At 39.5% G+C, this 121,896-nt stretch overlaps 9 protein-coding genes across 20 annotated transcripts; 6 read left to right on the forward strand and 3 right to left on the reverse strand.

Moving 5' to 3' along the window:
• Positions 1-4,855: 4,855 nt before the first annotated feature.
• On the forward strand, positions 4,856-10,089 carry LOC103478935 (uncharacterized protein CXorf38). The gene is made up of 6 exons (XM_008433082.3): positions 4,856-5,575; positions 5,663-5,797; positions 7,590-7,712; positions 7,808-7,957; positions 9,166-9,363; positions 9,479-10,089. Exons 1-6 carry the CDS (start codon positions 5,369-5,371, stop codon positions 9,599-9,601), a joined length of 936 nt encoding a protein of 311 aa, XP_008431304.1. The 5' UTR covers positions 4,856-5,368; the 3' UTR covers positions 9,602-10,089.
• On the forward strand, positions 9,517-19,928 carry LOC103478934 (SH2 domain-containing protein 1A-like). 4 transcript variants are annotated; one of them, XM_081598123.1, is made up of 5 exons: positions 9,517-9,613; positions 14,356-14,570; positions 17,904-17,964; positions 19,378-19,519; positions 19,736-19,928. In XM_081598123.1, exons 2-5 carry the CDS (start codon positions 14,419-14,421, stop codon positions 19,783-19,785), a joined length of 405 nt encoding a protein of 134 aa, XP_081454249.1. In that variant the 5' UTR covers positions 9,517-9,613; positions 14,356-14,418; the 3' UTR covers positions 19,786-19,928. The 4 variants fall into 4 exon arrangements, with proteins under 4 accessions (XP_081454249.1, XP_008431303.2, XP_081454250.1 ...); XM_008433081.3 differs by having other exon boundaries at positions 14,356-14,561; XM_081598124.1 differs by having other exon boundaries at positions 9,518-9,613; positions 14,359-14,570.
• A 1,925-nt stretch (positions 19,929-21,853) lies between these two features.
• LOC103478933 (interleukin-5 receptor subunit alpha-like) lies at positions 21,854-30,703 on the reverse strand. 5 transcript variants are annotated; one of them, XM_081598118.1, is made up of 11 exons: positions 30,586-30,600; positions 30,140-30,412; positions 29,951-30,033; positions 29,213-29,253; positions 28,974-29,137; positions 28,689-28,864; positions 26,207-26,334; positions 25,227-25,368; positions 24,914-25,019; positions 24,360-24,441; positions 21,854-23,311 (listed from the first exon to the last, which is right to left on the reverse strand). In XM_081598118.1, exons 2-11 carry the CDS (start codon positions 30,151-30,153, stop codon positions 23,225-23,227), a joined length of 1,023 nt encoding a protein of 340 aa, XP_081454244.1. In that variant the 5' UTR covers positions 30,154-30,412; positions 30,586-30,600; the 3' UTR covers positions 21,854-23,224. The 5 variants fall into 5 exon arrangements, with proteins under 5 accessions (XP_081454244.1, XP_081454247.1, XP_081454243.1 ...); XM_081598121.1 differs by lacking the exon at positions 30,140-30,412 and having other exon boundaries at positions 30,586-30,703; XM_081598117.1 differs by lacking the exon at positions 30,586-30,600 and having other exon boundaries at positions 30,140-30,579.
• A 2,546-nt stretch (positions 30,704-33,249) lies between these two features.
• Positions 33,250-36,213, forward strand: LOC108167062 (caspase-3-like). The gene is made up of 5 exons (XM_017309836.2): positions 33,250-33,862; positions 33,952-33,986; positions 34,788-34,899; positions 34,995-35,544; positions 35,705-36,213. Exons 1-5 carry the CDS (start codon positions 33,535-33,537, stop codon positions 35,892-35,894), a joined length of 1,215 nt encoding a protein of 404 aa, XP_017165325.2. The 5' UTR covers positions 33,250-33,534; the 3' UTR covers positions 35,895-36,213.
• Positions 36,214-36,801: 588 nt separating this feature from the next.
• On the forward strand, positions 36,802-57,764 carry casp8 (caspase 8, apoptosis-related cysteine peptidase). The gene is made up of 14 exons (XM_081598227.1): positions 36,802-37,421; positions 37,511-37,545; positions 42,113-42,218; positions 42,318-42,870; positions 43,028-43,172; positions 51,247-51,381; positions 51,485-51,660; positions 52,548-52,653; positions 53,276-53,423; positions 54,945-55,000; positions 55,096-55,210; positions 55,353-55,480; positions 56,247-56,608; positions 57,423-57,764. Exons 1-14 carry the CDS (start codon positions 37,094-37,096, stop codon positions 57,556-57,558), a joined length of 2,529 nt encoding a protein of 842 aa, XP_081454353.1. The 5' UTR covers positions 36,802-37,093; the 3' UTR covers positions 57,559-57,764.
• Positions 44,382-50,007, forward strand: catip (ciliogenesis associated TTC17 interacting protein). Its single transcript, XM_081598021.1, has 9 exons — positions 44,382-45,588; positions 45,701-45,886; positions 45,985-46,040; positions 46,728-46,814; positions 47,097-47,267; positions 47,359-47,483; positions 47,613-47,689; positions 49,145-49,212; positions 49,407-50,007. Exons 1-9 carry the CDS (start codon positions 44,514-44,516, stop codon positions 49,572-49,574), a joined length of 2,013 nt encoding a protein of 670 aa, XP_081454147.1. The 5' UTR covers positions 44,382-44,513; the 3' UTR covers positions 49,575-50,007.
• A 1,391-nt stretch (positions 57,765-59,155) lies between the features above and the next one.
• Positions 59,156-70,354, forward strand: LOC103478930 (protein lifeguard 3). The gene is made up of 12 exons (XM_008433062.3): positions 59,156-59,352; positions 63,190-63,507; positions 64,576-64,643; positions 66,070-66,134; positions 66,211-66,264; positions 66,372-66,422; positions 66,508-66,547; positions 67,956-67,993; positions 68,066-68,153; positions 68,277-68,372; positions 68,464-68,517; positions 68,602-70,354. The coding sequence occupies exons 2-12, from the start codon at positions 63,195-63,197 to the stop codon at positions 68,749-68,751; spliced, it is 1,017 nt and encodes a 338-aa protein (XP_008431284.1). The 5' UTR covers positions 59,156-59,352; positions 63,190-63,194; the 3' UTR covers positions 68,752-70,354.
• On the reverse strand, positions 70,180-73,635 carry si:ch73-71c20.5 (DUF4748 domain-containing protein). The gene is made up of 3 exons (XM_008433061.3): positions 73,540-73,635; positions 73,057-73,303; positions 70,180-70,628 (listed from the first exon to the last, which is right to left on the reverse strand). Exons 1-3 carry the CDS (start codon positions 73,580-73,582, stop codon positions 70,466-70,468), a joined length of 453 nt encoding a protein of 150 aa, XP_008431283.2. The 5' UTR covers positions 73,583-73,635; the 3' UTR covers positions 70,180-70,465.
• Positions 73,636-74,680: 1,045 nt separating this feature from the next.
• Positions 74,681-121,613, reverse strand: col15a1b (collagen, type XV, alpha 1b). Of its 5 annotated transcripts, XM_008433060.3 has the most exons (45): positions 121,350-121,613; positions 121,022-121,086; positions 102,433-102,620; positions 102,041-102,250; positions 99,698-99,850; positions 96,948-97,022; positions 95,933-96,022; positions 95,349-95,478; positions 93,897-93,937; positions 93,537-93,716; positions 93,001-93,027; positions 92,844-92,906; positions 92,191-92,268; positions 92,050-92,112; positions 91,846-91,983; positions 91,352-91,519; positions 89,274-89,327; positions 89,078-89,113; positions 88,793-88,930; positions 88,553-88,612; positions 88,442-88,477; positions 87,983-88,024; positions 87,593-87,655; positions 86,921-86,956; positions 86,696-86,779; positions 86,387-86,452; positions 86,034-86,069; positions 85,672-85,734; positions 85,222-85,311; positions 84,794-84,829; positions 84,617-84,670; positions 84,418-84,474; positions 84,215-84,274; positions 82,683-82,727; positions 81,087-81,168; positions 80,950-80,975; positions 80,452-80,550; positions 79,752-79,896; positions 79,611-79,675; positions 79,405-79,536; positions 78,840-78,938; positions 77,917-77,991; positions 77,632-77,829; positions 77,378-77,493; positions 74,681-76,381 (listed from the first exon to the last, which is right to left on the reverse strand). In XM_008433060.3, the coding sequence occupies exons 1-45, from the start codon at positions 121,463-121,465 to the stop codon at positions 76,159-76,161; spliced, it is 4,101 nt and encodes a 1,366-aa protein (XP_008431282.2). In that variant the 5' UTR covers positions 121,466-121,613; the 3' UTR covers positions 74,681-76,158. The 5 variants fall into 5 exon arrangements, with proteins under 5 accessions (XP_008431282.2, XP_008431278.2, XP_008431279.2 ...); XM_008433056.3 differs by lacking the exons at positions 121,022-121,086; positions 121,350-121,613 and adding an exon at positions 106,350-107,064; XM_008433057.3 differs by lacking the exons at positions 82,683-82,727; positions 121,022-121,086; positions 121,350-121,613 and adding an exon at positions 106,350-107,063.
• Positions 121,614-121,896: the final 283 nt, after the last annotated feature.

Below are 121,896 nucleotides of genomic sequence, written 5' to 3' on the forward strand. Positions count from 1 at the left end.
GTACCTATAGGTAATCCAATCATAATTCAATTTCTTGACATAAAGGTATCAAATTGGATTGCAAAGCCGGGTCAAGTTAATTGTGCCTTTTTGCGCATGTGCTGTCAGAATTGCCATCAGGTGCTTTCACTTCGTATTAATGGTTTTCTTTGACAATTTCCCTCATTTAAATGCAGAGCCAAGCAGAAGCAGGGGAGGCGATGAGAGAGGAGCAGAGCGGGAGAAGGTTGGAGGGCAGCTGGAGGAAGAGCGAGGAGCAGCCAGGGAGGAATTACCTGACGCCTAAAATAAAAATCAATTTAAATATTTTAGCAAGGCTTTCACCAGGACCAAATTCCCATGGTTAAAAGTGAAATTTGTCTCCCGAATCAATCAGTTACGTTGCGGCAATGGAAATAGAAAAACTTTAACGAGAGGTAGAACTGGCAGGCTCAGATAACGATTTGCAAACTGAAATTGCAGTGAACTTTGCAAATAATACATAGAACAACATGTGTTCCTGCTCTGGTATTAGGGATTGTCCAACCCACGTTACAACAAAGTGATGCTCTGTTCGGCACATTTCTCTAAGGCAGGCACTGGACTCGCTTCTCTGCTGTCCAGGCCTGTCCAAAGTGAAGAAAGAATATGAAGAACTTTGACACAGAAATGCAAAAACTGTAGCTTCACATCCAGAGACAGCTCATTTGATATCAAGGTTTCAGTCCTCGTTTTAGATCTTCCTAACTAGAGAGCGCGTCCTCAGATGGAGTCACGACTGAACTGCTGAACAGCTTGCTGAACGTGGCCTAATTATGCTACCCTTAAAGTAAGTCTTGTGGGATTTTGTGCGGATGAAACGCTGGGTTGGAATTGTCTTAATCAGATGAGGCCAAGCTTTTCGCAGAGACCAAGCTGCCTCACAGGTTTTCTTTACAGGTTTTTACTGTCAGGAACATCAGTCACCGAAACGAGGTGATGTAGGCTCTCAAGTAGGTGTATGTTTGAGAGGGATTGGTTTAGACATAGGGATAAGGTGGGAGGCTTAATCTTTGAGTGAACGCTGCATGTTGCTCTCCACAGAGCTATGAATAAAAATATGTTCAAGCAAAATTCGAGTGAAAGACAGATCTGTGAGAGACCTAGTTTTTCACCACAACACAAAACCGGAAGAAACGGGAACAAGTGAAATGAACGCATATATAAAATTATTGGACAGACGCATGTTTGCCTATCTCCTTCTCCATTGTTTTTTTTTATATACAGTATATATATTTTTGGTTTTTTTCTTGACTGTTCCACAAATAATTGAATTCAACTATCAAACATACATACAAGAAGTCAATGGTGGTGAGGTCAGACCTTAATCGACTCAAACTGATGACCGTTCAATCTCCTCCAGGATTTTCTGCTACAGAGCAGAATTTATGGTCCCAAAAATTACAGAAAGTCATCCAGGTCCTAAAGAAAAGCATGATCTACTTTCTCTGAAATGGTGAGTTAGGGTTCATCACTCACCAGAATATTTCCTCTAAAGTCCTGTTGGTCATCAAGATGTATTCATCATATGTTACATGGGCCTTTGTGGTTTAATCACCTTAGAAATCCAGATGCCATTTTTGCCCTGCCTGTTTCTCACTGTTAAATCATAAATAGTGGCTTTTACCGAGGGACGTGATTAATCAATGTGCTCTATGTAATTTTGGTAGGCTGGTCACTCTTGAGGTTCACCACTATTCTGTTTTGTCCATTTGTAGACAACTGCTTACGCTGTGGTTCACTGGAGTCCCAAGTCCCTCAAAAACAGATTTGTTTTACTTTTTACACATTGTTTCAACCTGTTCTTTTCTTTACAAGTTTTTTTTTTGCTCCAGTGGCCTTTATTTGACAGTGAATTGACACAAAAGTGGGTTGTGAAAGAGGGGAAGACATTCTGCAAAGGTCAATGCACCGGGGCAGGGGAATATGATGGCCACATAGAGGACTGAGGCCTCTATGTGTCTTGTGCCACCGCTGCACCCCAGTTTCTAACCTGTTCTTGAATGTCCACGCCAGGATTTGACGTGTTATTTCTCTTTAATATGTTTTTGCCGGACATCAAGGTTTCTGATTAATTATCCGAAACAATTGTAAAACCCAGAATCTAAAAAAGTAGAAAGCTGCACCGGGGCAATTAGTTTTGCAGTTCAGCCGTCTAATAGAAAAACTAGTTGATCAAATCTTTGTCGAATGCGTTGTACTTAATTAGCGAGTTCTCTTGAACCGTGGAATACGTAAAGGAAAACTTTAGTAAGAGCAGTGCTGAGAACATGAGAGAATTTCAGCAACTGAGTCAGGAGTGAAAACTGTGAATCTCTTTGTTTCAACATCAACTAAAATGGTCGGACCACTAGGGAAGGCACAGATTCTCTTAAGAAGTGGATAACTACCAGAGGGCCTGTAGACTACTGACAAAAAAACAGCGTTTGTATAAAAATAATATCTTTATTGAAAGTCTGCATATTTTCACCAGCTGAAGACTGGCAATGTGTCAGCACCACCTACTGCATTAGCTTTTGTTTCAATCAGCAGACGTGGAATACTCCTTCTGTTTTGTTCATGATTGACGTTAGGATAGAACAGTAAATGGGTATACGATCTGTCATGGAGTATAAAGCTGAGCAAAATGTGCAGCTCTTGATTTACCGGTTCATCTCTCTTGAGATGGATCATGATCAAAAGAAGGAGAGTGAAGCGGCTGAGAGGAAGGTTTCATGGCTGGATTTGGCGTTGGAGATAAAGTGAGAAACTCTGTGTCAAGGAAGACGCAGAGCCTCCTCGGCCACTTAGAAAAAAATCAGCTGAGGTGTTTCGGGCATCTTTATGGAATGCTTCCCATCTTCCTTTTTGTACGATTTGCTTCGTACAGAGAGTCTGGACCATTGGCTATTGAGAAACAATTGCTTCCTGGAAGCGCAGACTCTGTTGAAGTCTTAAATTTGACCTTATTGCTAATGTTTGGCTGAGGCGTGTGTAATGCACCAGTTCAAGGCAGTGAAGCTTACTGGAAAATGTTCTGCACTGTAAACAACCATCCTCTACTGCGGAGAGTGAAGTACCGAGCCAAACAAGATGGCCGTTAATGTTAATTCAGTATTTGGAAGATTCGACTGGAGCGGTACTGCATAGAAAGGCAACGACCCGGCTAACTTGGGGGAGAGCCCCGGCCAGATCCAAAACTTGCTGGAAGGGCTGGATAGATTTGTTGGAGACACTTCTGGCCTGCATGAGAACACCTTTGAGTCCCATGTTTTTGGAGAAGTTACAACCACAAAGATACTTTCACTTTTGATTTTTAATCCTGGCTTTAGGATAGTAAAGCAATCCCAGATCAGTCAACCGTGGCGACTCGGTGGTGGTGACACATGGATGTAAAAGTCTAGTAATGTATGCAGAAACATTATCATGACCTTATGAGTACACATGAGAACCTTGATCTGGGTCCTGTGCTGAACTGGTAGTTTGTGAAGAGTAGTCAGGTGTTGCATTGGAGCCCATATGGGAGTCAACAATATTGCAGTTCAATGATTTGTAGTACTTTCACTGAGAAAAGGTAATAAGGGAAATGCAATAATCAATACAAGAACGGATGAATACATGAATCACCATTTCCATCTGAGCATTAGAAATGATACACCTGGGTTTCCCAATGTTCCTCAAGTGAAAAAAGCAGGAATAAACAACATCCTTCACATATTATTAAAACAATACAGCACCATCTGTATTGTTCTTATTAAAAATTTATTTTTAATAAGAAGCTTAATGTATGAGGCAACCGAACTCAAGTGGTCAGAAAATGAAGGAACCGAGTTATCTGCGGCACAGATAAGAACCTGTGTTTTTTCTTCATTCAACTGGAGAAAATCATTATTTGACCTTCATTTGCTTGATTTCATATATCATTGTAGAACAGATAGCTTGGCAATTGAATGGGGTTTAAAAGTAATTAAAACCTGAGTATCGTCAGCGTAGTAATGATAAGAGATTTCATTAAAAGATTTTAAAAGACTGCATAAAGGAAGGAGACAAAGACAAATAAATTAGGCCCAAAAACAGAAACACAGTAGAACCCCATGGTTGAGAGTAACAGACCTCAAGTTAAAATTGGACTTGGCAACACAAATATCTCTGGAAGACTCTCAGTTTCACAAGCAGTACTGAGTGATCCCCGATACTAAAGGGCTGAACATAAACCTGGGATTTACGTCCAGCTAACACCAACGATTCTCATTTCCACATCATCAAACCGTTAGTCACTGGAAGGAATCCTGACGCTGTTGAATAGGCTCTTCAAAAACCAGACTGAAATATGGCTGAAATAATAAAATCATCAGAATCCCACGGTTGCTGTAGAATTTTGGCCAGGAAAGAAAGTTTTGAGATAACCCTATAAGTCGTAAGACACAATGAATCTAAGGTGGAGACTTTTTAAGAAGAGGAGAAATACACCATTTTTGAATGATGAAACCTGACCAAAATTTAGGGGGGGGCTAATACATTTTACAGGACAAGAGAAAACAACTTTAAATAGTGATGTTGGAATAATATCTATAGCAGAAGATGTTGAAATCATCCTGTCCTCACATTTGAAGAGATGACTTAGAGAAATTGAACTGTTTTATACAGTGGGCTAGTTGTGGGAAATCAAAACCTCTTTCAAATGCAGGAGATGGGCAGAGAGCCTAGTTGACTTCCACAAACATCCAGTCTTCCTACATAGCTGCTTCAGAGTCAATCAGTTTTTTCCCGCAGGGTACAGACTTGATACAGAGATTTTCATCTAGAATTTCCCCAAAATGTTTGCTAAAAACATTAGCTAGACAATCAACATTGTAACTGCTGTGTCAAGAGAAATAAAAACATGAAGAAAACTTTTCAGCAAAGTGAACTAAAATATGAGAGCCAATGAAATGATGAGTTTTAGATAATTCCATGCCTAAAGACAAATCAAAAAGGACACAGGAGTGATCTGAAATAAAAATATCCTCTATAAATATAAGTCTCACTAGTATTATTGACAGATTCCAAGTTCTCTCTGGTGACCACCCTGGTCCTGCAGGTGATGACATGAGGTTCTTATATTTCAACTTCAGATAGAAATCTTTCAAAATTAAGTTTCTCCAATTTTTCAGAGTTCTCTGCACATCATAAACTCCCTTATTTCACACATAAAGTTGTCTCCCTCCAGCCCACCTGGTTTTTCCCGCCCGGGCATCATGTAGCTACGGTAACACACCGCCATCTGGTGGCCGCCGTGCTGAACTGCAGCCAGTGGGAAGAGCTAACTACGTGGCCTGAACATTGCCCTGCCCCTTTGTTGTGTTTCACTTTATGAGGAAGTAGAGCTGAGATGGTCCGCGAGGAGTTGACGTTTCGTCTCAACGACGAGGAGTACAAGAACTGGCTGAAAGCAGGACGCTGCCTGCTCATCCTGAAGGACGGCCTCCTTCCGTTCACCGACCAGCAGCTGTCAGCTTTCCACGGAGATTTGCTCAACCAGTATCCTCTCCTGCGGAAACCTTGCGAGACCTCTTCCTGTAAACCCAGAGGAAATACGGTAGGATTTGACCACTTATTCCTTTAAATATATTCCAGTTATAACTTCTCACAGTCATTGTGTTTCATTGGGTTTCTGTACTGGTAGCTTGTCTCGGTATGCAGGGTGTGTTCAGAGTGGCAGAAAGTTATCCTGAGACATCACAGACAGCCAGATGCCACAATCCAATGGACAAACTGTTTTCCACGTTACTGGAGGACGGACCACTGGGAGCTGGCCAAGGTAGACCACACATCACTCCATCCACACGCAAAGTTAACCTAATGTCGCAGAAACGTATGCTGAAGCGAACTGCTGAACTTTTTGTTCTTTATGCCAGATTGCAGATCTAACTGACACACCGCGTCACGCATTTGTACAGTTGTGGGAGGGACTCCAAGGTTGCTTCCCAAATTTTATTCCTCTACTTCTTGTGCTTGCAATTTGTGTTGTCAATAGATGATTGAGCATAAAATGACTCATTCATTGCAAAAATATCTCCCCAAAAAGATCTGAATCTTTATCATTGCATTGAATTATTAGGTAGCTTTAGCATAGTGACATCAGAAACTCAGAGGGGTTGGTTGGAGTGAAGTTGTCTCCATGATGTCTGTCACACACTCCTCACACTCACACGGGGAATGTGCAAACTCTCACTGCACATTCCCCCTTTTTTAATTTAAATCCTCCATCTGTTGCCTCTCAGATGGATTGTGTGACGGGATTGTGTTGGCTGCCAGTGCAGAGCTTGCTCACCGGGTAGGCCTGCCACAATAACAAATTTTGCTGGATGATAAATAATGATTTCAGATATACAACCACTCTAGGAAGGATGGTATTAATCTTTGTTTTAACTCCAAAAATAGGATGGATTTATTTATTTATTTTGTGGGATGGAAAACAAAATTTTGAAAAAGCATTTAGATTCCAATCAAATGACAATGAAAACCGATCTAAAAACATATTACTTGAAATCAAATTCAAAAATTGCAGGATAAAAACAGCCAAAAACCTGCATTTGTTATATTCATGTTTAAAAACACTTGTTAGTTCTGTATTATTTTCAGCCAAAATGATTAAGAGGCATCGGAAGAGCCACTTGTAGCAGCAGACTCCCGAGCTGTGCACATAGAGGCTTACGATACTGCAAAGGTCCACTAGATGGCAGTATTGCTTCTATCTAAAATAAAAAAAACATAGGCGCTATCTAATACCTAACATGAAATCATTAAAAGAAGCTCCACTGCTGTTTCATTGTTTCAATTTTCAGGAGGTTCTGCTAAACTAAGGCAGAAACAATTAATTGTGATGAATCAGTTATTGGAAAGGCTAACTATTTTATTAACCTATTAATTGTTAACTTCTCAAGTGGCATAAAAAAAAAAATATATATATATATATATATACACTTGCCCAGTTCAAAGTCACAAAAGGAATGCTATACTGCATTTTAGGCAATAAAATATCTAGTTTCTTATTTAAAGAAGGAATTTAATTAATTACTTATTTGCATATTTTAATGTATTTCTTAGATTGTGTAAAAAAGGTTTTAATGTTTAACAAAAAATCTATAGAATCTGCTAAATGATTCATAGATAACTACTTTTTATACAAAGTGAAATTAAATAAAACATCAGCACAAAACCCCCCCAAATATATTTAGATCCCTTCTGAGATGAGATGAATACAAATCTCTCCACTCCAACACACCGGTAAGCGTATTGGAGGCTCGTGCAGCAGAAATCGCTGCCTGGACTCAGATGAAAGGTGAACCGCCTCTGCAGAGGAAGTGAAAACGCATGCAAACAAACCTGAGACGAGATGCTAGGCATAATGTAAACAAAACATCTCTGATAGGATCAGGATTCGTCATGGCTGAAGACGCGGAAACCACGGTGACAGGACGCGTTCTGGAGGAAAAAGAACCGGCTTCGTTTCAGCTCGACGTGAAGCCAACCACGGGTCCATCAGGAGGGTTTGAACTTTGCGTTGCTCGAGTTGGGTCTCCATGCTCTGCTGCTCTGTGTGTCTTCAGGCGTACATGCCACGAGGTCAGGCTAAGGTGAAGCGCGCCGACGAGTTCGACGCCTCCGCTCTGCTCAACCTGATCAACTACTGCGACTATTTCAGCTCCGTGGATCCAAAGCTGGTGAGACAGGTGAGCAGTGGAACAACAACAACAAAAAAAGACTTACAACGCGACTTCATGTCAGGACTAATGCTGCATGTTCACATCTGTGCTTCTGCTTCCAGGTGATTCAGTGCAGGAACGAGCTGATGCACTCTTGCGAGTTTCGGGTGAAGGACGACTGGATGAGGCACTACAGGACGGCTCTGAGGCACTTTGTGCATCAGCTGAACTTCGTGCCCCACATGCTGACCGTCGGGAAGCAAATTGAAGACGTGAGTTTGTTTGGAAAACAGCGGCAGCTCCACTTTCAGGCTCTTTATAATGCGCTTCCACTACAAACGTGCACAAAACTGTCAAATGTCAAGAAAACGCAATTTATTTAGCAATTGTTGTGATTCCATGAAAGCTGGAGTATGTAACTTTTCTAAAGTACACGAGAGTGATTGACAGCACTAAGACCTTCCTCCTGGCTCTGACTGGCTGTTTCTGACGGGAAGCGATGCATATCTGCAGATTGCAATTGAAGTTCAGGGGACAGGCAGGGGAATAGATTTTGTACAGATTGTCCATCTCATATTTTACTGTTACGACATGGTGACAGTTTTAAGATTAGAAAAAACATATTCCTGTGAAATGTACATTCTGCAACTAAGCCTGTCACAATAATCAATAAATTAATTAATTGCATGATAAATTAAAAGAAACTCAATAATTTCCATTGGCATGATTTCTCATTTATCTCTCTTTTTTCTCTCTCTTTTTCTACTAAAAACTAGATGAAAAGAAGTTTTCAGTTTTGTGCTTTGGTCTCAACCGGCCGTTTTCTTTGAAGAGCGATTTTGTTTACAAGGATTTCAAAATTCATTTTATTTGTTTTATTTATTTATTTTGGATATTTAAAATGTTTTTCATTCACTGTGTTAAAGTTTACTGATCTCTGACAATGTGTTCTTGCATTATTACGCCATTGCCATTATATTACTTGAAAATGGTTTCAAAACAACATTATCATTTATCGCATTAACTGTTGAACAATTTATCGTCCAATAACATTTGTTTTCATGACAGGCCTAGCGGCAACTTCAAATAAGAAACGCAATTAAAGTCAAATGTGAATAAGTTCGTTCATTAAAAATGTGCAGCGCCGTCATCCTCCTACCACTTCCTGTCGTTTTCTTTGTCTTCTCCACCAGTGTTAACATCTGGTTGTTGGTCATGTGATTGTTGTGATGCGAAAAAAAAAGTGATGTCGTTGCAGTTTTGAGAAATACGCTCATTTCAATACGACCGTAAAACTAACTCATCACAACGCTAAAACTTTTTATAAAAAAAAATATGAGTTTTGCTTTTAAATTGCCGTTTTTCCCTAAAGCAAATTTATTATCGTAATAACCAACATGCACGATTACATGGTCAATGGAAAAGCAGCAGCTGCTGTCATCATGTTTTTTCCATTCTTTTTTCTTTTTTTGTGATCCAGATGCTGACCGTAGATCTTTCGATACGCGTGTTTGGCGTCGACCGACTGGACTCCGCTGGCCCATCGGCCGATTCGGACCCCGACTCGCCGGAGTCCGGCGCCGAGTCGGTCAGTCGATGGGAAGCCGAGCTGCTGCAGGAGATGCTGCGGGAGTGTCTGTATGCTGCTAACGAGGAAGACAAGGATGTAAAGACGCATGTAGGTGGAACAAAAGCCCCGCATTTCCTTTTTTTTTTTTTTTTTTTTTTTTTGAACAAGACATAAAGAATGATTGACACACGTTTTCCCCTCCGACTCTCTGCCTGCTCCTCAGGACGCGGAGCAGCTGGAACGGCTGCGGGGCTTCCTCCAGGCAAACAAAGATCTAGGAGAGAAGTTCTCCTCCGAGCTCCAAGCTATCGACTCTCTGGAGGCTAAAGGAGGAGAAGAAGATTAAAGGAGAACCAGAGTATGTTTTACACTCTATGTGGACTTGAACTTATTGCTTGAAATGGGCCAAGGTCAGAACAAGTTGGGGAACGATTGTACATGGTTTATTGTTTCGACTGTATGCACCTATTAAGCAGGATATGGAGGACAAATGCTAAATGTAACTTTTTTTTTTAAAGAAAGAACTTTACTTTAGCTACCAATAATATTAACTGTCTGTTTATATATCTAGCAAAAATATCCAAAGATAATTTTTTTATATATATAATTACTGTTTTAATACCGAATGAGGCTTGAGTTAAAAGGCTTTTGTTTTATATGTTTTATGTTGGAGAAGGCTATTAGTTTTTCCTCCACGTTTAACTATAATAATCCTCCATTACGACAGTATGTCTGTGTTTTTAGCAATGATTTGATTCACAGCTTTGAATGTTCTCCTATTCAAACAGGATCAAAATCCTACATTCAGGTTCAAATAAACTTAAAAAAAGGAAATGTTTGATCCATTGTTTCTTTGCTGTAGTCGTGGTTCTCGGCAATAAATCCGATCCTGTTGGGAAAACCTTAAATCAGGGAATATATTTATATTTATGGTCTGAACCTGACCCGAAATTTAGGCCAAAATCAATAGCTTTATGGTTGGGTCAGGTTTCTGCGGCTTGTGTATTAACCTTAGAAGACGTACAGCACAGAGAAGTCCAAAACTGAAATGCACAATGTAAAGATGTGTTAATCTACTTGTAGAGGAGGAAGCAGGTAACTCTGTTGTGAAAAGAAATAAAGGCTCAGGCGTTTTTTAGCCTGTAACAAGTGCTGCACAATGCGCACACAGTCACACCCTGTTTTGCTCTTATCAATCATACATCTCAGCAGAGTTGCACTTGACTCACCCTGCGGTTACAACAAGCAACAAGATGGTGCTGGAAGATATTAAAGAAAAACTAAACCCAGTACAAGTTACGCTGCAGAAATAGATGAATTTAAATGATATGTCAGGTTTACTTCAGGCTCCATTATATAAATACAGTTACCGTATTTTCCGCTCTTTAAGGCGCACCTAAAAACCTTCAATTTCCTCAAAAGCCGACAGTGCACCTTATAATCTGGTGCGCCTTACAGTATATATGGACTAATATTGAGCCACAACAGGTCTAGCAACTACGGTAAGCAGCCGCTGACTTAATTTTCACCCCTAGAAAAAGAAGCGCGCAGTGCATGCTGGGATAGTTGTCAGAACGCTGGTTTGTAATCTATTAAAGTTTGACTGACCTATCTACCTACCGACCGTCTAGAATCAGGTCGTCTGCAGGTCATTTAGCACCACGTTCTCCACGAACATGCTGTGCGTGAACGGAGAAGGGTGACCATCATCATCGGCCCAGTCACAGAAGGCTCTCCTCGCCGACCCAAGTCTGACTGTTTTGTTGACATTCTTTATGTCAACAAAGTGGCTTTAGACATTCATCCGGGGTGTTTCGACTAGGGGTACCAAGGGACCAGCCCTTATACATTTAAAGCCGGTGGGGCGGGGGAAGAGAGAGACAGAGACTGCGGCGGCAGCGTGTCGGTTGGTCTTGTTACCCAGAACGCAATTGGGCACAATATCGCAACACCAACACCGTGAGTGAAACAATGACTGGGGCAGCCTACTATATAATGTACTACTTCTTTATTATTGCACATCCACATTTGTAGAGTACGGAACAAATCGCGTCCCGTATCGGTTCAATATGGGACAGGTGGAAACCGTAACTGTAGCACCTATTCTAAACGCCTTATAATGCGGTGCTACTTATATATGAAAAAAATATTTAAAATAGGCCATTCATTGAAGTTGCGCATTATAATCCGGTGTGCCTTATAGTGCGGAAAATACAGTAATTATTTTTGGTCATATTGGGCTTGGAGACATTTCCGGTGGGCTTGGGTTGGGTCAGGTAAAATATTTTATTTATGATCTAATTGGAGTTCCTGCCAAGAAGAGAAGTCATCAAGGTGCAATTTGTCAAGGAACATTTTCTCAAATATCAGCGATAATTCATCAGTCTTTGCTTCCCAGTCATAAAATGCAGCTGCTGTGTTGTTTGAGCACATTACATCTTCAGCTGCCTGGCCGTTGCCTTTCTACACAATCCTACTTGGCTCTCGTCTCCCTTCACAGCGCAGGCTGGGCTTTCTCCCATTGACTTGGATTCCTCCGGTAGAATTTCAACCAATCAGCGAACAGAAGGAGAAACGGTGAACAATAACGTTGATTTTCTGCGCCGTCTTAGTTTTAGCAATGTGAACGGAAGAAGTGAACGAAGCCATTCAGTCCATGTTGGCCTCGCTTCCAAATATGGAATCAACATTAACAGCCGCCTTGATCGGATCAGCACTTCTCTCTTCTAATTGGGGAACGGTTGTTTACAGTGGAGGCAATTTCTGGTAAGCTTCATATCACACACCACAGCTAAATGTTACAGACTGGGTCAAATTTAAAACCTTCCAAACCTCCAGGAAGCAATTTTCATTACATGTGACCCAAAGTATTCTGATTGCCAATCCTTTCTCTGGTCCTGGTTCTGGTGCCGAGAGTAGAAAGCGCCAAAGAATCCTAAGACATTAGATTTACCGTCCTGTTTCATTTCCCATCTAAAATAAAGTAAATATCACATTGCAGTGGAGCTGAAACGATTAATCGGATCAATCGTGATGTATTGATCATTGAAAAAAATCGTCAACTCATTTATTAATCGACAAGTCAAGTGGAGTATACAGAGTCAAAAAAAAAAACAAAGGCAAAGATGATATTCCGTAAAAGCAGTAATTAAGACAAATCGTATACCTATACGTATATAGACAACATATACATTTAAGACAAAAACATCTTTGTGAACGTGTTTTACAGGCAAGCTTCACCTGCTTCAAATTTACTGGAACAAACAATGCAATGTAGTTACATTTTAGGCAATAAGGTGTTTAATTTATTGTTTATTTGCATCTTTTTATGTATTTCAAATATTGCATATAAAGGGTTAAGTGGTTAACACAATGGGTAACACTTCATTTGATGGGATGTGCATAAGACTGACATGACATAACACCTGTCATGAACATGAAAGAGTCCTTATGAATGTCCATGACTGTTGTCATGAAGTGTCATTCAGTAAATAATGACTCTTTACTGCAAAGTTGGCACTTTTAATGGACTTTCAATGCAACTTTTAAAGTCATTGTCATTATTTCACGTCATTATTTACCAAATGACACTTCATGACAACATTCATAAAGACTCCTTCATGTTCATGACAGGTGTTATGTCATGTTTATGTCATGTCGGTCTTACACACACCCCGTCAAATACAGTGCTACCACACAACCACTATTTGCAGACCTACATTTTGTAATTACGCCACAAAATTTCTTCATCCTTTTTCCTGAGAAACGAATGAACTTTTGATCAGTGTAGAATATGTGAAGGCAAGTGAGACAGCAAAATGAAACGGCATCATATGAAAAGAACCGAATACACAAAATGTGGAGGTGGCAGCATTATGCTCTGGGGTTTCTCTTTACTCAGATTGAATTAGGGTTTTTTGTGAAGCAATCATATATCACAATAAACTCCGGTTATCAGCCAGTTTTGACCGAAAAGGTTCAGATGTCCTCTGGAAAGAAACTTTATCCTTCAGGATCATGACGAGTCAAAGCATGCTTTCAAAGTGGGATAAAAAAAATGTTAAAAAACGACTTTGTGAGAGGATAATTTGTATTTTTGGAATGACAATTACCAGAACAAAGAACTAAAGTTCTCAGAAAACAAGTGATGGATTTTGGAGAAGGTTTTGGTGAGGTCAATTTGTGTGTTTTCTGTCGGACTCCAACCAAAGACCGTAAAAGTCTGAAAAGACAATAAAGAAAAAAATTTGCTTCAACAAACTATGAGATAAAAAGTGTGAAAACATGCAACTAGTCTACTTTTAACAGACTTCTGTTTTTTTTTTTTTTTTTTAGCCGAACTGCACGGTATGGGTGTGAGGTTATTTCCAGACGCTGAATTTAAAGCTTCGTTTTGAATTTTAACATTTCTTCTATTCGTTGCAAACGCAACAACAGGGAAGGGGATTTCATGGTTCACACTGATTCTCGATAGATCTTCATATGTTCCGTTTAATCCTGTTGTTGCTGTTTGTCGTGCCCCGGAGGGCTGACCTTTCTCAGGTGAAATGTTTTTTTTTTTTTTTTTTAACTTTAAAACATGTGAGCAGGCCTTAGGCGTTCAAATGAAACCACAGCTGCTATTGATGTTGCGTAGCTGCGGGCGTTGGGTGGAGGGTGGGGGTTGTTTGTCCGCTTCAGGGCCTCGTCTGTTCGCCTGAATCCTCTCCTCTCTGTCCGAGATGCACATAAAACATGCCGCTAAATCATTGCATTTTATCCACATATTTAAAACACAAATCAAAGTCAGATTGGGTAAAAAAAAAAAAAAATCGATTACCTAAATTCGATCAAACGATTCAGTTTTCGTTTTCACAAAAAGAGACGCTCGCGCCTCTGAATGAGATAAAACACACAAAAAAAATGAGAATAATTGTTTTTCTGCTCCATCTCGTGAACTCCTTAATGTGGTTTAGAAAAAAAAAGATTCATCACATGCATGCTGCAGTTTAGTGTCTCTGCATGACAGAAAAGTGTGAAAACCAGAAAAGCTTTTCCTGCCTCGTATAACCTTTCGCACGCTGTCTCTCTCCCTCTCTGTCTCTCTCTCTCGTTGTGCAGCAGAGTGCCTTCACCTCCACCTGCACAGAGCGTAGCAGATGGGCACCTGGCTCTGAGGGCGTCATGGAGACGGAGGGCGCCGCCGTTCGCTCCATCTACTACGGCCGGATCGGGAGCAAAGTCACCGAGAAGCTGCTGGAGATGTTCGGACGCGACGGCAGCTTTCTGCTGAGAGACAGCGAGACGGTGCCCGGGGCCTACTGTCTGTGCGTGAGGTGACGTCCCACTTCTCGCTTTTCACTTCTCACCTTAAGATTTTGGAGGGTTTTTTTTGTTTGTTTGTTTTTATTGGCTTTGATCTAAATGTAAAAACTAGACAGACTTTTGCTGATTTTTGCCTCACGTTTTTCTCTCGGTAGCGTTTTCTCTGTTGGTCCCACAGAGGCAGGGTAAGACGCTGCCTTCACGGCTGTACCACAAATCTTTTAAGGGTTTTTTTCTTCTTCTTTTCTCGATTTCAACAGTTTTCTCACGTTTTCGATAAAAGACGCTTAGCAGAAATGAAATTTGTGTCCCTGGAAGCTTTTGCTTTGCACTCCAGCGCACAGACTTGAGAAATATAAACGTAGGAAACGGAACAAAAAGTTCCCAGAAAGCAGGCAGAAATGACTCTGACGGCCAACAAAAGCCTTCTCGTCAGCCGTGATCTCGGCGTTTCTTTTGGTCTACGGCAGCTCGGTCTCTGCCACGCCGCTCCGGCGCGCTGCCACACATCGTTGCTTAAGAACGGCTCAGTTTTCTGTAAGTGAAAGCTTTGAGAATAGTTTTAGAGGTTATGTAACAGTAGCAGCAGCAAAACTCTCTCTGCTGAGAACAGACGGCACAAAAAAGAAGTCTAAGTTCTTTTTTTAAAAAATACTTTCTGAAGAAGTTGTCATTAGTGCATCAGACTTCATGTTTTTAAATTTAGTCAAACCAAATTCCTCTGAGACCTTCCAGGCTCGTGGTCTGCTGGTGTGACGATGTGAAGCGTTTTAAAGTAAAGGGAGGTTTTTTAAGTGTAATTATAGTTAACACAACTGGAACGTCCCCAACAACGGAGCTGTGAAAAGAAACATGTAAGACACATCGAGTCTGACTAATAAATAAAATAAAAAAACTAAAATAAAAACAAGATAAAATCTCTTCAGCTGCACTGTAAAAAAAAGCAACAGAAACATATTTCTTCCTTATTTTACACTTTTTTTTAACATCCCACTTACACCAAAGCCAAAAAAAAAATTTATTCATATCTTTATCAGATTTAGGTTTAAAGTCATCTCTTTTTTTAATTTCAGCGACATGTTTTCTTCTGACTGGAAGTAATGTTTACGTTTTGGAGCGACCCAGACACAATCTTGACTTCAATCTTGTTCCGTATCTGTGGAGGGAATCGGATGAGCTCTCAAAGTTTATGACTTATGAGAAGGGTTGGAAAGTTTTGATGCCAAAAAAGATCTTTCCAGTGATTTTTAAAATCATTATCAATATACAAAAAATACCAAAACTATGTATATAAATGCAAAAGGTCAAGTAGCCTTTGAGTTTAAAATAGTTTGAAATCCTAATATGTCTAATTTCACATCTAAATTATTCTGAATAATTTCGGGATTGACGGTAAATCTTTCAGATCCTTAAACATATTTTAATATTTGACACAAAAAACCTGTCTGATATGCTACCTAAGAAAAAAAAAAGTAATAAGTAATCACCTCCTAAGCCTAATTGTGCTTCACTTGGTGACATTAAGCATTTGTAATACCTGCTAATGAATCTTTAATGTCAACATGGTGGAATTTTGTCTGTTTTTTCCGGGATTTTTTGCGGAACAGTCGTATTTTTAAAAAAAAAAATTGTGTGTCCTTGTCCGGCAATCAGAACTACGGTCCGAGTGTCAAAAATAAACAGCTTTACCTTCCCAAGAGGAGCGTTACAGCTTCAGCGACAACGCTCCTCTTGACGTGTCTGTTTTTTTGGGGGGATTTTTTCGGTTTATTTCAGTCGTATCAGAGATGGGAAAAACGTAAAAGGTAGACCTGCTGAGACAGAGACAAATGAAAACGGAGCAGAGAGCCACGGAACCACAGCGACAAACAACATGTGTTCATGTAACAGCAATGTCACAGAAAAGCACTAATTAATGTCGGATATATTTAGTGACAGCTACAGACCAGCTGTCTGTGAACACCTGCGTTCATTTTTTATTTTTGCTTTTTTTTAAGAGAGCATCTTATCTGATCCCAGGTTAAACAGAATTGGACCCGGACAGGAACCAATAACTCTTACAAAACGTGTTGTCATCCGATGCCACGTTGGAAGGCTTTTTAGCCGTGCATCTCAACTGGACTTTGACTAGGTCAGGAGATTCTTTTTTTTATTTTTTATTTTTTATTCCATCGGCTCATTGTCCTGCTGCATAACTCTCGCGTGATCCTAATGGGCGGGTTCAGATCATAATACTGCCACCACCATGTTTGACTGTTGGTAAAATGTTATCTTTCTAAAATTTTGTCAAAAGTTTCCCATGTGTTAGTTTGCAGAATACTTTTCCAAAACTCCTGGGACTCACGGAGAAGTTTACTAGCCGCTCTGAGACGGGTTAGGGTTAGGGTTAAGGTCAGGGTCAGGGTTAGGGTTAGGCCTGCAGCGCTTTAGATGTTGCTCCTGGTTGAAGTTGAATCATCGACCCACTGTTGAAGTCATGTCGGCAGGTCAACCACTTCCTTGACGTTCCCGGTTCTTTCTTGTGGATGCCGACTCTCACTGTGGTTTACTGGAGAACCCAAACACTTAGAAATGACCTTTTGACCTTTCCCTGACTGATAGATGGCAGTGAGTTAGTTCTTCATCTGTTCTTGGATTTCTTTAGTTTGAGTCGTGTTGCTTTTTGACATTTTTCAGCATGTTTGTGATTTCTTGACTCGACATCAATGTGGTTTTTCTCAGTCGCTGCTTTATCTGAGGCCAGGTTGGTTTCCATGGCTTCTTTTCATTCACACTTGAGAGAAGTTCTCTAAAACTTCAGTCCGTCCCGTCTCTAACGGCTGTTCACGGGTCGGACCAGGAACCAGAAATTGTTTTTTTTTGTGTTTTGTTTTCCTGGAAACCCGACTCATTGCTGAGACAGCCTGGAATCACAACAAAACCCTGAGAAAGGTTATTTTCTACGCTAAGAAAATAATCACAGTAAAATCACAGAGATTAAGTAGAAATTAAAATAATGTTAATGTATGTAAAGCTGCTCTGATGATTCATTTAGGAGCTACAGCCAGGTGTTGTTTCTGAAGAAATCGACCACACAAAAAAAAAACTAAAAGAAAGCGAAAGCCCCCCCTTCAGAAAATATTGGAAGCACTGATTAAAATTCAAAAATATTGCGGTAAAAGGAGAACGCTTCAGGCAAAAGCGAACCCAGTGAGCAGAGTGACTGATGTCTGCTCTCACAGTGAGTGTGCCCCCGAACATGAGTGAGTCACCGTCGGCCTCAGATCCAGATAATGTGCCCGTTTCAGATTTTTCTCTTATTTCAGTTTCACAGAAGTGGTCTGAAAGCAGTTTCTGTTTCACAGGAAGGCGCCCTTTGTACACACCTACAGGCTGGAGCGCGACGGCAGCGGCTGGTACCTCCAGGTGGGTGAACATCAGAAGAGCAGGTGACACATGTACAGACTCTGAAACAGTCGCTGTTTCCACTCATGAACACAAACGCTGCTAAACAAAAAAAAACAAAAAAAACTTCTTGTTTCTCTAAAGATTTCTTCTGTTTTGGCTTTTTTTTGGCCACAAACTAAAATAACACAAAATTAACTTCCATATATATTCAAATTTAAGATAATTGCCAAATTAATCTGACCTTATGTGGAAGGGTAACCCTTGGCAACGGCCGCCATCAAGCATGTGTGATAACTGGAGATGACTTGTTTGTGTCACTGTGGAGGAATTTTGACCTGTTTATGCTCATGGTGCAGCATCTAACTCAAGATTTAAGTCCTTACTTTGACTAGACCACTCCAAAATCTTCATAAAATTTTTACTTTGAGCCACTCTGACAATGCTTTGGATCATTGTCCTGATGTGTAATCCCAGAGAGATTGGGCTTAAAGGAGCAGCGTTATATAAAATTGACTTTTTTATTGAGATTTGTATGATGGTGTAACAATCATCAAATACATACCTGGAGTGTTGCTTTAACTATTTCATGCATGTTTGAGAAATCCTTTAATCTCCATGGCAACAAGTCAGCTCTGCAAAACGCCTGGGTGGACCCCGGGCTCCGTCTTTGAGACGCAGTGTCCAAGTTTCCAAGCTTCCACCTCACAGAACACCTTGACTTCCCCTCTCGGCTCCTTCAGACTAGCCAGCAGCAATTAGCAAACAGCTGGTGGCGCTGCACAACCGCTGAGCTCATTAAAGGAGTGACGTTTCAGTGCATCGCTGGTAAAAACGTTGTTAAAGGGTTAATAGAGGATCTAGATTGTGATGACTTCCTGAAGGCAGAGTTTCAGAAAGAGGAAGAGCTTCTTAAAGAGACAGAGGCCCAATTTCAAGACGTTAAAATACAAAGTCAAATTTCTTTTGTCATATTTGTTATGTGCACCTTTTTATTGACAACTGAATGTAATATAGTTACTTGATTGTGCTATAAAATGTGACTGAGTCTGGAACACACATACTGCTCGCTTGCATAATGCTACACTTAACATATGAAAAATGTTTTGTTGTAAGTCAGATAATCTGCCAGTGGAAGTAGTACTTTTTTTCATCACTATTAAGGAATTACTGACTTATAAAATGCTATTTATTGCTAAAAGGTTACATGTAAATTAGTTTTGACTCATTTAATGTGTCCTAAGACATTTGCACAACAAAAATTCTTGGTAAGATTTTGTGCTTTTGCAGGGTAGTCTGGCCCGGATGTGTTTGACGATTTGAAACATTTAAATTAAGTGCGACAAAAAAAAAAAAAAAAAAAAAACACGACACAAATCTGAAAGGGAACCAAAGAGATTTTCACAACTATTTGAATGTGTGTGTGTTTGACAGGATTTAAGAGGAAGACTGCTGAGATTTGGGACTGTTGAGTCGCTGATCGATCACCACAGAAGCCACCCGGCCTGCCATCAGGGCGTAGCTCCCCTCAGCCTTCCTCTGGACAGAGCGACGGTACCGAGCAACTGGATTCAAGGTGCGATGCAAAACAGATTTAAAAGCAAAAAAAACAAAAAAAACGCCTCCACTCGCTACTGCATGCTGTTATTGGTGCAGACAGACTCCCACACATGATCGATATGAGTCAGAAACTTCTAATGGTTTTGATTTACAAAAAAAAAATTTAAAAAAATGAAGAGATACCATCTGACTCACCACCTCCTGAACTCTTCCACGGTTTCCTTCTCTGCAGGACTCGTCTACATGGAGATGAACAGCGGCAGCAGCCAGTCTGGCCAGTGAGACCCCGTCGTCACGCCGACCGCTCTCAGATCATCTTCTTCCATCTGTTGATTCAGCCTTTCCCATATTTATTTTTGTATTACCGTTTGTATTTTCTGACATACCTTTTGAAATAAATGTGAAACTTTTGGTGTTTAAAGTTGTGGGAAGAGCTCTGGAGAGTGTTTTTTCTTTTTTTTTTTTGCTTGTGTGTGTGTGTGTGGTGAAGGTGTTTCTGCCTTGAATTAATGCAGCGTAATTACGAGGTGTAATCCTCTGTCTGATCTCCTGTGGTTTCCTCTCTGCAGACCTGCGTTCTTTATCTGAGCTCCATCGCTGCTTGTCTGCGATAGACGGGCTTCGGCTCGCAGCCCCGATGCTTCTCTTCAGATTTCACAGCAAAGGGATTTTCTGTGCGCTTCAGCTAATAGCTCTGTTTTGAGCCTCTTAGTGTCTGCGGCTCAGTCTCCTCCAGTGAAGGAAATGGAGAAGTGCACGGCGGGTGCGCGAGCGCGCTGCGGGACTGGTTGTTTCACCGCAAGAGTTTTTTTAATTGTTCGTTTTTGCACCACAAGCCTCCACTGTGTATCAGGTAAAACAAGAAAAGAAAAAAAAGACTGACGCTTTTGAATTGGACCGTTCGTTTGCAGGGCATGTGTGGTTTTATTTATTTCCTTTTCGTTCTACAAACAAGTCAATTATCGAAGTGTTGAGTTTGTCACCTAAACTTTTGGCTTTTGCTGCATGCAACTGGTAATACAGTAAAGAATTTCTCCGGACTTCCCCCCGTCCCCCTTTTTTTTTTTGTAAAGTGCCTTGAGACATTTGTTGAGAATTGCATTAATATTTCTTAAAGCTTCATTAACAGATCTGAAAAACGGATATCTGAAGTAATTCAGCTGAATTCAGTCTGTTTACATAGCACCAATTCAAAACATGTCATCTCAACGCCCTGTAGAGAAAAAATAAAACGGTTCAATCTAATTATACAGATTCCGAGTCGAGTACGAATTTTCCAATTGGTCCTAGTTATCAAATAGTTCAGTTTATTATTCAAATTGATTTAAAAATAAAAGCAGATTGCATCGAGTCACTGACTTGCAGCATTCACTCCTGGACAAGAGGACGGGACGATCGTTTGCGTTATGTTGTGGACTTGGCAGCAATCCCTCATACCGATCAATACAGATCACGCACATGGCGACAGTGAAAAGGAAAAACTCCCCTTTAACAGGAAGAAACTGCCAGCAGAATCAGAGCCTGGCTTAGTGTGAGCGCAAATCTGCCGCCATCGACTGGAGGTTTGAGAACATAGACGCAGAAAAGAACTGAACAAATGCAAGATTCAAGAGTATTTTATATGTTCAAAAAAAGCATAATCAGCATACGTCACTTATCTGTGTGAAACTCTGAGAATATAATCACCTGCTGAAATTCTTGGAAGAAAGAAGTCACCATTCAATCAAGAATTTTGTCTGTGCTTAAGAAGTAACAGACTCATTTACAGTCTAAATAATTCCTATATAACAAATACAGCTGAAGCATTTCTGATTAAAAAAAAAAACTTTTTCAAATTTGAGGTGAAGAATTATGTAAAATTATTCTGTGCTTATAATTGAGAAATTTTTTTTTACCCCACACGACTTTCAACTTGTTGATTTTTGGCCCCCGGTCGGTGGAAAAGTTTTGGACATCACTGCTTTAGAGGTCAATGGTTTTTCCAAACAAAAAAAAAAAAAACATCTAATATTTTTTAAATAAAGTCTTTTCTGTTTTATCATCATGAACATTAACATCTGAAGTTATTAAGGCCAGTATTGATTTAACTGGAACCCTGTCACTGGGTCAGAAGAGACTAAAGATCGAGCTTTTCAGTAACAAATGCTCCATCAGGGGTTTGGTGTGAAATCCTGTACAAAACAGGACCAGGCGCCATGGTTACAAACCAACAAGTGTCCCGAATTACAGTTTTCCACTTCCGTCGCTCTTTTTATTTACAAAACCACTTAACTCTTTGATTTGTGTCTAAAAGTCACATATTTTGTAAAAATAAAAAAAAGGTAAATAATACAATGGGTACCAGGCCGAATGGAATACTCAAGAACTCAGTTTTATTAAACATTACAAAGAGTTCAAGTTTTGCAGAACATTGAATATAAAAACTGGAACAATCTCAGCTTAATACACATGTGCAAAAAATCTTAAACCACCTCCCTCTCTTCAGATTCTGCAGGTACGACGGGGGAAATCGGACGACAAAACACTCAAAACATGTGCAAACAAACATCTAATATGTAACAGAGTTTGTACAATTCCAGGTCAGTATTTAGTTCCAGTTTATTTTGCCATAGCAGCCCTTCTCTGTTGGCTTCTCATTAAAAGATGTCAAGACCTCCACTGAACTACAAGAAATCCTCCACCATGTTTTACAAATTGCTGATATACTGATATCCTCTGTGTGTTGACATGAGTTTAAATTAAAATGTTCTAAAGTAATAGACAAACCCAGACGAACAATCGTTTTAACTTGGGTTGTTTTGTTTCAGATCACCTCAGTCATTTCTCCTTGTGGAGTTTTTCAAAATTAACGTCCAGCCAACAGGTTACTTTAAAAATGTTTTGGTTTTTTCCGTTAAAGAAGAATCTACTAATAGAGTGTCAGGTTTGATATTTCTCTGCGGGTTCAGTTTCTTCAAACATTTACCACCCATATAGCAGAGCCTTAAAAAGTCTTGAATTCATGCGTCTAAAACTAAAGCCTTAAAATGTCTTGAATTAATTTTAAATAATGTAAGTTGACTTTAAGTACATTAATTACAGGTCTTAAAATTTTGTGGAAGGATGATTTTTATGTCATATTCTATGTAGTTTATTCCTCTTGTGAGACTTTTCTGTCAGGCAAAAGTTTGAATTCTTTATTGTGTTCTGTGACTCCAGGCTACCGCTAACTAGTTGCTAATAAACCCTTGTTAGCTAGTTAGCTAGCTCTTTTGCGTCTCTTTGGTAAGTGTAAATTATTGTATGGGTTGACACTTCTGTTGTCAACTCGTACGAAGCTGCAAGCATTATGTGCTTAAAAAAAGCTTGGCACTGTTATATAAAATATGCAGTCTCCTTTTGTACATTTCTGTGGTGATGCAGGTCTTAAACTTCCTTCACAACGGTCTTAAAAAGTCTTACATTCTATACCTGTGGCAAGAAGTTTCACAATTTCAGTCTGTAAATAACTATTTTTTGCTCCAAAATTCACAATCTTGCATATTGTTTTCCAGATTCAATTAAAAATATGAATCATTGACGTGACTTTAGACCAGGCTCCACAGAAGAAGATTATGAACACATTTAAATACAATTTCTACACAAGCTGTTATATATCTGCAGCATTACAAGCCCTGTATCTATGTGTGCTGGCTCATCAACATAAGTACTGGCAGTGAACACGTCTTCACACTGAACTGTTTTAATGGCTTGTTACGGGGGGTTGCTCTGCGTCCTCCACCTCAGTGATTTCTTCCTCGGGCCTAGTTGTTGGAACAGGATGGAAGAACTGCAAACACAAGAAGAAGAAGAAAAACATCAGAACCAAGTGGATACAAACACTAATGCTTACACTGGTGCCAAAGATACAAAGTGGAGCAGGGAGGAAAATCACAAATGGTTCCCAAAATTGTTTACAAATTAAAATCAGAAATGTGTGGTATCCATTTGTATTCCACCACCTTTGTTCTGATATGCTTAAATATAGTCGAGGGCAATAAAACTAAGGATATGACTTAAGGGGTTACTCAAACTTAAGGATTCGTATCGCATCTTAGTGGTTGTAGAGCGTCTTTTCTTTTGTCCTGAGACCACAAAACATTTCTCCATCCAGCGCTAGACACACGCGTTTGTTTTGGTTGTATTTACCCAGAATGCCCTGCGCTATAGTCCGCTGCCTGCTTTTTTGCAGCAGTCTGCGGAGTCCGCTGTGTCTTGACACGGTCTGTGTGCGCGTTCAAACTGCGCCAGAGTTTAATTTATTTTTGTTAAATATTCAGCGGCCAACGTACAGACTCATGCTATCTGTCATGAAATGGGTTTCCGAAGGTGAGGAAGGGGGCGGACGGACCCAGGATGAGGTGGAGAAATAGGTTTAATGAAGTCCAACAAGAACGTAAAGCCAGGAACCACAGGTGAGACACGAACAGACTGTGGGAGACAAACAATGCCATGACCAAGACGAGGACGCAGTGGGGGGAGCAAGAGACACAGGAGGGGCTAAATACATCCGAGAAACACCTGGAGGCGGTAAAAGTTGTTTGCCAACCGCCATAAAAAAGTGAAGAAGAAGAAGAGGAAACAGCTGGAGCTAATCAGGGGATAGACACAACAACAAAAGGACTGAATGAACTGATAACACACAAAAAAAAACACACATTCCCACACGCTCCTTTTCCTTCTTCAACACAATAATACTTGTTTTTGGTGCCTCACTGTTTATCGCATAAAATCCTCATAAAAAAATTAAATAAATAAATGAATCTTTTCCCACCGGGTGTGAAAACCTCTGTAAAGAATGAGCGAATGTGTGTGTACAAGTATGAGGATGTGCTTACATTGAGCGGATCGGTCTTTTCCAGGAAATGTTTGTACTTGGCAGGGGGACGAGGAATCGGAGGAAACAGAACTTTGACCAGCCTGAGAGACACAAGGTACGCTTTAGGAAGATTTTTGAATCCATGTTTCAGTCACTTTATATCAACTTTGTTATGACATGGAAAGCTGTCACAGGGAATGTTGAAAAAAAAAAAAGGAAAACACCCAGGCCTTCTTTATTACTTATTGAACTCATTCTCTTTTAACTTCCTTCATCTTATTGGCTACTCCTGAACATCTCAAGCGTACGTTTTATGAGGAAAAAAACAGAAGTCTGGTGAAGGCTCTGGCCTGTGCGGTTTTCTCACTTGAAAAAACACTGCTCACACCATTCTCACTTCTTCTTTCTGCACTCTTCTTTGAAAGAAACTTCACAGCTTCTGCAAACTTAGAGGTTTCCTTTGTCAGGGTGTTTATTTTTTTGCCTCGTAATTATGAGAAATCGCGTGTCAGCTCGGAAGCAGTTGGGCAAAAAGGAGAAGACACAAACTGCTACAACGGGTCATCAGTCTACCTCTGATGGCGCAGCATCAACAGCACGGCCAGGAGGATCATGGGTATTCCGAGCGAAATCAAGGCGATTACGAGAGGATCGAGTCTGTACGCTGGCCGCTCCACCGCTGCATACACACACACACACACACACACACACACACACACACACACACACACACACACACACACACACACACACACACACACACACACACAGAGTCGAGTTATTTCACTTAAGACGTCGCTGCACTTCAGCTGGAAGTTGTCAGAGTGAAAACAGGAACGAGTCGACGATCAGATCGTTCAGTCTGAGAAAATAAAAGCATACTCACTGACTGTGGGGCTCCACTCGCTCCACTGGGTGCACCCGTAGCAAGATTTCAGTATCTTCGTCCTCATCCTCACCTTGTATTTGTGAGCCGCAGCATTTAGCTCTATGTGTTCCAGTTTACCTGAAAAGTTTCTTGGTTTTTCCTGTTTTGAAAAGATTATTGTTCGTTTCAGTTGGTTGATCCAGGTTGTGTTATACTGTGACTGGTGTGCAATTTACATTGGTGTGAAAAAGTGTTTACCCCCCTTACTGACTTCCTATGATTTTCCATGTTTGTTGCACAACGTCAGACCAATTTAAATAGTCAAAGACAACAAAAGAAAAAAACATTTTTAGTTTCTCAGTTCACCCTATTTTGAGTTCCTTTAAGTTTGAATTGTTTTAGGATCTATGTCATTTTAAATCTAAAGAAGCTGCTGCTGGCCACGCCCACCAACTCAATGTTTACGCTCTTATGTGAAACTGGTCGGAAACAGATGCACAATTAATTATACAACTGTGAAAGTTGTATAATTTCACAGTTGTATAACTGTGATATTATACAACTGTATAATTTGTACAGTTGTAATTGACAGTCTGAAATTGAAACTCAATTTCAGAGTTGGAAAAGCTGAAATTGAGCCTCCTGCACAACCAACAAGAACACAGCAAGTGGTTTCTGGATGGGAAATCAACAACAAAACACTTTTCTTTTCCTGAAAACATATGAACTTATTGCCAAAACCTGGCTGGGTGGATTTTTTTTTAAGTAAATGGGCTGTTTTTATAAGCTGTAGAAACTCAAATGGAAATCCAAAAAAAGTGCAAAATGTGAATTTTGCATAATAGATCCTCTTTGAGAGAAAAGTCCAAACCTGCATAGCCCTGTGACAAATATCCAAAAATATATTAAATTAGGAAGGAGGCAAACACTCTTTCATACCACTGACGCACGCACACACACACACACACCCACACCCACACCCACAGAGACAGACATACCTGGTCACCGATGTCCAGCTGGTAATCAAAACAATGTGCATAAATATGACTGCTGGGCACATCCCAGTTTACATGAAGGTTCCCGTCCCGGATCGATGCATCAATGTTTCCCGGAGGATCCAGGATATCTGCGGCCAAACCCAAATAACCACATGTTAGGCCGTTCCTGCCGTTGTATGGAAGAACATTAGGGCAACTGGGGAATTATATATGCACACTGTATAATAATCCTGACTTTATTCCCAGAATTCTGAATTTTGGTCTTGTATTTTATTTTTCCTGTTCACCTAATATTCTTCTTTATCATGAAGGGTGGGTAATTATTGAACATATTTAGCGTTTTGTGTTTTGACTTAACGCAGAAACTTCCTGGCTGAGTACATGATGACGTTTTTGAGGGGAAAAGAAGTATTGTTGGTGTTTTTTCTATTTTTTCCCCACCTTTAGTTCCATAAACTCAGCAATACATAAATATATTTTTTTAATGTGATTAAATGCTGTCATTGTGATCTGCTTGGTGATAAAATTGCACCACTTTAACTTTAGAATGAGTCTAAAATTTTGAAATGGTCTTATCAGTTAGTTTTGATTTTATTAGCTTTTCTTCTGAAAAAGAGCAGTATTTTGTGTTTATGGGGTTTTGACTGCAGTTAGGAACAGTATCAGAGAATCTATTTTTTTGCCAAAAAGCGTGTAAGGAATTTTTTATTACACACTTAACATCTTTTATCGTCTCAGTGCTTCACTGTGCCACCATTGTATAATTTTGGCCTTAATTTAATCAGAGCAGACAAAAATATCATTGCAGCTCTCAGATTTGTTCATATTCCAAGTAACTTTAGTTTTGAAAAAGTAAAACTACACCACCATGAAGCAGAGCTAACCAGAAATGAAGGGTGCGAGAAATTCCATGAATATATAAGCATACGTTGGAAGAGCTGTTCTACTTCCTCAAAATCTGGAGTTTTTAACAAGAAAGTGTTGCTCCATCAGCAAGACAAAAGCTTTTATGTTCCCAAAGCCCAAATTAGTTCTGACCTCTGACATCACGCCCTGAGTTGTTAAGAAAGTGCCTGCAGCACTCCGACACCTTTAAGTTTATTCAGGTTGCAGTATCAACACTTTCACCTGCTCGTTTCCTGTGAAAGACGACTCATGTTTTCAACTAGAAAAACAGTGGGAGACTATTTTTAGCTGTGGGACTCAACCGTCTGGTGTGGAGTGAAAATTTAGCAGATGTGGAGTTATTAATAAGACCAAGGATGTAGATCAGCGCATGGGTGTGACGGGTGCTTTCCTTTCTTAAAATTCTCAAACACAGACGGATTTGGACTCATCATATTTTCATCAACATAATCTTATTATCTGACTCGTTTCAGGTTATTCAAATCCTGTGTTTTCAGTACTTTGTAGTTCCATTTACTCAATTAAATATGTCAACACCTGCTTGGCCCAAACAACCATCTGCATTCAATCTCTGTAGTTCAGTTAAGGTTCTCTGAATGAATCGATTCTGCCAATAATCGATTGGCAGAATCGATTATTGGCAGACAGGAAGTGGAGAATGAGTCTAATGCTGGTACTAACTTTAAGGACTTTGTAAAGGTAGGTTTGGACGTTGAAGTTTTTCTCAATGAAACTACAGATTCTGGTGTCTTTTATTGGGATCTTATGTGACAGACCAACACAAAGTAGTGTGTAACTATGAAGTGGAAGGTAAATAAATTATTTATTTTTAAAATTTTATATGTAAAACATTCTAGAAAGTCTTTTTGAGTATCTATGGAAGAGGAATAGTGCCACTAAGGGAAAAAAGAATCTGAATTTTTTTCTTCTCAGAATTCTGAGATTAAAGTCAGAATTTTGAGAAAAATTGTCAGATTTGTTTTGTTGTTGTTTTTTTTTTTCACCATTGGACCCTGTCCTCTTCCACAAGTATGTCTCCACCAGCTTCGCACATTTAGAAACTGATTTTTATTATTATTATTATTATTATTATTATTATTATTATTATTATTATTATTATTATTATTATTATTATTGTTATTATTATTAATTCTAAAATTTGCTCAAGCTCAATCAGATTGGATCTGTCAGAATCTGCAAAGGGCTATTTTCAAGTCTTGTATCAGATTATCAATTGGATTTTGATCTGGACTTTGACTGGGCCATTCTAAGGCGTGAATATGCTGTGATCTAGTCCATTGTTGCTCTGGCTACAGGGCTCAAGGTTGTCCTGGTGGAAGGTGATCATCCGACAGGTTTCCTTCCAGGATCGTCCCCATCTTTACTCGCATCAATCTTTCTGTCAGCCAGTTTCCATGGAGATGGGCTGAACGGTTAGATATTCAAATATATCGCTTTCTCTCAAACTACTACTCCTGGCCAGCCTGAGCTTCCTGCTCGTCATGATGTCGTTTGTTCTCAAAGAAATAACTTTGCAGTGTACTCTGCCAGAACAATGTGTGAATTTGAAGATTACTCAATTGCTCCTCTTTGAACTCGGCGGTGAAACACGTCCTGTTGCCACGCAGGAGCACGTCAAACTCGACGATGACAGACTTTTCCTGGCCGCCATCGATCGTCCAGGATATGAAGCCATCGCCGTTCGCTGAGCTTTGGTTCCGAGAATCGACCAGGCGCTTATTCTCAAAAAAGCTGCAAAGAAGCAAAGAGAAACACCCTTACAGTTGTGTTTTACGCGTTTGTATGTTTAGGGGAGTCTTTATGTTTTCTGTTTTGAGTGGATTGCAGTGACTGGGGTTACCTGACAGAAACGGACAGCTGAGCACCCGACTCCAGAATGTAGATCGACCAGGAACAGTTGAGCTTGTTCGTTCGGGAGACCGTACAGGCGACAGACGCTTCCTCTGAATCTTCCTCTATTTCATCGCATCCATCGTCTATTTCATCGACTGACTTCGTCATGTTCTGCAAATGAATAGAAGAGGAAGAGATTTAGGAGAAACTAAAACATTATTAGAAACTAAAATGTGGTGGTCATACAGTAAAATGGGTTTCGACGTCTTCATCGTAGTCCTCAAGTTCTGGTAAAAGAAAACAACATAAGTCCAGAGTTAGAACATGAGAGAGAGGACACGCTTTTCACAAGAGAACATTCATCGTCGGGTCCATGTAGCTCATCATCGTGTCAGTTCATGTCTAGTTTCTAGTATAAATATCTTAGTACACTTGAAATGGGACAAAACTAACTTACAAGCAACTTTCCAGCTCGATATACGAGCTTGTTTTAAGTCAGTAATTCCTTAGTATTGATGAAAACGTTCTAGTTCCACTGGCAGGTTGTCACTTTTTAAAATGTCTTGTTATGAATGGAAATAATCTGCCAGTGGAACTTGTGTTTTTTCTTTTTTTCAAATTAATAAGGAATTTTTGACTTAAAAGCTATTATATCTTGATGAAAAGTTATTTGTAAGTTAGTTTGGTTTTAATTCAAGTGCACCAAGATATTTGCACTAAACGAAACCAAAAATATTTGGTAGGATTTTTGTGTTTTTTTTGTTTTTGTTTTTTTGCAGTGAAACAAGTTTGCATCAATGAGCCATTCTGAATTCATCAGTTCTGTGTGTTAAATCATTAAATCCTCGTTAATTGGAGTGTCCGGGAATGTTTTGTCTAACGAGAAAAGGAAACCACCACCCGGTGGTCATTAGAGTGGCTTCCTTCCTATAATCACACTTATTTTAATTATGAATAAGTTGGCATGTGTAAGACGACACTCACCACTCTGCGAGACCCTCAGCAGCAGGAGGAAGCTGTACCACAGTATAGGAAGAGCAGGAGAGAGCTTCATAGTCGGTCCAAGACTGGCGAAACACACACAGACATGAGATTCACACGACTGGACTAAGCAGATGTGAGGAATCCTCGTGGATATTAGACACTTTTACCTTTCCGTAAGCAAGCGAATACCTGGTTATGTCCATCCAGACATGAGTTTCAGCCTCAGTTTTTGGGGAGTCGTTGGACCACAAGTAGCAAAGAAGCGACAGACTGAGTTTACTGCGGGTGATTTCCTGGCTTTCTAGACTTCCCCTTTTTAGCTTCCTTCATACACAGGCTGACTTCTTGTAAGCCACCTCAGAGGGGGCACAAACGGATTTAAAGAAACTGCTTTTCTAGTTTCTGTACTGGTTTCTCTACACGATGCCTTCAAGGTTTCAGAAACTCAGTTTTCGACCACAACTAAGAGACACAAAGAGTTATCAGTTATCTGTGTTTACACACACAGTTACTTCAAGAAATGGACACAGCGGTCACTTCTTACTGTACATTATCAGCTCGTGTCTTGGTAGAATAACTCTGTCTGATAAGCTACAGAAAAATGATTAGAGAAAGAGTTGATAAGGTGCCGTTACCTCCTTCTGTCTCTCCACGCTGCCGCTGAAAGTGTTTCTCTTTCTGCCAGGAGACACAACGAGACGATTTTGGGGAAATATGAAGGATGACGTCACCTACTGTACAAAGTTTCAGGAAACCAAAGAAGTTTTTCTTTTTTTTCATCACTTTGTTTTGTTTTGTCGTCACATTGCTCACTGTGAATGTTTCGCACGTCTTGGTATTAGCACACAGTTTTACAGCTTGAAACGTAAATATTTCATGGAAAATAAAAGAGCAACATTTACATATTTGAGTTTTAATGAATTGGACTTTTTAAAAAAAATAATAGTTTTAATACAACTCATATTGTGAAGACATTTTTTAAAATGACTATTAAAGATCAAAGCTGACAAAAACCCAAAATTCTGTTTCTTGGAAAATGTGATTATGACAACAAAACAATAGATTTTTTTTTTTGTATATGCATTTAGCACATAGCTGGGGCTCCTCCAGAGGCCAACAGTCCACTTTTTCCTCATCTTCCTGTTCACAAAACCCCACAGATTCTAATCAGGTCAGGCCAGTTTGCTCGTCAATCAGCCTCAGTGTTTGGTTGCAGAGTCTTGTTGGAAGATAAAATCAGCATCACCATAAAGCTTGTTGGCACAGGAAGTATGACATGCTCTATAACTTCAAGGTAAGACTTTGGACTGGGGAAAACTCGGCTTCATTTGTCCTCAAATCACTGCTGGACTTCAAGTAACGTGAATCCATTTATCCGCTCTTCCTCTGGCCTGACTTTGGTTTAGAAATTAAATAAAAACTTCATCATCATAATCTAAAACGTGTGACTTCGGCCCACTGAGCAACACTGTTTATAGCTTTGTGATGCTTTTACACAGCACTCTGAGGACAAACCAGCATCTTTGCCACTGACCTTTAGTGACCCTCTGAGTGACCACTCAACGCCATCGGCAACACTATTTGGATCCTAATAAAACAATTCAAATTGTGCTGCTGTGCAGGAAGCTTTGTAGTTTAAAGGTTTATAGATCATTTATGTTTATCATCCACCAGATTGTGTGTTTATTTTCTCTTTACATCACATATTTAAGTTCAGAGACCACTGTATTTTATTTTCCAGTAGGAGTAAAAGAAGTGTAGGAGGCATAGTTGAAAGGTAGCTGAAGACAATATTTTTGAGGAAATCAAATATTTTTGGTCCAAATCTGGGACATTCAGTTGGTTTCCACTTCAACTAAGTGGTCAACAAAAAGGTCATATTAAGTTCAGCACTGCTACGGGAAGTTAAAACTTGTTGATTGTTGACATTTATATTATGTTCCCAAACAAACAGTAAAAAAGTGAGAACAAGGTTTTATGTGTTGTTTTAATCCCACCATAGACTTACTACACGCTGCTGACTGATACAAAACTCTTAAGCTAAAACACGACTTTGCTGTTCTTACTGCATTACTTTCCTTTTTTAACCACGAGATGGCAGCAAAGACTACAGTTTGGTTGGACATTTTACTATTTTATTCTAATACCCAATAGGCTAAAACCTTTATTAGATGGAAGGAGTTGGCCTTTAACCTATCAAGCTAAACACGTGAAATGTGGAAGGCAAGTTGAAACTACGGTGTTTGGTGCCTGCGTTTCTCAGAAGGCGTCCAAATTCAGTGTTGGGGAATAAAACAGACACATATCACGATCCAGCCTGGTGAGATCCTTAGTTTTAGATTTCATCTTGAAATTTTACTTTGTTTTTGTATTGTAATTTCTCCACTCTACTGAGAGAGAAGTTTCTTTAGATTTTTCTAAAAGGATAATTTTTATTTAGATAAATTGGTCAATTTTATTAAAACTTCTGTCCAAAGTTTTAACAAAATAATTTTAAAAAGACAAAGACCCCAAAAACTAAGGTCAGAAGTTTGACCATTAGAATACATTACTTAAATAATAAGTGTTGGTTTTGGCAATCCTGTCCCCATATTTATTTGGTATGCATTCATGCCAAAATATTCAATATCTCCCATCTCTATTGAGCACTAAGACCTAGATGGAAACTGCAGCTGAGGCCCATTTCCTTGCAGCCCGCCCACGAGCTCAAGTGATTAGCTCTGACATTTCTTGCTTATTGTTTGGTCACCGCCTCTATCTTAGGCCAGGGTCATGTCAGACAGATGTATTTTAATATCACAGCTTTCATTTATATTAACATTTGAATCTGTGATTGGTGTACATATGTATTGGGTAATTAGGTACAGCAAGATGGCATGTCTAGGAAATGTGAATGTAAGACACTTCCTTAGAACAGATTAAAGTGTAAGTTAGTCAAAGGAAAACCTTCCACTCATGAGTTCAGGTAGAGATGGAGGCACAAGACTCACAAAAGAAATAATGGGAGTACATTTAGCTCATTGAACTATTCTGAAATGTTCAGTTCAGTTTTATTGTAATTGTACTAATAGTGTGTAAATGCTTTACGGATATGCTTATTATGGACTATGCAAAAGTAACAACTAGAAAAACTGGAAGACACAGCACACTGAGAGTTTAACTTTTCTAAAACTTACTCTTTTTTTTACTTACCAGTGTTGCTTTACCTACATGTGAAAATGATAACCACCTATTTACTCTTGAGGAAATGCCATTACATAGTCTTTTACAATGTAGGGGCATGAAACACCACTCTGTTCCTTATTTGTGGCTTAGATTTACTTCCTTGAAAAGTTCATCATTGTAGCTTTTACACTTTAACCCATAGGGCGGAACTTTTGGACCGTCTAAGTCGTGTGAAAATAGATGTTCAGCTGACTGGTTCTGACTCGTAAGTCGTTGTCCTGCTAACCTGTTACTTCCTGCTTTCTTTGAGAAATCCTGCTTCAAAGGACATCAGACGAAGCAACGGCTTTAAGGTATTCAGGGTTCAGAAGGTTGAAGTTTCGTATTCTTGAGCGCCAGTGTGTGTAGTTATCGCAGTAATGTCAGCCACGGAGACCCTGAAGCGTAATAAAGTAAAACTCATTGAGGTTTTATGTGGAGACCACAAATTTATCCTCAACAAGGTTCAGGAGAAGAAGCTGATAACTTCGAGGGAATACAACAACCTCAAGAGCATCAACAAAGAGCATGTGGAGGGCCACGTTGTAGAGCTTGTGGATAAGATCATGGATAAAGGAGAAAAAACCTGCCAAAACTTTCTGGAGCTACTGCAAACCGACGACGTCGCTGAAACTTATCCTGACCTGGAGCAAATAAAGCTCCATGATGTTTTACCCAAGCCGGTTCCAGCTACCTCACCTTGCAGCGGTAATTCAGGAATCACTTTATTGCATTCTGACATTGTTTAGAGGAGGAGGAAACTGGTTTCATTTGTTTGATTTTGCTTTCACTTTTAGGCAATGTGGTGCCTGAGGCTAAAAAGGTGAAAAAGGTGAGTTCCTTGAACGGAAACAGCAAAATGTTGTGACTAGTTTCACCCTGGATTTATTAAAGATTTGCTTGCATTCGTTTTGTTTAACCCAAGAATAATTTATTTTAAAATATTGTCACACTTGTGTGGGGAAGTCCCATTTACTACACAGGATTGCTCAGTTTTAAAAAGTATTAAAGTTGCTTGTATATCACTTTCTCAGTTTGATAATTTGGAAAATCAAAAATTGTTTGTAGAAAACAAAAAAGGTTTTATCACTTGGGGAACAACAGAACGTCAAGACAGAAAGGCAGGTGAGTCAAACCAGTAACAAGTCAATGAGATGCCAGGTACCAAAACGTTCATTTAATTTGGTAATTTAGTTTAAAAAAGTTAAACTTATAGCACAATCCTTGACTTTCAAATTGGCTTAGCAATGCAGATTGTTTTTTTAGCTTTGTGTCATTTCCTTTGTTTCAAGCAAACGATACTGATGTTAATGTTGATGTATTGTGCATGCCTTATTGAAATTATCTCCTGAATAAACCGGACCATAAAATATTTGGTATCCAAACCGCACCAATGCATTCTGTACTGTTCAATGGAAACGAGGCTTTAGAGGCCCACAAAACGGTTCAGGAGTTGATTAGTATGTGATGTCGTCAGCTTCCAATATTTAACTTTTTTATGATATCCAAGTTTTATAGAATGTACCTGTATGTATTAAAGATGTTTATAAACTCATAATAGTATTGACATTTTGATAAGAAAATTTTTTCGCTGTGAATTGAGTTTGAATGTGTCACATTGTCTCTGTTTTAGGATGAGGTTTATGAACTCAAAAGCCAGCCTGTTGGTCTCTGCCTGATCATAAACAATGAGAATTTCCACAGCCCTGACGTCGAACAGAGATGGGGGACAAACAAAGATGCTGGTATGTTCATTTCAGACCTTTTGTTTTTCAAAATGTAACACTTTGGTCAAGTTTAATTTCTCTTTTTAAATAATATATTTTTTTAAATCCCACAGAGAGTCTAGCAGACGTGTTCAGCTGGCTGGGCTTCAAGGTGCTGATGTGTAAAGACCAAACCGGAGACCAGATGGAACAGACACTGAAGTTATTTGCTTCTCCTCATGATGAGGAGAAGCAGCTTCAGCTACAGGAGTTGGATGTTCAGGAATGGTGTGGCGGCTGGTTCCCTGCTCCCCAGCAGCCGGTTCGGCACGGCGACGCCTTCGTTTGCTGCATTCTGAGCCACGGGTCATTACGTAAAGTTCACGGGGTCGACTCTCAGCCTCTTGCCATTAAGGAAATAAGAAGATATTTTGTGGCCACTGAACAGTCACCCCTCACTGGCAAACCCAAAGTGTTCCTGATCCAGGCCTGCCAAGGCCACAAGATACAAGGAAGAGTGTTGCTGAAAGATGTTGAGGAGGATAGTGAAACATTCATTCCTGAGGAAGCAGATTTTCTTTTTGCTGTTTCTTCTGTTGAAGACTACGTGTCCTTTAGAGACCCAACAGATGGAAGCTGGTTTATCCAGTCGGTGTGTGAGCAGCTGAAGTTGCACTGCCCTAGGTAACTCATCATGTCTAATAAATCTCTTGTAAAATGTTTTCTGTTTTGTAATTCTAACAGTATAACCATTGCCCTCTATGTTTGAGATTAGCTTTTTTCTGTTCTAATCTATATTCAGTTATTGTGACAATTTTATTTTCTTTCCCACGTCTAATTTCAGTGGTGAAGACATTACTTCCATCCTGCATCGTGTGAATAACATGGTGGGCCAGAAGGAGGGATTCATAGAAAATTGTCAAGGCGAGGCAAAATGGGTAAAACAGGCGCCTGAAGTGAAGTTCACTCTGAGGAAGAAACTCGTTCTGTCGCCACGTTGCACTTCAAGCACAACAGTCCCTGCAAAACAGTGATGACTTCAAAAACATTCATATTTTATCTCTGAGAAATGTACTGTGTGTGTAATTTCTTAGCATGCCATATTTTCCCATCTAATTTTAAGCCTCAGCTTTTGTTTTCCTCTACCAAATTTAAATCAGAAATGTGACCTGTGATGGTGGATGTGTGCTTTTATTTTTTCTCTTTTCTTTTTTATTAAACATATGCATGCCAAATATACAACTGCTAAATGTTCAATTTTAACATGTTCATGATCTCATCCATGCATGTTATCAGCCTACAGGTATAGATTTAAATTACGGTACATAAAATAAAATCCCAATAATAAATCCAGTGTTGCTCAAATGCCTAAATTATTTGCAAACAATAACGGAAACAAGATAACTTTCATTACTGTTAGAAAATCTTCAGATTTAATTTACAATTTTCATAATTTAAAAAAAAATAAATTGTCTAAGAAAAGTGGATGTAAGACACTTCCTTAGAATAGATTAAAGTGTAAGTTAGTCAAAGGAAAACCTTCCACTCATGAGTTCAGGTGGAGATGGAGACACGAGAGTCACAAATGAAATCAAGGCCTTTAGTGATGTCATTATGGGAGTAAATGTATCTCATTGAAATCCATTAAAAATGCGCAGTTCAGTTTTATATAATTGTACTAACCTAATTGTGTGTAAATGCTTTATGAATGTGCTTATTATGGACTATGCAAAAGTAATAACTAGAAGAACTGGAAGACGCAGTAAAGTGAGAGTTTGGCTTTTATTAAAACGCTCTTTTTTTTGGTAAACTTACCATTTGTCACTTACATGTTAAAATTAGTGCCTCCTGTTTCCTGTTGCATAATATTTACCATGTGGGGGCAGCAAACACCAGACTATGGTTAAGGATATTTTACGAGTAACTAACAAAAGACTTCTTTCTCCTTTTCCAAGTGGCGGGAGTTTCACTTCCTTGAAAAGTTCATCATTACAGCTTTTACACTTTAACCCATAGGGCGGAACTTTTGGACCATCTAAGTCGTGTGAAAATAGATGTTCAGCTGACTGGTTCTGACTCGTAAGTCGTTGTCCTGCTAACCTGTTACTTCCTGCTTTCTTTGAGAAATCCTGCTTCAAAGGACATCAGACGAAGCAGCGGCTTTAAGGTATTCAGGGTTCAGAAGGTTGAAGTTTCGTATTCGTGAGCGCCAGTGTGTGTAGTTATCGCAGTAATGTCAGCCACGGAGACCCTGAAGCGTAATAAAGTAAAACTCATTGAGGTTTTATGTGGAGACCACAAATTTATCCTCAACAAGGTTCAGGAGAAGAAGCTGATAACTTCGAGGGAATACAACAACCTCAAGAGCATCAACAAAGAGCATGTGGAGGGCCACGTTGTAGAGCTTGTGGATAAGATCATGGATAAAGGAGAAAAAACCTGCCAAAACTTTCTGGAGCTACTGCAAACCGACGACGTCGCTGAAACTTATCCTGACCTGGAGCAAATAAAGCTCCATGATGTTTTACCCAAGCCGGTTCCAGCTACCTCACCTTGCAGCGGTAATTCTGGAATCACTTTATTGCATTTTGACATTGTTTAGAGGTGGAGGAAACTGCTTTCATTTGTTTGTTTTTGCTTTCACTTTTAGCAGACATGGTGCCTGGGTCTAAAAGGCTGAAGAAGGTGAGTTCCTTATGCATAACAGCAGAACGCTGTGGCTAACGGGCTGGTTTAACCCTGGATTTATTAAAGATAATAGGTTTACCTGCGTTCATTCAGGTAACTCAAGAATCATTTATATTATAATATTGTTACACCTCTTAAGTATGGAAGTCATCTTTTCTACACAAGTTTTTAAAAGTATGACATTACATTTGCTTGTATGACTTTCTTGGTTTGTATAATTTGAAAATTTTTTAAATTGAGTTATTCTTATACTATTATGTTTTGCTACAGATAAACTTGTCTATTTAGATAAAACTATGGCACAAATGACCAGTTATTGCATTCTAGTCCATTCCAGTTGTTAGCAGGGGTGAAATTAAGGGGGTACGGCAGGGTGCGTGCCCCTAAAAGCGGGGGTACGCAGTACCTGCAAGAGAGAGGAGCGGCTGTAAAAAAAAATCAACGGGTTCACTGTGCAGCCGTGAGTTCACCCACTGACTGATTCGGTTTTCAAGAACAATCTAAAACACGACTTAATCAGTTAATAAATCGCTTTTTTCCCCATTTTATATTGTTTCTGAACTGTTCTTTGCTAGAGCAGCGGTGCAATATGTCAATCGCGGGAGGTTTTGAGTCGATCTCGGCATTAGGTGACAAACTGAACGTCGCCAGGAGGCTGAGACCAGCACGACGTCCTCTGACTCCTTATCAAAATGTTCATAACTTTATTAAAGAACAACAACAAAAAAATAGACAAAACGTGCTCAAATTAATGACCCAACAACAATAATATCTCAGTAATTGTTTCAACAAGGTGTTGTGCAATTCTGTGCGTTTCGGTTCCATTACTAGCAGAGCAGGAGTTTAAAATTAACTAATCAACCACCGCTGTGTTCAGGGAGGCTTATTAATAATCGCAAAAATAAATATCAAGCCTGAAAACCTAATGTCGTAACGGACTGAAGGTTTTTAACTAATCTCTGGTCGGATCGAGGAGCTCAGGCGGTTGCCATGGCAACGGGTGTGCTTAAATGACAGAGAGAGACGGAGAGTAAAAATGTGTGAGTGGTTTAGAGTTGATCACCTGTTAGGGTTTTACCTTTGCATTGGCTCATCACAGCCGCTGTAGTTTCTGAACATTCAATAAACAACAAACTTGGACTAATTACCTCGTTCTTTGTCAGTATGAGTCATTTAGAACAAACATCAAATACGGTAAAGATGTTTCATTAAGTATTTAACAAACAAATGGCTTCTATGGTGATAATTATGTGAAATTAAATTGGCTAATATAAAAAATAGTTTGGTGCTGTCGGGCTCAGAGTCTGAGAGTATTTTCCTTTATCAAACAAAAAAAATGTCGTCATATTTAGTGGAAATATTGATGTTGAGATTTTCTCCAAAATAACCTTTTTCAACCTTTATAGCTCCACTGTTGAAAATGAGAAGCTAACATTCACAAATGACATTGAAATAAAATCCAGTCCAACATCTGGTTTGAGGGGATTCCTCTGGATCCTGTTGGAGGAAAAATATCCCAACTTCAGAAGATGTGCTTTAACCTAACAGAGCTCTGTGGTTCCTCCTGTCAGTATGACAGTCAGGGTGAGGAGGCGCCATGTTAGGAAGAAAAGTGGAATCTGCAGGATCTTCAGAACAAACAGGTCATGATGCTGGGCTCCTGATTATCACTCTGTCTGGACACAGGATAAATAGAACCAGTTTAAAAGCTAAAATGAATGGTTATATGCCAGACATGAAAAACTGGGATGCCATGCCATGTCATGATGTTCAGAGTTTAGGTCTCATGGCATCTCAAGGTGTCCACATCGCAGACAGTGGGCTGAAGGACATACAGCTTTATTTTGTAGCAATTCAAGAACTATATATATATATATATATATATATATATATATATATATATATATATATATATATATATATATATATATATATATATATATATATATATATATATAATATATATATATATATATATATATACATACATACATATATATATATATATATGTATATGTAATCTTAATGTAATCTTATAATAATAATAAATATAATAATAATTCATCCATCCATCCATTTTCTTCCGCTTATCCGGGGTCGGGTCGCGGGGGCAGCAGCTTCAGAAGGGAGGCCCAGACTTCTCTCTCCCCAGCCACTTCTTCCAGCTCCTCCGGAGGAATCCCAAGGCGTTCCCAGGCCAGCCGAGAGACATAGTCCCTCCAGCGTGTCCTGGGTCTTCCCCAAGGCCTTATAATAATAATAATAATAATAATAATAATAATAATATTTGTTATTAAATAATTTAATTATTATATAAGATGGGGGGCAAGTATGCCCACTCCTGCCTGGCGCCTCTCACCATGGGCAACTCCAGAGGGGAAGTATGTCCAGAACCTCTCAGGGAGACTGGTTCAAGAACCGGAGCCATGCTTCGAGGTAAGACCCACTATTTCTTGCCTCAACCTCACTCACCGGCTCTGGCTCATTCCCCACCAGATAGGTGACATTTCACGTCCCAAGAGCTGAAATGGGTTTTCTCCATAGGGTGGCTGGGCTCTCCCTTAGAAATAGGTTAAGAAACTCAGTCATCTGGGAGGGACTCAGAGTAAAGCCGCTGCTGCTTCACGTCAAGAAGTGGCTCGGGCATCTGATCAGAATATCTCCTGGATGCCTACCTGATGAGGTGTTCAGGGCACGTCCCACCAGGAGGAGAGCCCGGGGAGACCCAGGACACCGTGGAGGGACTATGTCTCTCGGCTGGCCTGGGAATGCCTTGGGGTTCCCCCAGAGGACATGGAACCAGTGGCTGGGGAGAGGGAAGTCTGGACATCCCTTCTTAAGCTGCTACCGCCGCGACCCAACCCAAGAGGAAGAAAATGGATGGATGAAATGGATAGACAGTTGTAATTACAACTCCCTTACACTTTACGCAAGTTTTTCACTGTTCATTAACATATCCATCCATCCAACCTGTGGAAGATTGGAAAAATAATTACCTGGACATTGGTCTCTTCAGGGGTCCAGTCTTCTAATACCGTTTTCATCAAAGGAGAAGTTGAGTATTCAGACTCAGCTATCGTCTTAACAGAAAACTTTCCCAGCCGGGGAAGTTTTTTCTTTGAGATTAGAGAAATCATTCCCTAGGACAGATTTCTTTTGATGGGTCCAGTCTTCTCATGCTGCTTTCGTCAGAGCAGAGGTTGAGCTTTTAGACTCAGCGGTCTCCTTTTCAATCGTTTTCGTTTCAATCGTTTTCTCTAATTTAAGAATAGAGAAAACGTTCCCTAGGATGGGTCCAGTCTTCTAATGCCGCTTTTGTCAGAGCAGAGGTTGAGCTCTTAGACTCAATGGTCTGCTTTTCATCGTAAACTTCCCCAGCCTGGGAAGTTTGTTCTTTGAGATTAGAGAAATCGTTCCCTAGGACAGATTTCTCTTGTTGGGTCCTCTCTTCTAATGCTGCTTTTGTCAGAGCAGAGCTTGAGCTTTTTGACTCAATGGTCTGCTTCTCATCGTAAACTTCCCCAGCCGGGGAAGTTTGTTATTTAATATTAGAGAAATCGTCCCTTAGGTCAGATCTTTCTTGATGGGTGACAAATGTTGCTATCATCAGTGCAATCCGTACTCTTCTTCCTCCTTATTGTTCCAACCCTTCTCAATCTATGCACAGGATGATTGCAGAAATCATTCCCTTCATCAGTATTCTCTCCTTCAGACCGACCTGAATGATCTTTCTCTTTGGTGTGGCCTGATGAGCAAGCTGCCCCAGCTTGCTGCCCCTATATATATATATATATATATACATACATACATACATACATACATACATATATATATATATATATATATGTATGTATATATATATATATATATATATATATATATATATATATATATATATATATATATATATATATATATATATATATATATATATATATATATATATTTGGTCATATTTTTTTAAAACTACTTTCACCCCTGGTTGTTAGATTCAGCGATGGTCTGTAGTTGTAAGTAGTTGTAATAAATTGGTGTAAAAAGGATGTTGTACAATTTGAACAAATGGGAAGCATCGCTGACATGATCTGTGGGTTGAAATGAATACATTATGTCCTTATCTTAATAATTCAAGCATTGCCATCTCAAGATAATGGGGTTGTTAAATAGTTATTACGAATTTTAAGTTCGATTAGCCATGCTCATCTTTTTTCTTTCATTTTTTCATTTGTCATTTCCTTTGCTTTAAACGGCCAGGAGCGATATTGCTGATATATCATTCATTCTTAATTGAAACTGTAATGAATATGCCGGACCATAAAGTACAGTTCTAAACCACACCAATACATGCAGTGCTGTCCAATGGAAACGAGGGAGTTGATGTGTTTTGTGTGTGATGTCGTCAGCTCCCAATATTTAATTTTTTTGATGATATTCATGCAAGTATTCTGGAATGTACCAGTATATATTAAAGAGGTTTATAAACTCAGAATAATATAGAAATTTTGATTAGAACAATTTTTTGCTATGAATTGAGTTTGAATGTGTCACATTGTCTCTGTTTTAGGATGAGGTTTATGAACTCAAAAGCCAGCCTGTTGGTCTCTGCCTGATCATAAACAATGAGAATTTCCACAGCCTCAAACAGAGAAGGGGGACAAACAAAGATGCTGGTATGGTCTTTTCGGTTTGTTTTTCAAAATTGAACTTTTCTGATGTTTGGTCAAATCTAATTCCTCTCTCTTTTTCAAAAAAAAAAAAAAATCCTGCAGAGAGTTTAGCACATGTGTTCAGCTGGCTGGGCTTCAAGGTGCTGATGTGTAAAGACCAAACCGGAGACCAGATGGAACAGACACTGAAGTTATTTGCTTCTCCTCATGATGAGGAGAAGCAGCTTCAGCTACAGGAGTTGGATGTTCAGGAATGGTGTGGCGGCTGGCTCTCTGCTCCCCAGCAGCCGGTTCGGCACGGCGACGCCTTCGTTTGCTGCATTTTGAGCCACGGGTCATTAGGTAACGTTCACGGGGTCGACTCTCAGCCTCTTGCCATTAAGGAAATCAAAGGACATTTTGTGGCCACTAAGCAGCCAGCCCTCACTGGCAAACCCAAAGTGTTCCTGATCCAGGCCTGCCAACACGAGAAAGATGTACAACGAGGGGTATTGCAGAAAGACGTGGAGGAGGATAGTACAACATCCATTCCTGAGGAAGCAGATTTTCTAGTTGCTGTATCCACTGTTGAAGACTACGTGTCCTTTAGACACCCAATAGATGGAAGCTGGTTTATCCAGTCGGTGTGTGAGCAGCTGAAGTTGCACTGCCCTAGGTAACTCATCATGTCTAATAAATCTCATGTAAAATGTTTTCCGTTTTGTACTTCTAACAGTATGTCCATTGCCCTCTATATGTTTGATGTTGGCTTTTTTTCTGTCCTAATCTATATGCAGTTACAATGACATGTTTTTTTTTTCTCCTAATTTCAGTGGTGAAGACATTACTTCCATCTTGCTTCGAGTAAATAACATGGTGGGCCAGAAGGAGGGCTCCTTCTGTGTTGGCCAGAAAAAACAGGCGCCTGAAGTGAAGTTCACTCTGAGGAAGAAACTCATTCTGTCGCCACGTTGCACTTGAAGTCCGACAGCGAATGTACAAGAGTGTGAAAAATGTATAGTGTGTGTAATCTCCTTAGAATACTGTATTTTCCGATCTAATTTTAAGTCTCAACTTTTGTTTTCCTCTACCAAATTTAAAAGGGTGAAAGTCAAAAGTGTGCCCAGTGATGGTGGGTGTCTGCTTTTATTTCGTCTGCTGTCTCCTTTATTAAACACATACACATGCCAAATGTACAACTGTTCTAAATATCAAATTCTGTTATACAGCAGAGTTACTAAACAACCCTAACCCTTCAATTTTAACATATTTATAATACGCATGCACAAATTCATTGTGCATGCGTATTATAAGCCTACGTGTATAGATTTAAGTTACATAAAATGAAATCCCAATAATAAACCCAATGTTACTAAAGTGCCTAAATATTATTTGCAAATAATAACAGAAACAAGATAACTTTCATTGCTGTCTTCAAGTTCAGAAGAAATGTAACCGATTTAAGAAAGCTTCTGATTTTCATTAATTTTATTTTTAAAATAAAATGGTTTTAATTTACAAATATTTGTCTGTGGAGGTATAAACCAGACTACATGCGTTCTGTCAAGAGTAATGGGCCCACAAGGAAAGCAGACCGAAGTCAGAATGGTTAACTCTTATAATCTAAGAGAGGGGAAAAGAAATTAATGGGGGAAAAAAACTGAGAAATTTCAAATTGTTTCCAAATGGATGGTTTGTTTGGACTTTGATCAACTAATGGCTCTCCAAACCTCCTTTCTTTTTGCAAGGATTTTGGTACCAGCAAATGGTCAGATCGGCACTGCAGTTTGTTAGATGTATTGGATTGCTACAGCATAATCACAGTATTCATATCACAACGTTTATTTTATTAGATGAAAAAACACATTTGTTGTCGCATATCATTTTCAATTATTCTCGTTTTGTAACAGATGTGTTTATTTTTAGAGCTCTCAGGATGTCTCGACGTAATTTTTTACAACAGTTCCTTGCAGTTCCTAATTAATTTTAATTATTAATAATAATACATTTTTAGAATCTACATATATATTTTTCTTCAGAAGAAAAATATATATGTAGATGCTTCATTAATATTTAATTACAAACAAGCAAAAAAAAAACAAACAAACAGTTTTCCTGTCCTTTAATTGACCTAATAAAAGAAAAACGGCTTCACAGACTGTATTTCCGGATTCTACTGCGGCTGCGCGCTGACAAACGGTGTCATTACCATGACAACCCAAATTTGTCTCCTAACAGAAGCTGGAGGGGTCGACGCAACTCAACCGTTGTTCGTGAGGAGTTTGTAAAAAGGCTGGAGGGACAAAAGGCGATAAAATAATGCAGTCAATAATGGAGGAGGAAGATGTTCCGACAGTCGCTACAGAGTCCCAACCTGAAGGAGAGTTGAAAGCTTCAGAGGAGACTGCCGCTAACGAGTCCAAACATGACGACGAGTTAAAAGCTTCAGACGAGGTTGTCCCTGAAGAGTTCAAACATGAAGAGTCAAAAGTTTCAGAGGAAGCTGTCGCTGACGAGTTCAAACCTGAAGGAGAGTTAAACGTTTCAGACGAGGCTGTCTCTGAAGAGTCCAAACCTGAAGAAGAGTTAAAAGCTTCAGACGAGGCTGTCTCTGAAGAGTCCAAACCTGAAGAAGAGCTCAAAGCTGCAGACGAGGCTGTCTCTGAAGAGTCCAAACCTGAAGAAGAGTTAAAAGCGTCAGACGAGGCTGTTGCTGAAGAGTCCAAACCTGAAGAAGAGTTAAAAGCGTCAGACGAGGCTGTTGCTGAAGAGTCCAAACCTGAAGAAGAGTTAAAAGCTTCAGACGAGGCTGTTGCTGAAGAGTCCAAACCTGAAGAAGAGTTAAAAGCTTCAGACGAGGCTGTCTCTGAAGAGTCCAAACCTGAAGAAGAGTTAAAAGCTTCAGACGAGGCTGTCTCTGAAGAGTCCAAACCTGAAGAAGAGTTAAAAGCTTCAGACGAGGCTGTCTCTGAAGAGTCCAAACCTGAAGAAGAGTTAAAAGCGTCAGACGAGGCTGTCTCTGAAGAGTCCAAACCTGAAGAAGAGCTCAAAGCTGCAGACGAGGCTGTTGCTGAAGAGTCCAAACCTGAAGAAGAGTTAAAAGCTTCAGACGAAGCTGTTGCTGAAGAGTCCAAACCTGAAGCAGAGCTAAAAGTTTTAGACGAGGCTGTCGCTGAAGAGTCCAAACCTGAAGAAGAGCTCAAAGCTGCAGACGAGGCTGTCGCTGAAGAGTCCAAACCTGAAGAAGAGTTAAAGGCGTCAGACGAGGCTGTCGCTGAAGAGTCCAAACCTGAAGAAGAGCTCAAAGCGTCAGACGAGGCTGTCGCTGAAGAGTCCAAAATTAAAGCAGAGTTTCAAGCTTCTGACGAGGCTGTCAGTTTCTTGACCTCCATAGGTGAGTTTGACATTCAAACGTCCAGTTCTGTATTAAAAACAGCAAACACGGGGTGGGAAAACATTACTAGAGGTGTTTGGTGGTATCAGCTGTGGCTTGTGTGTTCTTCCAGAGCCCAAAGAGCTGCAGAAGTGTGTGTTTTCAGAGACTCTGATGGTGATGTCTGATAGTGGCGGCGTCCTGGGAGAGTTCAGCGTGTCTGTGGAGTTCACCCACAGAGCCCTGGAGCCCTGCTTGATTCTACATGCTCGGAGCCACGGAGCTATCGACGGCTCTCCATGTGGAACAACGGTGACCAGTGAGATCAGTTATCCATCAGGTGATCACTGATGGTTCCATGTGTGCTTTGTTTTATATTACTGTACGTCTTCTCTTCTTCTACTATTGACTATTAAGCTTACCTAACCACTGATCTGGAGGTCCTGGAGGAAGACTACAATGAGTATGTCAAGGTGAGCCCTTTAAACATCACCTCCTTTCAGGGCTGACCCAAACCTCTTTGGGGCCCTGTGCAGATTTTCATTTGGGTCCCCCCACAAACCATACCAACAGTTCAACAACATATGCTCCATCATTCCTAGGTCAGCCTAAGTGTGCAACATACCTATTATTAGCGTAATTTGTTATTAGCTTTCATGGTACCAGTGTTATTATGGCTATTGGTTTTAACCTTGGAGGAGGAGCAAACTATATATATATATATATATATATATATATATATATATATATATATATATATATATATATATATATGAATTTTGAAATTCCGAGTGGTATTTAAATGTGCCACATTATTTTAACTATTTAAAAGTAACATCAGCAGACAAACATATGTTATATTTTCCAAACAGTGGCAGAAGCCAATACCAGGAAGAAATTGGCTTATTATTTGTGTACCAACACAAATAATACGTTAACCTGTAGCTTTTCCATGTGTAATAGCATTTAGTTTACATTATTAATGTTTTTTTTTTTTTTTTATCACGCTTGTTTTTTTGTTCTTGGGGGCCCCCTGGTGATGTGGAGCCCTTAATCAGCCGCTTAACTTGAAAGTCCCTACTTTTAACAAATAACCAAACTGTTTATAGCAAAGTTTATTGTTTTAACAGTTTGCTTATCCTCTCTAAAAACTCATTTAGCTCGACAGTTACAATGCTGAGAAGAGGAGTCACATGGTGCAACGTGACAAACTGATGGTGATCAACAAATTCACCGCCATGGGAGAGGTAAAAATGAACAATGTCGCTTCCCGTGTTTTCAGTGCCTTTGGAAAGCTACTCATACAGTTAAACCTTTGCACATTTTGTCATGTTAAAGCCATAATTTTCAAAACATTTCTTCTGTTTTATAAGACAGTAGACATGCCAAGTGTTATGAATAGTTTTGAAAGCATTTTTAGCATCAACCCGTCTTTGTATTGACACCTGGAAGACAATAGCATACCTTCTGCTGTCAGATTACCTTTGGGTGTATTTCTTCTTGGTGCGTGTGAATGAATGTGAGTGAAGGACATGACCGAGGAGGAGTGTGTGTCTTATCCCATGTCTGTCCTGCGCGGCCTGGTCACCGAGGGATCCAGCCTGCTGTTGATGCGTCTCATGGCTCTGAGGAAGAAGGTTCCAAAGAACATGGTCTTCATCATCTTGGACCAAAATTTACATATAAATCAGACCACTTTTGTAAGTAACCACAGCTGTACGCGTGCGCCAGCAGAACGTTGGCATGTTGGGGTAAACTGTGATGTTTTGCTGTGTTTTGGTGCACAATCAGAGTGAGCTGGACGTGAAGGAAATATCGATTCGCGGTGAGACCGTAGGTGTATTTGGGCTTGAGAGGATGGTTGGTTCCGCTGATGTCGACCATTCCAGGTGGCACTGCTACTTCCATGATAACGGGTGAGTTCATGGCTGTGAGTTTGACTTGCAACAAATAGGTTGCACATGTAAAAATTACTGTTAAAAATCGTTTTGGAAAATTATCTAATTGAGATTTTAGTTTGCTTGAAATGTGTTTTTTGTTATTAGTTACATGGCCAGCAGAAGACAGGCGGGATCTCCAGTCACAATGAAGTTTATACAGGAGGTTTCAAAGAACGGCAGAGGTAAATAATTAAATTGTCGACACCTTGTTGTAGTTTTGCTTGTTTCGTACACGGCCTCTTCCATTACTTTATTGAGCTAATGAGCCGTTCTTCACAGGATGTTTTTATGCGTGCTTTGTCAGGTGATGAAAGAAAATCATTTCCCAAGTCTTCTGAAAGGAAATTTGGTGATGTGCTTCTGAAAAAAAAGATCTTTCAACAAGAGACCTCTCAGTTATTTTAGTTTTGTCATAATGTCTCAATTTGATCAGATTCTAGTTATTCTATGCTGGTATCAGAACCACAATCAGCAGAAACAAGGTGTAAAAAAACAACTTCTTAATAACACACAGGTAAATTATGTCACATTTCATTCTATTTATGATTATCTCTTAACCCTTGTGCGTGCGAGGACAGAGGCAAATGTAGAGGACTATGGCAAATGATACAAGGTTTACGTGTGTGGGGTCGGTTGGACCCCATTTGTACATACATTTCTGAAAATACGGTGCACTCCTGCCCATTTGCGGTTCTGTATTTGTGGATTTGCAGATTTTTCTATTAACTTCAAGTTATTTGCAGAAAATTTGCCTATTCACACATTTTTCCATGTGAAAATTTTTATACACATATTCTGCGAATATGTAAAAAACAAAATAATGGCCTAAATGATTATTTTAAAATAATGGCCCAAGTCAGTTTTGCCAAAAGTAATTTTTGGCAAAAAAAATAAATAAATGAAAAAAAAAACACCTTTTTTTTTTGCCAAATATGTTTTAGATAAAAGAAAAATTACTTTGGGAAAAAAATTACTTACGCCTTTATTTTAGGAAGGTGACAATATTTATTATAAAGAAAATGGTACTTGAATTCTATTATTATTGAAAACTATTGAATTCTATTGAATTCAAGTACCATTGTGGACTGGGTTAATACACAGTCCAGAACTAACTGCATAAATACAGTGCTGTTAAAAAAAAAGTATTTCCCTCTTACAGCTTTCTTCTGTTTTTCTTTTTTAGGTCATACTTAAATGTTTTAGATCATCAAAAAACTTCAATATAAATTACTTTTTCACAACATTGGTACACAATACTTTAACAGTTCTATGCTGGTATCAGAACCACAATCAGCAGAAACAAGGTGTAAAAAAACAACTTCTTAATAACACACAGGTAAATTATGTCACATTTCATTCTATTTATGATTATCTCTTAACCCTTGTGCGTGCGAGGACAGAGGCAAATGTAGAGGACTATGGCAAATGATACAAGGTTTGTCCCATTATGGGACATTATGGAGTATAATGTCCCATAATGGGGACATTATACTCCATAATGTCCCCATTATGGAGTATAATGGGGACAAAAATGTAATGCATGGACACAAAATGACCCTCAGACCCTAAAATATCCCATGCAAAGAGGAGCAGTGTTAACAGAGGAGTCATCTATGTTTGTTTTCTCTCTGTGTCAGGTTGTATGAAGATCCCTCTGGTGTGGCAGGAGGACATGCAGTTGTACTCTCTGTATTTGGATAAAAAGGTACCCACTATGGTTTGGTTTTTACAAAACAAAAACTTATTATCGGTTGCTTATTTATTTGAAGTCGGTCAAGGTAATCACGAACCTTCCCGACAAACAGAAGAGTATCAATTGTATGAACAGAAGAGTATTAATTGTACTCTTTCCAACAAACAGAAGAGTATTAATTGTATCCCCGTTTCCCACTGTGGCAGGACTTTCTGAAGGCAGAGCACAATTCATACCTGAGGGAGCACCCAGAGCTCCGAGCCCTCCTGTCCGATTTCATACAGGACTTGCTGATTGTGAAACCGGACAACATCTTCCAGTTTGCTCGAGAATACTTCCCTCCTTATTCCACCTACCATTCCCCCGGAGTCTAACCTGAAAACCGCTTCACTCTGAAACACTTTAACAGGAACATCGCACACACCTATAAACATTATTTTCTTACTCCATGCCCGTTAATGCTTTTATGTACTTCATTGTAATTTTTAATTAGTTTACCTTATTTGTTCGTGTCGTGTTGTATATTTAACATAGAATTTAAGGTATGAGGGGAAACATTTCTGATTTCATTTTTACTTAAGATGTAGACCCAAGAAATGCTTTTAACCATTTAAAAAAGTTTATATGTAAGATGTGCCTCAGATACTACACACTCTCTTGATAAGAAAATGTTGGAACTATTTTTCCATTTTGATAATTGCAATAAGACCATTGTTGTATATAAAAATGTTAATAATATTAATGTTAATACTATTTTTCATGCTTTTACTTCAGACAGCATGAACTAAATAAAAAATTTTGAAAGAAGAGGGTTTTTTAAAAAGAATTTTCATTTTATTCACGTCTGAAGCAAATGCCACTCACAACATGGCGGCGACCTTGACGTACTCACTGGACGTTTCTGCGTCTTCTGCTCCTCTGATTTCGCAACGCAAGAAAAGGAAACGCAAATAGTACTTTTAACAATAAAAGCCTGGAGTGTTTCGGTGAATATTATGAACGCTTACCAATCATCCTAAACTAAGTTGTCGTAGACTAATTTTCTAAGAATAAATAAATTGAAGAGAAAAAAGAAAGAACGAAAGCGTCACGTAGTTTGAAGAAAACGCGGCAGGAATCACAATGTTGAATGATAATGAAGTTCTGCTTGCCGCTCAGTCAAAATATGCGCTCATTTCCTCTGAAAGTGAAACAAACGCATTTCACTCAGCGAAAAGTTGCTTTAATAACCACCACCCAATTTGGTACTTTGTGTTTATGTTTCGAGAAGAAATTCCCCCACCAAGTTATTAACTTCTGAAGAGACTTTTCTTCTTTTCGACGCTTTTATTTGACCTTGTCAGTCGTCGGCTTCAGTGAGTATGTTAAACTTCGTTCATTTCAAACTTCGCCACCGTAGCTCTCCTGGGGTAACAAAGTTCTTTAAAAAATAAATCTTGACAGACAATGATACCTAGTGCGGTGTGAAAACCTTTTCTATCATTAACACAGTTTATTTTTTTAGTAAGAACAATTTAAAGTTTTTTGTTTCCAGTGATGACATTCTGATGTAAGCTGAATTGTTATATGTGTAATATTAATGTAAAACATAAAATGTCTTATTGATTTAAATTAGCAAATTACTTTTTGATCAGTCATGAACTATATTTTTCGTTGCCCTTTACTTACAGACACGCTAACAGTATTTTTGTGCTATGGCACAAAAATAATCAAGTTACATACCAAAAAAAAAAAAAATCCATAACAGCCTCTGTCTACTATGATATGGTTGATTGCTTTAACGCGGAAGTACTCCTGTTTTTCTTTCCAATTTCACTGTGCTGTATTTCCATGTAATTTCTCTAGGAGCATACCGAAGATTTAGTTCAAGTCAGAAGTTACTAAAAAAAATCCTAAAGTCATTCATCACAGAAAAGGGGAGTCAGTCACTTGCTGGAATTTCTCAGTATGATGAAAATGAAAGACAATTTTCCTGTTGGGATCTTTTTACAGATACCCTCTGATTATGTTTTTTTTTTATTTATTTTTTTTTTGTAATCTTAATCCCCAGCAGCTTCAGCTTTGACAGCTGAGATGAACAGGCTACTGCTGTCCCGGATTGACGAGGACCTGGACTCTGGAGAGGTAGCCGAGCTGTGCTTCCTGTGTAGCGATGTCATCAACAGAAAGCAACTTGAGGGGGTGAGCGGCACATGTCTGGAGTTCTTAAGCGTGTCTGAAGTTTCTCTCATCATCTATTTGTGTGTTTTTTGTTGTTCTTTTTTTGTTGCTGTTCTCCCCTCAGATCAAGTGTGCAAGGGACTTGTTCTTGAAACTGGAGGAGAAAGGTTCCCTGAACAGCACATTCCTCGCTGAGCTGTTCCGCACCACCCGTCGAGCAGATCTCCTCAACATCTTGGAGAGTGACAGCAGAGAAAGGGAGGAAGCTGACGCCTGCCCTGCTTACCTGTCTGAATACAGGTAACAAGAGTACTGATGTTGATAAAGTTGTGGTTTGTTACTTTGAATATGAGGTGCAGGGTTCCTACACATCCACAATGACCTTTTCCAAGTTCTCAGGCCTTTACGATTATTTTAAATTTGAAAACACTAATGTTTGTCATGCATCCTTGGCAGATATTTATTATTTTGACACAAACTAAATATGAAATCTTTAAAAGACACGAAGAAGAAATGCAAGTAGACGATCAGAGGGAAACATGACAGAACAATTGAAAAACGGGGCACAAGAAAGGATGGAAAGAAAGAAGGATCCTATACAGGGCATCAGAGAGAAATGACACAAGAAAGAACGAGAAAGACACCAGAAAGGAGAAAATAAAACAAAGGAATTAGGATACAAGAAAGGTCAAAATGAAGGAAGGGAAGAGGAATAACACTTAGACTGTCTGAAGATGCTAAGTTATATATATATTTAGCAATAAATTGTTATTCGTATATTTATTTATAGGCACACCTGTGTTTTTTCTGTGTATTCCGGTGGCCAGGTGACAACATTTTGTTACCAATTTCATTGTCGTGCCTTTGTGCAACGACAATATAATAAGTCTAAGTCTTATGAAAAACAGCAAAAGGTCACAAGGAAGGAAGAAAACAGCAAAGAAAGTCAGAAAGATTCAAGAAAGGACAAGAAAGATAGGAAAGGCACACATGAAGGAGGACAGGAAGGGAGGACGGAAGGAACTAAAGTCAAGAGAAAAACTAGAAAATGAATTACATAAGAGAGAAGGGGAAAAAACGGACACAAAGACCTAGAAAGAAAATACTGAAATCTAATTCTGGACATTGGAACAGAACTGAATAAGTTTCAACTTGCTTTATTTGAACTTGTATGCTCTCACCCCAAGGTTGATGCTGTACAAAATACACGAGGATTTGACCGACGACAAGGTGGAAATGTTGAAGTTCCTAGTCAACGATCAGATCGCCAAACGACAATTGGACAAGAGCAGCGTGAGAACACACCCACACACTTTGAACATCAACTTGCCACGCTTGTCATTCAGAATAGCAAATAATTACCTCAAATCTCTACTTTGTACTTCAGCAATATGTTGGCCTGTTGCAATAAGCAATAAATCAGTTAATTGATTAATCGCATGATAAATTAATATGAGCTCCCATCATTTTGAATCGCATGATTTATTGTTTTTCTCTATTCTCTCTCTCTTTATAAAGTCTTCAGTCGGTCTCTACCAGCCCTTTTTTGTTTAGTTTACAGAGACTTCACAATTCTCTGTAAACAAACTGGTACCTTAATAGTACCAGTTAGACTGTTGTTTTGTTTAGTCATTTTGGATATTTAAAATGTAAAGCTCCAGTGTTAAATGGTGATTAGAATTTAAAGCTTGCTGACCTTAGACTGAAAATGTGTCCCTGCATTATTATGTACTTTAAAAATGTCTCAAAACAACAATATTATTGTTTATTGCAGTAATGTCTAAGATCATTTATCGTCCACCAAAATGTTCTGTTGTGACAGGTGGTGTCTTGGTGGTAGATGGGGCTTTGTAATTTTTCATAAAATTTGTGAAAAACTAAAAAAAAAAAATCCCCCTGTCTCTGGATATTACAGACGGCTTTAAACGTGTTTGCTGAAATGGAGAAGGCAGGTCTGATCTCTGAAAACAACGTCGATAAACTCCACAAGCTTATGATCGACACTGGTAATAAACTGCTGGCAGAAACTGTGGAAAGGTACAAAGACAGATTCCCTCCCACAGGTAAACATGAGCACAGTGACACAAGTTTTGTGATAAAGATTGTTAGCTTTGCCTCAGGGTTGGTAGTCAGAGAGCTGCCAACCTTGAAACGAGGCCTGTCGTTTCAAAGACTTGGTTCACTAATTCCAGTAGAAACTGTCATTGACTTTAAAAATGACTTTAATGTTAAATCGGTTATTGTGATTTTCAAAAACAATCTGAAAATACACTCTTTCTGTGCAGTAAGATGTTCATTTTAAAAGATAAATTTGGGGATATGTCAAATTTTTTTTTCTGGATTATTTATAAAAACGAAACAAATGAACATGTCATTTAAGGATTATGATAAGAATAATAGTAGTTTAATGATAAAAATCTAATTATTATGAGTCAGCTGACATTTAGCTACTGTTTATTAAGATTATGAAGAGGCAAAATATAATCTAATAAATATACAGAGTCTGTAGATTAGTGGTACAGACTACTTATCAATGCAATTGTATGAATTAACTTTAAGAACTTTGGTAAGTAAAGCTGATTCAGAATTTAAAAGTTAGCAAAGAAATCAATTGAAAAACCTATAGCTATATTTTGATCTGTTTTGCTAAAAGGAGGGAAAGGAGGGAGGAAAAGAAACAAGGTGGTAAGAGAGGAGACCAAGAGTTTCAGAGCGTCCAAGCCTGTCAGAGTTATTTATCACAGCAAAATTGGAAATATAGTCCCTTATTCTGTCATTTGGACCCTTTGCGAACACGACCAGTGCATCCATCTCCTCTGACTCCGGGGAGCATTTAGCTCTGACATACAGTCTTCCAACGTTTCATTAATGGGGTTTAAGGTGACAGTTCTCTTCTGCCACCAGGACTTTAGGGTTCAGGAGATTCCCAACTTGACTCTGAACGCATCCAAATTGCAGATGAACAACCACGATGCCGTTTAGAGCAGGCTCCACTGCGGTTGTTTGAGAAAGCGTTACCCTTGAAATTTAAACGTATTTAAATTTTGCGGATGGAAAAACACAGTTAACCAAAGTTAGAGGCTAACTGGAGATTTGATCATTTTAGAAGGAATAACTTTCTCTTCGTGGTCAAAAGTTTCTTACTTTCCGATTTTCTGTCACTCAACTCACGTATGAGAGCCAAAGCCAGAGATGGCACATGTGGCTTGATGGCCCAATCCAATGAAGACTTTTGGTGTAACGGGTAAAAACAAGTTGGCAAAATCCAGAACATATTGCCAAATTAGGACTTCCTACGTGGCAATGGAGAGACTGAACATATCCAGCTATACTCAATCACAAATATTGGCGTAGACAATTTGAAGCAAAAGCCAGGAAAAACTTCATTACTTTGGAAATGCATCATTTTGTGAAAGCCATTCCAATAACTTAACTAAAAGTTTATTTAAGCTACTTAAACTTAGCTTAAAGGAACTAGCCAGGAAAACAGAGTGCTTGTCTATGAAAGACCAAAGTACAAAGATGTGTTTTATGTTGCTGTATTTAAAATAAATGAATACAATTTATATCTGTTTGTCTTTCAGGTCCAGGAGGCGTCAACAGTCATAGTGCACAACAGGCAACGACGCCATCTGAAGACGTAATTGACTTGGAACAATCCGAGTTGCTTCTTCTACCATTTGTTCGTTCTTTTCAGGCCTTTGCCTCAGCTGGCTCTGTGCTTGTGTCCTGCAGATAGACGAGTTCTACAGTCTGACACAGAATCCTCGAGGTTTGTGTGTGATCATCAGCAATGAGGACTTCATGGAATCTAAACACAGAAAACGTCTTGGAAGCAAAATTGACGACGGTAGGTTTTTCTAGTTTTTTTTTAATAACTTTCTGTCCTGATTTACACATTTGTATTAAGTTTTATGTCTTGCATTTAGTGACTTGTTGCAGTCATGAATCCAAATGTGCTTCAATTTGGATTTTTCTTCTATGTGACGCAGAAAATCTAAGCAAACTGTTCAAACGCTTCGGCTTTGTTCCGGACATATACGGAAACCTGACAGCTGATAAGATTACAGAGACCCTCAAAGAGCTGAGCAAGAGGGATTTTTCTAAAGAGGATGCATTGGTAAGGGATTTTTTTCTTACATACAACAGTTTTTTTATTTGTGTTTTAAATTTTATAAATCACATACACTCACATTTACCAGCTAACTTTATTAGGTGCATCTTACCAGTTAGACCACCTTGTTTAGAACTGCCTTTAATGTCCATTATACAACTTTTATTTTTTTTTTTAATTTGTACATATTTATTAAAACTGTCACCATGTTGTGACAGTTTGTTAAAAGACTGATCATCTGTGAGAAAATTGGGTTCCTACACCTCCTCTGTAAGCTACTATTGCCATTTGAAGAAATGCGCTGACCAAAAACAACCAATCAGAGCCAAGGGGAGAGTCCTAGTGTACTTGCTACTGACCCGCCTCCTGGCACTGATTGGTTTTTTCTAGTCAGCACTGAAAAGGTAGAGGAGTTAAATTTTTTTTCACAGATTTATCTGTCTCATACCATTCTATAATGATACAGTGGCAGTTTAAACAATTATGTAAAAAAAAAAATGTTTTGTTTTTTTTAATATATAAAATGTACATACTGTAGCTTTAATTCCTTAAACAAGAAACATTCCTGAGAGATTTTGGGTCCATTTTGACTTGATAGGATCACACAATTGCTGCAGATTTGTTAGCTGGATGTTCCTCTGTTCCAGCACATCTCAAATCCTTTAGGTTTATTTGATTAGTTGTTTAAGCTAAATTGACCTAAATCCAAGTCAAACTTAGAGATGATGCACCTTGGAATCATTTCCCCCCCTTCCTTCTTATCTTCTGTAAGGTGGTGTGTGTGCTATCCCACGGAGGAAAAGGCACCATCATTGGCACTGATGGAAAGGAAGTGAAACTGGACAATCTGTTTGATCCGTTCAAGAGCGTCTCCTCCTTGTTTGGGAAGCCCAAGCTCTTCTTCATTCAGGCATGTCAGGACGAGGTGCCTCTGTCTCAAAACACAAGCCAGGATGAGCCACTGAAAGAGACGCCATCCGATTCTGTCTTCTCGGACGCGAGTTGTCCTTCTAAGGATGGAGACATTTTGATTGGCATGGCCACAGTGCCTTACAGCAAAGCTTATCGGCACGTAGAAAAGGGCTCCATATACATCCAGGTACTCTGCAAGGAGCTGGAAAATGCAGCTAACAGGTGAGATGGTTTTTTTTGTGGTAAAGTATTCGCTCCAGTTCACACAAAGGCCCGGTATAATTTTTGAGTGTTACCGCCATAGTTGGATTTTAAGCAACTTAAGCCAAGTTCAATTTGTCATTTGTTGTGATTTTATTGTTTGTTTTTTATGGAGTAGTCTGTGGAAAAATTAAGAAATTAAAGAATATATATATATATATATATATATATATATATATATATATATATATATATATATATATATATATATATATATATATATATATATATAAACACTTAAAGCCGCAGGTGAGTCAAATCTTTATGTAAATAAGACAAACACCAAACAAACAAATTTTAGCATGAATACACGTCGGTAGGCATTGGTTAATATTTTCAGTTCAATCTCTTTTCGTCTCTTTAAGAAACGTTTTTTTAACACTCCTTAAGTAGGCCCCTGGAAACAGTTTTTTAGTGACCCACCATTTGTTTACACATAAAAAACATATGTCTTAAAGAAAAGTAGTAAATGTCAGGGATGAAGTGAAATAACAGGTTTGCATTAAGGCGCAAAATAGCGGCCAGAACCCGACCTGCCATTTGCTGACCCTGAACATAGTTTGTGTCCATTTGTAAAATTTTAGCCAGTTAGCACAAAGAAAGCAGGAAACCAGCCATAATCCAGCCCAAAAAAAATCTACTTTAAAATGTTTCCAGTCTTCCAGGTTTGGAGCAACCTTGGTCTTCTTGACTGTGTTTTGGTGATGTGTTGCCAAGTTGTACAAATCAGGTTGTATAATTTTTGAAATTTTTTTTTTTCTTGATTTATTTACAGCCCAAAGAGAGATGACATACTCACCGTCTTAACTCGTGTGAACAGGGAGGTCAACAACCATTTCATGATACGTAATAAGCAGATGCCAGAGCCCAAATACACTCTCACCAAGAGGCTCGTCTTGAGATTTGTTTGAACTGTCCGGAGCCGTGCCTACATATTGGATGATCTGATATGCGCTGGATTCTAGTTTACAAGTGTGCTTGGATACGAGTCTTTGAGTTTCTGAATGGTTCTGTTTGTTAGGTGAATTTTTGAATTTTGGTAAATCAGACATAAAAGTTGTCATAGAATCACATATTTTGAAATGTATGAAATAAATCGAGAAGAAAATGAAAAAAAGGTCTGTGTTACTTGTTTCATTCAAGTTTATTGCAAAATTTTTCACAGGAGAACTGCAGTGCTGGTCACTGATTGAACACAGTGTAGCAATGGAAAAGATTTTCCCATCGCTTAAAAATGCTTTGTGTTGCCATCTTGGACTCTTTAATACATGTGTGTTGCTACACCACAGGCCAGACGACAGGCAGAGGATTTGATACAAAGAGTTTGTGGACCATGTCAAAGTCTCGGGAATGCGCTCATCAAAAGTTTTAATCACATCCATTCATGAGTGAGATTTCACTTTTTGTTCCATGCTGTACAACATTCTGAGGGAAACCAAGACCTGGCAGGAGGCACAGTGTGTTCCACACTGTGAGATCAGAGTGTGACACTGCGATGTCAGTGTCTTTATGATGTCACAGTATATATATGATGCCATAGTGCCATTGTGATGTCACAGTGCATTTGTGATGTCACAGTGTCTCTGTTATGTCACAGTGTCTTTGTGATGTCACAGTGTCGTACTCTGATGTCACAGTCTCACACTGATGTCACAGTGCCAGTAATTTGAATATAAACTTCAGGTTCTAAACAGTGAGAAAAACGATACATAACTGCTGAAATACATGCATTTCTCTTTGCACTAATTGTATTTAATTGGTAGACATGGCAACTATAATGTCTCACTTGGGTTTTGCGACTGCATTTGCTTAAGAAACTGAAACGAGCATGTCATATTCCCACATACAGAGCTACATCTCAGGTTAAGATATAAGTAGGGTAAAAGTTTCATAAATCACAACTGTGTTTTCAATCACCTTCTGATCAAACAATTTATGTCAGGCTGGTCTTTAAATTATGTTTTTATTATGTTTGTCTTAATCCAAAGTGATTTAAAAGCTAGTCCAAGAATTTAACATTTTAAGCTACTGATGATCAAATGTTAACAATGTATATGTATAGAATCAAGTACCATGTGGATTCTGCAAATCAGAAACTGATTTCAGTATCTTTACCCTGTAATGCTACAGTAGCATTTTAAGAACCTGTTTGGTGAGAGGTTGTACCGCCCCCTAGTGGAATTGTACCCTGGGTGGTGATGAGTCGTATAGCCCCAAATCCAGAAGCCTTAAGTTGTACTTGATGAATTTTAAGCCTAAATACATGGGATAAACTATATAGTAATAATAGATTCACAGGTTTATACTTAAAATGACTCAAATAAAAGCGTAAAGTAAAAAGAAATCAGAGTCAGGAATATTGTTACTGCTGTTGGAGGTAAAAGAAGGAATAAATCAGGGTGGACTGCTCTGAAACAACCCTGCTAATGTTCATGTAGCTGACCCTGGGTCGAACATGAGGCCCTGTTGCTCCCTCTGCGGGTGTGTGTTGGGTGTGTTTCACAGATTCCTCCGGACTCCACCCATCAGCCGTCCTCGCTCCACAGTTCGTGGAAAACCTTGTCGCTGTTGCTACACATCGGCCCGACTGCTTCTGTCTCGAGGGCTCAAAAGCGACCAGTCTCTTCTGTAAAAGGACCGGAAGTGATCACCTCGAGGGAGATAACTGTGGGAAAATAAGAAGCAGCTGGACGCTTCATAATTCGGTAAGTTGAACCTCGTAGTTTCCATGGCAGCTGATGGGGCCTTATAGGGCTGCATATTCACGGTGGAGTCAATTTTGATGTTTATGGTGAGTTTTCTGAGAGACACCGGGAGCGAGCAGCGCCTCAGTGAGTCACCTGAAAGGCTCGTTTGTTACTTCGTGTTTGGCTCTTCGAACCAGGGTGGAGGAGGAGGACGCTCGAGCCTTCCGACTCAAACTTTATCAGCCATGTTTTTGTCCCACGGTTCAGTCAAAATAAAGTCACTTAAGAAATTATTCCTTCGACAGCAGCTGTTTAGTCTCCTTTCCTGAAACCGTTGTGAAATAGGCAAAATTGCTTATTTGGTAGATTTAATGGCTTCATTTTGCTTCTTGTGTGAATTTATCTGTTTCCCACCATCTCCAACTCAACGTTTTCCCCTGACACGAGACGTACCTTTTGGTTTTGGGACACGTTTGGACTCATAGCTGAGCATAGAACTGGTTTTTGTGAAAACAAATGGGGCTGGTTTCCTAAAGAGCCACAATAAGTCATGACATCATGACTCTGAGCCAGTATGCTGATCTCAGTCTTAGATTAGATAACACTTTAGCAGAATATCTTTATTTTTGAAAGAATAGCAAACATATATAATTTGAGTAAATACAACATGTAGTTTTCTAATAATTTTCATCAAATAAAAAAAAAACTCTCCAAATCTCACTTTTAAAAAGGTAGCCACCCAACATGCTAAACCATGAATTATCTGAGATTAAAAACAGTATTTTGATAGATGAGTTTGGTTTTTCCAGCTGCACCCAGCCCTGATTATTACCCTTACCTAATCTGTAGGATTAAATATGTATAAGTAGACCTATCTAACAGGCAGATTTGAATGAAATTTACATTTGTCAGGCTGGAAAGGGTTACAGAGCCATTATCATCAAAACATGGAGCAGTGGTGAATGTCTTTGGCCTCACCGACCTTTCAGTATTACTCTGAGAGCACATTGATAACTCACCCAGGGGTTCACAAAAGAACCTGTGGCAGCTAAGGAACCACAAGTCCACTTGACTTAGTTGGGGGTGAATATAGCATCTATTTAAATTATCCTGAAGGTGAACGTCCATTCATCAGTTTCTGACCCTAAGCTGTGTACTTTGGTTATACAGCAGGACCATTATTCAAAAGGTACCAAGCAAATCCACCTCCGAATGGCTTAAAAACAAGAAAATAAAGGCTTTTAACGTCGTTGGTTCACTCCATAAAGGACACAGAGGTGGGTAGAGTACCCAAAAATTGTACACAAGTAAGAGAAGAACTACTTCCCAACAAACCTGGGGAGTGTTTGCGACACAGAAATGAACTTTTTCTGACAATCATCTAAAACACAAAATGCATGATTAGTTTGAAAACATAAACGTAGAGGTACGTCTTTGATAGAAAATCTCTTTATTTTGAATCTCAAATTTGACACCAATTGGTTTGACATGAAATGTAAATTCAGGTTATAGAAAAAAAACCCTTTTCATTACTACCTTAAATATTTTACCACTCCTCATTCATGAAAAAATCTTCAACTCTCTATAGCCGTTTGTTAGCTACAGCTAAAAACCTGGACAATAAAAATAAAATTTTTCCTGTGTTAATTTACCTTTTTACACAAAAATAAATTCCTGTTTTACTAATTGGTAAAAAATAGTAACCAATTTCCTAAATTGCTTACTAATCTGTTAAATTAGTAACTATACTATTGAGATGACATTTTGCCATTCCAAATGGCCAGCTTCCAATTATTGAAAAGATCAGATTTATTTATTAATTTAGGTCATTTTTAATTTTTCCATACACATGTAAAATAAAAAATGGGGAAAAACACAAAAAGCCATATTTAAGTTCTTGTCAATGGCAGGAACACAGTGTAGACCAACAAAAGTATAGGTAGAAACACGTGTTCCTCTTTTTTATGCCTAAAGCAACATCACAATAAAAACGTCGCCATCTTTCCTGGATATTTTTCTGAAATAAATCTCCAAGGGACTTTATCAGAGTCTGTAGACAAACGTGTAATGACAACAATCACAATCCAACCTTCTTGTAGTTGCTTAGAAAATTATTTTTGTACGTTTTCTTAAATTTCAACACAGTTTTTGCAATTATTCCACACCCAGAATCATTTGTATGTGACGTTGTAATACAGTAGCCTTAAAGATTATTGTTTTGAATGGATATTTTGATAATCTTAGGAAACATGGCTGATCTTTTTATTTTTTTTTAATGATATTTAATCAGATTGAGGAAATGGATTTTATTGGACGGGAAGTAGGAGAGTTTTCTATTAAATGTTGCACAGTCGCTTGTTCCTGAGTCATCATGACTCAGAACCACATGACGTCGGCTCACAGTGGTGCATTTATTTAAAAAAAAGACAAACAAACAAACAGAAAACCCTCAAGAAAAACTAACTGATATGGTTTGCAACAAGTTTGAAGCTCCACCCTGTTGCTCAAACACGTCTAGAAGCGAAACCTGACGCTCCTCCGTCTGATTCCAGCAACCAACTATAGCTCCGCAGCTTGTTCTGTGACCGCGCTTTTCCAGTTCTAGCAACTGTTTTGTGTCCGGTGGTTGCCTGGCAGCGCACCATGTGACGTCACGACAGCTCTGTGTGTGTGTATTTTCCCCCTAAAAGCCCTGTTAAAAATGAAACCATGCTGCATTTAGATGCCAACATATAAATTTTAAAACCACCCACTAATCTGTTCTTTTTAATAGGTGGCTCTCCTTGTTAGTTTAAATGATATTTCAGGCTTTGCTAAATTTCTTTTCCCCCTTTTTTAAAAGATTTTATTGGAGGTCCATGTGTTTTTAATTAACCACATGCTTATTCGTGTCTACATCCATTAGGATGTTGCTCAGCGTGTTGGAAGTTTTAAATAAAATCTTTACACACACACACACACAGCCAGGCTTGAGTTGGACTCTGTTTTTTATCAGTTGTTTATATCTAAGTATTTGGATTTCCATGATTAATTTGGTCAGTAGGGAAAAGCAAGGATACACCAGTGTGTATTTGTGTCATAATAATGTAGCAGGGTCTCATGGGGGAATCCACTGCTGGGAATGGCTGAAGGGTTACAGGCCTTCCTGTTGAGGCCAGACTTTGTTCTGCTTTCCTCTAAAGACAGAGAAGAGAGGACTGAGGAGCAAAGCACAGAGTCTGCTTCTAGTTGCACATGAACGTCGGCCAGAAAGAAACGTTTTTACATATAAAGAGTCGCTGAAGTTCGATTAGGTAGTTTCAGTTGCTGTGTAAGTGAACTCCCCCTCCTGATAAAGCATATGTGAGAGGAAGAGGGGTGGGAGATGTTGTGGTCATGATAAAGGAAGAGGCTGGTGTGCTAAATTTGGGTTATTCACTATCAACATTATCATTGCAATACCATATTTTTATGGCATCACGCAGGTCTAGAACTGGACGATTTGGTTTTAATGAACTTATGGAATTTTTGTTTTTTTCAAGATTTAATATTTTGGAAATCTGGATTTAAAAAAAATAAAGATTTTAAGCAACGCACGTTTTGGGTTTTCTTATTTCAGAGTGATGTCAGCATGACCGCCATCTTGTTTGACAAGCTTGTTTTACAGCTTCTGTTCATTTGGACTTTGAATTCAGGTCAACTCTGCAACGAAATAAGACTTTTTATTTTTTTTAATCACAAGAATAGTCATGATGTTACCAGATTATGAGGATATCATCAGAATAAAGTCGCAATTTTCTGAGACCTCCGCAGTGTAAAAAAAAACAAACAACAAACTAGAATGAGGATTCTTTGATTCTGCTTCCTCCCCTACAGGCGGCATGTCCAGGTCAGACTACCCTCCAGGGTACGAGAACTCCCATGGTCCAATGTACCCACCTCAGGGCGGGGGCTACCCGCCTCCACCTTCTTATGGCTTCCCCTCCTATGGTGGTCCTCAGCCAGGTCAGCCTTTCGCTCCCTATCCAAGCGACCCAAATGCCCCTCTGTTCCCGGGCCAGCCAGCGGGGTATCCTGCCGCTCCGTACCCAGGACAGCCTCACCCTGCAGGACCTCCAGGATCGGGCTACCCTGCCCCACCACCAATGCCTCCAGTCATGCCCCCCATCATCCCATCAGGGGTTCTGAGCTCAGGTAAGGGGCCGTTTATCTTACTGTTGTCCTGCAGAACATGCAAAGCATTTGACTTCTTTGAAATTGTCCACGTTTTATCAACAACACAAAGCAACCTTGTTGAAACAGTGTAATTTAAAGTCTTAAAATGTCTTAAATTTATAAATTAGAACTTTATTCACAGGTCTTATATATTCATATATTCTTCTAAATGTATGTTTTTTTCTCCAGGACTTTTCTGTCAGGCAAAAGTTTTGAGTTGAACACACACATCTTCATTGCAATCTGAAACTAACTGCTAATCTACCGTTGCTAACAAGCTAGCTAGCTTTTTGTGTCTATCATTGGTAATGGTCTTGACAGGGATCAGAAAGTGATTGCCACTCGAGTTGAAACCCAGCACACGCGACATGACGGCCACAAAAAGTCCAACATTTTTCTACTTTCTCGTGTTGAATAGCAACCACCAAGCAAAATTTCAGAAGCACGAATGTCATTGATCACTTGGCTACGACGGGATATTAGGGCTATTGTAGATGGAAATAAAAAAGAGTAGTACATTTCTGGCAAAAAAAAATCAGACATTTTCCAGAAAAACTCAGAAATTGATCTCAGAAAGTTTCTGTAAAAAAAAAAAAAACTTCAAAATTTGAGTTTCAAAATTTCCAAAAGTGTAAAAAAAAATTTTCTTGCATGTTTTCTTTTCTAGAAAATTTCTGAGATGAATATCAAAAGTTTAACATTTTTCTTGCAAATTTTTTTGACTTTCAAACTCGGAAACATCCTTGTTCTAGATAAATTCAGATTTTGGGTGGGGGAAATTTGCTCTTTTTGTTTTCTATCTACAATGGCCCTAATATGTCGTCATTCTTAGCTGGAGGACATTGCAGAGAAAATAAACAGAGGAATCAACATCGCTGTCCGTGTGTCAAGCTGGGCCATTGTAGCACACGAATGTTTTATTCTAAACTCTTGAATTACGCCGTTTTCAGCTGCGTCACGTTTTGTTGTGATCTGACCCGAGTGCATTCCTTTCATCTCTGATTTTAGTGACATTATATTTCTTCTTCTTTTCCATGAATAAAACAGACGAGGAGTTCGCGGCGAGCGGCAGCAGCTGGGACGACATGAGCATTCGGCATGCCTTCATCAGAAAGGTGAGGAATGGGTGAGGAAGGCCAGGCCTGGCTCTCTGACGAGCCGCAGCTGTTTCTGTTTTACGCAAACATGTTGTTTAGTAGGCGCAGCGTTTTCCACACAGCTGCTCTCCAGCTCTAGACGAAATAATAGTAGACACTCCCTTTGCTGTTCTTCAGTCCCATGTACATCTAGGTTTATCAGACGCTTGTTTTAAATGGAGTGCATTTATTTATCAGGGTTTTTGTCCTTTACGCTCCCTTTAGCATAAACACACATGACGGGAGGCCAGGGAACTTGGCTCGTTTATGAGATGTTATTGCTTTGGAGAGGAGCAAGGAAGTTCAGCAGTGACACAAATTTGATGTTTTTTTTTGTTTGTTTTTTTAGATTTTATTTTTCTTCCCATTTCAATCAAGAATGAGTATAGAAGAAATAAAAAGTCTGTCGCCTGTTGAACTCTCTTTAAGCTTTCCTTGCTGCGAGTGAGTCTTATTTTGTTGGACTTCCTGAAACTCTTCTTTCTGTTAAATTACGTCCAGAAGCAACTTCCTGCTTTATGTCTAAAGCAAAAATAAGAACTACTTCAGCATTCTAATTAGATTTATTTCAGTTAGATTTTCAGATAATATATGTGGCCCCTCTTCAAAAATATAGAACGTTTTTTGTTGTTGTTGTTGTTGTTATAAGGCTAAAACGAGCTGAGTCCAGTGGTAGGGATGCTAGGCCATGTCTTTGAGTTAAAAAATGTTTTAAGCTGACAGGAAATTTGAAAATACCACCTGGGAAGATGTTATTAACAATACCTAAACACCAACTATAAGGTCTCAACAAAAGGCAAACATAAAAAAAAAAAAATCCAATTAAAATAGATTTTTTTTGTACTGTAGTTGTTTCATCCAAATGAAAGTCTGGGTTATTGAGTTTGTGTGAATAATGATTAAAAAAAAACTTTCACCAAAGAGATCTCTTTAGTGAATTCTAAAAATAAAACTATAATAAACAAATGATGCTTAGCTTGACTACCCTAAAGTTGTCAACTTTTCTTTCTTCTGGCTTGCTAATGTTTTCCAGTTTCATGTCCAAAACTGAAAATACTTGAAATGCCATGAAAAGCTGATGAACAGTAGTCCTACCATAGGCACTGAGTTACAGTATCGTACACTAAGTGCTCTAAGTGCATCAGCAAACCATTAACAGGACGTTGTATTATTCATACTTCTTTATGGACGATACTAAGTGGCGTTTTTCATGTTGTCAGATGAACATCACTGTACATCGCTTCAATATTTTTTTTTCTCACAAATTACAACTTGTGAATCATTTTCACGCAAACTTTTACCTCGTTTCCTTTTTTTTTTTTTTCTCTGTAAAACAAAGCGTGACCTCTTCTGATTGGCTGCTCTTCCAGCCTGCAGTAGAACGGTTTCCCTCTGTGTGTTTCAGGTTTACATGATCCTGGCCTCCCAGCTCCTCCTCACCACAGCCATTGTTGCCATATTCACCTTCGTGTGAGTACGCATCAGCAGCTATTGTTCATCGCCATCGGAGCGTCACCTGTTGCTAACCGCTCCTGTTTCCTCGCAGTTCACCGGTCCGAGATTTTGTACGGAAAAACCAGGCTGTGTACTGGGCGTCATAGTAAGCCTTTCTTTTTTCTTTTTTATTTATTTATATTTTTTACATGCTTTAAAGCAGTATGTTGGAAGAAAAGTGAATATTAATTATTGTGTTTGTTTAATTTAAAGTGCTGTATATTTCATCACCCACCTTGTGTTGGTTTGCTGTAAAGGCCCACGGTGAGTTTTATAGGAAAATAAACATTTGTGTAAATAATCACCACTAAGTACTAAAGCCGCCCTGTTTATGCTTTTACCCCTTCAGGAGGAAGTTCCCATGGAACATTATTCTGCTGCTGATCTTTGTGAGTTCATCTTCTCACAGTTTATCAGAAACCGGAATCAGCTTCCTGGACTGACCTAGAGTTTATTCTTAGATTCAATCGTAGAAGCGCTCTACGTAAAGGTTTCCACGTTCTTCGACCAGCGTAGCCTTCAGTGCTAGAGGTTTAGCCATGACTCGGCAGCAGCCCCCCTGCTGACAATTTGAACTTTGCTTCGTTGTCTCCGTTTTATCTACTCAACCAGCAAAAATGATGCAGCTTTCTCACTCAGCGGTGCCACATGGGTTGATACGACGTAATATTTTGTCACTTTGCTACAAAGATCGTCTGGCGACAAGAGAAAAAAAAAAAAAAAAACTCGTCACCACGAGTTGTAATAATTAAGTTGTGGTCATAAATTAAACAAGTTGTTCCCACAAGTGGCCACAATTTATTCCTTTCTTTTCTCCCATGTCACCAGACAGACTGTGCTTTGCATATGGGTGTATAGATTTAGTTTGTTTTTTTTTAGAATTTAGTGTAATAGAACAACACAAAGTTGCACATTTTTGTTTGTGAAACATATTCATGATTGTGAAGGCAATCTGAATGTCATATCTGCCCTCAATACAGCGAAGCAGCGCTCGTTCAGAGCTGCAAATGTTACATAACCTTTAAAAAAATAATAATAAATTTACATTTTTATAAATGTCTGCTTCAGGATATTTGATGTCATTTTTAGAGAATCCAATTGTCTGTGTGATTTCAGAGGATGATGTGGCAATTTGTGGAAAATTTTGGGAAGCACATAGTTTCCAGTTTAGTGTAAAAAAAAAAAAAAGATCTAAAAATAGCATTACTAGTATTTTTGGAATCACTTTGTCATGGGAAATCAACTTATTACATGTAGAAAAAAAACAACCCCAGATAAAACCAGCATTTGTTATTAAATTTATATTTAAAGCTGTAAGTTCTTTATTATTTCTGAGCCAGAGATGAGACACTATGATGGATCTAAATCAAAATTTCAAAACACTTGGAAAAAAATGCTGTTCAGATTCAAACCTCCTGAGTTTCTGGGAAGAAGAGATGAAGGTTTCAGTGTCTAGATGTTTAAAACAGAGCAGCAATAAACTGTTGCATAACAACACATTCAGATTGTATCTTCAAAAAAAAAAAAAAAAGTCAAATTATCTTGAATTTTTCTTCCACTTCACAACATGTACAACTTTGTGTTTGTTAAAAAATAGAAAAAAATCTTATTAAAATAAGTTGAAGGTTGTTTTATCGTGACAAAATGTGAACAAACTCAGCAAGTGTTTTCTTTTACAAATCAAATAACGTGTTTTAGTTTTATGATCGGTTGGTTTCTCCAGCGTTTATAAAAACTTCACAGTGCATTGTTGTTCATGCTTTTACTTCCCCCCCTCCCCCCCTCCCTCTGTCTCAGACTCTGGCTCTGTCTTACATGACTGGAACAATCTCGAGGTAAGAAAAACAAATAAACAGTAAAAGTCTGTTTTTATCCTGAGTACTAATCCAGTTTCTTTCTGGATTTAGTTACTACGACACAAAAGCTGTGTTTCTGGCTCTCGGGATCACTGCTGTTGTGTGCATCTCTGTCACAGTCTTCTGTTTCCAGACAAAGGTGTGTGCGTGCGTGCGTGTGTGCGTGTGTGTGTGTGTGTGTGCGTGCGTTTCTGCTTTACGAAGCTGCTTCAGGAACACATTTTTAACCGGCCGGTTTCTGGTTTCTGGTTCCACCCTCCAGGTGGATTTCACAAAGTGCCAGGGCCTCTTCTGTGTCCTCGGGATTGTCATGTTTGTGACCGGCATCATCACAGCCATTGTGCTTTCCTTCAAATATGTGAGTCTGAGTTTACATCAGGGTAAAAATCCGATTTCATAAGCAGAACCTATCGGGCTTCAGAATCTCCTAACTGACGCTTGTCTTGCAGATGTATTGGCTTCACATGCTGTATGCGGCGATAGGAGCCGTAGTGTTCACTCTGGTGAGTGTTTATTTTCTTTATTAAATGATTTTACTCCCTGCCTTCTTACTGTCTTGCTGTTAATGCATCTGTGTGTGTTTGTAGTTCCTGGCATATCACACTCAGCTCCTGATAGGAAACAGGAAGCACTCCATCAGTCCGGAAGAGTACGTCTTCGCCGCCCTGTCCATCTACGTGGACATCGTCCAGATCTTCCTGTTCCTGCTGCAGATTATCGGATCCGTCACCAAATGATGGGTCCGTCATGGATCCGGGTGCTGGACACCAAATGTTCAGTACCCGTTTTGGATGGGTGCTGGAAAGCAATACGTTGCTTTTTTTTCCTCTGTTACAACTTTTACTTTTTTTTTTTTACTAAACTATAAAAATATATAGCATTTATTAAGCTATTGAACCAATGCAGGGAAAGAATCAAGTGGCTCAATCAGATTTTTGTTACCATGTAGGGAGCTATGAAAACTACTTTTATACTTGTAATGTACATATTTATACTATGCATTCATCATCTAGTGATGATAAACACCCGTTTAAATGCCACATTTATATCACCTATAGCATTACAGATCTATTTTAAAACTTTTCCTACCTTGTTAATGCGCCACATGTCGAGAGTTCAGTTGGAAAACAAAAAAATATTTAAAAATGAGAAAACATAACGTAACTGCCATCATATTTCAGTGTTTTCTACAGATCTCTTACATGTTCTCTAGATCTATCCTGAGATGAAGTTTATAAAGAGTTTACGGAGGCACTAGCCCAGGGCTCCAGTTTTTGAGGGCGCCTCCCAATTTATTTTTTAAATGGATGTTTTGCAAACCTCATACGTTATATAAAACTCGTTGGCACAGATTAGGTGACTTGTATTAATATTGTGGGGTTTCTATGAGTATAATCAATATTCACGTCTTGGATAAGTCGATTTGTTTGGGAACAATGTTTAATTATTGACTTTGTGACGTATTGAGCTTACAATGCATCAGTTAATACATTCGTATTGATACTGTAATTTGCGTTGGTAATTTTTTTTTCTTAATGGAGGGGAAACCAAAGGGTCCCCAACCCAGGGGCCCTCGGACATCCGGCCCTGGATACATCAAATGCTCAAAAATAGATTCCTCATCTTCAGCTTCCTAGGCAACCTGAAGGTTTGAATTGTTCATAATTCCACCTTAACAAAAACCTCATTTCCATCTGAAGAAAAGCATCCTGAGAACATAATGCTGCCACCACTGTGGGAGTGTTCTTTTGAATTGTGACCAAAGGTTAATTTTTCTTTCATTTATACAGCCTTGGATTGGAGTTTCCTCATTGGGCGTTTTGTTTTCCAGTTGAATCTCACTGGGTATGTCGCATGAAAGGTGGGAAAAAAGATGTGGAAATAATAGCTCATATTTTTCTGTCACAACTTGGCATTTTAACAGGGGTGTGTTCACATGATATTCACTGTAGATAGCTGCTGTCTTTTTTTTTTTTCTTTTTTTTTGGAACAACTTACTGACCTGAATATAAGCAAAATCCATGGCAGTTTTTTTTCTTAAACTACTTCATTATGTAAGATGTCCTGTTGTGACGCCATCAGATCAGGTCTCCTCCCTGAGCCAGCTGGGTGGAGTCTCCCCTCAAACAACCAGTGAAATGTTTCAGCTGGTGAAAAAAACCAACTCATTTTCCTGACCGCACCCAGCTGCTGCTCCAGAGCAGAGCTGCATGTAATCCTTTTATTAAAGCGACGGTATCAAACACTCAGCATGTAAAGATCACACAGTCGGTGTAAATACACATCGCTCCTGAAGATAATGTGTTTGCATTTTCATATGAAATAAACTGTTTATGTTTACACCTGGTAGTGCTTATTGTTTACATGTAGCTTTTTCATGAAATCGGTTTTTCTCCACGTGGCTTTAGGCAGAAGTCCTCGCGCCTCTCGGGGCGCGACGGGATTTACACATCACCGGTCCAGCTTGGCGTGCTGGCGATATCGGCTCCCGTCGTATTCGCCCTCGTTGGATCGTTTCATCCGCTGTCTGATCTTCAGCTGCTTCAGGCGGTTTTTGTCCACTTGTCTCTTGGCCAGAATGAAGCCGATGATCCCCGCGGGGAGTCCGATCATCCTGGAGGAGAGGGGAGATATTTTTGGTCAAGCCCGTGAGGTTTACGATCGTCAAATTCACCAGAAACGACCATTTCTGTACAATGACCTACTTCCTGTCCGCCACTTGTTTCTTTAAAGCTACCAGGCAGATCAAATCAAACTTTCAGATATAGTTTGTCGACTGTAAAACTACACGACGGTGTCAGTTTTTGTATTGGTTTTGTTGTAAAATGTTGCTTCGTTGAGATGAAAGCACACGCTTTCGTACTCTGATGAATCTGGTGATGTCACAAAAGGCATAATTTCTCCCCCCCGCCCCCCACCTTGTTTTTTTCCCCTTTATTTGCAGGTTTTAAATCAAGTTTCTTCTTCAAACACACTTACTTGTACTTTATAAATTTGTTTCAGCTGTCATTGACACACTTTAATTCTGGATCATGATGGATCTATGCCTATTCCGGTTTCAGTATTTGCTGATTTTTCTGTTAAGTGTTACTCTAAGTTAGAAAAAAACAATGCTTATTTGCAAACTCTCCCATTGTGGACATCTAAAATATTTGAAAGAAAATGCAGTTTGGAAAGCTGAAATATTAGTAATCCTACTTAACATGGTATCTGCTGGCATTTGGAAAGCAGCCAATCCTGGAGTGCCATGCGTTTTCTTTGATGCTGATTGGCTGTATTTACAGTCTTCCTTATTTCCGAAACGTGGAAAAAAGGAAGATTGTAGATATTCCTGTGCTTAAACATTTCCTAGTGTGTGTATTAATGCATATTAAGGTAAATCTGGTATTTGAACTATTAAAATAGACACTTAAAAGCTTTCTTACAAGGGGTTTCAAGTATGTTTGAATTTTAGTTGTTCATTTAGGCCAGTGGTCCCCAAACTATGGCCCGTGGGCCGGATCCTGCCCACCTCCACATTTGGTCCGGCCCCCTGAACAATACCAGAGAGCATTCAGTTTTTTTTTCATATACCGTATTTTCCGGACTATAAACCGTTTATATGTGGATTTTTCTTCAACCACCAGGGGGCTCTTTAGCAGGAAGTGAATCATTGGAAGTGAAAATTGGAAATGAAAGAAGAAAGCGCCCATTAAAACAGAATTAGGTTTTAATAGGAAATTGAAATTTGAGAATGTTGTTGATCAGTTAAATAGCATTGAGGGGGAAAAGATTTTTTCTGTGAAGAACCCAGAGAGGGTTATTTGGTTATTATTTATTTCATTAATAGTGTTGTTTATTTCCTGACTTTTGTTCTGTGAAGAACCCAGGGAATGTTATTTGATTGTGCTTTCTGGAAAATAATAAATTTTTACATTTAGGTACTCCTGCAATCGTCACACTTTTTCTGTTACAAACTGACTCCGGCCCCCCACCAGAGAAGGGAAAAGTTATGTGGCCCTCACAGGAAAAAGTTTGGGGACCCCTGACTTAGGCATTCAGGAAACAAACCTGTCTTCTTAGCACCTATTTTTAAATAGCATTTTCTAATTGCAGTTATGGATCACATGTTGCATATTTTCAACAAGAAGAAACTCAAGCATCATTTTGAACCAAAGCTCTTTCCACTGTAAATAAAAACTGGTAGCAATCCACAGCATAAACAAAAAAAGCAATGTAGAGCCTTGCATTTCATTAGATTAGCATACAGCAGGTAACTACCGATGCAACAATGGTTATTTTAGATGTTATCAAAGAAATGATGCAAACTAATCAGCAGAATTTTAGGCCTTCAACCAATATTTAACTTATGTTTCTTTTTTTCATTTTAGTGTCATTATTGCAAAAGTCATTGAAGCTACTGTGATAATCTGGGATTTCAGACAGTTGTAATGATGTGTAAACGTGGCAACAATGTATTGCTTTTTCAACTGGAAGCAGCTTATTAGTAGGCCAGGAGCCATTGGCAATAAATCAATCAATTGTTTGATAAATTAAAACGAGCTTAGTAATTTCCATTAGCATGATTTATCGTTTTTCTATTTTCTCTCTGTCCCTTTTTTACCAAAAACTAATTGACTTCAGTCTGGTGTATTGGCCTCAACCAGCCCTTTAACCCTTTTTTGAAGGATAATTTTGTTCAAAGAGACTTAATTCATTTAATAAATGTATCTTTGTTTTATTTTGTAACGTATTGTTGCCTTACCATGCCGTTATCATCATACTAGAAAATTATCTCAAAACAACAATATCGTTATTGTTTACCTCGATAACTTAAGGGACAATGTACCATCCAGCAAAATATGTTATTGTGACATCATCTTTCTCTCTCTGTCGCGCTTTTTATTCATACGGCCAGACGCGGAGAAGAGTGAGCTGGATTAGTATATTGATAATACGTCACAGAAAAATGGACAAATAGTTATACTAATGATGAATGAACTGTTTCTCAGTAAAATATTTGGGGAATAAATAGGTATAAACAGTAAGTTCCGCAGGCTCACCAAGCATATCCTAACTTCAACATAGGGTTCTTGGCCTTCTTCCTGGGGATGTACTCCGGACCTTCCGGCTCTTCCTGCCCGAGTCTGTCTGCAACCTCGTCGGCCGCGTCGGAGCTCTGTGTCGGCTCGGTCCTGGAGCTGGACAGCCCGGCGGCCGGGGAGACAAGAAGCCGCAAACGGTGACACACTATCGGGGTCAGACGACCGTCGTGCGCGAGGAGTCGCCGGCAGGAAGCTCTGTGAAAAGCTGGAACACGAATCCAGTTTTTTAACTTTGCGCAAAATCCATTATCACGGTTTCTTCAGCAAAAAATATTATGTTTATAGCAGGAACAGGAATTAAGTCAGTTAAAAACAATACAAACAAGCTACGTAAGTAATACAAGATAAATTATGTTACCCTGGTAATATCTAGTCCTAATACCAAAAAAAAGTATATAGTCTGTCCTGAATGTATGCCACTTAAGGATAAAAAGGTTTTACCTGTCAGAGATGCCCTGAGTGCTGTCAGACAGGAGGCAGACATGTTTGTTGAATAACAAGGAAAGAAAAAAAAAAAAAACACGCATGCGCTTTTCTATCCAAACTTGGACTTTCCCCACCTGGTGGACAAATGTCATATTTCGCTTTATGAATTATAAGTCCATCCTTTATCGAGGAAAAACCTTTTAAGAAATTCCATTCAAAAGTGAGAGGGATTCATTTTATGGATTTATTATAGACAGAATGATTCGTTTAAATACTTACTGCAGTTGTGTTTGATAATTGTGGCTTGCTGCTTATTCCTCAGTATAAGACAAAAGGGAAATAGTTCAGTTTTTTTAAAGGAAAAAATGTATAAGTTTGCAAAGCCAAAAATTTGCTAGAAAAAAAATCTGACATTTTTCAGAAGAAAACAAATTTAAGTGTGAAATGTAGAAAATTTGCTGTAGAATAAAGTAAAATAGAATTAAGCTAAAAAAAATAAAATAAAAATAAAACACATTAAACATGGGATAAAAAGCACAGATGCTTTTTATCCCAGAAAGAAGCAATAAAGTTTCAATCATTCAACTCTAATGCTTGGATAAAGTATCACTCTTATAAATATTATTTATATGAATTATATTTAAATACTACTGCACTTTTTTCAAACATTTTTTAATTTCACATTTTCATATTTTTTAAAAACTCAATACTTTGCTTGACAAAACTCAAATTTTAGTAGAATTTATTATTATTTTCTAAATTTCACAAAACTTAGTTTTTTTTGTTCAAAAAGAAAAAAAAATCACAGTAGAAAATTCTAAATTTCTAGCATCCAAAGTGACCAAATATGCTTTGGGGTCATTCTCCAAAAAAATGGACACGGCAGTCACTTTTCACTTCTAACCCTCTCCAGAAGAGAGACGAGCCTCAAAAAGTGACTGTTGTTCAGAGTGCTGTATCTACAAATATTAATAGAAAGTTGAGTGGAAGGAAAACGTGGATGAAAAAAAAGATGCAAAATGGATTAAGAAGATTGCTAAGGGCCACAACATAGAAACGGATCTATATATGCGATTGTATTCCAACTTCTTAAGAAGCAAGTTTTGTACTAAACAAAAGTGTCACTGCTTATAAAAAAAAAAACCAAACCAAAAAATAAAAAATCGGACACTTTATTTAGTGAGCACCAGAAGGTAAGTACAAGAAAGTCAAGTTTTTGTTTCAACAGAAGATACAATCAGACAATAGAACAACTAACAGTCAAGTTCACAGGCAGAACATTTCAATCAAAGCCTGGTGAGGAGATTATCAGTCATTTAGTGCGCTTCATTAAAAAAAGAAAAAGATGTCTACAGTATTACAAAAAAACAACTGGAAATGTCAACAAACACGTACAAGTTCCAACTTCAAACAGCAACCTGTGAATGAATGCTAGAAATGTTTTCCTACTAGGACATACTAATGTATAAATTAAAGAAAATCACAGACTGTTTTTTTTTTCCTAAAAGGTGAACTAATAGATATTGGCAAATTTAGATGAACATCCACTTTATTGTAGCCGTTTCCTTGTTCTGGGAAGATCAATAGTTCAATCGGAGGTTCTACTGTCTTTCCTATTTTGAATAGAGGAATGGGTCAAATTGCCCTTCAGCAGTCAATCTGAAAATGTTACGTCATCACAAAATGATTCTGTTACAATTAGAATGTCAATAGATGCAGTACATAAATTTGTTTGAAAAAGTATTGACAAATTTTTAGAAGAGGAACATTTGCTCTATTTTTTTTCTAGAAAAAACAATTATTTTAGAATTTCTTTTTTATTTTTTTTAGAAAATCTTTTTTCACATTTTTTTCAAAAAAATTTTTGGGGGGGGAAAGTTGGAAAAAAAAAATCTTATTTTGTAGAAGTTTTGGTTTGATTTTTCATTTGTATTTTGTGAGATTATGCTACTGCAATAGAAGCAATATGTTTTATGACATTTTTTTTACTTGTGGTGTTATAAATGTAGGATGACTGTGTCGTCATCCTACATGAGTTTCCTCTTTTTGTCCAATATGTTTCGTCAGACCTTTAAGATGTGAAACTTCACTTAAGTTTGAAAGCAGGAAAACAGAGACTTTGTCTTATCGGACCAGACCAGACAAGACCAGACCAGACCAGACCAGACAAGACCAGACCAGACCAGACCAGTGACTTGGTGGTTTTATTTACAGCAGTTCTGCTACGTTTCTCTACTAGTTTGCCTGTAGAGCAGGAAAACAAAGAAGCCCCAGAAACAACGTAAAGCTGGCAGCTCTCAAACACTGACAATGTTTTTTTCATTATTTATTATTATTATTTATTTTATTTTTTTACTGTGTTAAGACACTACAAAAATAACTGAGCTCTAGATATGGACGGACATGCTGAGCTGCTGTCTCACACCGCCTTTCAGGTGGGAACTAAACACAAAAATAAAACAATAACAACATGTATCAATGTGTGTGTGTGTGTGTGCGTGTGTGTGTTTCATGTGCCTAAATGTGTTTTTTCCCCCCCCAATCATATTTCCCACTTTCAACATGCCTGCATGTGTGTTAATATGCGTGTGTGTGTGTGTGTGTGTGTGTGTGTGTGTGTGTGTGTGTGTTTCTTCAGGTTCTCCTTTGGGGTGTGTTTCCCACGTATGTGTTCTCTATACACAGCACTGCGTAGTGGTTGGAGCAGGAGCGGGGGTGTTGTCCCAGCAGCCGGCCCGTCTGCAGCAGCGCCGCCTGGCCCGTCACCGCCATGTCGTCCGTTCGCCACGCCTCGCAGTAGTTGGCGGTCAGGCGGGTGCCCACCGTGCTGGAGCCGTGCCACACCAGCTTCTCTGGCCTGCAGGGGGCAGCAGCGTCAGAACTGAAATGCTCTCCCTCTTAACTTTTCATCAGATGGGCTGCTAACAATATTTGAACGGATTATATTCACTGTGGAATTTTTTTAAAAAATCTATACTTTAATGAGGAAACAAAAAAAAATTCACCTTTAGCTGTAAGTTTTTTAATTAATTACCTACTTGCTGTATTTTCTTATTTACTAAGTCAGTTACTTACTAACCCGTCTAAACTATCTTACCAATTTACTTACTAAGTTTGTTGTTTATTTCTTCACTTATGTGCCACTAAGCAGAACATGTTTGTTACCAACATTTTTACATTTCTTCTCAATTCCTTACTCATTTATTTCCATATATATTCAATTCTACTTATATATTACTGGTATAATGATTATACTAGCAGTGCACCGATTGCAGTTTTCTGGCCAATCGCAGATTACCGATTTTTAAAAAAAGACTGACTCGCCGATTCCAATTTTGGCCGATAGCAATTTATTTTAGTCTGAAATGTTGCTAAATATAGCAAAAAGTTGCTGACTTGGTAACAGTGGGGGGACTGTTGTTAACTCCAAGCATTAACATGGTGGGCCGTTCTATCAGTCAAACCTTTCACACGGGAGAGCAGAAGAGCACAGTGGGTGGCTTTTAGATCTTTAGTGAGGTAGATAATATTGGTGGATAAAATCGGCTTCACATGTATCGACCGATTGTCAATCACAAATTGAAAGAAATCGGCCCGACAGATCGACTGGCCAATAAATCGGAACACTCTTAGACCGTGCTATGTTTTTCATGCAAGCTTTTAGCTTTGGAAAAACTTCATTTCTTCTCTCTATTGTGCTTCAGTTCAATAATCTGGAGTTAAAAAATGTTGGCAGTAAAAATGACTAGTCTGGATTATTGATATCTTTAATCTTCCGCATGTACCACATTTTCTCTGCTGTGGCTTCCCATTAGCTGTATATGCTTGGTTGCTAATGCTAACTTCCACTCACCATGCTGGCTCGGTCATTATGTTGCGTCCATCGAAAGAATAAATGGGTGTCAACGGGTTGAACATGCCCGCATTCTCAGAGAATATGGAGGCCCAAGTGCTGAACAATATTTCCCCCTGAGAGAAGCGGAGGGGGGGAAAAAAATACATTTGAAAATACAATAAATTTAAAGCAGTCATTTAAAAAATATATACTAAAAGAAAACCAAAAATCTAAAAAAAAAAAAACCTGGACTAAGAAGAGCATTTCCTCACCCTCAGATTAACCACCGGCAGGTTGTCACGGTCAGCCTTCCGTACTATGGTCGCCAAGTCCTGGAGGTGTGATGACAGGAAGGCCCTGTAGGTGGCGGTAAGCCCCACGGAGCGCGCCTGCTGGTAGCACTGGAAGTCTGCCCCGCGAATGCCGCGCATGTCGCCTTTGAGCGGAGCATTCAGCGCCACGAGATGGAGCTAAATTCAGACAAGGAGGCAAAGAGGAGGAGAGATGAGCGGTAGAGAAAGGCGAAGACGACTCAGTGCGCCATCTGTTCCACTCACTCCAGGTACGGACTCAATGGTCTGTGGCAAGATATTGTAGCTGGGCTGGTATCCCCTGCTGCCGTCCTGCAGCTCCTGATCAACAGAAACAACAAAACCAGGCGGTTTACGCAGCGTGACGTCAAGGTCCCGCCCCCATCTCCCTGCTGGAGGGCAGAAAGATGCTCCCCAACAACAACCAAAGCTTTTATCTGTTAAGTTGTCGCGTTAAACCTTAAATTTACGCCTCATATATATAAAAAAGGGACGCAGTGTTTTGCCACACTATGACAACTAGATAGCAAGATCAGTAAAACGTTTTAATTAAGAAAAGAAAGAGACTGAGAGGGAAGTAGTTCAGTTATTCATGTTTGATTTTGAAGCCGTAACATGTAGATGTGACGTGGAATTCGGTGTGTTTTGGTTCAGTTAGAAACTAAGAAAAAAGGCAACCTGCTCACCAACTCTGACATTTCATCAGTAGAGCAGTAATAGCAGCGGTAGCTAATCAACCACAGCGGTCACTTATTATTAATCGCAAAATAAACATTAAGGCTAAAAACATAACACTGTAACGGGCGTAATGTTCCGTTCTTTGTGTGCGAAATATTTGAGTTTTTTGGTGTTGAATCAATTGCTATGGCAACGAGTCTGCATGTAGCGTATCCGAGACAGAGAGCAAGAAAAAAAATGGTTTTTGAAGCACTTTTAACAGTTCTTTGGTGAAGTTTGTCCCTTTCCTGTGACTCACTGCACTAAATTAATAACATCTACATCTCCAGATTTAATTTAGTTAAAGAAATTGTTCTACCGCAGCAGCGCGGCTACGGGTAGCCTGTAGAAGAATAGTCTTTCTGCCCTCCAGCGTTGTGCGCATGTGCAAACTTTGCGGATAAAAACAAATAACATGCACAGTGTGTGTATATGTGTGTGTTTGTATGAACCTGGCTGTGAACTCTTTGTGGTCTGCTCCAATCCCCTGCTCTGCTCAGAGCCTGAGACGCTTCTGATGAGGAAGCTCCGTTTTGAATCAGCTCTCCAAGCTAAAAACAAAAAAACAAATGTAAGGTTGTTTATCATTTTATGAGAAAAGTGTTTCCAGTCATCGCGAACAGACAGAAGCTATTCACAGTCACCTTTACTGTGATATTATGGGAGAATTATAGAACAGATTTAGCAAAATCACAAATGCACATCCAGTCTCACAAGAAGACGAAAAATAAATAGAACAAAGAGCGGAGGATAAATGACTAAAGCCACAACCTTAAAAAAATATTGTATTTTATGAGACCAACACCAATTAGAGGATGACTGGGGAGGGAATAAAAACACAGGGTATTTATCATGTTTTCAGAATTAAAATCTGAAAGTTTCACATTTGACATTTGATGTGACTAATGGGTAAAACCCAACAGCGGCATCTTTCCAGCTGTAACTCTCAGACGCCATCTAATGCCAGGTGTACAGTTGAGACGGCAGCTCAGAGGAATGTAAATCTGCGGTACAAACCTGGATTTTGCGCCACCCGTTGCGGGCCCTGATGTACAGCTCTCCTCCTCTCTCGGACACGTACGCCAGCGTTCCCTCAGCGGCTCTCTGGGTCTCTCTGGTGAGAGCCTTGACGGTCTTGTAGGTCGTCACCTGACCACACACCATCACAACGTCACTGCCGGTGCTTTCCGGTGCTTTCTAGCGCTTTGGATTAGCCATCTTACCATGTTAGCGTAGCCTGGAGATCCTGGTGGACCGGGAGGACCTGGAGGACCAGGGACACTGACGTCTGAGGAGAAGATATGCAGCATGATTACAGACGTACACCTCAGTTCCTCCTGAATCTCTTTGTGTCAAACATTTACCAGATCCATATTCGGGGGCCGGTCCCGGGGGTCCAGCAGGGCCAGGCGGGCCTCGGGGTCCAGGTTTTCCGAGCCCCGGAGCTCCGGGTTGACCAGAAGAACCAGCCGGACCTGGGGGACCTACAACAGACTCCCCCTTTGGACCCTGAAGACACAAACACAAAGATGAATGGATTACGTTAAGAAAGCGGTGTGGGGTTTTTGTCCAACACTCTCTTACATTTACTTAATTATAACATTTTAATGGGTTTGATAGTGATACACGATACATCGGCACCAACATTGGTATCAGACAATATTAGTCATATTTTTAACTCATCAGCAATACAACTGATATTTGTTTCCATCTTGTTGCTGTCTGTTTCTGGTCTTTTTTTCCTCCAAAAGTGTCAAAATAGTTGATAAATATATAATATCAGTAAGTATCGGTTATCAAACCAAAACAGCAACATTAATATTGGCTATCGATATCGGCCCAAATTTTGCATCTCCGGTTTTTGATAATAAGCAGCAGCTTCGATGTACATCCTGCTCAGGTTCAACATCATTTTTCAAATGTTTTAAAATTCAGTGTTAAAAATGGAATGAAATATTTCTCCATACAGTTTGATCATCGTAACTCTTCGTGAGTTCTGGCGACTGGCGTGAGCAGGGAACAGAACCAAAGTTTGATCCGTTTTTCGATTCGAGCTGAACCCACCACAAGTCCGGATTTCCCTGGAAGTCCTGGAGGACCGGGCAGGACCGAGTCGCCTTTTTCTCCCTTTTCACCTTTGACCCCCAGATCGCCTTTAGCTCCCTGAACGGCAGAAAACAGTTGAGCAAAACAAAACTAAAACGATTTCATCTTAAGTAAACATCCTCAAATCAAACACTGGACTTTCTAATTTGCTTTTATTTAAATCAAAGATGACTTTATTTGAAAGTGTTTCATTTACACATCCTTACTGGGTGCATGTGATAACAGTGGATTGTGATGTACGATTAGCACATGCAGCTAATGGGCTCGTTGTTCGTCTTCCACGTTCTGATCACCTGAAGCTGCTAAACTTCGTCTAAAGCAAATCTCAGCTCGTTTCCTCACGTTCTTTGCGTGTCGCTCTGAACAGGAACGCGTCAAAAACGTGACAACGATTTCTCCTCCACTGCTTTATCTGATTGTGTCTGTTGGAGATGTGCAAGAGAGGCTTTCACTCACCTCTACCGCATCAGGTGACGTGGGTGCTGGCGGGAAACAGGGTCATAATACGGTGTGCCGTGAATAAAAAAAGAAAGCAACAAGTTGAAGGGATGCAGATTCAGAGGCTGCTGCTGCAGGAATGAGACGGATCTTACCAGGCGTTCCGGGCTCACCGGGCATCCCTTCGTCGCCTTTGTCTCCTTTAAGTCCCACAGAGTCTCTCTTTGTGACCGACTCCTACACACACACACACATGTTTGCGTGACTATCTTTGTGGGGACTTTACTTTGACTTCCATTCATTTCTACAGCCTAAATCTTACCTTTACCCTTTTTCTAACCCTAACCATCACATACCTAACCCTAACCAAAACTCAATTCACACCTTAGTCCTAAATCTGACCCCTGACCCTAAAACTGGATTTCCTGTTTTAGGGTCAGGGGTCTAATTGGTCCCCACAAGGCCAGGGGTCCAATTGTGGGGACCAATTGCTCCCCACAAGGTACCAATTGCTCCTTGTGGGGACCAATTGGTACCCACAAGGAGCAATTAGTATGTGTCAGGAAAATCGTCCCCACAAGGTATTACAAACAAACGCACACACACACGCGCACACGCATACACGCACACACACACACATACAGAGGCACATTAATAACCAGATTGCTCAGATTGTGTGCATGGGTTAAACATACGGCTAGACATTAAACGGGGTAAAAAGGGTGTCGATAACGTTGCTGCCAGCCCTGCGAAAAAACTGATTAAACCCAAGAGACAGTTATTGAGGTTAACGCACGGGGAATAAAGCACAAAGGTTTTACAGCGCAGGGAAAATTAGAAATGGTTTGGAGTTAGATCTGTTCCGGGGTTTTTCTCAGAGAATATGAGATACCAGACTTTGCTCTCAGAAACATTCCTTTCAAATATAACTCTGGCTTTACATCACTTTATTAAAGGGACACAACATCCTACAGCAGTTGATCATCAACATAGGGATCCAGTCACAGTGGGTTTTTTTTGTTTTTTTTGCTCGTCAGGCTTTGAGGATATGTTATTCGGCCCACTAGGAATCCCTTTCCAACATGCTAAACAGTAAAAAAAAAAAAAAAAACCCCGACACCAGGAAGAAACCTTACTTATCTACCCAACAGTAAGTTGATCAGAGATGGAGCTCCATCGCTTTTACAACCAAAAAAGATTATTATACATGTCATGCAGTTTCATTCTTTCAGCGACTGATTAAACGATGAACCAACTCTGATTTACATAAACACAAGACATGCTCCTTCCCTTCACTCAGCATTTCTCATCCATGAGCTTTTGAGGAGGAAAAGAGCAGATGAGCTAAGTAGCGATCGGCATGCTCCCCCCAAACACCTCGCATTAACATTTGTCTTTAGTGACTGGACTCGGCTCAACCATCTGTAGCGATGCAGGAATTGATCTTTCTGGTTTCGTTTTGGACAAAAAAAAAAAAATGTTTTCATGTTGCAGGGAATCTGTGCAAGACAAATGTTAAAGCCTGATGCAAAGTAAAACACCACGTCCACATTCACGTGGCTCTATCAGACACCGTTAGGAGAACAGGAAGGGAAGGTAACAAGGAGGGAAGGAGGCACCAGAGAGGTTTCATGCTTTATTTAAAAAAAACAACAACAAAAAACAGACAAAAACCCACACACCACCAGAACCACCAGATGGTCCCATTTCCAACAGGAAGGGACCATTCAGACAGTCCGGTTCAGACTTACTCGTCCCAGTTTGCAGTGCGGTCTGGGGCGCACCGGGAACACTGTCTTTTGGGTTCAAAGGAGAGCAGTGTGAGCAGAGTTTCATTTCAACGAAGCTTTAAGAGTTTTCATCAAAAATGTAGAAATCTAAACTCTCTGCATTGTTAAATACCGTTCATCTTCTGTCCAGTCGGGTATTTAAACGCTCAGACCTGAATGGTAACTAATTTAACTGGCAATAACATCCGGTCTGTATATTATTTCAATGCTGTTAAGATTTGAGGATGTAGTTTTACTTTGGTGCAACAAAACTTTTCATTATGAAATAAAACGGAAGAAAAATAAGTTTTCATTTCAGGTGAAACTATGCAATACGAAAATGCTGGGAACCTTTTGAAAATGTCTTTAAAAAGACATGAAGTTATGTTGCAATATTAGACATCATATTATACAAGTAGTCCAGAATAACAATCAGTTCTGATCATAAATCAATTTGCAATAAACTTTTGCTAAGTAATAAATACAGCACCCTCAGCACTTTCTGAAACGCCTGCAAAATAAGAGTAGAAAAAGATTTTTTTTATTGAAATCTTACACTAAAGAGAAAGAAAAATCTCATTTTATTTAAGAACAGAAAAAGGCCCAAAAAAAAAATCCACGTCTTATTTTGGAGTAATTGTGAAATCTCAATTATTTGCACAGCTTATATTCCCCACGCTATAAAAGTAATTGTGGGAACTTTTAACGTCACACTTTGCCTTTTTTCACGAGTTGATCAGAACATCAGGGAGATTTATTTATAATGTTTATCATCTTATTTCCCTAAACTAGACATTGTTGTAAAAAAGTATTTGCCTCGTCACCGAAAAACGTTTTTTCTCACTGTGTGAAGTTAAATCAGTGATCTTTGAAGGAGTGGAGGGTTTCCATGCATTAACACCATATTTTATCTGATGCTGTGCAGCTCAATCAGATTTAAATCAGGAGTTTGACCAGAAACGGCAGGATTGTTGTCCAGTTGTATGAGCCAAGTGCTTTCAAAGTTTCTATCGGTCCTACACACGGCGAGGAAGATGGTAAAGTTATGTATGTAACTGCGTTTCTATGAATCCCGGATGACCGCCAGAGATTCCCTGTCACTCAGAATCCTGGCATTTCGCGAGGAGTTTCTGTAGGGACAGAGCCTCGGCTGACGACATGCGACATGGTCTCTGGTTGGTCATCCGATATGTCACAGGTGTGACTCTGTAGATATTATTGCTCAAACGATGCATGAAGGGAACATTCAGTGCTTTCAGCAGCGCCCTCTGGTGGTCAGTAGGGATGAAACAGAACTCCAAACTAACTATGGAACCAAGTCACATAAACCATTGTTCAGTTCTTTTACACACCAGGGCCGTCAGTAACTTGTTTTGTGCTATAAAGCTATAATACTATAATACTTATTGCACTTCATAATGCAAGAAGAGCCAGATAGAATAAAAAAAAACATCAAGTATCATGTTCCTTTAATTATAAAACGTTCACATTAGCCATGATCACTGCATACTTACTCCATTTAGACCCAGAATTCTTCCTGGTGCACCAGGAGGACCCGGAGGGCCTGGAGGACCCTAAAAAAAAAAAAAAAGAAGAAGAAATATTGTTTCTGCATTTGTTTTAAAGTAAGTCGCTCCTTAAATCTTTGAACTCCTCTGAGTTTACATTAACCACACATTAACATTAACCACATCTCTGCCTGAGTGTTCCTCCTCACCGGCAGGCTGACAGATTCTCCTCGGTCGCCTTTCCTCCCCACCATACCGGGTCGTCCCTACAACAAGAGACAGCAGCGTTTACCTGTTGGCTCTAAAAATAAATGCAGGAGCAGATTGTAGTTTTCACAGTGCCGCGTTTATTCACTTGCTATCCGCACTGTACGGCCAGCAGGTACGTGATCATAAAAAACTACTCACTGGGCGTCCAGGGAAACCGTATTCCCCTTTTTGACCAGGATATCCCATCGGCCCCTGAAACGAAAGGCAGTCTGTTAGACAGCTTTAGTGTCAGGATTGTCAACTTCTTCTTAAATTGACATTTTAGGAGTGTAACACCAGTAAACTTTTAAAATATTAAACTTATTATAAACTCACCACAGGCCCAGTGGCTCCTGGGAAACCACGGTCGCCCTGGGAGATCACAGAGCAGAACAATAAAGCATGAAATTATGGAGTAAAACAAACAAACAAACAAAAAATACATTGAAAAACCTTAATTTTTGCACTTCTATGTGTAACATGGCACAGATGAGACATTTTTTCAAAAAGTTATTTCTATTTTAATGTTCATAAATGTTTCATCACAATCTGGTTTCCATCTTAACTTACGTTGCTTTTTTCCTCCTGATTTAAATCAGCTGACTAGAATGACCAGCATTCAATGAAGCATTGTAATTCTATTTTACGACAGAAGTGAGAGCAATCCTGATAGAAATACATGTTTCATCTCCATGTCTTAAACAGAACATAAACAAGTTACTTAAGTAACTTGGGCCCAAAGGGCCCAAAGGTATGTTACATACCTTTGGGCCCTTTGGCCCCTGAGGGCCCCTCGGTCCAGACAAGATAGATCCATCTGCAGCAATTGTCACGCCAGGTTCGCCCTTTTCTCCCTGTAAAAACAAATAAAAAGCAAAAAAAAAAACAATAAAAATGATACAAAAATCCCAATATTTTCAAAAATATTTACGACTGATACACAAATAAATTGTTATATTTTCCTCCAGCTTGGTGTTGCTCAGCAGACACCCAGCTGGAAACTCAAACATCCTACAAACAAAGAGCTATGATGTTGCACTGACAACAACACTCTTCAGTGTGGATTGCTGAGGGAGGGAGACTGAATCATGGCGATTTTCACAATCAGTAAGAAGCTTGAAAAGGAAGTGAGAGAAAACACAAATGGCTATATTTTCCAGAATATGTCAGGATGTGTCTGCTGTTCATTTAGGCTGTAAAATCTCGTTGCTAACCTTCTCTCCTGTGGCTCCCTGAATACCTTCAGGGCCTTTGTCTCCTTTTGGTCCTCTAGGGCCCTAGGAAAGGGAAGAAAGTCAGTAAATTGTTATTGACCGTCTTCAATTCAAAGGTTCAGGAAGGACGACCATAAAACTAGAGGTTCATTTGTTCGGGTTAGCCATTTTGGAAATTCTACTGCATGTAGCCTGAAGGTAATGTATGAAGTAGATTCTTGTCAAATTAAGCAGCTGGATTACTGAAAAAGAAAGATTTACTGATGTAGCAAACCGACATTGATACAGTCAGTGAGCCACAGAGTCGGCTGGGCCAACAGGCTCAGCATACAGCGGAGTAGCAAGTTACAAAAGTTACTTACTGGAAATCCGGCTTGTCCCGGCAAACCTTCAGGGCCCTGGAGCAAGTCAAACACACACAAATACACTCGTGTCCAACAGGAAAAGCAGCGAGTCTCGGTTATTTATCTATTCTGACAAAGCCACAGCATTAAACTAAATGGCAGCAGTTTGGTTACACTTTCATAGTTCTGAAAAAAAAAAAAATCAGTGACTAAATAAAATAAATACTAAATAACCATTGCTTATAGCTGCTGCAAAAACATGGTGTATTTTTTTTCTCATGTTGCAAAACCCATTTGGGTATTTACATATAAAAATGCATCAAACTGCAAAACCGTTGTCAGTTTTTACACGTGTAGCCAGAGACACACACCCTGGGCCCCGGGGGTCCTCTGAGCTCGGTGAAGTTTAACATCCCATCTGTAGCGTTCTGGAGCAGCTGCAGACACAATGCATGATTCAAAACACAAAGCATCTTTTAATGACTTCACCAACAATATGATCAACGTATTACAGCAAAAGTAGTACATTTTCTTTTTTTTTTTTCTTTTTTCCAAACTTGTGCTTTAAACCGACTGCATTCAAACACAAAATCCTGTCAGAAGAATTTAATTGTAATCTTGGATTGTAAGTGACATTTCATTTAAATGAGAAGACTGGGTGTGTTTGTGTGAACGCCTACTTCCTGCAGGTTTACAGCAGGTCCTGGAGGTCCTGGAGGTCCAGGCGGTCCTGTGATACTGAGCCCGTCAGCACCTGGATCGCCCTGCGGTGCCAGTATTTACATTTATTAAAACTGTGCCTGAAAGCAAAATGCTTATTTCCAACAGCATTTTATATATTTATCAGACTGAAGGATTTGACTTGTGCTGCATAAATCATTTATAATTGTATCCAATGTTCCTACCTTTGGTCCTGGGCTGCCTTTTTCTCCTTTGGACCCCTGTTTGAAAGAAGAAATAAGTAACATCAATTAGAATGTTTTGGCAATAACTGCAGACCAATTAATCCAACTAATCCCAAGGCTTTGTACTAACAGATCACTACAGATTAGCCGGATATGTAAAACACCATAAAGTTACCTAAATTTGACTTTGGGTTTGTTCAGGGAGAACAAACCCAAACAGCAATCAGCAAAATTTTAATTTGTGTCGCCATCGTTTTAAAGATATTAAAACAATAAGTGGAAAAGTAAAAAAAAAAAAAGTTTGAGTTGATTTTTTTAAGGGTATCTAATAGTTTTTTTTCAGAGAGATTTTGCCCCTGCAACAAAAGATACATTTATTGACATTTACTGTTACGTGTCTTTAACAGGGGAGTCCGATATTAAAACATTGCTTTAATGGCTGATAGCTGGCATTTTATGTATATTTTCCACCAGTTCGACAGCAGACATCGCTTCTCTGCTTCAGTATAACGACCCAGAATCCTGAGTTGGATCACTATCATGTTCACATGCCAACCCAACAACATGAAAACAAATATTATACGCTAATGTCTGCCCTGTTTTACTCATCATACCAACGTAATGCTGGTATTCTGTGCACGCCTACATCGCCATGTTACTGCTGATGCTTACTCTAGCACCTGGCAGTCCTGCAACGCCCTGAAGGCCGTCTGGTCCTCGTTTCCCTGGCTCCCCCTGAAACGATAGAAGTTATAGAGTGCAACATCAAGTGGATGTTATGTATTTATATATTTGCCTGATGCAGCAAAAATAATACACATTTCTTTTGTACACAATGTTCCAGTTTAGTTTGCTGAGCTGCCATTTGTTCCTAAGTGGAAGTGATGCTGCTTTAAAGGGATTTTCTTCAGCTTGGAAAGAGTTTGGTACATCAATTATTATGACAAGGACTTCACTTAATATAATATCTGAAACCCATTGAACAGGGACGGATGAGGAGCGGATAGACAGCAAATTGTTTACAAAAGAAATGTGATCCACTCCAGTTTATAAAGGCCCCACCTTGACAGAAGTCCCAGGAACTCCGGGGCCGCCGTCCTCACCCTAAAGGCATCACAAGAACACCGTCACTAATGAAGCAAATCATTTCCCCAGGAACAAACTGTATTTTACTGAGACTTTCTCCAACACGGAGTTGTACATAATAGTGACGTGGAAGTGAAGCGAGATGTGGTTTCCGTTTATTTTTTGTTTTTTACAGTAGAATGTGGGATAGATTTGTGACGCGTCGCGGTGAACGCATGAACATGTCACCGGAGCAGAAACGGAGAAAAAAGATGAAATCCACCAGTTGCATATGAGCGCACACTATTATGTGCGTATGAGTTGCACATATCAGTGCAACTCATATGCTCCTGTTTGTATTGATCCCTGAAATCTATATTTGTTGTTTACAAAATTGTGTCGGCAACATAATAAAAGTGTGAAAAAGTCAAGGAGGTGTACATATGAAGAGATTACCGGTGGTCCAGGGGGTCCTGGTACGCCTGGAGGGCCCTTGAAAAAACAAGAAAAGATTTACCACATAATATTAGGAACACACACATAAACATACAGATGTTTTCCACTGACCTGCGGTCCTCTTACTCCTGTCCTAATTAACAAGTCGCTCTTTCCCGATCCTTCCATATCCTTTGAAAAAGAAACAAAGGAAACAGTCTTGTGTGAAACTAAAAGGCTCTAATGTTGTGAATGAAGAACCCAACCTGCACTCTTCCTTTCTAATGTGCCCTTCTGCTCATCCATGGCTCATTTCATTCCTTATGCTAGCAGTTGTTTATATGGTCTGTGTTTGACGTAAACCACAATCACCTCTATGAGGACTTTGGTTCCTGGAGGGCCAGGTGAGCCCGGGGGTCCTGGTGGACCTGCAGGCCCCCTTCTTCCTGGTCGACCATTGGGCCCTTGGAGTCCAGGAGACCCTGGTGGGCCCACATCTCCACTTTCACCCTAAGGAGACAAAGACACACAGATCAAGAAGGCTGACACATTCAACAGATCAGCTCTTTTTTACTCACCCAACAATGTACTCATTTGGGGGAAATCAACACAGATTATGCACGTCCTGTAACTGTTAGAAGTCAATTAATTAATTACCTTTGGTCCAGGTGGTCCAGGTATCCCTTGGTCACCCTGAAAGTATAAAAATATAACATGAACAAAGAAAACCAAACAAACAGACATTCCTTTGTGGTGACAGACAACGTCTCTTCCATCTGCCTAGAAATGGAACTGTCTAGAAAACAGTCAAATCTATCGTCTGTTGTTATCATCTTCACAAAGATGACCGTACCTTTGGTCCAGCACCCCCTTGTGGGCCCGGGGAGCCAGCTGTCCCTGCAGGACCCTGGATGGACAAACACAACCAGCCGCAAATTAAATGGCTGCTAAGGAACAACGAGAAAGTGAAAAGTACCATGGTGCATGCTAACATGGTGACAAAGCTCTCTGTTGATCCCTCAGGCTTTCCAGCTGGGATCAACACCGAGTTTCACAGAGAACAGAGGAAGGGAATAATGACAGTCGGTTTGATGGAGGCATGAAATCATCCATGGGATTGTTACACTGGACCACATGCAACTTAGCTACATGTAGCATGTCTGTAGCGGTGTTAGCAACTGCAATGGCGTGGATAATTTCTTCATCTCACTATTCATCTTCACAGATGAAATGATGAGTATTCAGCCATGTTTGTCTAGTGTTTAATGCAATCCGCCGACTTGTACATGCAAAGGGTGACATGCGCATCCCTGAAGGTGCCATTTACACCACAAGGTTTTAGAGTAGAATGTGCTGCTCCAAGTAGTTATTAGGAAATGAATTGTTCATTTCACAACAATTTTGATGTTAAAGTATATTCCTCAATTATTCAAGTAATATGACGGTGTAGTAGAGCTCATCTGTGCCAGCTTTAGCATAGCCAGTGTTTGTTCCTTCAATTGTTAATTAACAAAAAAAGGAATAGTGAATCTTATTTGTTCTTCGATATGACGCATCACGATAAAAACAGCATTTTTATACTTCCTGTTTTACGTTCAGATCAAATGTGCAAAATTAAAAATGTGACCACAGGACTGAGTTTGATTTTAGCATAAAACTTAAGTTTACCTGAAAGTTTTTCCCATGTGCTAAATCGAGAATTATTGTTTCAATGTCACCTTGGGATAAACCCCTACGTCACTCAGAAGCTTTTCTCTCATCCTGATTGGCTGTTGAATGTGGTGCCTAATGTGCCCATTTTGTGCTGACAAAAAATCAGAATGGATGCATGTTCAGCCAGGAGTTAAAAATGAATTCAGCACAGACGGATTGTAGTAAAGACAATGACTGCCGACAATGTTAAGTCATTATCGCTTGACATTTGAAGCAGTGACCTCAAAGGGCAGATATCATCATATTTTAGAATCGCAAAGGTAATCTTGAAACTGTGAAATGAAACTAAATCACAGAACTTCCAACGTGAAGGAAGTTTCTGGAGTATCTCCTTGGAGATTCCTGAAATGACTAAAATTATTACCCTTTGTTTTTTGTGGACGAATTTTTAAATGTTTGCAATCAGCGGTCACTAAAATGTTCAGTAAGAATATTTTCTGAGGCAGACTGCAACGAAAATGCAAAGAACTGGGGACTAAACCTCTTTGTAGATGTAAGAAAGCCACAGATTAGTGAGGGAAAAGAGACTTTAATCGGGTTTTTGAGCAATAGAAAGAGATCGTCGCATCATCGTCGGTCAAGTCTGGGTTCAGCAAGTTTACATACCCAAAGAACGAGTTCACCAACTACCTGAATACCAGATAGTACAATTTTCTTCCATCAGTGGATTTCCTCCCCACTGGGAATCATTGGTGGTTTGCCAAGAAATAGTTTGTGCTGAGGTCTGAAGGGATCTTCTTTCTTATGACACAAACCGAAGGTGAACCAACCATGTTTAACTCTCTCCGAGGTGTTGACCTTTTTCCTGACTTCCTCACTGGACAAACCACGACATTGATCTCTGGTGTATGAACTCGCATTCAAACTGGCGACGTTACTATCACTGCTTTACCTTTAGGTTTTGTGTCCTGCACAAATCTCCATTGTTCTTGTGATATTTTTGACTGCATATTTGGCTGCCATTCTTGACTTCAGAAAGGAAAAGGAACATAACTCAATCGCTACAATCCCAAAAACTAAAAGCTGTAAAAAAAAATGATGATACAAGCCCCAAAAGTTTGAATTTGAAAAACAAGCTTTCGGCAGGAATTTCGTCACTGCGACAAATGTGTCGTCTTCATTACGTCTTTACGGAGTTTGGGCACTCTACTCATGCATTGGATTGCGCTCCTGTCATTCATTGCTCCCTTATTCCTGGGTGAAACCAGGCCAGAATACCTCGCCCGAGCCCCAGGCGGACTCAAGCCCAGAACCCGAACCGACACCGGAGGCGGAACTAAAATCAGAACCGGAACCAGTAGCGAGTTCTGTATTGAGAACTGACGCCAGCTCTGGACTCAAAGCTGAACCAACAGGCCCAGAGCCACTTAAGTCATCCTCAAATATCTGCAAGAAAGTAGAGGAGACAGAGAAATGGCAAGAGTGTAGAAGATGGATGGACAGGAAAAATGAAGCTAGAACAGGATGGGGTGACAGTAAAACATGGATACCACATAGATGACAGAGACAAATGCAGATATAGAGATTAAAAACAGAATCAAATGTCAACCTGGTGACAGAACCTGTATCATGACTGGAAATACAACGAATGAAACATTTTTAGATTTCCAGTCTGGGGGCCTGATAGATATAAAACATGGATGACTGAACACAGTATAATTTTCGTTTTTCTACTCGTATCTAAATGCACCTTAAGTTGACAGGTAACCTACTGGTATTCCCTGTTCGCCTGGAAGTCCATCACCGCCAGGTGCACCCGGGGGTCCAGTGTGGCTAGGGGTCAGTTCTGATGACAGCTGTGGTGCAGGAGGCCCAGGTGGTCCCGGAGGCCCCGGAGGACCTGCTGGACCCTGGAAATCAAACAGAAGTTAAATCATCTCAAATTATCGTAGCGTTTATACGTTTTCGGCTCTTACCCTGATGTAAATGGTATCGGTGTCCAGATCCTCAAAGCCAGAACCAAGGGCATCTGGTCCATACTAAAACATAAATATGATGTCAAAAATATGAAGGCAATTTTACAAACCATTTGTAAAATTTCATCATAGTCTGCTCACTGGCACACTGCGGGATCTGGGAGGCCCTGGGGGTCCTGGGAGACCCGGGGGGCCTGGCAGACCAACGCCTGGGTCCCCCTGTGAACAGAGAAGACATCATCAAAACATTTACTTTTCCCGTCTCTTGTCTTTTTTAAATTTAATTAAAAGATTAAACTTTTTTTTTGGTTAATGCCATCAACCTTTTTAGATTAAAAGCTTTGTTAAGGACTAAGTCTAAAACCTAATCAATGCCAGAACAGAAACCACCTTCGAGTTCTCCACTAATAGTTGTTTAGGTTTTTTTTGTTGTTTTTTTTGCTAACTTTTAAAACTATTATAGATTTCAAATTAAACAATTGTCATGTACAGCATATAAAAAGTGCAGCTGGTTATTCCACTCCTTCATCATTTCACACCTTTAATGCTGGTAGTTCATTCTTTAAGGTAAATGAATTATGCATCTGGCCAACCATGTGCAGAGTAACCACCTAAAGTTACTCAGTTACATTTACTTGAGTAACTGTTTTGAAAAAATGTCTTTTCCAGAGTATTTTTTCCTATACTTTACTTTTTATTCTTACTTGATGAGTAAAATTCTGAATTCTCTACCCACTGAATGGAGAACAAATATGCTTTCACCAAAAATCATTTGGGATCGTCTGTAGAAGCACCTTGTCTCCTTTAGCTCCAGCCTCTCCGCTCAAACCTGGAAATCCCTGTTGTCCTTTCTGACCCTGATGGGAGAATCACATCTCCATTACTCACGCGTCTCAAACAACAGCAATGCAAACACAAATAAAGCAGAATTCCAAGTATAAAGATACTCACCACTTCACCTTTTTCACCTTTGCCTCCCTGCAAAAGGCGAAAGTGAAAGATTCAGAAGGTTAGGGGGAATAAATGGCCAAACAACAAACAACAAAACTCTTGTAATTGTTTGAGACTTGCAAACTGTTCTGAAATCACTTTACACACTTAACACACAAGACTACAATATTATGTGTATGTACTGAGGCAAAGGGTGTGGGATTCTTAGTTTGCATTAATATTCAAATACTATAAATTATGGATCGACTGAGAATTTAGGGATGAAACTTCAGAACAAATTCTGCTCTGTTCAGTCGCACAAAGTGAAAGACTCTTCATCAGTGCAGACAGAGCATCTGCATAAGAAAACACAACATTAAATCACATTATGCATACATGAAATATATAATACTTCAGAGTTGTGATGCTTTCAGGAAAGGCTCTGTGACAATGTGATAACCCTGCTGATGTGAGACGTATGGGAAGCCGAAGTAATTTACGTAAAGCAGCAGATCTTCTTATGCATCTGAAATGCAAGGCAGTGAAACAAACAAAACCTTTTGTCCGTCGCCCCCCGGTGTTCCCGGGGCTCCAGGAGTTCCTTGTGGTCCTTGTGGCCCAGGTTTCCCACGTCCCTCTTTGTGTGTGTAGCGAGGCCCCGGAGAGCCAGGAGGCCCCGGCGGCCCCGGCAGCCCACGATCTCCTGGTTCCCCTTTCAAGCCGGGCCTGATGAGAATCTGCACATTTCAAGTCTTTAAAGCCTAAGCTTATATTTGCTAAACTTTAATTCAGCCTGTGTGTGTTTTTTCTATCACTGAGACAAATAGGTCACTGACAGAATAAATAATTTAAAAAAATGAAAAAGTAATTCAGTGGATATTTTCTAATAGTAAAATGTCGACGACGTGTGGACTCACGTGTCCAGGTCGCTCTCCTGCCTCTTCTGTTTGATGAGACTCTGGACATAAAACGTGGTGTATTGACATAATAATTCACACATAATAAATAAATAAACCAGCAAACAAATAAAGAAATAAATAATAAATGAAAGTCCAGCTGCTGATTTTTCAGACATTATAAAATGAGAACTAAAGTGAACAGTTTGTAAGTCTTTCTTTACAGTTCTTGTATTTTTGGGGTAAAATAAACGATGCCGAGCAAAAGTTTTCACATTTTATCACATTGTAAAAGTTCCAGAGGGTCTGAAAAGTGCTTTTTTTTCTTTTTTTTTTAAATGCCACAACTTGTAAGACCAACATTTTTGCAACAGTTACAGATAGAAGACAGTCGGGTTATTATGTCTCTACCAGGTTTTCCTATCTAGAGACTGAAACATTTGCCCTCAAGTCCAACTAGTTGGGGATTGACTAGACAGACTTGAAACAACTGATTTCATAATTTAGTCTTAGGTCTTAATGTTTATACATTAACACAACCTTTATATATTCTAACACTTGAATGTTTTAGGTCGTCTCCCTCGTAGAAGGTGAACCTTTCAATGCTTTTGAATCACCTAACAGGTTTACCATCAATCCGTCTTCCCATAAAATGCAACCAGTTCCTGCTAAAAGTGTCTCCACCTCCATGGTTCCCTGTGGGGATGGTGAGTTCAGGGTGCGGTGCAGTGTTTGTTTTCTGCCACAACGTTTTGCAAGCAGACTAAAAACCACAACTATTTCCTCATCTGAGCAATCCACCTTCTTTGAATGTTTGTCGTGGCGCCAAATGGCAAGTAGGATTTCGTTTACAGCTTTCCTTCAGCTGTGTTTCATTTCTTTCGCCCTTCTTCTGCAAAGCCCAGATTTCTGGAGTAAATAACAAATAACTCAGTGTTAACAAAGTTCTCCTGCCTGAGCTATGGTTCTCTGCATCTCCTCCAGAGCATCTCCTCCAACATGTTGCTCTCGGCTGTTTCTATTGTTGATGCTCTCCATTACGATGGACAACTACATCTGAACAGATTTGCCATTGTGCCTTCCTCCTTCCGCTTTCAGATGTTGAATTAACCAGTACTGTTTGGGATCTTTACATCTTAAAATATTGGTTTCAAACGAGGTAGATGACTTCCATTAGCATCTAAAGTAAAGTGAACTAAAACCAAATGTATGACTCACATTTTTCAGATTTTTTTATTGTGAAACACTTTAAAAACCATGAATCATTTTCTTTCCAATTCGCAATTATACGTTACCTTGGACTATCAACCAGACCTCAATAAAATTTGCTAACGTTTGTAATGTGATATAATGTGGAAAATATTTGCCATAAATTCTTTAACGAAACATTGTATGAAGAAAGTAAGCTCCCAATGTTAGAAAATAAATAAATAAATAATTTCCACTGACAACATTAAGAAGTCTCTTTCTCACCTGTTATTAGCAGATCCTCATTGGCTGCTGTCGGAGTCATGTGACCAGAATACTCATCAAGCTCCACCTCTGGTAAAACAGTGGGCGGAGCTTTAACAGGGAAGCTGTTCTCAGCCTTCAGAGAGATGACCTTTAACAGAGAAGATTGTTAAAAGTGGATTGTTGTTGGTAAGACCAAATAGGTTCCTCCTGTAAGAAGCAATAAATAAATAAATAATAACAATAGTAATGAGAGAAATGGCAATCCAACTACATTACACATGATTTCAGTCAAGACAGTGTCAAATATTATCAGGTTTCTTATATGAATGTTCATAAATTCTTTCCTATATCTGTTTACAAACAACAACAACAACAACAACAAAAAAAACCTTCAGAAATCAGGAATCTGTTGGGAGATTAACTACTCCAAATGTTTAAAACCTCCTTAATATGTAGAAGCTACTATTCTGCTTTAGAAAGAAAGTTTCCTTTGAAGATTCACCCTTTGTAGTTGATTCTGGGTTTGTTTTGGGTCAAACTGACTTCCTGCCTGTGGGAGTAGTAAAGAACAAACAGTGCCTGGAGAAAAGAGAGCCACCTACTGGCCGTTTGACGCCATCTTCCCTTTTTCTGGAGTCCACCTCTGTCTCTCTGTCATCCAGAGGATCGTCTCCGCTCGCGTACCCGGAGGCCTGAGTTCATTAGAGATTTAATGTTTGTTGAAAAAGGTAGGATTGTCATAGATGTTGTAGCTGAGAATGAAGGTCTGAGGCTTTAACTGAGGAACAGAGAGGTTTACTGGAAATAAACCCTTAGTTTCGCCGTAAGAGCTCGTGCCTCTGTCAAGGGAGCTACTAATAACAGGACACATTTTAACAACACTGTTGAAACTTAAGCTGCCGCTTTATAACATATACAGGGGAAGTTGTCTTATCAAAATAAACGCATCAAATCCAAAACCAGAAGTCAACAATATAAATAAAACGAAGTAAAGGCAACAAGAGAATACAACAAATACAACAACAACTGAATTTGGGGTTATTCACAGATGTCACGTCAAGAAGCGTTTAAACTATCGTTATGCAAAAAGTCTTCAGATATGCCACTTTTTTTCAGATTTTTGCATAAAAGGTTGCCAAAAGTTAGACAATTGTTATACAATTTATCTCCAGTTAACTGTAATCACTGATACAATTTTCATCCTTTGCGTAAGATCATTTTCACTCATTTGCAGCAGCTGTTTTGTCAAATAACAGACTTTGTCAAACGGTTGTGTAGTTGTGATAATACTCTGACTGAGAATAGCTAATAAAGTATGAGAATTTAATATCAAAACAGTCTCCGTTGTCAAAGTAAAAGCGTAAAAGAACTCAGATTTCTTTGTGTGCAAGACATAAAGAAATCTTCTTTGCTCGTAATTTTGCCCTGTATTTTTCTCCCCCACTTACTGATCACACTAATAATTTTTTTTACTTTTCAAAAATCCATAACATAAATAGTTCTTGAACAGAAAAAAAAAATGTATATCAACAACTTCCCGATAAAGTGTTGTTCCACAAGAGGGCGCTCCAGCCTGCTGGTTCTAACCCATGTATCTGCTGTGTTGGAGTGACTCACATACGGATCGTCGTCCTCACACTGCTCCTCTGCTGCTCTGGGATCCTCCCTTATGATGAGCTGCTGAACAGACCCCTGAACATGGAAATACATGGAAAATAAGGCAAAGCTGCTGTTGCCACACCAGCTACTTACTTACATAAAAGAAAAGAGAGAAAAAAAGCAATGCCATCGCTTCCTTACGATGGTCCCTATCTAAAGAGAGAAAATTATTTAGATTCAATTTCTCATTTGAATTATGATTTACCTTCACTAACATGAATTTGACAGGGAAAATTGGTTATTATTTGTTGGGGTCTTATAAGTGACTTCTGTTTCAGAATTTTTTTTTTTTTTTATTAACGGTTAAACATTGGGGTTCTCTGGTAACAGAACCAGGAGGGAGACTTAGATATAGATATAGATATAGATATAGATATAGATATAGATATAGATACAATGTAAATTTCCCCACTGCGGGAATAAAAAAGGAATATCTTATCTTATATTATATTTCTCTTTTTGGAGGCGCTTTATTCTGGAGGACCCCAAAGCACTTCCAGGTCAGAGGGTAAACAGCCCTGTCTGTGTGCTGTAAGCTATAGCTTTGCTGTGCTCCAAAATGCCAAGATTTTGTATTTTACAATAGCATTTACTTTTGCAAAATGTACTTTTAGTACGGTTTGCTAATTTGTTTTTGCCTTTTTTTAATTGGTGTTCAAAGTGTGATTACATTGCAAAGAAGTTACAAAACATTTCCTGTTGTAAAGACGTGACTTTGCACAGCTAACACCTGATTTATGCGCAACCAGTGAGATTTATAGACAGTTGATGTAAAATTGGTTTTCCATTGTTTTAACTTTTAAAATCCACCTCGTAAATATAGTGAAAGCAAAAGAATATATAGCAAAAGGTATAGTAGTTTCATATGTTTTCAGATTTGATGTTTGATATTTTGATTTTCTTCTGTTTAGAAACTGCATTTTGACATTTCCATTAGTCTGTTCCCACTGCTAGAGATCTAAAGACGAATAACTGAGCACAATGTGGTTTAATGCCATGTACTGTGTAGATGAAACAATTCAAGAAGTTACATACATTTACATGTCCATGAAGCCTGTCAGTGTCTTAAATTCTTAAATTTCCAAGAATGTAAGAAATTCCTTTTCTTAAAGCTTCATAAAAAACATAAATATCATATGACCGACTGCTTTTCTCTTGTTTTGGTCAGCAGATTGCATAAGTGCTGGTGCATTTTAGGAAAAAAATTTAAAATTTAAAAAATTTAAAAAAGCAGAAAAGCCATTGGTTCCTTTTATCATTAATCGTTACATTTACAGTGCCCCAATCCATAAACGCACCGATTGAAAAAGGGCGCCGTGCCACACTGAACCTGTCCGCAGCACCGAGAGCAAACCCGCTCTGTGACCCAGATAGAGCCAGGTTGACAAACTGCTGCTAAGCGGCTCACATTCTGCCACTCATGCTTCACATAACCCATTGAGGAAGTCAGGCCACTTTGAACAAACACTAAATGAAGCGATGATGGCTACCGTGGCTCACCACGGCAACAGGAATGGATCACGTTCAAGCAGTAGCCAAGTTGGTATAATATCATTGCTACGGCTTTAAAAAAAAAACCTATTCTAAATAATGAATCCACACGCATTGTATAGCAATCTAAACAAACTTGTTATGAAATCCAATATGTTTTCTTCCTTTGTGGAAAACTACATAGGGGTTGCCCTGACTGGCATAATCCAAGGCCTTGACTGGACCACAACTAAAGACACGCCGACATTTCGGACTTCCTCGTCTGTTATTGGTTTACTCCCCCGTGCTTCTTTGCTGTCCTCTCCTGCATCTCCCCCCTCTTCCATCCTCCTCCTGTTATTTCCTCTCATCTTGCCCTCTCCCCGTCTCTGATCTTATGAAACATGCAGGACAGAACCAGCAGCAGAGACAGCCCCGCTGGACACATGGGAATCTGGGGAATGCCGATATCGGTTTTTGGAAAAACTTAGTAGTTTATACGTTATCCATCCATCCATTTTCTTTACACCCTTGTCCCTCAGTGGGGTCAGGAGGGTTGCTGGTGGCAATCTCCAGCTAACATTCCGGGCGACAGGCGGGGTCACCCTGGACAGGTCACCAGTCTGTCGCATGTTTGTATATATATATATATATATATATTTTTTTTTTTTTCAAAGAAATTGTGATGTTCTTGGTTACTTAACGGAAAGTGCTAGTTCCAGTGGTGACAGCTAGAAATATACAGGATAGTTCTTATATACATCTATATCTATGAAAGACCTGGGATGGATGAATATTTAGATAACCATTACTAGAAAACCATTAAACTGATAAAAATCAATGGTTATTCCTCTGAAAGCTGGAAACAAGCTGACAATTCTACATCGCTAAACATTCAGATGAGCCTTTTGAGACGACTTTCATCTGATATCTACATTAATAAAAGGCATTTTGAATCTAAAGTGATCGCTTTCTGTCTCTGCATCCTGGACGGTGGATGAATTAAAACCAGAACAGAGACGGATTAATTGGACAGAATGCTGGAACGTTTCCAGAGGAGAGAGATGAAGTCATGCATTTCATCTCTGCAGCACGGTAATGAGAGGCCAGTCTCCACACAAATAGTGACATGTTCTTTCTTTTTGTCTATCTTAATTTAGAAAAAAAAACACTTATTTTCAGCTATTCACCAGAGATTAAAAAACACAACAGATGTATGAATAATGTGTTTTACTCACCACAAACTTATCGAGGCCTGTGCTTCCTGCATTTGCGACAAAAATGCCGGAGTTTTGTGAAAAGGTGAGTTTCTCTGGCCTGCGATGGAAAGTCGTCCTCTCAGCCTCACCGCAATCCATGTAAAGACGCACCTCATTATGTTCCACCACCAACTGCAGCACAGAAAAAGCTACTTAACACAAATATATTTTGCGGGGTTTTCTTTCTAATCCACTCAAAAACTCATTGTTGTTTTCTATGCATCATAAAATTCAACAGCTTACGATTGCTGGCTACTTCTTTATCTTTGTTGTGTCCCACATCCAAAAATTAAGTGTCATCTCAATTTAAAGCTAATATTAAGATACATTTGAGCTTAAAAGTAATGAGTTGGCAAAATTAATGCTGGATTTTATTATCTTTAAAAAAGTGGCTGTGGGACGCCTGCTCCAGGTCAGTGTAGTAAAACCAGAAGAAAACCAAAGTTTATTCAAAACTTTTTCATAGAAGAACTGCAGTGCTGGTCACTGATCGTTATATGGAAGAAAAAAAAATTACTAGTTAGTATAAAAATAGGATTTCCCATCGCTTAAAAATGCTTTGTGTTGCCATCTTGGACTATTTAATACATGTGTGTTGCTACACCTCAGGCCAGACGGCAGGCAGAGGATTTGATACAAAGAGTTTGTGGACCATGTCAAAGTCTCGGGAATGCTCTCATCAAAAGTGATGCGTTTAGTATTTTAGGTTAAATATAAAAAAAAGTTTTGATCACATCCGTTCATGAGTGAGATTTCACTTTTTGTTCCATGCTGTACAACATTCTGAGGGAAACCAAGACCTGGCAGGAGGCACTGTGATGTCACAGTGTCACACTCTGACGTCACGGTCAGACTGTGATATGGATTCTATCCATATCATGTAGTTCAGAACGATATGGAGGGAATTTGAAAGATGCCACACTGTGACATCAGAGTGCAACACTGTGAAGTCACAGTATCTCTGTGATGTCATAGGACCCCTGTGATGTCACAGTACCTCTGTGATGCCACAGTACATCTGTGATTTCACAGTACATCTGTGATGTCACAATACCTCTGTGATGTCACAGTAAATCTGTGATGTCACAATACATCTGTGATGTCACAGTACCTCTATGATGTCACAGTGTCTCTGTGATGTCACAGTACCTCTGTGATGTCACAATACCTCTGTGATGTAACAGTACCTCTGTGATGGCACAATACCTCTGTGATGTCACAGTACCTCTGTGATGTCACAGTGCCTCTGTGATGTCACAGTGTCTCTGTGATGTCACAGTGTCTCTGTGACGTCAGTGTTACACTCTGATGTCAAAGAGTTACACCGTGGCGACAGATTGTGACACTGTGACATCACAGTGCCTCCTGTAAGCTCTTGGTTTCCCTCAGAATGCTGTACAGCATTGAACAAAAAGTGAAATCTCAGTCATAAACGGATGTGTTGCTTGTGTCTTCACAACATGAAGGTTTTAAAGGGCCAGTCTTTTTGCTTCTTTGCCAAGTTCCACCTTTTTGGTTTTGTTTGTTTTGGTACAAAATGATACATTTTAACATGGGATGTTTCACTCCAACAATGGGTCAATATTTACCTTCCAGTGTTTTTCCCTCCAAGTGGGGAGACTGTGTTCTGACGAGTTCAGGGTCTAAAGCAGAACTTGTTGAACAAAGAGGGCATAACCTCCTGTAATTTGTTGGGTGATCTAATGAAAGCAGCAGAATATACTTTCTGCACTTTGACACTAAATGTTGTCAATTTGTCTGATTTACAATTTTTATTTTTATTTTTATCATTTTTGTCAGACAAAATTGGTGTCAATCAACTCGACCACGTTTCTGCTGGTTTGTGCCAAAGCAGCACAAACAAAAATGTTTTGTTTGTGCTGCTTTGGCTTTGAAGATTTGGATGAAATTTGAAAGCTCATTCTGATGTCATAAATAGTGACATCAGAATGACCATGAGATGTTTGCACTGTGTCAGTGTGTCAGTCTGTCACTGCCAAAAGGTCACTGCACGACCTGTTGACCTCTAAACTTTCATAAATATCTTCAAACCCAAAGCAGAACAAACAAAAAAATTTTCTGCTTAAACTAGCACAAACGTTTGACACCATTTTTGTTTGATTTGAAGAAGGTGGGAGGGGGCAACTTCATTCAAGTAAGTTAATGCTAGATTTTATTATCGTAAAAGAAGAGTAATTATATTTAAGAAAATGAAAAAATAAAATAAAATAAAAGAAAAACATACTACACGAGCAACAAAAAACAACTGACAGATATTAAAAAAAGAAAAAATGAAGACGATTATCTTCTTCATCAGTCTACCGTGAACCGTGTCCACTGGTCGGTCATGTCTGGGACGCTGAAGGCAGCAGCCTTGTGGCTGTGCGACGCCTGCTCCGTGTCGGTGTAGTACAGAACGAGTCGCTGCAGGCCTCCTTGGACCGGCGTAAGGGCCAAACCCAGCTCCACTACCTTCTGATGGGCGTCTGTGATGGCAAACAGGACGCCTCCTCTCTGGGTGGCCGGACGCACCTGAAGGGGACGGAAAGAATGGGGACATCAGGGACGCTGAGTGACACTTCCGTTTTACATACATGATGTTTTTAAGCTCAAAAGCACTTGATAGAGGTGGGACATTGTTTACAATCAGTACCCTGGTGACTCCATCCAGTAACAGAACGAAGTCTGAAAGTGTCTCGGCTTTGGATCAGTACCGTGACAATAATGGCAAAGTCCCTGTAGAAAGGCCCGGGCACAAACGTCCTTGTGAGTCGGCCGACGTTGGCGTCACTTCCGAAGCTGTACGCTGGAAACCCCTGGAAGCCAGGAGTGAAGGAGACGGCGGGAGGCAGAGGGATGCCAACCAGAGCCATCAGGTCCAGATGACTTCCTGAGGCTTTCTCTGACGGAGACAACGCAAAGGTGAAAAGGTCAACGACACAGAGCAGCTCTGGGAGAAAACCCGTCGCCAACTGCTCAGTTAGGGAAAGGAGGTGTTGGCGCTTTTACTTCAGATGCAGACATTCATAACTCATGTTGTGTTGATGACGTTTCTAACAGCTGTGCAGAACTGTCTGCTGCTTTGCTAATTCATCCCAGAACGTGGGACTAAAAGAGCAGAAGTACGCGCGAATCGCTCCGACACGACTTTGATTTGGGCTGACCTGAACCTGACAACCACGCATCGCTGCCCTGCCTCACACCGACATAATCCCTCCAAACAGAAAAGCGCGCACCGTGTGTAGCAATTAGAGTATTCTCGGTGTGTGTGTGTGTGTGCGCGCGCGAAGGGACGGCCTCGCGCCCCTGTGATTCCCCTTCCCAAGGAGCCTGTATCTTGTAGCAACAAGATCAGTGTTCTGAACAGGCTTGCCCCTTCATCCTATATTTCTATCGTGCACAAACGCACACACACACATAGACACATGGAAAACTCACACTCTAGAACACACACCAGACCAGGCCAGACAGGCCAGCATTCGCTTGTCTCTAATTCATCAGTCCTAACGAGTGGAAACGAGTGTGATTAGAGGTTTGTGGTTGTGGGTGGGTGGGTGTACTGCTGCGCGTCACTCACACAACTACATGTTTAAAAGTTTATTGTTGCCAACAGAGGTGGAAAAAGGTGCAAACAAAGTCCACGTGCATAAACTGAAACTCTGCTAAGACCTCACACCTCCAGTCCAGATGTGCAGGCCTCAGGCTTCTGCAATGGACAAAAGGAGCAGATGAACTCCGAGAGATCTGAGGTTTTGACCGGCCTGGTTAGTGAATAGTTCAGTTTTGCTCCTGCGCTGTGAGGTTATTATTTGACATTAATGTTAAAAACTAATCCAACACTTGACTTGGCTGCAGAAATCTGTAAGAGAGTATCAGTCGTTTGCTTGGGCGACTTCCCAAACCTGCAGGTTTGTGCGAAATGTCAATCACAACATCGTCACAAGTCAGGTTTCCTGAAACTAAACCTTTATGCGTCCTAAAATCCAACTACTGTACTTTTTTTTATTTACTTTGCTGTAATAAACTGTCAGCAATATTACATATGAATTATTTACAGTGGCTAACAAGAAAACTAAATAAATAAATAAATAAAAGCGACAAATTAATGTGGTAAGTAATATGTTTTCATGCTTTACAACCTAAAATATGAAAACACAAGTCTGAAGATCACGTCTACAAAACAACTCAAGTTCCTGAAGTCTGTGTTTAAAAAAAGCACGTCATCAGATTCTGACAGCGTTCAGTAGTAACTATTGTCACATTTACTCGGTTACCTCGGCGATCCAGAGTGAAATCTAGACTTTAACCTGGTTGAAATGCTGCAGTGGATCATTGGGAGAGCTGTGCAGAAAGCCAGATCTGTAAACCTCAATGAACGAAACACAAGATTAAAAATCTTACTGTAAAGAAAATGAAACATTTCCAACTCTGTAAAACTCCCAAACTGTGCCTTATTATGTTCTGCATCTACGCATTTAGTTTCAACTGTAAATATCAATGTAAAAGGGTTTTTATTTTATTTTTTTTTAAATTCCTTTCTTGTAGCTTTAAGATTTTCTTGGAGTCTGGTAAATCTATCCTTGATTTTATCCAGAGTTTTCTTCATTTCTACACTTATCCAGACTTGGAAAGAAATAAATCTCGCCACTATTCCAGATTTTTTTTAAAGGACTATCTATCAAAACAAACAGTTTCTACCACCAACTTTTAGACCTTTTTTTTTTTTACTTCAGCATCAGCCATACTCATAGCTCCATCGTGTGTTCAAACTTCTGAGCTATTTCTGATTATTCTTTTTTTGCTGCCAGTAAAATATCTAACCTCAGCCATCCCCAACGCTGCCTCCCGTTCACCATTGATTCAGTTTCATTCAACGCTTTCCAAACACCAAGCAACCGGATCTGTCACTTGTCTAACTACAAATTTGGGGTCGTGTTCTCCCCCTGTCACAGTCCCTCCTCCTGTAGCGAATCCTTGTCATGTTGACCACATGAAAGCTTCCATCAGCTTGTCGAGTCTTGTAAAAACCAATATCACCGACTCCCTCAGTGTCGCCATCTATAACCTTTTAATCCCTCTTCGACCCTGGCTGCCACATAAAAGCTTCCAGCTGCCTGACCCGCTCTCTCAAGATTTCTTTTTTTGAGTCCGCAGACTTAGCTCGGACCGTTTCGTGGTAGACGTGTGTCACATACCTCAGATGCTCTCAGATCACGAAACACACTGGGAAAACCTTCATTCTATAAAACATCAGCACACAGCCTACAGATTAAAGACTGCTTGGTGGATGTCTTACTCAACGTGAGCTAACATGAGGCGGACAGACAAAATCAAGAATGTTAAACTGGTCATACATGTACAATTATTTAAATGTCTTCTTGGAAGTTGTAGGCAAACCCAATAAGGAAACTCAAGGAAATCTTAAAAGTCAGTCAGATGAGAGCCCCATTTCCAGGTGAGTTTAATTGAAAATGCTTGTATATGTGGGTTGTGACACTGCTATCAATCCATATTTGTACCACCAATGGTTTTTAAAGTTGTACCTGTGTTACGCTAAAGTCATAATGGTGGAACTCGATGGTTGTATCAGCCCACCTGATCAACTGCTGTGAAAAACGATTTGCCCCCTTACTGATTTCAGATCGATAAACAAGTTATTATAAAAATCTTGATTTTCCAAATCAAAAGTTGTCCAGTTTTCCCAATACACATTACTGCAACAATTCAGTCAAATCTTGTAGCATTATTGAAATGCCTCATCAGACGTAGGCTAGAAGATCTCAAAATGCAACTCATCAAGCTTAGACGTAAAGAAATTCAGGAGCAGATGAGAAACTACGTCATTAATAAAGGGTTGCACTGTAAAAACACAAAACCTTACAAAGTATATTTGCTCTAGTTTCAAGTGTAAATATTTTTGTACACTTGAAATAAGACAAAACTAGCTTACAAGTACATTTTCAGCAAGGCAGAGGAGCTTGTTTTAAATCAATAATTGCTTAATACTGATGAAAAAGTTCTAGTTCCACTGGCAGATTGTTTCACTTATAGGGAAAAAAAATAGTCTGGTTATAAGTATAACAACCTGTCTGTGGAACTAGTGCTTTAAAAATCAATGTGAAGGAAATATTTACTTAAAATAGGCTCCTATATCTTACTGAAGATTTAGTGTTTTTACACTAAATCAGAGCCATTTTTTAGACTTTGGGGCTCCAGTGAACCACAGTGAGAGTCATAATCCACAGATGGAGACAACATGGTGCAACAGGGAACCTGCTTCAAAAGTGAACTCGGTAAGGCTGGTCACAGAAGAGCCTAGAGCATAATTTAAAGCGCTGCATGTCCCACTTTCCTCATGGTCAGCGTTTATGATTTAATTACTGGACAATGGTGGCCACTACTGGCGAGTGCCAAGACCAAAATCACGGTTGACCAAAAAGAACACAAAGGCCTGTCTCGTATTTCTCACAACCACCACCAGCGTGTGTTTTTTTTAGGCATGGAGGTCCAAAACTGCAGGACCCCCCAATAGACCATTGGATCAATGTCTTACTGACTTTACTTTTTGTTTATGAGACTGAACTGTTCAGAAAAGGGACCCTGGGCTCAAAAGCCATTGACAATCACTCACCACTCTTCCACTGTTTCAGTGATTTATTCTCAGACCTGCCTTTGGTCATTCCACCTGAGTTCGCCCTAGAAGACGATGTCAACGTTTTCTTATTGTCGTGGGAAACTAAATCCCCTGAGGTGTGTGGAGCAGTGGACGGCGTAGTCCACCCTGTCCCGGTGTCCTCCACATGGTTCGCTGTCACCACGTCCTCCTTTTTCCCCTCTCCCCACTCCGACGGAGTCCCCTGGGTGGGGGAAGTCTCCTGGGGGGAGCTGGTCGGAGAGGTAAGGGCAGGAAGAAGAGTGGTGGATTTTGGCTTCGCCCAGATAAAGTTCCACCACTGTGCACACGCCGGAGAGGACAGGAAAACCAGCGCGAGACAGAGGTGAACAGCTCCCATCCTCTTCTCTGTGGCAGAGAGGTTGAAGGTGGTCCGACTGGTAACACACACAGAAGCCAAGCAGGTGCTACTTTCTCATCTGCAACAGGTGACAGGTGAACGCAGGATTCTGACGGAAGCAAAAATCCAGGAGATGATGTCCACAAAAAAAATAAAAAATTTTTAATTCCAAAATGTAATTGTCTGGGTTCCAACTCGTTTTTCTAGTTTCTCTTCTCTTTTCCCTTTATCCTCTCTTCTTCCCGTCTTTGTAATGACTTATTTTTCTGCTGCAGCCTCTCGCTCCAACGATCTGAGGTCTCCTCCCCTCCACACCTCTGCACGTCTTTCTCCCAGTGTAATTTTCCCGTCGACTCCTCTAGAGGGGGGCAACGCCACGACTGACTTGCTTGGCTCTTTTATCTCAGATTAAAAAATAATAATAATGATCTGTGAACTGATCTTTAAAAATTAAAACCAGAATTTAAATGTGTGAGAATAAGAATCAGGTATTAGAAAAAGAAAGACAGACAATAACCGTGTCCTTTGTCAAATCTTCACGAAATACGTGAACCGAGACGTGTGAACAATTGAATTAGAAACAATATTGCATTCTCAAAAGGATTTAGCAAATCTGCAGCTTGGGGTTGAGAGTATCGACCAGCAATCTGGCATTTTTGTTGCATGTCATGTATCTGCATTCTTTTAGAAAAACTTAGAAGGCATCTACTGCATTTCTGTCTGGGCTTTGATAAAAGTCAAATTTATCAGACCAGGGTCAGTTAATGAAACTTTATAGATGGATCCTATGTTAAAATAGACTAAACCTTACAACACTAGTGCAGCTATGAGAAACACATTGCCTGGAATATTCAAAGAATTTGGCAAACAACGACACTAGAATACATGCATTTCTTTTCCCTCAGAAACAAAAGCTTGAGAGGAATTGTCTATAAACGACAACCTCTCTCTCTGGTGGAGCTTAAAGATTACGCAGCAACAACAGGGGCCCCCGTTCCCTGATTATGACAAAGAGATGCTTGTTCTGCTGCATTGTGCTTCCATAAATGTTTGGTGAGGTCCAAGATGAGGGTCCGCGGCGCCGCTGAACGTTTGACACAGCGTCTGTTTGGGCTAAGGTCTGACTGTGTGTCATTGTCAGACCACTGTGGGAAAAAACCCAGTGACAACATGGAGTAGGTTTAAAGGGAAAGTCAATTTAAATGCTGATGCTGATTGTGTGTTGTTCTTTCAAACTATGTCCATCAGTTGGATCTCAGCTCAGATGGGGAGCACCGTGTTTGTAATCACTTGAACATAGTTCAATGAAAAAAACCTAAAAGTCCAACCAAGCGTAGAAGAACAGCAGGATTAGGTAATTATTAAAATAAACTGACTGTAAAATGCAGTCATTCATTGAATTTAGCTAAGCATAAAAGCACAATCTAAAAACACAAACCAAGTATTTACTGGAAGGAATCTCCCTCATTATATGTCCCTTTTTTTTCTTTTTTTTTAAGACTTTGACCCTATTAAAAGGACTTCTGGATTCCTGAAGGAGTAACCCCCTTCACCCTTCACCTTTCATTTACTGACTGCTTTACCTAGCAACCACCTCACAATAAACTCTAATTGGTTTAGTGTCACAGACAATCCAACAAAGGATGGGGGGGGGGGGGGGGTGAGTTCTGGAAAATAACATGTCAGAGGAGAAAAGGGGGAAAAAACTAAGTATATATCTTACAGGTAGACAATAAAATAAGCAATGATAACAATAAAGTGAGAATAAATGACATATTTTCAAAAATATCAAGTCAGGGGAGAAAACAAACATCTTTCAAAACAATTTTTTCTGACCATTGAGTCTTCAGATACACAGACTTATCAAACACTAGTGATTAGTGCAGAATATAGAAATATAAAATTCAGATAAACCTCAAATTTAAATGTTTAATATTTAATGGGGGGAAAAAAGTGTACATTTGCAAGCCTGAGAACATGCCACTCGTATATGTAGAAGTTTTGTAACAGAAGGAACATCCACTTAAAAAAAAAAAGATATAATGATTAAAGAACATTTTGTGGAACTGTTAAATATCTTGAGATGTCAGCCAGGAAGCTAAGGTGTGGGAGTCAAATAATTCTTCTAAATGGACAATGACCCCAATCATGATGCATAATTAAGGAAAACAAAGTCAGTGTTTCGAAGTGACCGCAGCAAAGTCCTCATCACAGTTCCAGAGGAAATATGGAAAAGGTGAAGGCATAGCTCACAAATATGACTCAAATACAGTTAGAAATACTGGGTTAAAATCAAACAAATAGTTAGAAAAGGTGTGTAAAACAATGACTTTGAAGCAAATAACACAACACTCTCTTTCACCTTAAGCTGGCCTCTAGTAAACAGGAAAAAGAAAAACTGAAGCTACTCACTCCAACGCAACACACTGGAGGTGTTGTTCACGTGTTCTAATCTCTGCTGCCACCTTGTGGACAAAATCAGCAAAACAGCCAGAAATCAAAACTCGTCTGAGAGCTTCTGCTGTAGCTATAGAGTTTAATTTTGTTATCGAAATTGTTAAATATTTATAGGGTTGATATAAAACTTGTCACTGTTACTGATGACTGAACAGAATCAGTAAAACCCACCAGCACAGAGAGTTAGAGGCTTGAAAGTGTGGAAAAAACGCTTCTTATGAGTATATGGTCAGCAAACTCCAGTGCTAATAACAATAGAAATAATGAACATCCAGTGTAATAGAAATTATCACTTATGGCACGAAACATAATTTAAAAAACAACTCAAGTGAAAATGTATTGTCTACCGTGAGAATGTATTTTTGAAGACCCAAATATGACTCCAAGGATTTTATTTTAAATAAACGATTTGTCCTAAAATTGTTCAGCCACTTAAAGAAGCGGAGGATAAAACACGTGATTAAGACATCTGTTTGCTGTGTCTCGATCTCTGTGTTGATGCACGTCTCGCATCCACCCAGGTGGGATGGACAGACCGTGTCGACCAGTCCTCTGGCCGCAGGGCGGCCTGCAGAGGTTAACAGAGACGACCTGTTCTCTCACATTTACACCATGTTGCCACCGGTCAATGAAGCCTGTGTTGGCACTCTGTTTTCTCTGAGATTTCTCCACCATCCTCCATCCATCCTTCTGCCTTTCCGTTCCTCCTGAGCTGCTTCCGAGTCAGGAAAATTTGTGAACAATATTTCAAACAACTGGCCAAGACAGACTGCTCCAGATAGCAAAAAAACAAAATCTAAATAGCGTTTATTGATGCTTTTGGATGAAAACATGAGAAAAGGCGAAAGAGTTCAAATACTTCTGCTGAACAAAACAAGAGTCAGAATAAGGGCTACCGAGCCAGATCTCAACTTGAAGGAAAGTCCTGCATTTGTCAGATGTGCCGAAATTAATTTTTTGTACATATCTAACAAAATGTTAGAGTTTAACTTGCCTGACTTGTAACTTATGGCTCTGTCCCTGAGAGGCGGGACTGGAGCCGTCAGTTTGGGTTCAGTGGTGACTGTAGGAGAAGGTCGGCGTCTGACTGTTTGATCAAATCTCCTTTGTGTCTTGGACAGCAGGTGGCAGACAGAGTATCTGTGGAATGTGGCAGATGATAATAGACGTGCACAGACACTCACACGCACACACACACGCACGCACACACACACACACACACACACACACACACACACACACACATGCGTGCACACATTTGGACGCATGCAGACCTTTCCCACCAACTTCCAAGAAACCTTCAATGAACTTCTTGGAAAAAAGATAATCATTTCAAATCTAATAGAGGTGTGGATCATTTTAAGGCTTATTTCCTCTGTGTGCACATAACGAACGAGGAATCGGATTTAGTGAAGATTACACAGGGAGCGCCGCAAGTTTCTGTACCGGAGACACAAGTGTTTATGTTCTTCATTAACTTGCACTGAAGATGTGTTCAAATTTGTTTTGTTTGCTGGAAACATTTGGATGGAGACAATTAGAGCTAAAGAAAAAATAAAAGGGGGGGGTCCCAAATAAACTGTAAATAAACTATGATTTAAAAAAGTAAATAAAACAAATTATGTTTTATAAAGTAGATCTATAATTTAGAAGCACCAATAAGGATAAAGCTAAACTTTTAATGGCTATTTGTTATGTCATTAATGTGTAATTATTTAATTACACATTAAATAATGTGTAATTAATGTAAATACACATTAATTTTAACAAGTTCTTAAAGATTCAGAAAGTACTAAGTTTGGGAAATACATTTTAAAACAATCGCAAAATCAATTTTCATAATGACTCGGTAAATTTGTTAACAAAGCAGCCGTTTTGTCTAAACTTATTAAAACAAATAACTGAAGTTTTCAGGGATATTATCTGTTCATGTTTCTCAAATAATGTCTATGGTTAAAAAGCGACATTCCTGCAAAGTTTGGTGCCTAAAAGTTTATCCAAATCAGACCAAATATTGATCAACACAAAAAAAATATGAAGTAATTTCAGAAAGAGCTGTATATTTAACATTTTCAGCTGGGAAATGTCAAACCTCTGGAATTTGATAAAGGGCTGATAAAAGATAAAAAACTATGAAGGGATACAGATTTAGAGTGGGGAAAAAAAACAGAGTGAGGTTTAAATATTTCCATAAAAGTCCGGCGAGGACTGCGTTGCTTGTTTTGAAAATTTGACAGAAATTCTCAGAGCAGTTTAGCAAAAATACATTTGTATTCCTGGGTCGGTCGTTTTGTTGGGAGCTTTTTAGTTTGTTTGACAGCTTTGGAAAGAGAGAGAGGATGGAAAGAGTAGCAGAGGCAAAAGAACAGGAAGGATTAGAGAGAGGGTAAAACATTTTTTTTTAAAAAGTCACGGAGGAAATGGTGAGAATAAGAAGAGAAAATGTCACAAAAGGTTATCAGGGGAAGAGTTTGACCCCCAGGGTGGGATTAACTCAAACCCCTGACCTGACCTGCCCACCCACCCAGCAGCTGCTGACAGAAGTTTATCCTAACTAGTAGGAGTCATGTTTGACACCATAACCCAGTTAAACTCTCCAACACTGACGTAACATCCTTTAACATTTTAAACGAGTGGGAGCAGTTCCCTGCAGCCAAACTTATAAAGCCTCGATTAAATCGTGAGTACTTTGTACACGAGCAAATCTTAATCAGTTATCAGAAATAAGAACTACTTGGACTAAACCTGGTCGGTTTAGTCCTGCGTTTTTACTCGAGTACGATTCTTGGCTACTCCCCCCACGTCTGAAAGTGACGATACGACTTTGGCCTGCAAAGATTGTCGTTGTCAAGACGATATAACAAGCGACTGAGCTAATGCGGCGCGTGAACTTCTGACTTTGGCGCACACAGCCGCCACACAGACACAGTTGCGCTCAGTGACTCACTGTAAAGCCCACAGCTCAATGCAAATGGATGAATGCATTGTTTGGAGTCAGTGGGAGGTCAGGAGTGGACATCTGCTGACAGACATTTTCCATTCGATCGAGTGTCGCTGCTTGTTGCTTCATCGGCTGCCTCTGGCCTCACCATCCAAACTGCCCTCATCCTCTCACAGTTGAATTCTTGTTGCTTTATTTCATTCAAAGTTTTCACGCTCTGCTCCTGAGCAGGTGGAAAAGATCGGGACATTTTTTCAGGTGTCGATAACATGGATTAAGAACGTTAAAATCTAGAACGTGATCAGCAGTTTTAGATTTTATTCTCTGCTTCAGCCGGTAAATGTTGTGCTCTTCCTTTCTCTCTTGTGTCAATCTTTTTGTTTCTCCTCTACTTCCTTCCACACTTCCTCATTCAGTCTCTCCTTTTGGTTCATCTATTCATTTCCACCTTAAGGATTTGGGAAACATTTATACTTTCTTTCCTTCCTCTATTAATGGATTCTTGCTTCCATTTCTTCCTTGTGTACTTCTGTCCTTTCTTCATTGTTCTCTTTTTTTGTGTTTCTTTCTTCACTCCTCCTGGTCTTTGTTTCTCTTCTAGTATTTGTTGAGCCTTTGCTTTTATCTGTCCTTGTGTTTCTTTTTCCTCCCCCCTGTCCTTTCTACCTTTGTTTCGTTTCTTCATTCATTCGCTCCTTTATTTTCTTCCTTCCTGTATTTCCTCCTCGCTTCCTTCTTTCTTTGTGAGTTTTTCTTCCTTCCTCCTCTTAGTCTTTTTCTTTCCTTCATTGTCTTTATCATTTCTTTGATGTGTCCTTCTTCCTCTTCCTTTCTTCCTTTTTTTCTTTATTCTATCCTTTTTCCCCTCCTTTCCTTGTCACATGCTCCTTGTTCCCTGCCTCCCTTCCTTCTGTCAGTGGTTTTTACTGGTACCAGGTACAAATCCTGCCCGCTGTTCGTATATCTACCATAAAGCACAAAACTATGTTTTTGAATACTATATTTTAATATGACTCTAACAGACTCATTAGTCTTTAATGCTAAGATTTGAAAAGTATGTACAGATACAACAGGACAAGTAAAATGCAAACAATCACCTTCAATGTAAACGACGATTACGCCAAACACAGTTTTACTGCTTCTTATCTGCAAATGAACAAGAGTTCCTGTTGATTCCATAAATCTTTTTGATGTGCAATAATCTAACAACATGCACACGTTCAGTCATTCAAAGTGGCTTTAAACTCTATGGTAAATCAATTCATTTTGTCTGATTTTTCCCTTCACACGTTAAGCACTGAATTCCTGCCCTGCAGCTCTCAGCGTGTGTTTGTGTGCCTTGTGGTGTTTGATCAGCTGTAAGTGTTGTTCTCACAGCTCCATGCGCTCAGCCTCCTTCTCCTCCTCCTCCGACATGAATCGTAACGAAGTCGTTAAAAGCTTCCTTCAGGAAGAACATAGAACATACATCCTAACCGCGGTCGTGAAACCGCGTGGGAATCCCACCAGCAAATAACAATGAACACAAACGTTTTTTGTTTTGTTTTGTTTTCTGTCTTTAATGATTTTAATTTCTTCTTCTTTCTTTTCGACGTTTTAATGATGTAATGTTTTTTTATTTTTATTTATTTATTTATTTTTTAATCTCTCTCTTTCTCACTGATTATTTCTGTTTTTATTTTAATTATGTAAAGCGCTTTGAAATGCCTTGCTGCTGAAATGTGCTATACAAATAAAATTTGATTGATTGATTGATTGATTGATTGATTGATTGATTTTGCCATTCCTGTTTCTCCTCGTCGGCGCTCCGTGTTGTCATTTTGTGTCGTAAACTCGGAACGGCGAGGGGAATGAAAGGCAACCTTTGCAGAAATGTGGCAGGGAAATATTAGCTCATGCTTGTTCCACAGTCCCGCTGGCAGAAGACCAACTATTGACCACCCACGGGAAATAAAACCACAAAATGCCGCATTGTTGGGAGCTGGAAGTAGAATGCTGCTCACGCTGCTGGCCTTCCTGTTCGCGTACTGAAGCCATGCACAGGTGACCGAACACTCAGTAAATCTGCATCGGATCTGTTTATATACAGAGGAAGACCAAGTACTCCTGTTAGCTAAACACGCTACGTTCCTGTGGCTCCGTGATGAGTTTTACTAAAGCTCAGTTTATAACACTGCAGCTAAATGTTGACAGTCAGCTCAGGATGCAGCGTTTAGTGTTTATGACTGGAAAGGGGGCGAAGCACACCTGATGGGAAACGCAACACTGGAACTTCATAAAAAAAGCAATATGAACTGTTCAACGCTTTATGATGATTCCCAAATTTATTCCACAGGACTTCATCCGACCTGTCTGCTGTATTCCTTACTCTTCATGATGATGTTTGTTCTTTAAAACTTTGAGGTGTTCACACAAACAGCAGCATTTATGCCGAGATTTAATGGAAAAATATAAACCTGAAGTAACGCCTCATCAAATTTAGGATTATCCTTTTGGTGGATCTCATATCTGCAGCATAATGTCCTGGTTTCATTTTATGAACAGATATCGAAAGCCATTTATTATTTTCTCTCACCTCGTAGTCCATGTGTGTGTGTGTATGTGTGTGTGCGTGTGTGTGTGTGTGTGTGTGTGTGTGTTTCACTTTGCGTCAAACTGACTGAATGTCACAGCAGAACTTTTCCCAAAACAACGTAGATATTTCTTTTTAAAATTGCTAATAGGAATATGAATCAGATTTTGAGTTTAATTTTAATTCCCTGAGCATTCGGTGGATTAAAACGTGACGCTCTCTCATCTCGTTTTGCACGCTCTGATGCCTGGAAGCAGAAAAAGCTCACCCAAACATAAACAGGTTCTCTGGAGTGTTTTTCACATGAAATTCCTTTTACCGCGAGTGAAAAAGTTTCGAGTCAGTTTTTACTCAGGAAAACTTCCTTCCTTCTGTAACGATTTGCTGTTTTGCTCTGGATGTTGAGTCTGAGATCGCCTGGCGGAGTTGCTGGTCTGACTTTACAAGGAATGGTGTCAAACACATTTGTGTCATTCACTTTGCTTTATTTAATTTTTTAAAATAAAAGTCACTCTGCATTCTCATCTCTTCCAGCTACAATCTTTGAATCTCAATCAAATGATGCACTTCGCACCGTTCAAAATGTCCAGTTCTCTGAATGAGATCTGGGCAGATTGGAACAAAACGGAGCAGGATGTTTTCATCTGCCATCGTCACGTTGTGCAAACAAGTGAAAGGTGGGTTGTTCAAAACTTCAGTCAGTAAAGAGTCTCCTCTCACGATTTGATTAAAGCTGGCATAACTCAGATTTGCCGGTGAGCTTTGGGTCGCCGTGCAGCTGCGTCACCCAAACGCACTCGCAGTTTAAAAACTGATTCCAGAACGTTCTCCTTCAGGATCGACCGATGGAGAGTTAGAGCGATCAGAGCAACGTGCATTTCTGCCGTCATGTCTGGCTGTCGGTGTGACGTCCTCTTTCTCTAATGCTGGTGTCAGTTTTACGCCTAATGTAATGGGATTCACAACTTCCAAAGGTTACGTTTCTCCAGACGCAAGAAGAACCAAACATTTTGTGCATCATCAAGAGTTTAATGTGAGTGATGTCTCTGTATGGTTTTTCACTGCCTTTAGATGTTTCGTAGATGCCATGTTGGCCCAGAAATGTTTAATTATGAGCTGAACATAAGGGGAGGCCTGCGGTGCTTTAGATGGTTTTTGTAGGGATTGTTTTTGGTGACCTCCTGATTTATTGATGCGTTGTTGGAGTAACTTTGATACAATCCTAGGAAGATTCCTCTCTGCTTCCTGTTTTTTTATTTTTTTGTTGTTGTTCTCCATTTGTGGATGACAGCCGCTGGAGTTCCCTCTAAGCCTTCTCAGACTGTCTTTCTTTCTCGCCTGTTCCTGAATTTTCTTAGATCTTTGATTATCTGAAATATTTATGTGTGACAAACAACTGAAACCAGTGTAAAAATTCCTGTTTTATCAAAATGTAAGAAAATGGGGGTGAAAAAACACCTAGGAAACTTGTTTATGTGTCGTTTACACAAGAAAGGTGAACCTCAGATCCCATCACGTAAACGGAACAAGCACTACTTCAAACAATTAACGAACATTTTAAAGCCTTAAAGTTGCTGCAAGGCTGTCTCTGTTGAAGCGTCGAGAGCAATGAAGGCGTCCCCACTGATCGCGATTCATACACAACTCTTCAGAAGGAAACCATGGAAACGGCACAAACAAACAACAATAGACAACCACTGGCATCTCCATGTTTGCTGTGCTTCAGTGATATTTCAAAGCGGCCGTCTTCGTGAAGTAATTAGGTCAGCTGATAAACGATGATGGTTTTCATTGGCATCTTTTTCATTTTCACCCCAGGTACACGGCGGTTTGCCCTGAATAGCTGGCGAAGCTGGAGAATTACATGATCTCTACGGGGATCTCATCATGGAAAGTATGAAGGAGAGCAGCAACACAAAAAGAGACCTTATGTTCCTCCTTCCAGACAGAGAGAGAGAGAATGATTTTCCGCTTTCACATCACATTGAGTTATACTAAAGCAATGACACCTCTTACAGTTGACCCATTGTGTCGAAACGTGTTCGGACCAAAGTGGCTTTGGACGAATGGGCGCATTCCAGACTGAACGGCATCACGTTGTGGGTGTTTGGTACGCTTAAGACTTTTAGGTGAAGGTTTCTTTCATGTAACTCTATGAAACAGTCGCCTGCCAGGTTACTCAGTCGTAAAACGCAGAAGGGAGCTCAGAGGGGTTTTTCTTCCCGCGACATCAGAGACCAAACAAGGTCGGCGAAGAGAAGGAAAAAAAAAAAGGGGGGGGAAAAATGTAACTGCTGCATTGGTCCAAATGAACACTAACAGCAGTGAAATACTTTGCAGTAAAAATAATTGGATTTTTCCGTACTGTACAGGGGCCAAAACAGATGCCTGCTGGGCTCACCTTAGAATCAGTTGTATCGGCTAAACACGAAATCCATTCAGAGCAACTCAACCAACTGTAAATAGAAAGTGAAGGTGCCTACATCCAGACAAAAGGGTTTCCTCTCCATTCTCTTAAGACGGAGATCAAGAGTGAAGCCAGACGCGTTGAAAACCCAAATATTAAAAATTCCTGTTCTCGGCCCGAATCCTGGTACAAGTTTCAGGAGAAACGATGTTTACGTACAAATCTGAGAAAATGTAGATCTGTTCACACAACAAGGACCTTTTCTGATTGTTTTCTTAAAAACTGCTCAGTCTATGTGATGTGCTTCCATTTTGAGGCGTTCACAGCAAAAACACAACATTTTACCAAACAATTTTGGTCCAGTTTCAAGTGCAAATATCTCAGTGCACTAGAAATAAGACAAAACTAACTCACAACGAAATGTTCAGCAAGATACAGGACCCTTGATAGTTAAAGAAACAGTGCAAACAAGACACTTTGTGTTTATTCTTTTTTTTTTCCTTTTAAAAATCAACTTAAAATGTTTAAGTATGTGATGATTCAAACCAGCAAGAAGGTTCTGGGTTCGATTCCCGGCCCCGGTCTTTCTGCATGGAGTTTGCATGTTCTCCCTGTGCATGCGTGGGTTTTCTCCGGGTACTCCGGTTTCCTCCCACAGTCCAAAAACATGACTGTCAGGTTAATTGGTCTCTCCAAATTGCCCCTAGGTGTGAGTGTGTGTGTGCATGGTTGTGTGTCCTGTTTGTCTCTGTGTTGCCCTGCACAGACTGGCGACCTGTCCAGGGTGACCCCGCCTCTCGCCCGGAACGTTAGCTGGAGATGGGCACCAGCACCCCTCCTGACCCCACTGAGGGACAAGGGTGTAAAGAAAATGGATGGATGGATCATTCAAACCATGAACAAGGAAAAGTTCAAATAAATGATTAATAATACCAAATTAAAATAAAATTCAAGAGGTGACGTCATCTAGTAGCATTCACTAACTTTTGAATGTAAGAGAAATGTTTATTCTATAGTTAGATTTAACTCTGCTTAACATTTAAAAGTTGCCAAAGTGGTAAAGGAAACTGACATTGACATTTTTAGTTGCTGTCATTTTACATTTTTAAAACCACTGGACTTTTTTTCGTACGCTGTATGCAAACAATTTCAAGCATTTGACTACGTATAAACTTCTGGTAACCCATTGCTCTCTACTGTCGCAAGAATGACAGAAGCTATGCATATAAAATTAACATTTTGTCACCTTCACCTCTGCATGGATAAGCAATGCTGTAAAGAACAATAAATTTATTCCAATGAATAATTTTGTGAAGCATATGATACTCTTAAGATTACTCTTATGTCAGTCATCTCCATCAATCAATTTTTTTTTTTGCCTCCCCATAGATAAACTGAAGTCTTTCATAATGAAAACATGATATTTGGAACAAGGATGTAGAGAATCACAGAGAAACTATTTCAAACGCTAAAATCTAAACTCGTCTTCTGATGATGCTGCATCAGCTGTTTGAGGCTCCAATGATTTACTTAAGGGTACGCTGGTTATAATTATTATTATTATGATGATGAACCTTCTCTGTGGTTTCAAATGGCTTTTCTGGATTGAACTCATGATTTGCAAGTCACAAGGTAGCCTCTATCAATTACGCCTATGGCAGCGCACATTGTCATGAGTTTCTTTAAGCATGTTGTCAAGCTCAGGCAACAAACATTTTCCTGACTGCACATGTGAATAAATCTCAAGTGCTTAAGTAGAGTGGAAGTTACTTTCTACGTACAGTAACAAATTTTACCGGACGATAAATTGTCCCAGAAGTTATTGCGATAAACGATGATATTGTTGCTTCGAGAGCAAGCGATACGATGGTAATGGCAAAGACATTTTCTCAAAGATTAATAAACTTTAAATTCTAACAAACATCTAACACCGGAACTGGATGACATTCTAAACATCCAAAATAAATAAACAAAACAATAAATGAAATGAATTGTGAAGTCTTTGTGAACAAAATTATCCTGAAAAAAAGGGTCTTAGTTGAGACCAAAACACCAGACCCAAGAATTTTATCATCCAGTTTTTGGTAGAAAGAGGTAAGAGAAAAATGATAAATCATGCAGACGAAAATGACTGATTAATTGATTTATTGTTTATTGTGACAGGCCTGTTTCTACATGAGGAGTCTGGATTGCTATGTCATGGATGACCGAGAATCCAGGCTGGATTTTCATCTGAATCAGTACGGAGCTATTACCAAGACCTGGGGAACTTTCTGCATTCAGCAATTAAAAGGCAAAATTAGTCATGAGTAAATCAACAGATGTTTCTTGGTTGTTGGTGGGAAAAACCAAACCGTTTGCCATAAAAAGTTCATTAATACGAGGATTATGTGCAAACCCATTAGATGTATTTAAAACACTGAATGTGTTTGGACAGTCTTCAGAAACAGAGTTATGGCAAACATAAGTTAAATTTCCAATACCCATCTTCTGCATATTGATCAGTTATGCACCATCTCTTTGGTTCTGAAAATCCAAGGTGCAGAACCTGACCGACCCCTGGTATGACGTGAATGTCAGGTGGAATCTGTAGTGTTTCATGATGGTGTGTTCATTGTGATTTGAAGGGATCTTACAGGCTTATGAAGTAAAATTTGCATTATAAAGTTATCAAACTTTACCAGCTCTGCCAGCAATTGTGAATGAAAGCAAAAAGAAAGCCAATGAGAATTGTTTACTGTTGCGCTCAGCAACCATGCTAGTTACTTTTTTTGCTTATTTTTCAATTTTAACGTCAGGAATTAAATCTTTCAATTACAAACACTATATTACGATGAATTGTTTGTGTCACTTCAAAGCTTCAACAGCAGCGCAGTAAAAAAGGGGGTAACTGAGAACGGCGTTAGCATACGAGCCAAACACTTCACCTCCCACCCTGGTGCAGTGTTTGGCTTGTCTGCCACTTCCAGCTACCCCGCGGCAGACACACACACACACGCACAGACACACACACACACACACAAATAAGACAAAGGGGATTAGAGGAAAGCAGGCCCATGGCCAAACAAACAAACTATCACTCTCCCGCGGATCTGTAGAAGAGGAGCAACATGGCAGGGGGTGGAGGGTCACTGAATGATAACCCATCACACAGTGGTGAGTCATATGACTGATATCATTATGGAAGTGTGAGAAGGTTGTTATTGTTATCCTGGTACCTTACATCTGTCAATTTAACGTTAAAAAAAAACTAACTGCACTTTAAATATTGGTGTTGTCACCTGGAAGTGGATTTTCTGCTGATTTCAGTGGGATTCTTACTTAGACAGCCTTTGAGAGACACACTTTATGGAGATTAAAAATAACTTTTTAGTAACTAGTCATAGTCAAATATGTTAGTTAGCAATGAGAATAGACTTAACAAGCTAATGAACATTTTCCAAGGATTCTTGGAAAAGAAATTTAAGCTAAATTTGAATCCGTTGCTGTACAATTTCTTGTCATAAAAGCTTTTTACTTGTATTTTTTCATTAATTCAATTACAGTTTAAAATGAACATGGCACATGTCAACACAAACAAAATTATTGAATGATAAGGACTAGTTTGAATAAAAAAAAATCTTATATTTTCTACATCTTCTCCAAACGTCAACCACAGCAATCAACCAAGGATCAATCAGCTCAATAATCTGAGAATCATGCTTCTCCTCACACATATGTTAAAGCTGACATGCTTTCAAAATGGAGAGAGCATTTCCTACATTTGCTGACGTACATAAAAAATCATCAGCATAAGGAGTAACATTTCACGCTCCCACTGAAGCATGCGTCGGGTCGGCGTCCTAATTTTCACTTTGGAACTTGTTGATGTACAGAGATGATGTAAAGAAAGATGAAGCGGCAGGAAACTCACCCTCCATGAGGTGCTGGGCTGCAACCATCCTGCACAGCAGGGTGAGAAGAAGGGCAGGAGGCCACCTGCGGAGATACAGCAGACACACACCATGAGGGTCGAGGTTAGACCTTAAGGTACATTCAAAACACCAAAAACAAAGGAAAAGTCCGTAGTCTTGATTTGAAGTAGCTTTTCGTGGACTCCAGTTGAAACTAACGTACACAAATCAAAATACGCTAATAATCCCAAGTGGGTTCTGAAGTACAGTGGCCGTACAAAAACTTTCTGAAAGTTGTTAAACTGAAGAACTTCACGCCTAACAATAAAACAAAGGACGTCTTCTTACCCTTGACACATTTTGCAGAGTAAAACACAAAAATGCTGCTTTGGCAGGCAATTCCAGCTACATGTGTGTGATGAAAGTGCAGCAAACTCTGTGCTCCCTCTGTCCTCCCTCACCATGCAGACCTGAAGTCACACTGTAACTCTCTCCCTCTCTCTCTCTTTCTCTCTCTCTCTCTGCACAAAGACTCTCTCAGTTTGGAGCCGAGTGACTCCCAGGATCCGCAGACTAGGGAAATCTGACTCTTAAAAAAAAATCCCTCCCCGTATTTCTTCAGCACGCTCAGTAGACCCTTTCTCCTAACCTTCTGCTTTAGATATTGTTTTATGGCCGTTTGAGATTATATCATGTCAATTTTTGGTCATTAAAACTAACTGTTGTAACTTTCTTTGTTATCTTTATTTGTTTAAACAGCCATTGACTTAGGTAATGGTGAATCCTAAAGTACTGTTACTGTTTTCTCTTGGTACCCTAATCTCCAACTTTGTTATTTATTCAACCACCATGTAGTTTTTGATCATTGGGGAAAACAATGACTTTCCCAACTTTG

This window comes from Poecilia reticulata, chromosome 17 (genome assembly GCF_904066995.2).
Source record: "Poecilia reticulata chromosome 17, P_reticulata-male-v2, whole genome shotgun sequence".
In the NCBI taxonomy this organism is placed as follows: domain Eukaryota; kingdom Metazoa; phylum Chordata; class Actinopteri; order Cyprinodontiformes; family Poeciliidae; genus Poecilia; species Poecilia reticulata.

Coding starts and splice junctions, on each gene's coding strand:
- LOC103478935 (XM_008433082.3), top strand. CDS start 5,369: ATGGTCCGCGAGGAGTTGACGTTTCGTCTCAACGACGAGGAGTACAAG. Junction 5,576..5,662: donor GTAAACCCAGAGGAAATACG/GTAGGATTTGAC, acceptor CTGTACTGGTAG/CTTGTCTCGGTATGCAGGGT. Junction 9,364..9,478: donor ACAAGGATGTAAAGACGCAT/GTAGGTGGAACA, acceptor CCTGCTCCTCAG/GACGCGGAGCAGCTGGAACG.
- LOC103478934 (XM_081598123.1), top strand. CDS start 14,419: ATGGAGACGGAGGGCGCCGCCGTTCGCTCCATCTACTACGGCCGGATC. Junction 14,571..17,903: donor GCCTACTGTCTGTGCGTGAG/GTGACGTCCCAC, acceptor TCTGTTTCACAG/GAAGGCGCCCTTTGTACACA. Junction 19,520..19,735: donor ACCGAGCAACTGGATTCAAG/GTGCGATGCAAA, acceptor CCTTCTCTGCAG/GACTCGTCTACATGGAGATG.
- LOC103478933 (XM_081598118.1), bottom strand. Junction 29,254..29,950: donor GCTGAGGGTCTCGCAGAGTG/GTGAGTGTCGTC, acceptor TTCTTTTACCAG/AACTTGAGGACTACGATGAA. Junction 28,865..28,973: donor CAGCTGTCCGTTTCTGTCAG/GTAACCCCAGTC, acceptor GCTTCTTTGCAG/CTTTTTTGAGAATAAGCGCC.
- LOC108167062 (XM_017309836.2), top strand. CDS start 33,535: ATGTCAGCCACGGAGACCCTGAAGCGTAATAAAGTAAAACTCATTGAG. Junction 33,863..33,951: donor AGCTACCTCACCTTGCAGCG/GTAATTCAGGAA, acceptor TTTCACTTTTAG/GCAATGTGGTGCCTGAGGCT. Junction 34,900..34,994: donor GGGGACAAACAAAGATGCTG/GTATGTTCATTT, acceptor TAAATCCCACAG/AGAGTCTAGCAGACGTGTTC.
- casp8 (XM_081598227.1), top strand. CDS start 37,094: ATGTCAGCCACGGAGACCCTGAAGCGTAATAAAGTAAAACTCATTGAG. Junction 42,871..43,027: donor CTGAAGTTGCACTGCCCTAG/GTAACTCATCAT, acceptor TCCTAATTTCAG/TGGTGAAGACATTACTTCCA. Junction 51,382..51,484: donor ACAGAAAGCAACTTGAGGGG/GTGAGCGGCACA, acceptor TTCTCCCCTCAG/ATCAAGTGTGCAAGGGACTT.
- catip (XM_081598021.1), top strand. CDS start 44,514: ATGCAGTCAATAATGGAGGAGGAAGATGTTCCGACAGTCGCTACAGAG. Junction 46,041..46,727: donor ACTACAATGAGTATGTCAAG/GTGAGCCCTTTA, acceptor AAACTCATTTAG/CTCGACAGTTACAATGCTGA. Junction 47,268..47,358: donor ATATAAATCAGACCACTTTT/GTAAGTAACCAC, acceptor GTGCACAATCAG/AGTGAGCTGGACGTGAAGGA.
- LOC103478930 (XM_008433062.3), top strand. CDS start 63,195: ATGTCCAGGTCAGACTACCCTCCAGGGTACGAGAACTCCCATGGTCCA. Junction 63,508..64,575: donor ATCAGGGGTTCTGAGCTCAG/GTAAGGGGCCGT, acceptor TGAATAAAACAG/ACGAGGAGTTCGCGGCGAGC. Junction 68,373..68,463: donor TTGTGCTTTCCTTCAAATAT/GTGAGTCTGAGT, acceptor CTTGTCTTGCAG/ATGTATTGGCTTCACATGCT.
- si:ch73-71c20.5 (XM_008433061.3), bottom strand. CDS start 73,582: ATGTCTGCCTCCTGTCTGACAGCACTCAGGGCATCTCTGACAG. Junction 73,304..73,539: donor ACTCAGGGCATCTCTGACAG/GTAAAACCTTTT, acceptor TTCGTGTTCCAG/CTTTTCACAGAGCTTCCTGC. Junction 70,629..73,056: donor TTGAAGTTAGGATATGCTTG/GTGAGCCTGCGG, acceptor CCTCTCCTCCAG/GATGATCGGACTCCCCGCGG.
- col15a1b (XM_008433056.3), bottom strand. CDS start 106,731: ATGGGAGCTGTTCACCTCTGTCTCGCGCTGGTTTTCCTGTCCTCTCCG. Junction 95,479..95,932: donor AAGATGGCGTCAAACGGCCA/GTAGGTGGCTCT, acceptor TCTCTGTTAAAG/GTCATCTCTCTGAAGGCTGA. Junction 93,028..93,536: donor CGGGGGGCGACGGACAAAAG/GTTTTGTTTGTT, acceptor CGCCTTTTGCAG/GGAGGCAAAGGTGAAAAAGG.